Raw genomic sequence first — 144179 nt, 5'->3', positions numbered from 1 at the left:
TATTAAGAACTCTATCTCTATATATCAGTTTTGTCTGTTCTTTCATAAAAACAGAATCGTACAATATGTTCTCTTTTGTGTCTGGCTTCTTTAACTCAACATAATGTGTTTGAAATTAGTCCATTATTGTGAGTAGCAGTAACTCATTCCTTTCATGCTGAGGAATATATTCAAATGGCCAAATCACATATAAAAAGGAAGATATTCAAGTGACCAAGTCACATACAAAAGGTGTTCAAAGTCATTAGTCATCAAGGAAATACAAATTAAACCCACAGTGAGATACCTCCTAACCTTCACAGGACTAGCTAAAAACAAAGATGGACAATATCAAGAGTTGGTGAGGATATGTAGAATCTGGAACTCTTGGACACCACTGGCAGGAGTGTACACTGGTAAAATCGCTATGGAAAACTGGCTTTCTAATAAACTTAAATATACACGTCTTCTATGACCCAGTAATTCTACCCCCAGGTATTTACTCAAGAGAAATGAAAATGTAAATCCACAAAACGACCTGTACAAGAATGTTCCAGTAGCTTTGTTTATTAAAGTCTCAAGTGGAAACAGCTGAGAAGTTCATCACTAAGAGAAAGGATAAATAAACTGTGGTATGTCCACACAATGGACATGTCACTCTTAACTCTCTGGGTCTTCAGTTTATGGGAAGAATAATGTTTATACAACATACAGAATCATTAAGGAATAATGTGGAAAGTGGCTTACAAATACAGGATTTATTCTGGTTTTGTCACTACATAAGTAAGAAAAAGACAAAGAAACGGTAGGTGAAAAAAAGACACAAATGAACATGTTGTTGGCCACCAACTCCTAAACCTACTTAAATATCTCAACTCCCTTGATCCAGCTGCCATTTTTCTGACCTGCAAGCAGGAAATAGTCATGAAATGAAACCATTTTTGCCAAAACAAAAACAAGGTAACCAGAAGGGTTTGTCTTAGAGCCTTAACCTTTAAGAAACATCCAAAATTTCCTGCATATGTTAATCTGCTTAACTTAGAAATCTCAAAGCATCTGCTTCTGCATCCTATCATAATGATTTTGTTTTATTATTAAATGCCTCATCTTTTATTCTGTTTTAATCAGCAAACCACCTTGAATCTCTGGAAACAAGCAGGAAAATAATCACATGCAGACACACATGCACTTAGATACAGATATGAACCTTCCCCACCTATGTGTATATGGAGGTCTTCATGTTTTCTACATCTACATACGATAAGCATAACAAAAAGCAAGGAGTCACTTGATAGCAAACATGCCAGAACATATACATTTGCATGAGGTTCCCCAAAGTAGAGAGATTCTACCCTTATTCCAGCAATGCTGTTCTTGCTCGAAACATTTTTGGATCTTTGGAAGCTGTGTTATATAAAGAATTGTGAAAATGATAGAGCCTACTGAGCTAGGAGGAGAAAAGACTACCCTTAAATATTTGAAGAGGCATTGGGCAAAGGAAGGAATACATGTTTTATAGCCATTGTACATATGAGGAAACAGGTTCCATCATGTGTCCACAGTCACACAGCCAATCGGGGTGCTGGCTTGATGTGAGCTCAGGCAGTCTGCTCCCAATCTGCTCTATCACTGGCCTCTTAAAATAGAATGGGACAGACTAATGATGAAGAATGATATCGCACCCGCGCTGTTCTGGTGGAAGAGTACTGGGATACAGTGGGTGCTTCAGGGGGAGAGTGCTCAATCAGCCCCAAGGACAGGGGGTGTGGTGGCAGGTGCCAGGAAAGATTTCACGGAAGAGCTGCCATTCACAAGGAAGGGACTTTAATAAGCTGATTCAACTCTTTGCAGACTGGTGGGTTCTTATGTTCTCACCTTTTTCCAAGGTCGGATCAGAAAAAGCCAGGTAGGACTTGTAACATCCCACACCTCATCACTATCCTAATGTTTGTCTGGTCCTCAAAGAGCATTTGAATTCTCTCCTGCAGATAGGGATCTTGAGACAGCTTTGGAAAATGGGGCCACTGCGGGGATATAAGTGACTTGCCAATGTCTTCTCCCCTCTGCCTCCCAGACTCCAGAAATTCATCATCCAGATCTTTCTTTAGCAGACAGGTGGTGGTCCAAGGAGTGTGTGTGTGAGTGTGTGTGTGTGTGCATGGGTGTGTGTGTGTCTGTGTGTCTGGGGGGGGAGGTGGGGAGGGGGCTGCCTCTTCCCCAGCCTCAGAGCATCCAGCCTCTGCACATGTGAAGCTGAAGCTGCCTGGCCCTTTGATCAGGACCCCATGCTGTGCCTTGTTCAGTGAATTTTTAAATTCTCTTTCATTTTATTGAGCGGTTTCACTCCCCACCTCCCATCCCTGAGTCAGGTCTCAGGATTATTGGGTCCTTCTCCTCATTGATTTGTTTTCCTGACCTTTGTAGTAGATACTGAAATATATGGATGGGACAAGAAAAGAAGAAGGAAAGGGAAGGGGAGGGAGCCTGGGTAGCCTCTGGAAGGGAGGGCTCATGGTGAAAATCTTGGTTCTGGCCACTTTTTACAGAAAAGAGACAAGTCAGGTGACAGTTGCCTGGTGCCCCAGAAGAGGAAGCCCCTGATTTATGGGAGCTGACCACTGAAGACCAGCTGAGGTCACAGCTCTGGTCCCCCACAAGCACCAGAGACTGGTGCTGGACTACTGTATCTCTATGCATTTGCTTTCTGTTGAAAAAAACTCCTGTGTCAGCTAAGTCTTTTATTCTTTTGGAGAATACGTGCTCTGCTCCGCTCAAGACTCTGCACTAGGAACACATGCATGCTCTTCTTTCTCTCTGTCTCTGAGCCCCAACTTTGTATTAAACCCCATGTCCTCAGACCAGCCACACTGGTACACTGGTACAGGTTCCACCATTAACATTGAGAAGGAAGAAATGAATATATGTGGAGTACCCACTGCCCATCATTGTAAGGGGTGTTTTATTTGTATTATGGGTTACTAGGCCAGAATTTTCCTGCTGTTCCAGTTATGAAGCTAGGACCCACAGTGGAGCCACCAACTGGAAGGCAGTGCTGGATCTAAGACATGTGTATGAGTGCTGTTCCCACCTCAAAGCCAAGTGAAAAGTCTTTAAGAGTCAGCAGTAAAGATCTGGGATTCCTGCAAGATGGGGAGTCTGGCCCCTCAACCCCAGGCAGGTACTGTGTCCACCAACCAGGAGACATGCCTGAAGAGGAGGCACAGGGCAGAAGGAGACCCTGCCCCCCCAGATATGCACCCTGCAAGAAAGCCTCACCTTTTCACTCATGTCACAGAGAGTATCAACTACTAGTCAGTGTTGGCCCAAGAAATACCAACAGCCTCCAAAGGAAGCACCAGAGATGGGCACAATTATGAAAGAGAGGTTTGTCCTTCTTTTAAAAAAAAATTTTTTTTGAGAGAGAGAGAGCAAAAGGGAGAGAGAACGTGAACACAGAGGGAGGAGAGACAGACTCCCCGCTGAGCAGGGAGCCTGACAAGGGTGGGATCATGACCTGAGCTGAAGGTAGACGCTTTGACTAAGCCACCCAGGCGCCCCAAGAGAGGCTTGTCCTTTTCCATTTCCTTCTACCAGAGAGAACATTCTGGAGGAACTAGGCTCTGAAGGAGTGGATGCTCCAAGCTACCTAAAGGGAGGAAGGTACTGTTGATGGGATTTAAGTGGAGTTTGAGAGTTAGCAGGCCCTGCAAACACCCCTACCCATATCCCCTCATCTTTACCTTTGGGTTCATACAGGCCTGACTTCCAACTGCCAGAACCTGCATCTCTTTGCCTGCAAGCCTTTCTCTGGCCACTGAAGCCCTTTCTGCCCACAAATAAGTGCTGGGGAATTCAGCTCTCATCCATGGACAGGCAGGATTTGGTGTATAAATACCCCAGGTCCTTCATTTGTGTAGAATAACTCTGAGTCACTTGTTCTACACTGTATTAGTTATTGATTGCTATAGAGCAATTTATCCCCAAAACACAGCAGCTGGAGACAACAACAAATAAGTATTACCTCACAATTACCTTGCAATTGGTCAGGAATGCAGTAGAAGCCTGAAGAGGTGGTTCTGGCTCCAGGGTGCTCGTGATTTTGCAGTCAAGATGTCAGCCGGGGCTACGTCAGTTGAAGGCCTGACTGGGGCTGAATGATCTGTTTCCAAGCCGGTTCATTGATGTTGCCGGCTCTTGGCAGGCCTCAGTGCACCACCACTTAACACTTCATGATCTGCGGCTGGCTTCCCCTAGGGCTCTGATCCAAGAGAGTGAGACACCAAAGTGAGAACAGAAAAGTCTTCTACAACCCAGCCTCAAAAGTCAGATACCATGTTAATTATCAATGTCTGCATAACAAATTACCCCAAGACTTGGCCGCTTTAAGACACGTATTAACTCACTATGAATATTGATCAAGAATCTGAGCCCAGTTTAGCTGGGTGCGCCTTTGTGCCTCTAACTCAGAATCCCTCACCAGGCTCCTCCCTGTGTGGCCCTCTCCATACGGTAGCTCACAACATGGCGCCTGGTTTCTTCTAAGAGCTCTTGAAGGAGAGAGCCAGAGAACACAAGCAAGGCAAAAGCCAGAGTCTTTTTGCGACCTAATCTCAGAAATGACAGCCATCACCTTTGTCATATTGTATGGTTAGAACTGCATCACTTCATATATGGTTATAAATGGCTTACACTCTAGGGAGGGAATTGTACGAGGTCATGAATAACAGCAGGTAGGGAGAATTGGAGCCATCTTGGAGGCTAACCTACCACAGTATACCATCACTTCTGCCATATTCTACTGAATACACAGGCCACACACATCTCAATGTGGGAACGAATTACAAAAGGCACAAACACCTGGAGGTGAGGATCACTGGGGCAGACTTGAAGGCTGACTCCCACAAAAACTGTCTCCAGAGTTCCCCAGTGAGATTATACATTTGTTGATAATGCACTTTCAAATGCTTTCCTTCCTTCCCCTGGTTCATTTCCCCACTCCCCTACTGGTCTTTCCTGGCATCATCTGCCAGATAAACCACTTGCACCTGAATCCTTATTTCAGGGTCTACTTCTGGGACAGCCCAAACTAAGACAAGACTGACACATTAAATTAGATTTATAGGTTCAATTGGTTGAGCGTCTGCCATGTCTTAAGGTCATGATATGGTCCTCGGATTGAGCCCTGTGTTGGGCTCCCTGCTCAGCAGGGAGTCTGCTTCTCCCTCTTCCTCTGCCTGCTGCTCCCCCTGCTTGTGTTCTCTTTTCTCTCTCTCTCTGTACCAAATAAATAAATAAAATATTTTTTAATTAGACTTATATAAAAGTGTGTGTTAGGAACAGATGCAAAATTTATTTTTTACTGTGGGACACAGCAAAAATTTTGAAAGCCATTGTAGTAAGCACCACAGGATTTCAGGGACAATGTTTTCATTTAACCCTGATGAAATCTAGAAAGACTAGAACTTAAGAGGACTCCAAGGAGGTAGAGAGAAGACAAAGAAATATGAAAAACTGAAAGGTGCACTGGACATCCAGAAACAGTGATATGTAAAACTAGGGCTGTTTCCTGAGTTCATTCCCCACTTGTCTGTTGGAGTTTTGTTTCTATCTGCTCATCACCTCACTTTAATGGGGGCCTTGCGTCAAGATGCCCATATCCAGTCTGAGCTCCAGCCAAGCCTCATGCCAGCAAATATCCCATACTTTCATGAGGGAGAATTGCTCTGTAACCAAATTGTAGAGATGAAATGCAAAAAATTTCATAGCATTTGTGGGGGAGGAGGGAGAGTCCCAGGAGTAAGCTAAGTCACTTGAAACAACTGTACATTTTCATACATTTTTCAAAACTCACTTTGAGACTGACTTTAGATAGATAGGTACCAAATGACTCTTGACCTCTGAGTACCCAAAAAATGCCCAGGAGAAATCAAGGCCTTCTAAAGCACTCAGCTGTGGGCCTATCAAGGGCTGGCTAGAGAAGCTTAAATCCAAATTAATTACCCAGATATCTCTAGTTCAGAAGTTGGGCCACAGACAAACTCATCAGCATGCAATAGCAGCACCAGTCCCATGGTGAGAAGAAAAGGAAGCAAGATAATGAGGACAGTAGATAAAAGGGAGACCATGGAGGAGGATCTTAATTGTATCTTAATTGAGTCACACACTTTCTCCTTCATGCAGATCCCAGCCCTCAAGTCAGAAAAAGAGTGGTCTCTCTGCTTGGGTGCTTCCTGTGTCCCAGCCATGACTGGTGCCCAAGGTCAACACCCTGTGGCATTCCATTAGAAAACAAGTGTATCAGTTAACTGTTGCTGCAATAATACTATATAACAAACCACCCCAAATCTTAGTAATAATTATTCATGTCACCCACGTATCTGCAGGTCTGTGGGTCTGCAGGTCAGCTGGAAGTTGGCTGATTCAGGGTGGGACAGGCCAAGCAGCTCTGCCTCAAGCTTTGGATGTAGCTCCTCTTGGCCCTCACTGAGGCTTGGCTCATATCTGCTCCACAAGTTTTGGTTTCAGAGCCCAGAGGTCTAGAAGGTCTTCTCTGAGCACAGGGAAAAAGCAGAAAATCCAAGGCCTCTTAAGAACTGAGCTTAGAACTGGCAACCCCTCACTGCCATCCATATATCACTAGTCCAAGGATGTCACATGGCAGAACCCAAAGTAAAGGGTGAGGGCTACACTCCACCTACAGTGAATCCATGGCAAGGGTGACGACATAGGGCAGAGTGATGGATGCAGAGCCAAGAATTCCATCTACCAAAGCCTGGGTCTGCCTCCAAACTCAAACTGAAGCCATGATAATTGAAAGAGACTCTGAAATTCTAATCCATTGGTTGTATTTCTGATAATTTGGAAGTATGAAGGTGAGAATGACATGCTCACACACCTGGCCATCACAAAAACTGGAGGACAGTGATGGAGTACACCACCCACTTCATTTGCACTTTGGGAGTAGTCAGTGTAGACCATTGCACTCATGGGCCTACATTGTCAGCATTGGTTATTACTTGCTGTCCGAAAAGGTGTGGCGTTTCCTCTGACATTGGAATATGAGGGTAATTGCAGGTTATGTGGTCATTCCTGAGAAGAGAAGAAGGTCTTTCTTCAAACAGATGTGCTGCTCTACAATCATGAATGTTCCATAATCTTCTCATTCCTTTTCCATTGGCTCTGGCCTATGTGGTTGGCTGGCAAGGCTACTTCTGGGAAGGAAAAAAGTCCCCATTTCTTTCCTGAAGTTGGAGTCCAAAGAAACCCAGCTTTTTTGACTTGGATTGACAAAAACATAAAACTATCCCAGACTACTCCAACCTACTTGGAGTCAGTGGTGACAAAATGCATTCCTGGGCCTTGTGAGTCACTCCTTGGGTGGGCACAGGGTCACAGCATCCAGACCTGCAGCTTGACCCTGCACGAAGATGCCCACCCAGGAGCGGGAGGGGGCTGAATTCCACTCTGTCTTCCACTTGCCAAGCCAAGCACCCAGACTAGGGGCTGCATAATCCCAAAGGAGGTGGCCACTTTGATACTTAATCTGCCCACAAAGGGCACACTTTGGCAATCCACAGAAAGATAACTTAGCACCAAAGGAGGATTTATCTTCTTGGAAGTCAGATGTTTGGCTCTCCCAGATTGCCCAGAGGCTACCCAAAGCATGGAGCCAGGCACAATGTGGCTTTGGATTACTCTTTCCACCTCTTCATTACCCCCACCACAGCATCTGCATCCACATCCTTTGCCATGTGACTCTGCACTGCCCCACCACTGGGAGAGGCAGAAAGTACATCTTCATCCCACCCACGATGGGCTTAACCATGTGACCTGCTTTGCCCAATAGAATGTGAAGTGAGCAGTGACTTTAAAAGCACTTGCTTCATCTAGCTTGGCCTTTCAAGCCTCTGTCATCTGCCATAAGAAGGGCATGCTCCCAAGAGCCTCTGGTACCAGAGGGAGGAGTCCCACAGTGACCCACAGTCTGAAACAGAGCCACCTTCACTGCCCCACAGATCGATAAGCAAAAACAATAGATGTGTGCTGTTTGTTATGTGATAAAACCTGACCGATACACCTGTTATGCAATTCATGGAACAGGACAAACTCTCCTCTCAAATCAAGAAGCCTAGGTCATCCAGTTAAGAGAAAGCATCCAGGGCTGAACAAAAAAAAAAATGTGAAAGCCCAATAGATATCCCACCAGAGGACTGAGCAGAGATGCACCCCTCAGTGGAATGGAAGCTTGAGGACACCAGACAAGACTAAATGGGAATGATGCCTAGGCAGATTCTGGAGCGGAGCTTCCAGGACTTTCTGTGGCATGCCTGAGGCTTCCGTTGTGAGTGAGGAGGGGCTATGGGGAGTTCTGAGTGTGCCCAGGTACTGTGATGTCCATTTAGTTGGCCCCAACCCAAGTGCCACCTGCTGGAACAAAGGTCACCATGCTGGGCAGGGCTGTCTGCTGTGGTGCCCATACCATGCTTTCCTCAGGGAAAGCTGTGACACACTCCATGTTCAACCCTCTGAGGAGGGCAGACATTTTGTCTGCAGGAGCCTTTCTACTGAGTCAGCCAGTTTTTAATGAGGGCTGTACACCAGACAGTGCTGCCACCTCGCCACTCTCATTAAACCTTGATCGCAGCTCTATCCAGCTGCAGTTGATTTGGCTTTTGCCAATGCAGATGCATTTCTCACTCCTCGTCATAATAAACTGAAGAACAGACAGGTTTATTGGCGAGTGGGAAGAGATTTTGGAAAGGAGAAAGGAAGGGAATTCCTCTACTATACTGCTTTCAGCCCCAAAATGAATACCAAAGTCAAATGCTTCCTTCTCAGAGGTCAGTTGGGAAAATGAGCTCATGTGCAACATGGGTCGCGCTTAGATAGAAAGAGGTGCAAGGCGGTCACCCTCTGTGTGGCCTCCTTTCCAAGTGTGATGGTGCCGGACTCCAGGAAGACAATGATGTCTGGGTTCACTCCATTTCAATCTATTTAGAACATTACCCAGCAGAAATATCTTTGCTAAGAACTTTTTGAATAATAAAATATCCTGTTAAAAATAAGCCAACCAGGGGCGCCTGGGTGGCACAGCGGTTAAGCGTCTGCCTTCGGCTCAGGGCGTGATCCTGGTGTTGTGGGATCGAGCCCCACATGAGGCTCCTCCGCTATGAGCCTGCTTCTTCCTCTCCCACTCCCCCTGCTTGTGTTCCCTCTCTCGCTGGCTGTCTCTATCTCTGTCGAATAAATAAATAAAATCTTTTAAAAAAAAAAAGCCAACCAAGGGCACCTAGGTGGCTCAGATGGTTAAGATCCGACTCTTGATTTGTGCTCAGGTCATGATCTTGGGTCCATGTCAGGCTCTGTGCTGGGTGTGGAGCTTGCTTGGGATTCTCTCTCATCCTCTCCCTCGGTCCATCCCCACCCACCTACCCCCATCCTGTGCATGCACTCACACACTCTCTCTCTCTCAAAAAGAAAAAAAAAAGAATAAGCCGACCAACACCATGTAAAGAAAACTAAGGTTTAGCAAAATGATGCAGGTTGAAAACCCATCATGGGGGCTTTCCCATGAATCATTGCTAATCCCTCAACAACTCTTTAGGGCAAGTGTCATCATTCCTGGTTCAACACACATAGAAAGGAAGGTCAGAGAGATGACATGATTAACCCACAGTCACCCAGCAACTAAATGATAGGACCTGAATTCAAACCCAGTACTGACTGGACTCCAGAATTTATATTCTTTCCATCATGCCAGACTGACATGTTAACCTTAATATTTTATATAAAGCAGATATAAAATCTCGGTCTACAAACACTGTTGTCTAACAAATGTAACTTTCTTTAGTTTTCTATTATTCAACTTAATTTCTCTTTGGAGCTCATTCCACCAGGGGGTCTGTCAGAAACTTAAACTCAAACAATTGCTTACCCCTGCCCTTCCCACGTTTGTGCAGTAGGCCCTCGAGATGCTCCACACATGTCCCCCTGGGCGGGTGTGGGGGACAGGTCCACACAGGGCCATACACACTGCCAGTACCCAAGTTAAGCATATGCCACCACACCTCTCCTCTCTGCTGTCTCAGTGCAGAGGTAACCAGCCTCTTTGCCCTGTTAAAAAGAAACCGCAAGCCCAAAATGGCATCACTTAGGCCAAATCACCAAACCAGGGCTTAATACCTAATCTAATTGCAGTTCCAACCTCCCCCAAAAATGTGGTAACCACTCAGTCAGGAATTTTCTGATCAGCACCAATGAGGGACTCTGTCACATGGGCCATCCCTCAAAGGAAGATGAGGTAATCTGCAGGATAAGATCCCTTGCCCTTCCCCCCAAAGGGAAAGTGACCTTGCCTGAAACAATCCTATTCCTTTGCTAATAACTTTCTTACCCCACCCTCCTTTGTATAAAAACCTTCCATTTTGTACAACTCCTTGGAGCTCCCCTCTGGTTGCCAGATGGGATGCTGCTCAATTCATGGATCAATTAATAAAGCCAGTTAGATCTGTAAATACACTTGGTTGAATTTTGTTTTTTAACAGTCCTCTGGGAAGACAATTTTGAGGCTTGTTCTTCCGAGGGCCCCCAGAGAAACTGAGCCCCAGGCGCTTCCAGTAGTAACCTGATCATTAACGCCCTCTTTATTGGCTTCTCTTCCTTCCCTGACTCACTTCTCCCACCCACTCACTTCTGCTTCCTGGGATCTCCTCCCAAACAACTTACACATGAATCCTTGTCTCAGGCTCTGCTTTCAGGGAACTCAAACTAACATGCTATACATATATAGCATCCAAGTTCCTGGGAACTTCCACAGGGCCAAGGCATAGCAAGGGCAGAGCAGGATGGAACAACTAATCAGTAAGTCACTTGCCCCTTAGTGAGTCAGTTAAGCCAACCCCATCTTATCATCCCCAGTCACCAGGCTGCACAAATTGCTGCTGAATTGTCCCTTGTTCCAGTCCTCTGGCTGCCTCAGGCCCAGCATCTCTTGTCCTTATTTCTATGTCATACCATGTGGGGGTGACAAAAATCCTTCTACCAGGCTGTCATAACATGCCCCATAGCCATTCTCACCTCCCCAGGGCTCTACCCATAAAGCAGAACATAGAACCCACTCTTGGGTCTCTTCTGCCTGCTTCCCTGATGCTCCACTGAGAAACCAGAACCGCAGTCCCTCTCTCTAGGAACATCAGAGCCTGTGCTTTCAGCTCTTTTCATTCGGGCTCCCTTCTTCCCCAAGCCTGGGAGAAGCTCTCTTTCCTCAACACTCTGCTCTCCCTTGTGCTGTGTCCCCTGAGTGTTCTGTCTATGCCAGAGTCCCCTCCATCCCCTGAGTGTTCTGGGGAATTATCTCAGGATGGTATCCCAGTTCCTTGAAAGGTGGGGAGTGGGGGGAACCACTGTGGTAAAAGGAGGGAACTGAAAATATAAACTTCAGCTTACATCTTTTTCAATATCATTCTTCCACATTTATGAGACACATTACAAATAATCCTTACAACAGTGCAGTCCTGGTATGGAATCCCAGTATTTCTTCACCAAGTAATTGGAAGAAACCCCCTCATTTCCTCCAGATCTTTCCCATGTCCCCTACCATTCTGGGCTGGCTTCCTCATTTCCTGATGTTGGGGAGTCTGTACTATGAGAAGGGGCTCCCCCATCCTGTTCATACTTTGAGTTCAGGCAAAACCAACTACAATTCTGAAGAGATTGGCTTTCCTTCTAGACAACCTTTCTGTAAAATGACTGTGATAACAGCTCGTTGCCCCATGACCATCTCCTCTCCCTCTGCTCTTGTCCTTCTGTTTTTGCCCCAGAGAGCATTGTGATGGGAACATACTTTTGGCTCCTGTGGCAGCTGTCCCCATGCCCTACCTGTCCTTCCTGTCCCCAAACCTACCAGGCCTAGCGGAGTACACAGGTCATCCCTGCACACATTCTCTCTTTTCAGGCTTGTGTGCAGATCAAAAAGATAACAATTCCATCAGTTCCCAGGAGAAACTGAGGCACAGTCCCCAATGGAGCTGGTTTTCAAATTCACAGAATCACTGACTACTTGAGGCCTTTGACTGTCTTGGAAATTAGAATCTCTCTGGTCAAGAGGAAACATTGCCTCTGCCTCTTTAAGTGCCCTGACCTTTCAGCCCAGTTAGGGTTGGTGGGTGGTTTGTGGCTTCTGCTTTTAAGTACAGCTCAAACTCTCTTCCTTTCAGAACCTTTCCCTCATTCTGGTTTTGGGGATGAGAAAGATCACCACTTGTACTGAGCATTACAAGCTGACCTCTTATGGTATAATTGCCAGCCTCGATTTGGAGACCTGGGGGAAGCTGTGGCCCATGCTATAATAACAGAGGCCCCAAGGGCTACTGCACCTGGCAGTACAGCCCCCAGGGCCCCAAGGGACACTTCAGCACCCTCTGCTGAGGGAATGTCCCCACCAACCTGGCTCTCTCTCTCTCTCCTCTGGAGGCTCCTCGGGGCTGAAAAAATCTCTCAGACTAACTCAGCTTTCATGCTCATTCCCATCTATCCTCTCGATGACCAGATCCCTGGAACAGGGTTCCTTTGCTCCAGGCAATGCTCTTTCTGCCCTCCCCCCCCCCCCAGAGTAAGAGCCCTTTGAGGTAATGAATTTCAGATGGCCTGGACTGGAAGGATGAAAGCATTGGCCAATTCCAGCGATGACAGCCTTATGTTGGGCTAAAGCCCCCTTCTTGCCAACCCACCTTCTCCCCATGCCAGGAGGTCTCCCCTCCACTCACTGTACTCCTAGTCCTTTCTTTCCCCCCAAGGAAGAGCAGATGGTTGGTCAGAACCAGGATTGCTACTGAGATTGGGCAAGGTCTCAGGCTCCACTGACTCCTATTCATTTTCCCACTAGTAACCTCTCATGCTGTCATGCCCAATCCCAAGTGACCTGGAGAATAAGAGAACCAGGGCCCTAGAGGACCTGCCTCTCCACAGGCAGGCTCAAGCACTTGAGTACCACAATTTACATTCAGGGACAACAAGGAGTCCCAGAAGTCATGGGGTGAATGGTGTCTCCTCCAAAGATGCATCCACTGGAAACCTGGGACTGTGACCTTATTTGCAAAAAGGGCCTTTGCAGATGTAACTAAGTTAGAGATCTCAAGATGAGATCATCCAGGATTACCCAGGTGAGCCCGAGGTCTAGTAGCAAGTTTCCTTAGAAAAGTCAGAAGAGGAGGAGACACAGATGCAAAGAAAGACCTGTGAAGACACAGAGGAGAAGCCCATGTGGAAAGGAAGGCAGACACCGGAGGGATGTAGCCACAAGTCTAGGAAATCCTGAAGCCACTGGAAGCTGGAAGATGCCAGGAAGGGTTCTCCCCCAGAGCCTTCAGAGGGAATACGGCCTCACCCATAACTTACTGTACATTTAAGTGTAAAGAAAGTCTAGTTCAGAGGTGCCTGGGTTGCTCAGTCAGGTAAGCGTCTGCCTTCTGCTCAGGTGGTAATACCGAGTCCTGGGATCAAGCCCCACATCGCAGCATTGGGCTCCTTGCTCTGCAGGGAGCCTGCTTCTTCCTCGTCCTCTTCCACTCCCCCTGCTTGTGCTCTCTCTCTCAAATATATAAATAAAATCTGAAAGGAAAGGAAAGGAAAGGAAAGGAAAGGAAAGGAAAGGAAAGGAAAGGAGAGGAGAGGAGAGGAGAGGAGAGGAGAGGAGAGGAGAGGAGAGGGGAGGGGAGGGGAGGGGAGGGGAGGGGAGGGGAGGGGAGGGGAGGGGAGGGGAGGAGAAGAAAGGGAAGGGAAGGGAAGGGAAGGGAAGGGAAGGGAAGGGAAGGGAAGGGAAGGAAAAAAGAAAGCCAAGTCCAATTTAATAGCAAAACTTTTAAGTCTCCCCCCTTTCCCCAACTTGAACCTGACTTAGAGCCAGAAACCTATAAATCTCCTGAATGGAGTAGGAGAGAGATGTTAAGGAACAAAGTCTTATTTGACAGTGCCTACATGATGTGGCATCACAGTCTTCCAAGCTCAAGGCTTCAGTGGAGAGGAATACAGGACTGGATCCACCATGGAAAAACAGCCTTACATGGAGCTCAGTGGTGGGGAACTGTGAAAATGTAATGCTCCAGAGATGGTGTGGAAAGCTGTGAACTAACCCTCATTCAGCCTCGACTTACCCCTGCCAGGTATGCCTAGTACTAGGGTCAGTGAAGAAAAGTCAGATATGAATTTCAGAGCTGGGATAACCCATGGAGATCTGCCAGTACCCACCCCCCACCCTCTGATTTTACAGATGGGAAATAGAGACCCAGAGAAGTTAAATGTGCCCAAGTTCATGTAGTAAGTTCGTTCCTAAATTTCCTGCTCCCCCGCCCCCTATTTGTATGCTTTTGTTGTTTAGCTTCATCACGCTGCTCTGGGGTACATGACACATCCCCAGCAGGTGCAATGCCAAATGCTCCTCATGGCACAGGTGCTCAGTAAGTATGCCTTGAATGGAGATGTTGAGACTTTGCCGTGCCACAGAACACCTGTGTGCTCTGTCCCCACCCCAGCTGGGCACAGCTGAGCTGGAGTGAGTTTAAGCAGAGAATGCTCTGAGGACAAGCTCGCCCAGGGCTGGAAGACTTAGGCTCCAGTTGGGGTCGTGCCAACAAGACATAGGCAGCTTTCAGAGGCCCCACCTCCTCCCTGGGCCATTCAGCAAGGACCTCTATTCCCTGCCTTGTATTACCTTCTCAGCTGTGGGAGGCCTTCACTTTCTCTGATCTTCTACACCCTCTCAGTCCTCTTTCTACTGCTGCCCACACACTGTGTGTCTCAGCCTGGGTTCCCTTGAAACCAATCCCTGAAACAAAGACCAGGGTACAGGTAGTTTATTTGGGAGAAGAGCCCCAGAGAATAAGCGTGAGAGGAGAATGCAAGTGCAACACAGGGAAGGGAGAAAATCCAGTAAAGGGCACAGTCCTGAGCAGTAGTGGGGCTTGGTCATGCTGGGGGCCCTCTGGGATATGAAGGATATGCCTCTGAATCATCCCACTAGAGAAGTGAAAGGCGGGGCATTTACAGTGACTCCCGTCCCCACTGGTCATGCATCTGAAGGGTACAGTCCCTCCAGGCAGGGTGAGGTGCCCTGGAGGCATATTTTGTACTCTGTGCCCAGCTCCCTATGAGGTTGATGTTCAGCCTTACAGAGATTACTTCTCCACAGCCATCAAACAGTTAAAATAATAAAGGAATCCCTTCCATTTCTGAAGGACCTATTTCCAAAGCCCTTTCACACATGTCATTCTATGTCCTCCTCACAGCAACCCAAGGAAGAAGGTTTCACAATCCCAATTTTACACATGGGGAAACGGAGTCTCAGGGGGGCTGCCTGCCAGGAAGTGGCACAATGACAATAGAAAAATCAAGGTTATTCTTGCCAACCCATATGGCAACATGCAATCCCACTTCTATTGTTTCCTTCCCTGGAGAAAAAAATATGCCCTTTGCCATTTGCCTTACTCCTGGGGTGGTGACAAAGCCTCCTTAGAGGAGGTTAATTTGGATAAGAAGAGAGGCAAAACAGAATATGCCGGAAAACAGCAGCCTAACAACTCTGGGAATCACACCTGGTCAAAATCGCTGTACACCAGGGGCTTGCAGACGCTTTGCCACACTAAGCAATTCAGCTCATCTCTCCCGGCATCCCATCCCCCTCCCAAGCAGAAGGCTTGGTGGGAAGGAGGTGAGCCCAGCAGGCCAGTCCCTGGGAGCAGGGGGAAGCAGGAATCTCAGATTTATATGCTTGAGAGCAAAGGGTAACAGGAGAAGCAATGTGCTGAGCTTCACAGCAAATGAGTTGACAATGCACAGGGGACCCAGGTTGGGAACTTCAAGGTGGAATCAAAGGGGGTAGGGGGCTGGAGGAAAAGAGACTCAAGAATGTGTCCTTAAAGCATAGAATCAGAGCAAGGGGAGGGAGGCCTCTGGTGTTTCATAGTCTAAGATTGGGGTCTTACAGCCCTAACTGGGATTTCACCCTCCCCAGGTGCATAGGTCTAGGTTCCCTGGGCCATTTAAAGAGGCCCCAGCATGGGATAACAAGGGACCCTACCTCTTCCTTTGCTCATTGAAAAAGGATGTACCAGACCAGTTGTTTACAAACTGCACCTGTGGAGCCTAGTGGGGAACCAGGACCTGTCGGAGGTGAGCAAGGGAGCAGGTAAGTGCAACAGGACCCCAAGGGAGGGCCTGGGTCCCTCACCAAATTCCATTGGAGGAGCACTCCACTTTCATTTGACATCATTTGAACACCATTCTCTTTGAGGAAAAGGTCCTGAGGCTTAAAGTCCTTGAAACCAAGAAACTACACAATCTTTAAGAATCTTTCTCACTCGAATGGCTAAAATGAACAACTCAGGAAACAATAGATGTTGGCAAGGATATGGAGAAAGAGGAACCCTCTTACACTGTTGGTGGGAATGCAGGCTGGTAGAGCCACTCTGGGAAACAGTGTGGAGGTTCCTCAAAAAGTTAAAAATAGGGGCGCCTGGGTGGCTCAGATGGTTAAGCATCTGTCTTTGGCTCAGGTCATGATCCCAGGGTCCTGGGATCAAGCCCCACACTGGGCTCCTGGCTCAGCGAGGAGCCTGCTTCTCCCTCTCCCTCTGCCTCTCCCCCTGCTCATGCTTTCTCTCTTTGTATCTCTCTGTGTCAAAGGAATATATAAAATCTTTTAAAAAAAAAATTAAAAACAGAGCTACCCTATGATCCAGTAATAACACTACTAGGTATTTATCCAAAGGATACAAACATAGTGATTTGAATGGGCACAAGCACCCCAATGTTTATAGCAGCAATGTCCACAGCAGTCAAAATATGGAAAGAGCCCAGATGTCCATCAACAGATGAATGGATAAAGAAGTAATACTCCAATCAAGTATTACTCAGCCATCAAAAGAAATGAAATCTTGCCATTTGCAACAACATGGGTAGAACTAGGTGGTATTATGCTCAGTGAAATAAGTCAACCAGAGGAAAGACAAATACCATATGATTTCACTCATATGTGGAATTTAAGAAACAACACAGTTGAATATAGGGGAAGGGAAGGAAAAATAAAATAAGATGAAAACAGGGAGGGAGGCAAACGATAAGAGACTCTTAACTCTAGGAAACAAACTGAGGGTTGCTGGAGGGGAGGTGGATGGGGGGATGGGGTATCTGAGTGATTGGCATTAAGAAGGGCACTTGAACTAATGAGCATGGGATGTTATATGCAACTGATGAATCACTAAATTCTGCCCCTGAAACTAATAATACAGTATACATTAATCAAGTTGAATTTAAATAAAAGATTTTTTAAAAAGAATCTTTCTGACTCTAAAATCCAGGCTATTTTTGAAAAATAAACAAGGTGGTCTGGCTACTATGGGATCAAAGGGTTTGCTTCTCTCTTGATGGAAAGGATTTGCCTGGGAATCATTTTGTTCCCATTCCTGTTGACTTCTTGGGGCCATTTGGATTGGTCTGAATCTGACTTTGGTATTTATAGAGAATAACATGAATGACTTCAGGGACTGGGGCTCTGATTTGATGATCTCGGGCAGGTTCTGAAGGACACAAATTGCCTTCTTTCCCGGAGGGTCAGCTGTTATGCAAGAACAGTAGTCACCCACATGCAGAGCTCTGAAGCTCTTTTTCCAAAACTAGAAATCACATTAAATCCTCAAAGTGATCTGAGAGGTAGGTGTTACCAACCCCATCTTCCAGATGAGGAAAGTGAAGCTCCAAAAGCTTGAATGATTCAACTCACTCAAGGTCACCGGCCAGTAGGAGCAGAACTAGGAATAGAATCTTTTCTTCCAGCAGGACATCAATGTCAATTGCACTTTCTGAGCACAGAGATTGGTCTGGAAATCTTGGCCTCCAGTTGGGTAGAAACCTACTGTTGGTACTCCAACCACAGCCCCTTCCCTTTCTATTTCAATGCCCACCTGCCCAACTTGTAGTATCTCTTTGCCTGAGATCTGCTTTCTCTGGACACTACAACCTCCCCCCCCCCACCCCTGCCATGAGGCAGACCAGAAGTGCGGGGGAGTTTAACACTCCCACCTCCCACAAACAACCAGTCAGTGGCCAGGGGCTGGCAGAAGCTAGCATATAAATACACCACTCATCCACACTCTCCTACAGGTGTTCCCTGTGATCACCTCCCAGATAAGCCACCCCCACTGAAATCCTGGAATCAGGGTCTGCCTTGGGCTAGACAGGCTACCCTATGGTCTAAAATAGGGCTTACAAAAAATCAACTGTCTCCCTTTTCCCAAGGGTTGTTGCAGATTTCTGAGGCAGAATTCTTAAAGCCTGAGGAAAGAAAGGTGCCTGATTAGGAGCAGACACCGGCTTTATCCAAAACTCATAAAACGTGCTACATCCCATACAAAATGTACTACGCAGCCCTTTTAAAAAATGAAGATCTCAATATGTTGATACGAAACCATAGCCAAGATATATTGCATCATGAAGAAAGCAAGTGACAGAACGGTGTGTTTAGGATGCCACCATTTGTGGATTTTAAAGGGATTTATACACATAGGTATGCAAGAGTATCTCTGGGAAGATACATTTTTTAAAAAGACAAAAATGTAGGAGTCCCTGCAGAGGAAGCCTGGGGACTAGGGACTATTCCTCCTTTTCATTGTTTGAACCAGCCTCGTCTATCCCTACGTTACTTTTAAAAGGGAGGCAGGGTAAAGGAAACACACTATTAAATTAAACAAGGAGGCTCATGAGAAATAATCTATGTGCATCATATTTACCTGAGGAACTTGTAGAAACCGGCAGCTCCAACTGGTCAGGGGATTCTAGAATCTGCATTTCTAATCAGTTCCTAGGTGATTCTCATGTCCGTGGACTGTGACCTGAGAAAACCTGGCACAAAATGCTAGCGCATCACCGGGCTGCAGGGCAGGCTGCAGAGCTTCTGGGGGAACAGCTGGGTTGGAGACGGGCAGTGCGGGCGGGCATCTGTGCGCCGCCGAGGGCTGTCCCTGGGAGGGCAGCACCTCTGCTCGCCATGACACGACACTTCATAATAAAGGGCTTTACAAGCCACTGCCTTTCCCTGGCTCACTTTCAGGTCTACGGCGACCATCTCCCTGGACGGCGTACTTGGCAGCAGATTACTTTGCTTCCTCTTCTCCCTGTGTAGAGGATGCTCCCCTAACTCTCTGTAGCAATCTGCAAAAAAAGCCCAACAGAGATGGACAAAGAAGGCAATGGCAAATGACCTCCAAAACTATTTACAATTAACTGGATATGGGGCACCTGGGTGGCCCAGTCAGTTAAGCATCTGCCTTCCGCTCCTGGGATGGAGCCCCATGTCAGGCTCCCTGCTCCATGGGAAGTCTCACACTCAATCTCTCCCTCTACCCCTTCCCCCAACTCATTCTCTCTCTCTCTCTCAAATAAATAAATGAAAATCTTTAAAATATATATATAAATTAAAAAAATTATCTGGATATCCTGAAACCACTATGGCACTATATGTGAACTAACTAGAATCTATTTTAAGTAAAAACTTGAAACAAAAATAAATTAATAAATAAGTAAGCAAGTAGGGGGGCCTCAGTGGCTCAGTCGGTTAAGCATCCAGCGCTTCTTGGTTTCAGCTCAGGTCGTGATCTCAGGGTTCGGAGATCAAGCCCCATGTTGGGTTCCATGCTCAGCACCGAGTCTGCTTGAGATTCTCCATCCCTCCCTTCCCTTGCTTGCATGCTCTCTCTCCCTTTCTCTCTCTAAAATAAATAAAATAAATCTTAAAAAAGAAGGAGAGGAAGGAAGGAAGGAAGGAAGGAAGGAAGGAAGGAAGGAAGGGAGGAAGGAAGGAAGAATACAACTCACTGGATATCTGGTCATGAAGTGAGAGTCACCAGACACCCAAACTTGAGGTGATTGTGAACTTTTAATGAATCCTGGGGACTCACAAAATTCCAGTGACCACTGTGGAGTAAAGACATTCCCATGAAAGGGTGGCTGTGATGCAGTATGTGGTCCATTAGGTTGGTGTCCTGGGACAGGGTAGACTTGAGGGGCAGGGAGAGAAGAAAAGTGGTGGAACTGATTGTTTGCAAACCAATCTGGAATTTTCATTCACACTAGCCCAGATACCTGCCTGGGCCAACATCATTCTCGGGTACGTTAAGAGCTTCACACAGTGTAGCAGGCACCAATTGAGGGACATTTGGAGGCAAAGGCACCAGGAGCTCTGCCCAGCCCCAGCCTCTTGCATCTGCCACCACCACCCCCCACTCCCCTACCTCCCCCCAACCCCGGGAAGAACAGGGAAGGAGGATGGGGTAGCCACATTAAAGATGCATCCTGGGAGTCAGGGATCCAGCTTGGAGCCAGGGACCCTGACGGACCCCAGGCCCACAGCTGAAAGGAGAGCAAAAGCCAACTTTGCCTCAACGTGATAATGAGCGAGCCTTATTATAAGATTAGCTGCCAGGATGAACAACACTCTCTTAATAATGCACGCATTGCTATGACAACCACCCACTTTGGTACCTAAAGATAACTTCATTGTGTGGCCATGTTTCCTTGTTTGAAAAGAAATGCTGTTTACTGTGAGCTGCACCATTCTGCTCGTCCCTCAGGCCTCTAGCTTTGTGCAGAGTGTGTGCCTGCACGTGTGCACAAGCAGGACCACGTACAAGTGTGCACGTGAGTGTGTGGCCGGAGTAGGCAAGGAGCCCGCCCCCCCCCCCTCCCGCGGCAGCCCTGCTTGCAAGGATATCGTCCCGGGCTCAAGGTTGGTAAAATTTCTGTCGGGCCCAGGCACCCAAGCGTGTTGACATAATTATTCAGGAAGACAGGCTTGGCCAGGATTAATACTGTGATTAATTATGGTGGGAGCCTCAACAAGCAAGTGCAGGCTCAGGAGGGTCGGGGAGGGACGTGACAGCGCCTGGCTCGCCGGCTCGCAGGCAGGACGGCCGACGAGGGTGTTGAGTGGGGAGCCGCATGGGCCTGACTGTAATGAGAAATGAGCAAAGTGCTGAAAAATTGATGGCGCCTGCAGATTGCACAGGCTGGCACGCAGCAGGGGCGCCGAGCGCGCTATGCTAATGTGGGCGCCGGGCCCGGGGAAAGAGAGGAAGAAAAGCCTGCACAAAGGAGAGAAATGCAAATGACAGGCACCGAGATCAGTGCCGAGAATCCCGGATTAACTGCTGGAGCTGGTGCGCGCCTGAGTTTAACCCCTTCTGGACCGTGTCAGGCCTGCAGGGGGGTTGCTGCCCGGAACTCGCGTCTGGATCTGAGTCCAGGCCGAGGTTGGGATGCCGGAAAACGGAGTTGTGAAAAACCAAGAACCTGGAGGGAAGAGGCTGGTTCCTCCATGGTGGTGACTTCTTTGGAAAAGGTCGCGCGGCGGGGAGCGGCGGTTAAGGAAGTGATGTCTGGGGTAGGAAATGCAGGGGTGCGTCTAAGTCCTTCCTGGCTACTGCCCTACAGGCAGCCAGAAGGGCTTCTACAACGTAGGCAGAGAGAAAGGAGGCGGGGAAGAGAAAGCACCTGGGCGCTGGACCGTCCAGTAACCTGACCTGAGTGGTAGATATAGGCCTGGTTACATCCCTTATGGGATTTTGTAAGTATCAGATGGGTGCGCCTCTCTACACTCAGCGATGTTCCAATCAAACATGAAACAGAGAAGAAAAGAAAATGAGGCCCGAGCAGCGGAACAGAGACTTGGTTCAAAGCTTCACAGACTGGCCTTCTCTGAGAAAGAACAATGGTGAAGTGGTTTCATGAAGAGTGGGGCACCCAAAACACAAACCAGCATCTTGGAGCCCTGGGGACCCTGGCTGCTTTGCCCTCCCCCCCCCCCAGGTAAGAGGTCAGCGGGAACTCCACAGGGAGCCCCACCAGGTGTGTGACTGCACAGGGAGCCCCTCAGGACCTTAGACCAGGAGGACTAGGAAAGAGGGTCCAAAATTCCAGACAATAGAATTCCATGTAAAGATGGGCAGACTCGGGCAGATGCTATGTACGTTTCCAGAGAGAAAACAGAATCACAGATTCCATTTATGTAATAAAATTAAGTTATTCACCTATCTTTATATTCATTTTTTAAGTCTGCTCAAAACAAGACAACAGGCCCAAAATGAAGTCCCTTATGCTAAACCTCCTGTCACCAAAGCAAGACTTCACTTCATTACAGTCTGGGTGTCCCGGAAATGGAATCTTAACCCAGTCGATCTGGAGTCACCTGACCAGCACTAATCCTGTCATCTACATGATAGACCCCTGCTCACCCCCACCGGACAGTGACCTTGCAACAACCAACCTGCCTTTTTGCCTAGCATAACTTCCTTGTTCCTGGTCCCTTTTGACTTTTAAGTCTTCCATTTTGTACAGTTCCTCGGAGCTCCTTCCTATCTGCTGGATGGGAGGCTGCCGATTCATGAATCATTGAATAAAGGCCAATACGATCTTTAAATTTTACTCAGTTGAATTTTGTTGTTTAACAAATCCGAACGCCTGTATACCCAGCCATTAACAGTAGTTCTTACTATGGGATGGGGGGATTTGAACGCTCTCTTTCGTGTTTGATTTTTTTTTTTTTTTACAATATTCAGGTATTAAGAAAAATGCATATATATAGTCATTTTGAAAGAAAAAATGGCAAAGTTATTGGGAGCCATGTGAATCATGAGCACTGCCTTTCTGGTGGCCTAGTTCTATAAGATTAAGCACTGTCCCCCCCGACCTGTGCAGAAGAGAGGAAGTTCTAGTACAGTCTTCCCCAAGGTCTCTCCCCTTTATGCACGGCGCTACTAGAAGAATCCCTGCCTGTGAGCGCAGAGCTTTCCCATCTACCTCCACACAAAGCATTTCCACTTGGTCCCCATTATTAATCCGTGTACACATGGAGACTTAGACGGGCAGATCTGGGAGCGGTTTTAGAGATAGCCTTGTTGGGGGCAAGGCGGGCATGGAAGTGACATGTCTCGACTGTCTGCTCCATGCCCACACTGGGCAGGACACTTGCAAACAGGACTTCTGCTCAGCTCCAGCTTGTCATTCTCCTGACCAGGAAACTTTGTGAGCTGCTAGGACTCGCCTCTAGAAACTGTCCAGGGAGCGTGTGGAAAAGGCGTCCCTCCGTGGAATGTAGCCACACCATCTGTGTCGCATCTCCACAGCTCCCGGGCCCCCACTCAGAATCCAAAACAGCCACGCAGCACCCGCACCTGCATTGAGAAAGGATGAGATCTCCAGCCAAGGAAGAGTAGGTGACTGTGTAGATACGCACACACAGAGGAATGGAGGGGGGGCGGGGGGGCGCGGCTGTGTTTTTTCCCCTGGGACAAACAAAACAAGGCAGATTTCTCTGCTAGAGTTCCTTTGAACCAGAAATTACAATCTTTGCTCCACGAGACAAGAGGATTACAAAACATCTTAAATGACCTCCCTTTCTCCTTTTACTGCAAAGCTCCAATGAACTCCAAACCCAGGGGTATTCACTGTAACACCACAGATTAAGCAAATAGGACTGGAGAGTCATTTGGGATCTTTTTCCTTTACACAAGCCCCCCTGTGAGGGCAGGGCTTGGGAGAGCGGGAAAGAGGCCTTATTTGCTAAGGCGGGCACAGCTTCACTAGGGCCCAGCAATTATTCTAAAAACATCTGGAGCATGAAATTTTAAAACGCCAGAATTACAGTGGGTCGAGTTGGTGCCTCGGATATTCTTTGTGCGGTGCCACAGGAGAGGCCGGGGAGCTTCCCCAGGAGGTAAGATTTATCCTCTTTCTCCACCTGTCCTGAAGCAAAGTCTTGGGATTTGAATCTATTTTCTTACAGGACTCCCCCATCCCTCTGATTCCCAAACAGGAAGAAATCCCGAAATCACAGTGGATTGCTTATGCATCAACCCCATAGAAAGGCAACTTTTTTGCTTTCTGGCTGTTTTTGCTTTCTGTTTCACAGATGCAACCGACATTAAAAAAGAGAGACGGAAGAACTAAGCAATTCTCTCCTTTTTAAGAGTAATAGTTTACACCTAGTTAATGAGTTTAAAAAAAATCTTCTTTATACAGGAATGCCAGCTAATAGATGTGGAAGGAAAGAAGAAATTGGAAAATCTACCAGTTTGCAGCCCTGAATGAAGTAAATGCTTCAGACAAGGATTATCAGAGAGAGTTAAAGCCATTCCGAATTAGAGTAGAATAAAGTCATTTTTAGTTCTGTGGAAGGGAGAAAAATTAGCTCCCATCTGTCCTTTCTTAGGAATCCAATAGGATGTGAGCCCCCCTCCCCAAAATAAGGAAGTAGACATGTCCTCCAGGAAACAGTACAGCCCACAGACACAGTGAGGGGAAGAAGGCGTGGAGAGACACGCACACCCCAGCCCAAGAGGAACAGGACAGAAGCCTTGTAGGCACTAGGGCAAGATTTGGGAGATCTTATACTTTCCATGAGAATTGAAGCAAAGGAGGCAATGAGAGCAAACAATGGAAAAATAAAAGGAGAACTCTTTTTTTTAAGTCCAGGGAAAATATAAACAAACCCATGCGGGGAAGGTACTGTCATCCCCAGCACACTGATGGGCTCTACAGTGAACAATGTTTATATAGTCATGATAATGCAACCCCTGTTAATGACTTTCCCCATTTAAGACTGACCTAGAATCCAACAAGGAGGCTTCAGGATCGAAGAACACAATATAAACCTCCCCCACCTTGACAATGTGGACATTTAAGTACAGACGATGGAATGGAGAGGGGTAGGAGAACTGAAAGGATGTAAAGCTTATCCTATAACACAAGGAGGAAGAAACTGCCATTATTGACCTAACAAGAAATAAAGTCCAAGCAGATCTCTCCAAAAGTGACAAATGTAACCCAGAGAAAAAATAAAGAGTGATAGCATTATACTGGGCCATTGGGGAGAGATGGAGAAGCCGTGGAGGGGAACTAAGTCTTCATCTGTTACGGCAGGAGGTCAATAATTAATGTCCAAAATTGATCAGTCTATAAATTGCAACAAAATATACTTAAAAATAGAGAGGTAACTTTCAGAAGAAAGAGCTAAATGTGCTAATAAAGGCTCTCTCCGAAGAGTGGGGCCCAGGCTGGGAAGGATGAAGCAAGAAACAGTTGTTTCTCCTTATAAACCCTTTTGTACAATTTGATTTTTTAACTGAGAACACATGTCACCTCGATTAAAAGAGCTATCTTTAGAATATAGTTAGAAGAAAATCATGGAACCATTAATTTGGAGATGATTGTCATCTGTGTATATGTATTATCTTGATTTAAAAAACATCTACATAGAATTAACAGGATTGCAACTCAACAATTAACATGGGAATGATTGACACCCATAAGTACAGGGTCTTCCCATTCTCGGGTAGGTGTATCTCCTAAATTGTTCTTGTCTTCTTTCATGTCTCTCACTAAGAATGTTGTTGTCTATATATTGTTTCTGTATATTTCTTGTTGACTAAGACTTTTACATTTGTATTCCTTTTTTAAATAGGATTTTTAAAGAAAGATTTATAGGTGATTATCGCTAACATAGAAAAATCATTGATTTTGCTATTTTAAAATATGACCCTCCTACTGAAATTTTGTATTACTGTAAATAGTTTTTCAGTTGCATCTCTTGGGGGGTTTTTAACTAATAATATCCTTGATGAATAATGATTAGCTCAGCTTTAATTCTGCTTATTCCTTTGCTCTGTTTATTCTATTAAGTTGTCGAATGGCAGTGGCAATGGTAAGCATCCTTATTCCCTCCCTGACGTTAGTGGAAGTGCATCTCATGTCCCATACAAACAAGGTTTTGAGCTGGCTGCTATCACAAGGTAACAATATCCAGTGGTCAAGGAAGATGGGCTTTTAGATCAGACTGCCTGGTCCTGGGTCAGATCTAGATCCCCCATTTTCTTAGCAGCATGACCTTGACCTCAGTTCCCTTGTCTGTAAAATGAGATAACAGTGCTTACTTCACTGGGTGGTTATGCTCACTACATGAGGTTATATGTGCGAAACACCTATATGATGCATGAGTACGTCTAGTGGATGTTACTTTCAAGAATCTGACTAACATATAACACTCGTTCCATATCATCTTCTTAGATTTGGCTTTTTATTAGCTCCTTGAGGCTACTTTGGACCTGACTCTGCCATTAATTTTCATGGCTTCCATTAGTTCAGCAGAGCCTTGCTGATTCCCTAGGGTTTGGGTAGAACTTTGAGGTGCTGTGTGCATTCCACACAAGGAATCCTAAGTGTCACCCTAAATCCCTGTGGATGTTCTCTTCTGTCTTCTTTGTATTTTATTAAGAAGGGGAAAAGCAGACACCCTTGGGGTGAGGTCACAGCTCTAGCTCTCAATGTGTGGTCTTGGGCAAGATCTTAACTTCTCTTGGCTTCTAGCTCCTTGTCTCTAAGTGGAATGAGAATGTCTGCTTCCAGAGGCTGTTTTGAATATAAGAGGGGTGAGCAAAAGCACACACCTACCTTAGCATTTCTTTCCAGTTCTTCACCCAAGGTCCCTTTGTCCAAAATCAGAAGTAGTGAGTGGCCTGGGCAGTGGGAGAAAACCAAGCTCCTTGTGATTAAGCCCAGCTCCCCTTCAGGTGGATATAATTCCATCTTTCCAGGCTCAGCTTCGGTGGAAGTCAGAGTCTCCCAATCCTGATACCACAGCTAAGCCACCTCAGGAGATGCTATCACCTCTAAAAAAGCAGTCTCTTCACCATCCCTTCACCATCAACAGCTCTGAAATCCTCAGTTGAGGGACTTGGTGTGGGGGATATCCCTCTGCAGGGAGGGATACGGCTTCCTCCCCTGCAGAGATCAATTCTCCCTCAGCCAGAACCTGTTCAAAGCCCTCAGACCTTCCAGAAAGCTATGCAAAGTATTTTTATTAATATTTGGACAAGACAAAGGAATGCATTACCATGCAGCCACATCTGCAAGCAGCAAAGACATTCAAATTGTTCTGAGTCACCCCAAGCAAATGCCACAAAAACACAGACAAAAGCCCCCCTGCTGACCATCTTGGTTGCTAGAATACCAATTATCAGCATCTGTGGACTCATCCACTTGGCACATGTGTGCAGCTTTGCTCTGTCCTGCTCGCCAAACCATCCTCACCCAGGACACAAGAGAGGAGCGCAGAGATTCCGATCAGCAGCGCTGCCCCAGCCTCAGATCTGCATTTTCATGAAAGCCAACCTTGGGGGTTTTCCTGACTTGCATCTGGAGCCATCAGACCGCTGCTGGGTGGACCATGTCCTTTATTTGGTTCTGCCTCCTACCTTCCCCGTCTGTCTGAAAGGCCCCAACCACTCACTCAAGCCAGAAACCTGGTAACACCCTCAGATCCTTCTGTGCATTGATCACCAAGTCCTGTCGATTGGATTTCCTAAATCACACCCAAATGTGTTCATTTCTGTCTCCCTCCCTCCCCAGTGCTTCCTGAATTACTACCACAGCCTCCTTCTTATCTTGGTGCTCTAGTCTCTCCCTCGCCAATCCATTCGCTACAAAGCTAACATGATTGTGGGTCTCCATGCCACCACAAAAGGCTTGCCTTCTGGATGAGTTCCAAATCCATGATATTCAAGACCCTGTATGATCTGCCCTCAGCCACCTCTCCTTGCCCTCCTGTGCCCAGTGCCACACTCCACCAGGCTGGACGTGGTCCAGTTCTATGGCACTCATCACCTCCTCCCTGACTGTTCCCACTGCCACTAACCAGGCCTTCTCCTGGTTCCCTCCCATTCACCCTCAGATTCTGCTCAAGTGTCATGTCTGGGAACAGTTCTCTTGGTCCCCCCACACACTGAGTGCCAGAGCCACTGTGATAATATCTATCTTCCTCTCTGATGCCCACCTTCCTCCGGACCATTGTCCAAGAGCCAGGAGCGTGAGGTGACATATTTCCTGATAGTTTCAGCCAGATAGAGACAAACTCAGATATTTCCTGCAGGAAACATTTAAACTGCTGTAATCCCTTTGCGAATTAAAGGGTTGGGAAGGACTCTATGAGAATGTCATGGGACCCCAAAGGTGAGAGAAGAATAAGAAAACCCAGGCATCTTGGAAGGCAGTGGTTGAGGACATGAACTACCAGTGTATTCAGATCCCAGCTATGACATTCACAAGCTCTGCTACTGGGCATGTTACTTAATTTCAACTGTTTCATCTGAAAAATAGGGGTAATAAGTCCTACCTCATGGGCTGGTTGTAAAGATTAAGAGATAATGCAGGAAAAGAACTTTGCACAGTGCCTGGGACACAGCAGCAATAGTTGCTAACGTAAAGTAATGGTAGTAGGATGGTAGTGGTAGTAACGGTATTTAGTAGCAATAATTATTCCATGCACATCAAGTCCCCCTAAGACCTTCCGAGTCATCCTGTGCATTGTTCTGCCCTGGAGAGGCTGATGGAATTTAGAGCATCTGTGACTCAGAGTTTTGAGCTCATTGCATCTAATGGCTGAAACTTCAGCTCTTTGCACATAGATATTAATCTCCACTGAAATATTGGAGAGCTTTAATTAAGGCGATCAGGCTGATTAATGATTCCCTCTGGGCAAGTGCGAGGCACCCAGAAGTGGAGCAAGGGCTTCCTGAAACACAGGCAGAGCAATCCATCCACCAATTTGCAGATGATGCCAGCTCTTCCCAGACTGTTGGCTCTCAAGGCTGTAGCCCTATCCAGGGTGCCCATGGCTACTTTTGCAGTCATAAACTAAGACTGGGTCATAAAAGACTGGGTCACCGAGCCTTGGTGATTCTTTATTCTAACTCTTAATTCTTTCTCTGCAAGAACTGAATAAATAGATGGGACTAGAAATGGCTGCAGGGCTTTGGGGTAAAAAACTCCAAATTCTCACTTCATTTCACTATAAACTTGAATTAGATAAAGCCCCGGGACTTAGGGGTAACTCCCTCTGAACCTGTGGAAGGTAGACCCTCCCCAGACCTAATTTTGCCCTCGGCAGTAATCTCCTCACCTTCCAGATGGGAAAAAGAACAAAATGTATATTCATTCAGGACCAGAACCTCAGGCCAGGCCTTGTGCTGGGTATTGGGACTCCAAGACTGGGTGAAGGCTTTGGAGTCAGGATTTGAATCAAAGAGCTGTTTTAAGGATTAAATAAATTAATTCATGTGCTTAGATCAGTCTTTCTCACACTGCAATGTGCATACAAATTATCTGGGGATCTTGTTGAAATGCAGATTCTGATTGAGCAGGTCTGGGGTGGGGCCCCAGAAACCATCTGGTTTAAGAACTCTTGGATTATGCCAGTGATGCTGGTCCAAGGACCACACTTTGAAAAGTTGACAGCTTAGAATGTTGCCTCACTTAGCAAATGTTGTGTGTGGTAGCTGTAATTGTATGTGCTCAATCACTGTTTGAGGAGCAGAACTGAGCTGAAATTTATACAGTCTAATGATAGCATATCCAGTATTTTCATATCTCTCCTTTTATTTAATCCCCATAATTCGGCAAGGCAGAAATCCCTGTCCCCATTTACAGGTAAGACATCTTAGGTGTCTTTCATCTATCCTGGAAAGTTCTCCACAATTACTTCTTTGACCATTGTCTCTCCCTTTCTCTCAGACAAATTAGGACTCAAACTAGACTGTGTATAACTTCATAATCAGCACCTTTCCATACCACATTCTTTGTGATTTCTTCATGTTTTTTCCAGTTCACTAATTCTTGCTTCAGCAATACTGAATATGCTGTTGAACACACCCAGTGAGTTTTAAATTTCCATTGTTAATTGCCATTGGTTTGTAAATTTCCATTGTTATGCTTTCATTTCATTTCCAGAAGTACAAATCGGTTATTTTTCACTTCCTTCTGGCCATTTTTACTCTTACTCCTTTGTTCATGTTTTCGATTCCATTTTTTTTTTCAATTCCTTCTTTTATTTCTTTAAAAACAGTAGGAATATTTATTTTTATTTTGTATTTTATAATTCTCATCTCTGGGATTTACTGAGACTTGTGTCAGGTATGTCATTGTGATATTGCGATTCATAAGAAATGTATTTGACCTTCATCCCTTCCTGGCACGGATGGAGTTCCTACAACCCTTGGAATTTCCCAGGCGATGAGAGCAATAAAGGTGTCTTTGTTACTCTTAACAAACTTCTTCCAACCACACCAGAGTTTTACTAAGTTAAGGAAATGAGTTTTAGAAAGCCCCTAAGGATGGAGACTGGTTGCCCAGGGAACCACCAGGTGACTAAGGACCTGGAACTGTCAGACCCACCCTTTCACCTTCCCCAACCTCCGGGGAGCGGGGAGGGGCTGGAGACTGAATCCGTTACCAATGGCCAATGATGTAATCAAGTATGCCTATGTAATAAAGCCTCCATAGAAAACCCTCACAGAAAGGGTAGGAGGGCTTCTGAGTTGGGGAGTACGTGGAAGTGCCAGGAGAATGGTATGGATATGGAAGGAAGCTCCATGCCCTTTCCTCACACCTTGCCCTATGCATCTTTTCCATCTGGCTGTTGCTGAGTTCTATCCTTTTAAAATGAACCGTTGATCTAGTAAGTAAATTGTTTTCCTGAGTTCCATGAGCCACTCCAACAAATGACTGAGCCCAAGAAGGGGATCATAGGAGCCTCCAATTTATAGTTGGTTGGCCAGAAACACAAGGGACAACCAGGACTTGTGGCTGGCATCTGACGTCTGTGGTGTGGGGAGACAGTCTTAAGGACCGATTCCTTGACCTTGCAAATAACAGCATTCAGACACTGGCCCCACCCAGGAGCCTGCCCAGGTCCACAGATTCACAGAGGATTCCTTCCCCCTGTACTCAGAATCAAGACTCAGCTGGGACAGACAAGCTTCCTTGCATTATTCCTTTGCAAGGAGGGTTTTTCCTGGTTTGTTTTTACTGAGAGTGTAGACCTTTGTGGATCACAGCTTCACATGGAATGGAAAGAAGACTCCAACTCTCGCCAGGCCCAGTGTCTTGCTTCCAATCATGTCTGTGGTAGCAGGTGCCTGCAGCAACATCTGTGCTCACTCTCATACCTGCACTGCTCTCCTACTTCATCCCAAGTCTCTAAAGACCTCCTTCATTTTCTTGCAAGATCATCTCGCATATAAAATTATGTTTCTTATGTTTTATCTAGTATTGTTAGTAATTTGTAATAGAAGGGCTTTAGAATTTCTAATCTCTCATTTTGCCAGCACAGAAATCTCTTTTACTAAACTCACAGAGCTTAGTAAAGATGATAAAGTGTGACACACACCACACAGCAGGGAAACTACCAAGAGTCTTTGCCTTTTTAAAGGGAATAAGAGGTTGGATATTACCCATGTTAAGGGGTCTTGGGGATAATATTGCTCTGGGGGCTTTACCAGTAAACACTTAGAGGAAAATGGCATCATCAGGAAAGGTTCCATAAAGCACATTCCTGGGAGAATTTTCTTCTTGGAACAGTGATAAGAACTTGCATCCACTTGTCAGGGGGTAGTTTCTGTATACTCCATCTGAGATGAATAAAAACACTCCATTGAAGATCAATGTAATGATAATGGTTACAACAGCTGAAAGTTGCATAAAGGGCATTGTTTACAAAGTATTTCTATTATACTTATTTTGTGCCCCTTTTGACATCTGTCCCAAACAGACCTCCTGGTTAGGGAGCTATAGGTGGGAGTACTAGGGCACCTCCTCTGGGGTCAGAAGCCCCCACACCAAAAACAACGAAGCCTTTTTGAAGAAGGCCACCTGGAATCCAAGGACCTCTGCTTTTTTCCTTCCCTAAATTTAGCTTCATCACATATATTGAGATCTATGGGGAGACTAGGACTCTTTCAAGGATCACTGGTGTTCACCAAACTCAGAGTTCTAGTAGTCTTGGCCGTCCCATACATTTTTCCATAGATTCAACCCAGGTCCATTGGAGTTCATGTCCAGCACCCTTCCATTCCCATTAACAATGCATCCCTCAGGGACTTACCCCAGAGGTGGGTTAATGGGAGACATAATGCTACAGGAAATGCTGTGAAACTCTCTCAGTTGCCCCACAATCCTACAGCCCAACACAGGACTTCTCAAACAGCAGGCTCTCCACAGCCTCAGGACACCGCTGGTGCAGGGACAGTGGCCTTGTTGGATGAAATTCTAGCTCTCAGCAGACTGGTCCTAGGCACCTGGCCATCAGTGGCCCCCACTGTTGCTCCGTTTTGTTTTTTTTTTTAAGTTTTATTTATTTAAGTAATCTCTACACCCCATGTAGGGCTTGAACTCCCAACCCCTAGATCAAGAGTTGCATGCTCCCCCAACTGAGCCAGCCAAGGCACCCCCACTGTTGCTCTTTTTGAACAGGGCAAACATAGAAGAGCAGGTCTGGGTTGGATGGGTATTTCCAGGACTGTTGAGAATGACCTGTTGCCATGCTGTACACTCCACATAGCGTGGGATCTTTATTCTTTCAATGTTCTGATTCTTGATCCCAAAGGCAAGTGACATTCATTTATCTTTCCTTATCCAAAAATCTTTAGTTCCTCTCAATCTTGCCCAATATAAAACGTTAGGAGATTTTGGCCTTTTCCCTGACAGCCTGACATGACCCAGAACATTCTAAGGCACAGTTATAAATAATCACCTAACATTTCAATGTTGATGGTCAGTTCTTATTCATCTTCAAAACATATCACAATTCTAATTTCAACGAGGACGCAAATACTACAAAAAGGTCAGGCATATACAAAAAATAAGAAAACCAAGATCACTTAACACACATGAGGAAACTAAGGTTCAAAGCAGATCAGGAATTTATTCTAGGTCACAGGGCCAGGACACAAACAAGGTCAGGCCAACTGCACCCAAATCTGTTAATTTTGCCAGTATGCCATGTTGTTGTCTCACACTGGGTAGTTCACTTCTTCAACATCACTCCATTTTATGAGGAAAGATGACCCTGACATAAACTTCATGGGTACTATGGAAAAGCCAACATTTTACCATGATGCCATAGTTGGAATTAGCACCAAGTTTATCCAAACAATGGAGAGGTTAAAGAAGAACAGAAACAACAGAGACAGAGAGACAGAGAGGAGACTCTTTGTGAAGTGATTGCTGTCTTTTTTTTCTTCTAAGATTTATTTATTTTAGAGAGAGAGAGAGAGTGCGGGGGAGGAGCAGAGGGAGAGAATCTCAAGCAGACTCTGCACTGAATGTAAAGCCTGATGTGGGGTTCAATCCCATGAACCATGAGATCATGACCTGAGCTGAAACCAAGAGTTGGAGGCTCAACCTGACTAAGCCACCCAGGTGCCCCTGATTACTGTCTTTGATTCATTTTCCTTTATGCGTTTTTCACTTTACAGACTTCCTATTAATCTGAATGAGGGGACACAGACATGCACACCCCTTAATAATCTCGGAGAAATGTGTCCTAGGAAGGCCAGAGAAGTCTCTGTAAACAGAGACACAACATCTCCAGGGGTCTCTGTCCTGAAGGGAGTGCAGAAGAGACACAGACAGCCAGGCGAGGACTCTGTCCAGATAAACCCGTGGCCCAGATAAGCAGAGGTCAGATAAACAAGGCTGTCCCGTGATCAGCTGCCTCTCCTGAGCAGGGTGGCCAGGGGTCAAAGAACAAAATACATACCTGTCCCCAGGGCAAGTTTGGTTGCTCCAATCATTCAGACAGTGGTTTATCAAGAATCTGGCCCTTTCATTAGACTGAGCCATGGACCAGGAGCCAACAATTCAACTCTCAGCCCCACCCTGCTACTGACTCACTCACCACCCCTCACAGAGGGTAGAAATGGCTGCCCATCGGCATTCCTCAGTGCCACAACCCGATGTGTAATAAAAATCGAAGTAACAAAAACAAGTAGCATTTATGAAGACAGTATGTGCCATATTCTTCACATACATGATCTCGACCTGCCCACAACTCTGTGCAGTTATGATTTTCATCTTACACATATGGAAACTAAGGGTCAGGGCATGAGATGACCTGCCGCAGTCACGTGGCTGGTAAGCAGCAGGACTTGGACTTGAACCCAGCTGCCTCTGGCCCAAGTGCCCCTATGCCACGTGGCTCACTGCTGCCCTCACCTTCCTCATGACAGTTTCTTTTCCCAAAGAAGAGCAGTGGCTCCACTGGGATAGTGGCATTATCACTTTTTTCTTCCTCCTCTCTCCTACTGCCCTTCACCCCACCCTACTGGGCTTTTAGATGGAATCTGGGGAGTAAGACCCACATTTGGAGAGTCGAGCCCATCAGTCTCAATCACCCATTGTGGGTTTAGGAGACTATGTGATTATTTATTTTTCAGATGATGCCCCTGTTCTCTGCAGAAGCACAGACTGAAAAGGATTCATAAGAAGATTTTCAGAGTGTGTGTTTGTTATGTGTTTTGTTGTTTCCGCAGCATGCAGAATTTATGAGCATTTAAGAAATCTGCCCCCACTGCAGAGTTCCTTCAGTTCTTCCAGCTGCCAGTTCCTCATGATGCAAAGGTGTCTCTGTCAAATCAAATATTTAGGACAAACACTCCATGGAATATTCGCAAAATAATGTGATAGGAAGCCAAGCATCCCAGCCTCAGCTGCTGTGAAAACACCAGAGGCTAGAGTGCCTGACACACCAGCAGGCTGATATCCCTTCTCATTTCCTCTCCTTTTCCAAGTCTGGCTACTAAGATCTTTCTCACATGCTCTCAGGGATCTCCAAGGGCGAGTCAAGACCTATGTGTCAGTGATGCCATTTAGACAAAACTTAGCATCTCCAGGACACACACAGAGACTTCCACTATGGAGTCCCAAATTATGGAATCCCAGAATAGTAAATTCTGGTAGATTAAATGAGACAAAATGGCCCAAAATATTCTTATGTCTGTACCATCCTCATTATTGTGTTTGGTCTGAACCAAACCTGTCCCAGAGCCCAGAACGAATTCTGAGAATAAATGGTGCTTACGGTAGGTCTAAATCTTTTGGAAGCATAACCACAACCACTCTCTAAAGGTTGTGGCAGGGTGAGGAGACTTCTTTTCACCCTGGTCCTTCTACCCCTTCACCACCTCTTTCAACCCACCATTGCGGAAGAAAAACCTAAGAGTTACAGAACGCTTATCTGGAGCTGAGACCCTGCATTGTTATTTAATACCAGAAATCTCTATGGTGCAACTCAGAAGGAATTGAACCCTAAGAATAGAGCTATAATCGACCAGAAATAAAGTCAGCATTTTGTTTATGTAGGAACAGTCATCTTTTTGCATAACATTGAAGGAAATTAATTCTCACAGTGGTGAGATGTATTTAATTTTAACTTAGTTTAGAAGAAAACAAGCAACAACCCAGGTTGGGAACTCTTCCCCTGCCAACATTTCATTTCTCCAGAGAAACAGAACCAACAGAATGTGTGTGTGTGTGTGTGTGTGTGTGTGTGTGTGTGTGTGTGTGTCTAGACAGAGAGAGAGAGTTTATGGAACTGGTTCACACAACCGTGGAGGTTTGGCAAGTCCAGAATCTGCAGGGTAGGCCGGCAGGCTGGAGACCCAGGGAAGGGTTGCAATTTGAGTCTACATGTAGTTTCCTGGCAGAATTCCCTTTTCTCCTGGGAAGCGTAGTCTTTTTCCTGTTAAGGCCAACATTACTACTTACATTTCTCATCCCCCACCACGTCCTTCATGAAGAACCAGAGTACATTCCCATCTTTGGCAGAGCTAAAGGACCTGGGTAGAAGAAAAAGTGCTTTGTGATACTAAGCAAATGCCTGAGACTAGAGTGCTGGGAATGTATTAAGGGAGAGGAGGGGAACTGGGGCATTAGAAATGTCCAGAAGAACAATAGGGTATATGGGTCTCAATAGGACACAGGTCCCAACCATAAACCTGAAAGTGAGGACTCATGCCATAAGCAGTAGCTAGACAAGAAGCATGCCATCCAGTGCATACTGTGTTTCACATATATGGGATCACACTTTTCAGATGGCTCTATAACCATATAGCCAAGAACAATCTAGATCAGTTGATAGCTAACCAACCCCCCAGCCATGTGAATGAGCGCAGCTAACAACAGCAGAGGCTCCTAGCCAACCACCACACATGCAATCGCAATAAATGCTCAGTGCTATACGCCACTGCAGTTTGTGGCTGTTACACAGCATTTTTGTGGCAATAGCTAACTGATACACCAACTGTCCAAGTCAAGGAATGGGCTGATAAATTCAATTGTTGACCAGGAAAGTCAGGTATTACAACCCTGCAAAGAAGTAAAGTGGAGTCTACCTTAAACTGGAAAGTACATGCCCATTGGAAGGGAATAGCTGGTACTCAGCTCAACCAGTCATGACATCTGGAAATGTTGACTTGGTACTGCCAAATTAATGTTTCAAGAGAGTTGGAGACTCGGGTGTTCCTATGAAATGTATTATTTTATATGTTTTCAATACATTTTACTTTCTTCAGAAAGCTGGGCAGGAATAACAAAAGTGCAAATTAAAACTCAACTGAGATATCATTTCTCTTTCTATCCAAAAGATTAGCAAAAATCTAGAAGTTCGAACTACAATATACCCTGTGGGTGAAGTTTTGGCAAAACAGGCACTTTCATATATCACTGGAAATGCAAAATGGTGTATGTAACCCCGTATTACTATATGTAGTAAAACTACATATTCCTTTACCCTTTGATCCAATAATCATACACCTTGGAATTTATCCCAAACATATACTGCCAAAACTACAAAAGAGTTATTACAAGGTCACGAATTGAGGTACCAATTATAATAGCTAAGGCAGAAAACAACCAAAATGCCACAATCAGGGACGGATTTGATCAATTATGATACATCCATATGATAGAGTACTATGTAACTATAATAAGGAATGAGGAATATCTCTATCTTCTACTATGGAGTAAGTTCCAACTTTTATAGCTAAAATGATCTTTTTCTAAAACCAAGGTGCAGAAAAATGTGCATCACATCCTACTATATCAGTAAGAAAGGAGGAGATATATAGATATATGTATACAGATTGATTAAATTTTTCAATGGAAAATAAACCATACAAATATTTTAAAGGATTGCTTATAGGGGAAAGGAAGGTACAGAGTAAATGAGACAAAGAGAAGCTAGACTTATTTGAACATATTTTGGTTTTTAGATATATCTTTCATGCTATGTCATTTTTTATATAATTTTAAGACAATTAAACTTTAAAATATTAATCCCCAAATATGAAAAATTAAAATGAATTAAGTGAACCTAACTGTGTATCCATCTAGGTGGCAAAACAGCACAGAAGCTATAGTAATTTGACTGCAAACTTTTAGTGGAATACATCCTAAGTACGAAAAGAATCGTAAAAACAACAACAATGAAAAGTAACTGTTTCAATAATAATATTGCTGGTGAGAGTGTGTGGGTTTAGAATGCCAAGACTGCTGTATGGGTTATGTGGGATAAAACTGCTGAATAATTACATGATACTCCAATTCTATCATCCATGCTGTTTTGGAGAACAAAGATTCTGGGTGTGGGAAGAAGGAAATGCAGATGTTGGAAAAGTTTAAGTAAAAACGACGCAATCCTGAAACTGAAAAAGAAACATTGGTTCATTTGATGATAATAATGATGTTGATAGATAGATGATAGATAGATAGATAGATAGATAGATAGATAGATAGATAGATGATAGATAGATAGATAGATAGATAGATAGATAGATAGATAGATGATAGATAGATGATAGATAGATGATAGATAGATAGATGATAGATAATAGATAATAGATAGATAGATAGATAGATAGATAGATGATAGATAGATAGATGATAGATAATAGATAATAGATAGATAGATAGATAGATAGATGATAGATAGATGATAGATAGATAGATGATAGATAATAGATAGATAGATAGATAGATAGATGATAGATAGATAGATAGATAGATAGATGATAGATAGATAGATAGATAGATGATAGATGATAGATAATAGATAGATAGATAGATAGATAGATAGATAGATAGATGATAGATAGATAGATAGATGATAGATGATAGATAATAGATAGATAGATAGATAGATAGATAGATAGATAGATAGATGATAGATAGATAGATAGATAGATGAGAGATAGATAGATAGATAGATGATAGATAGATAGATAGATAGATGATAGATAGATAGATAGATAGATAGATAGATAGATAGATAGATAGATAGATAGAGATAGATGATAGATAACTACCCATATTTCCTAGTTATTTCCCCCTAGACACTGGAAACAGTGCCAAGGCCAATAGCAATGAGTTTCCTTAGTGCTCATATTGGGGTCTCTACACCATTTCTCACCAAGATGAACGAAATGCACTTGGAGAAATAGCCAATTCCAAATCTGGTACAGGAAATAAATGAGGAGCCTAAAACAACTAATTGTTTCAGAAAACAAGAAAATTATCAAAGACTGATGGGGTTATCCCAACTTGTGAAGGTTCCCACCAAAAATGGGGCAATCTGAGCATCCATAATAATAATCTTTAAAAACAATTAAAAAATTAATAATAAGAATCATTGTAATAAATTTAAATGCATCACCAATGCTTAAATTTATGGGTTCATAATTTTTTAAAAAGATTTTATTTATTTATTCGACAGAGATAGAGACAGCCAGCGAGAGAGGGAACACAAGCAGGGGGAGTGGGAGAGGAAGAAGCAGGCTCATAGCGGAAGAGCCTGATATGGGGCTCGATCCCATAACGCCAGGATCACGCCCTGAGCCGAAGGCAGACGCTTAACCGCTGTGCCACCCAGGCGCCCCATGGGTTCATAATTTTTAATAAGATAATTGGAAAAGTGCAAACATTGATTAGATGTTCAATAATACTAAAGAGTCTAGAAGTAGTCATGGTAATGGGGGTTATGTTTTTAAAAGAGTCTTATATTTTAGAGGTATATATCACCCTAATTATCCAAGGATTCTATACTTGTGGATCCCCCTACTCATTAAAATGTATTTGTAACCCCAAAATCAGTAATCTTGGCTTTTTTGTAGTCAATCACTGACATGGGCAGAGTGGCAAAAATCTCAGTCACCTGACATACATCTTCCCAGCTCAGGCTGGATAAGGGGATGCTCTGCCTTCCTGTTTTAGTTCTCATACTGTAAACAAATATTATTTCTGTGGTCTGTTTAATGTCACATTTTTGTGATTTTTTTTTTGTAATTTCACTGTTCAAAATGGCTAAATTAAGTGCTGAGGTGCAATCTAGTGTTCTCAAGGGCAAAAGTCTGTGATGTGCCTCATGGAGAAAACATACCTGTTAGATAGGCCTCATTGAGATAGGCCTCACTATATCTCAAGGTATAGTGTTTTGGCTGTGAGTTCAATGTCAAAGAATCAATAATATATATTAAATAAAGTGTCTTTAAACAAAAACACATGTAAAACAAGGTTATATATTTGTTAGTTGATGAAAATGTTGCCAGAGGTTTGCAGGAACCTCACCCTTCAGGTCCACTAGGCGTAATACTAATTTCGTATTCACAGAGACTATACAGAATGTAACAAATAACAAGAATCAACCTACTAAAATACTAGTAGATTATATAGGGCAAAAATGCTGTGCAGGGGCGCCTGGGTGGCGCAGTCATTAGGCATCTGCCTTCAGCTCAGGGCATGATCCCAGCGTTCTGGGATCGAGCCCCACATCAGGCTCCTCTGCTATGAGCCTGCTTCTTCCTCTCCCACTCCTCCTGCTTGTGTTCCCTCTCTCGCTGGCTGTCTCTATCTCTGTCGAATAAATAAATAAAATCTTTAAAAAAAACAAACAAACAAAACAAAACAAAAAAACCAAAGTGGCCGCACCAATTAGTACTCCCACCAACAGTGTGTGCAAGTCTGGGTTTCCCACACTCTTGCCAACACTTAATTCCACAAGTAATTTTGGAATCTGGATCCTGCGTGGGGCACTAATGAGGTTATAGGGGGTGGGGAGGAAGCAAAGCAGAATAGAAGCTACAGGAGACATGGTGTCGCAGCCCCAAAGACAAACTTCTCATCCTCTCCAGAGAGTCACAGAACAGGCTGATGGAAATGAAAACCAAGCAAAGGATTTTCAAATCTCAGCCAGTGGCTCTCTTATCTTAAACAATAATACACAAAAATTACATAATTAGCATTGGAGTGCTAATTTGTGCTAAGATATGATGGGTAGGTCTAACCCAAAACTGTATCAAGGGCAAATCCTGTTTGCTTAATTTTACAAATAAATTACATTTTTTCCTTATCCATCTAGAGATGGTTACATCCAAAAGATAAATAAGTAAGTAACCCTTAAAATGTGCATGCTATTTAACCGAGCCGTTATTTCTGCATATATCTAAGGGAAATTAATCTGAAAAATTTACAAAAATGTAAGTGCAAGAATATTCATTCACAGCATTGTTTAATATTCCCACAAAATGGAAAACTACCCAACTGTTCAAAAATAAGGAATTAGGGGTGCCTGGGTGGCACAGTCGTTAAGCGTCTGCCTTCGGCTCAGGGCGTGATCCCAGCATTCTGGGATCAAGCCCCACATCAGGCTCCTCCGCTAGGAGCCTGCTTCTTCCTCTCCCACTCCCCCTGCTTGTGTTCCCTCTCTCACTGGCTGGCTCTGTCAAATAAATAAATAAAATCTTTAAAAAATAAAAAAATAAATAAAATTTAAAAATTAAATTAAATTTCAAAAAATAAGGAATTAAATAGTTAAATATTTTAATGATAAAATGTTCGATAAATTGAACAATTAGGAACTCTTATGAGACCATCAGAAATGATTTATTTGTCGTCATGGAAAGACATTTGGAAAGTAGTATCGTTAAAAAAAAAAAAAGCCACCAGCACACACGCATTTGTTCAGTCACTCACCAAATATATGCCGTGCACCTACTGTGTGTCAGGCACTGTGCAGACAAAGTCATAACAACTGCAAGCGGAGCCCCTGCTCTCCAAGCTAAGCTGTCTCTTGCTTCACTTGCCTGCTTTGTGGACTACATAGACAGGTTTCTCCAGCCTGGATCTGAGCAAACTAATTGTTTGCTATTGTTTGCTTTAAGCTCCTTGTGATTTCACAAGCACTGATGGATTGCTTCTAATTCTTACGTCATGTAGGACGATGCCCCACTTGGTTCAAGTGTCTGCCTTGTAATATCATCGTATGTAGACCAGTGGAAAGAGAGTCTATCTTACCCACAGAACCGGCAGAGCAGAGTTCCTTCTCCCAACGCCATTCTCTGAGGGTAGGTTCTAGAACAGTGGAAATACCATGGCTTGGGGATGTCACGGTGCTGACTCGGGGTCTCTGTTTTGCTTTTCCGGAACCTGACTTCACATCTTCCTGCTTCAGTGCGCCCATCCGTATGATGAGTGCCACAGGTTCAAGGTGAAGTGAGTCACGACCGTGGACATGATGCCTGAGGCACTGTAGCCCCCTCCAGGTATTAGTTCCCCTCCCATCTTCTATTCTCTTGTCAAAGATTGGTTTCTGGGGCGCCTGGGTGGCACAGCGGTTAAGCGTCTGCCTTCGGCTCAGGGCGTGATCCCGGCGTTCTGGGATCGAGGCCCACGTCAGGCTCCTCCGCTATGAGCCTGCTTCTTCCTCTCCCACTCCCCCTGCTTGTGTTCCCTCTCTCGCTGGCTGTCTCTATCTCTGTCAAATAAATAAATAAAATCTTTAAAAAAAAAAAAGATTGGTTTCTTTACAGAAGTCATTAGTATGAAAAGCAGAAGGATACAGTACTTCAGCTGGGATGTTCATTTTCTTCTTTTCTTAAAAAAGATTTGTTTATTGGGGCATCTGGGTGGCTCCACGGGTTAGGCGTCTGCCTTCAGCTCAGGTCATGATCCCAGGATCCTGGGATCAAGTCCCACGTTGGGCTCCCTGCTCAGCGGCGAGTCTGCTTCTCCCTCTGCCTGCTGCTCCCCCTACTTGTCTCTCTCTCTCTCTGTCTCTGACAAATAAACAAATAAAATCTTTAAAAGAAAAAAAGATTTATTTACTCATTTAAGTCATCTCTACACCCAACATGGGGCTCCAACTCACAACCCCAAGACCAAAAGTCACATGCTCCACTGACTGAGCTAGCTAGGCACCCCTGTTTATTTTCTTTTTATCTCATAACTTTGAGGCAGAGTGGTCCGGCTTACCCAGAGAGTCTCTGAGAATGTTCACCAATACAACCTGATGGTTAGCAGACAATCAGATTCTAGAGGTGCAGATAAATTGAGGCTCCCCTCTTCTACAAATAGACAGACACCAACACATGTACATGGGCAAGGGTCTGCCCTATCTACTTCTAAAACTCCAAGCCCTTGTCCCTGCTTCAGATCTCTCCAGTATAGACAGTGGAATGGGTGAGAGAAGTAGAACAGAGTGTACAGAAGAGAAACGGAGGGAAACCACAGACAAGTGACTCAGGTCTGGTCAATCAGACCCTTCCGTCCACTTGGCCTCGGTGATGGCTCAGAAGGGTGCAAGCCAGGCCAGTGGTTGCAATTCTGTGGTACTCTTGGGACTATTTACAAAAATAAGTTCTTTCTGCTCAAATAGTTAATTTTTTTATTTATTTAATTTCTAGGTAGTTAACATACAGTCCAATATTGGTTTCAGCAGAATTCAGTCATTCATGACTTACATACAACACCCAGTGCTCATAACAAGTACCCTCTTTAATACCCATCACCCATCTAGCCCATTCCCCATCCACCTCTTTCCATCAATCCTCAGTTTGTTCTCTACAGTTAAGAGTCTGTTGGGGCGCCTAGGTTGCTTAGTCAGTTAAGCATCTGCCTTTGGCTCAGGTCATGATCCTAGGGTCCTGGGTTCAAGCCCCAAGTCAAGCTCCCTGCTCAGTGGGCAGGGAGATATTTACCTCTCTCTCCTTCTGCCCCTCCCCCTGCTTGTGCTCTCTCACTCCCTCTCTCTTGCTCACTCTCAAATGAATAAATAAAAATCTATAATAAAAAAAAGTCTGTTTTATGGTTTGCCCTCTCTTCTTCTCTGTTCATCTGTTTCATTTCTTAAATTCCATATATGAGTGAAATCATATAGTGTTTGTCTTTCTCTGACGGACTTATTTCACTTAGCATAATACACTCTAGCTCCATCCACAGTGTTGCAAATGTCAAGATTCCATTCTTCTTGATGGCTGAGTAATATTCCATTGTATATGTATACCACATCTTCTTTATCCATTCATCAGTTGATGGACATTTGGGCTCTTCCCATAGTTTGGCTATTTTGGACACTGCTGCTATAGACATCACGGTGCATGTACCCCTTCGAATCTGTATTTTTTTATCCTCTGTGTAAATACTTGGCAGGGCAGTTGTTGGATTGTAGGGTAGTTCTATTTTTTTTTAATATTTACTTAATTATTTGGGGGGGTCAGAAGCAGAGAAAAAGCAGCATACTCCCCACTGAGCACAGAGTCCAACAGGGGATCGTGAGATCACAACTTGAGCCAAAACCAAGAGTCAGACACCTAACCAACTGCACCACCCAGACACTCCAGGGTAATTTTATTTTTAACTTTTTGAGGAACTCCAAACTGTTCTCCAGAGTGACTTCACCAGTTTGCATTTCCACCAACAGTCTGCTGAGGTAGTCTAGTTGGGAGAATGTAAGCTTGGGTCTGTTGGGAGCCACTGTGTTGAGAAATTCTGCCTGGGGAGAAAGCCCAGCCAAGTGATGGGAAGAAAGAGGCTGAGTTCTAATCATACTGTATGAGTGTGCTGGGTCCAACCTTACCCGAAACCAAATCTATGCCTGGACTCCAGTTATATGAGGCTAAATCAATACCCACAGCCCCCCTCTATCCTTCCTCTTTCAACTGAGGTTACCTCTAAAGAAGACCCTGAAATAAGGATTCATATGCAATGAAGAGTTCATGTGAGAAGCAATCCCAGAAAACACCAGCAGGAGAAAGGGGAAGTAAGACAGGGACGAGAAGATAAATTATTGAGCAGATAACAGCTAAAGGCCAGCTTGGGCTGAGTCCCACTCAGGCACTCCAGGACACTTCTTTTTTTTAAATATTTTATTTTATTTTTAATAAAATTTTTATTTATTTGACAGAGAGAGAGATCGAGAGAGCACAAGCAAGGGAGTAGCAGAAGGAGAGGGAGAAGCAGGCTCCCCACTGAGCAGGGAGCCTGACATAGGGCTCGATCCCAGGACCCTGGGATCATGACCCGAGCCAAAGGCAAATGCTTAACCAACTCGAGCACCCCAGGAACTCCAGGACACTTTGTGGATTACACATTTCAGAGCCATTCTGTCCAAGGGGCAAGGGAGCTGGGGTATTAACCCACCTCTCCTGCCTGTCACTGGGTCAGGTTACTCCCACAAGGCACTAATAACCCTTCACTTCCAGCCTGCCAAGAGAATGGACAAAGCAGACCCCTCAGGCAGTCATGGGGTTCTGGCAGTCTGCAAACTGCTGTGCACTGCACCAAGGGGCAATGAGGGGGATACAGTACTCTTGTATCTTTTTTTTTTTTTTTCCTGCAGGGTTGCTGGGGTCAGGGGCAGGTTAAGCTAGGCTTCCTGCCATTTGCAAAGCAAAAACATCCTGACTAATATATGTGATCTTTCCACCCCCGTCAGAGGAATCCTAGAAAGTTCCTGGAATGAAGTAGCCCTGGATTCCTTCCTTGTCCTAACCCCATCCCAGCTATGACACCACCCTGGTTATAGAAGTCTTACCAATGATAACATTTACGGCCTGCACCCCCACTGTCCTGGCCAGCTTGTCCACTGAGACACCGCAGAGTGGTAGAAGCGGTCAACCCTGTACGCTTCCAGCGTCAGCAGGCTCTCCGGGAAATCGTACCATGTCCCATGGCTCTCTGCTGCATCGGATATCCTACAACCCAGGCCCAGCCCCGGGCTCGGGTGACCACCCACAGCCACCACAACAGGCCACCAGCAGGCCCAGCAGCCCCTTGGCAGCTGCCCAGAGCAGCTGTCATGAGCTTATATCTTCAACATGCTTCCCACCAAGAAAGCCGGGGAAACCCCGGCCCCCAGCCCTCTTGTGGCAAAGCCTGAAGGGTGTGGGCCAGGAACCCGAGCTGCCAGGAGCCAGAGACCGTCATAACAGGTCTCTCCCCCAACACAGAGGGACACCTGGGATGGAGGGAGGAAAGGGAAGCACGTGTGTCTTCTCCTGTCCGTTTGCTTCAGGGTGATAAATACCTTTTGTTTCTATTGTGAACGAGATCTTTCTTTTCCATTATTTTTTCTAAGTGGTTACTGTTGGAAATAGGAAAGCTATCGATTTTCATACATTTATTTTGTGACTGGCTGCCTTACTGAACTCTCATTATTTCTAATAGTTTTTCAGTTCAATTCTCCCAAAGGAGAAAAAAAAATGTAGACGATGTGACAAAACTGACAAAAACGTGTGAAATCGGCCACTGTTCTATTTGTTCTGAGACACGTAAAAAAATCAAGATAGAAGCAAAATCCCACTGGTGCTACACAAGAGTCATGTGTCCCCCCCACACACCCCCTCCCCTACCAGTTCAGTGCCCCTCTACCTCACCGTCCCCAGGGAAAGGCCACACTCGCCTGTGTGGTGAAGACAGTGTTTGAGAATCAGACTCAGAAAAGTCCTTTGTTGGGGCAAATGGTCAAACCCCACGCCTGGCTGGGCTGTCAGCCAGGGGGACGTGTCCTGGCTGCGGGGAGAGGCCCCGGACAGGGTTGGCTCTCTCAGACTGCCCCCACGCTGTGGTCCCTGACTCTGGCGCCTTGCTTGGCTTCCACTCAGCCCCCCTGCAAGCAGCCCTCAGCCCTAAGTGAGCAACTACTGTGTGCCAGGTCTAGGAATGTCCACCGACACAAGGTTCAGTCACTTCCTCAGTTCTTCCAACTAGAACATTCTGGCAATGTGCCAGTTTCATTTTCCCAGATTGACATGGGTACTCTTGGATAGACATTCTGTTATCAACTCAGGTTTGCCTGAGGGATGTAACAACACAGCCAATGCCTTGCCAAGGTGGCCTGCCGTCCCTTTTACGCGTGCTGTGCGGCCCTCCGCTGGCTTCTGTGTGATCACGCTTCTGGAGGACTGCCCTCAGGCAACCAGAGCCGCTTGCCCACAGCTGCAGAGATAGGAAATGCCTGGGAGTCAGCGTTGCCCCAAGGCGTCCCTTAGCCAGTGCCTGACAGGTGCAGAGTCTCGGGCTCCCAGGGCTGCCCTGTGGGGCCAGGAGGAAGCCAGCCCTGGGGCGGCTGCGCCTGAGCTCTGCCCTGCCCCTCGTGGGCTCCCCGCCCCCCTGACCAATCCCCCGCAGAGCATGTCTTCAGCACATCCCTTGCACACAGTCCTCACCTCAAGGTTTGTTCAGGGGAACCCGACTTAAGACACAGAGTGAGCATCTGACCCCCATGGCCTTAATTTCCTCAACTGTCAGGTTGGCCTAATTAGAAAGTCTCCTGAGAAAATGAGTGGGATTTTGAATTGTGTCCCCCATCCTCCAAAATTCCTATGTGGAATCCCCAACCCCCAATGTGACTGTATTTGAGACAGGGCCTTTAAGGAGGTAATGGGGACTAAATGAGGCTGTACGAGGGGAGCCCTGATCCAATGGGATTAGTGTCCTAGGAAAAGAGACACCAGAGAGCTCACACGCTCTCCCTCTGCCCTCCGGGCACCAAGGAAAGACTGTGTGAGGACACAGTGAGGCGGCAGCCACCCACAAGCCAGGTGAGGAGGCCTCAGAATAAATCTGACGTTGCCAGTGTCTTGATCATGGACTTCTAGCCTCCAGAGCTGTGAGAAAATAAGTATCTGCTGTTTATCCATTGTTTAAACCCCCCTAGTCTGTGGTATTTTGTTACGGGAGCCCAAGCCAAGGAAGAGATTCCTTCACCTGCTGTCTGGCCGGGATGCAGGCACAGCCCCCTCCCCCTCATTCAAGTGACCCATCACCACGAAACAAAGTCACGATGGCTCTGGGAACAGCGCTGCCTCACTCCAAGGAAAATGAAATAAAACTGAAGCCCTAGACCAGAGGCTGGCACGTTTCCCCTGTAAAGAGCCGGATAGTAAATACCCCCGTCTCACAACTACTCACTTCTGCCGTGGCTGTGCACAAGCAGCCACAGACAGTATGTAAATAGTGGGTGTGGCTGTGTGCCAATAAAACTTTATTTAGAAAAACAGACCACTGAGGGGTGATAGTTGGCTGACAGCTGCCATAGGCTCTTTGAGCTGGGAGTCTAGCAAACCTCAGCTCCAAGCCCAGATTGCACAGATGAGGACAAAGGCAGAGGACAGAAAGGACTTGCCTGAGGTCCCACAGGGAGTGAGTGGCAGGCAGACTAGAAAGAGACACCCTATTCCCCGTATCCTTTCTGTTGTTCAGAAGGGAATCTTACAGGGGTGGGCTGAATCCCAAAGGCTTCTATGAATGTTGGTAATGGAAGGTGCCCTAGGAGGAGAAGGAAAGGGCGAATGTCAGCAGAAAGCCAGAAGCAGAGGCAGCCAACAGCCTTCCCGCCTGCAGATGGGCCTCGGAGCCGGCCCAGTGAGGTGCAGGGCCCCTGGACCACCACAAGGCCTCGAGGGTGATGCCAGCCCAGGAGTTCCAGTACCCCCATTGCTCTTCAAAGGAAGATGAAAGGCCGGCCCCTCTCACTGCCAAGACCAGGGTTGAAGGGCCGAGAGAGACGCTTCCCCCTGCTGAGCATTGCAGAGCAATGAGTGAGAAGAGACCCTGGTTCACACCACCGTGACTGGAACGCTCACCTGCTCAGGTGTGACTCGATTCACCCACTCCCAGGCCTCCACTTTAGGCAGAAAGCCGTGGACCTACTTTGAGACACTAGCAGCACAAACTCCGACCCATCCCTTTACATTTCACAGAGACAGCATCCAGCTTGTAGCCTCAAGGAATAGGGCCAGGAGCCCTGGGGTAAAAGAGACTTGGCCGTTACCAGGATCTGCGGCCTTCTCTCTCTCTGTGTCTCTCTGTCTCCCCCTCTGTCTCCACTTCATTGCCACCAACCACTGGGCTCCAATGAGAACATCTCAACAGATGCAGGGAAGGGAGCAGCTGGTTCACAGCAATGATCTTCCCAGAGCCCTGAGACTCCCTGCAGAGCCCCGGCGGTTCCTTAGGGCCCACTCAGCAGCCTCTGACCTTAAAATCTCCAAATCAAAACCTCAAGTTGTAAAGAAAGAGATTTTCTGATTTCGAAAGAGAAGGAGAAGGGGGCGTTTGGGGCCTTGCAGAGGACAGATCCTATCTGGGATTCTATCTGACCATCTCAACACCAAGGAAAAGTGAACCAAACATACCACCAGCACCCTAGAAGCAGATTTTTCAGAATTTTCCTATCAACAAGATTTCAGTCTTCAATCATCTCAAATTAAATAAAACCCAAGCAGCAGGACTTACTGAAGATATGCAGGGTAAAGAAAGAAGGGGGGGAGAAAAGAGCTTTGTATCACGTGACTTTTATGCAGCAGAAACTTAATGAGAAACACACCACATTTCCAGAACCCTCTTTCTAGTCAGAGCTCCCGCTGAGATAAAAGGTCACAAGAAGAGAAGGAGGGAGAGCGGGTGGCAGAGCAGGGAGGCACTTTGACTGGAAAGATGGGCCCAAATTTCATACAAGCTGCTATCAGGCCGGAGAGTCTAGACCGATGATTTTCTTTGAATGCCAGATGTGAAGCGCTTTCATAAAGGAATCTCAGACATCACCCATTTAAAAACAAATCCACCCAAGCTGCATTCACTGATGCAAAAGAGAACTTTCTATCCCAGGCTGCAGGGAAAGCCAGCTGGCCCGCCTGGAGAGGCCCGGCCTTGGTTTCGTGTCCCATTGCTGCCCCCTTCAGGCCCTGAGCTGCAGGGCACCCAGGTCCCCGGGCTCAGCCAGGCCTCTCTGACAGCCGGTGAGTGGAGGCTCTCTGTCCCTCTGGCCCAGGGTGGCAGGAGAATGGCCCTCTGTGCCTGGGGCAGCGTTACACATAATCGTCTCACTCAGTCTTTAGCCCTGCAAGGTGGAGACACAGACCCTTTCTACAGGTGAAACATCATAGGTCCCAAGAAGCCCAGCGCTTTGCACAGTAAAATGCAACTGGTTGATGCAGTGTCGGCGTTTGCTACCAGTGCCCCTCCTAGGGCCCTGTGTGCTATGGCCACCAATGCCTGGATTCCCATCTCGGGGAAGATGAAACAGTATTTCTGGACCAGACCAGAAAGGAGGAAGCCCTGCCTGTGAGCCCACAGGGCCAAGCTGGGCGTCTTCACGTCCCTATGGCCTCAGGCTGGGAGTGACGGGAATGGTACACCTGCTGTGAGGCTGGAACGCCACCCAGGGCTCAGAGCTTTGTAGAACAAGGACTGTCCAGGCCAATCTCTGGCCGCTGGAATCTCCTGCTGGCCCTGCATTTCTCCCCCTGTTGTAGCTGCCTTAGGCAGCAATCCCCCTTAAATAGAGACTGAGTCTGTAAAAATCACTCCGAGGTGACCAGAGACATTCCACTTGGCAGCAGGTACAAATCATAATGCCAGACGCTTGGGATCAGTGACCTTTAGAAGGGGCCGGGCATGGCAAGGAGCCCTCAAGTGACTCATGTTTAATCTAGTGTGAAGGGACCTCTGCCCCCACTGCTCTGGGCAGCCCAGCCCTGCTCTGCACCCTATGGCCTTCCTGCTCCCAGCTGTCGTAGGGACCAGACCAGCGCGCTGGAGAGCTTTGAGTTCCCCACCAGTGCTGTTGACTTACGACTCTGCAGTGCACGCTTGGGCATTCCTTCACTTTCTGAACCCTCCTAAAGGGGCCCACTCACCTCTCTGACCCCACTTCTCCCCAGGGCTCCTTCTCCTACAAAGCCAAGCTGTTTGCCCCACCCATTGCAGGCGCTGTTTTCTTCCACCTCCAGGCTTTTGCAGAAACTGTGCCTCTGCCTGGAAGCCCCCTCTGCCCCTCCCTCACTTGCCTGATTCTGACTTAGTACCATGTGAGTGTCTCCCTGCTGCAAACAGTTCTTCCCACTTCCTCCCCCTTCCCATGCCAGCCACCTGCCAGTCCTCTGATGGCAACATCACCGTGCGGTCACTTGACTATCGGTTCATCTGAGTAGGCTCTGGCTGGAAAGCACTTAGCAAATATTTCGCCGACCCCCTAATCTCCTTGCATCTGGATGTGACTCCCCTGTGGGACCACACTTGCTGAATAGAAGCTGGGACATGGGATCTGACAGGACAAACTATTTGCCTCGGGGATTGTCCTGGGAAGAGAAGAGATTTCCTTGGGTCCCCACTCCCTCCACAGGGCACCCAGGCAGCAGGAAGAGGAGCCAACTTTGTCATTCTAGTCTGAGCTGGCCAGAGGTGCTGTCGCACCAAGGGAAGCAGCCAACCCAGGCAGGTGTCACTGAGCCACGGCTCCAGGTCCATCCCTAGCCTGTCACCCACTGGAGGCACCTCCCCTGCAAGGGTTGCCTGAGGTTATCTGAGGACACAGCTGGGACCTGAAGAAGGAGCTTCCCACAGTGGTTCGACTCCTTTTGTTTGCTCCTGGAACTGCTCTCTGGAGAATCTGACTGAAAGAAACGTTGTTTATAGTTCCTGTGTAAAATCTAAGGATAATTGCATCATGTATCAGTCATTTACACTTTAATAGAAACAAATGAGTACAATCTGGTCACTGGATCTCAGCATCTTGGGAGGACCAGGGGCCTTAACCACCAGCACCCTTCAGCCGAGCTGACCTGCTTCCTTCCAGTCAGTGCTGCTGCCATAGCTTGAAACGTTTACAAAACACATCCCCTGGCCCCCTCTCCTCACACCCTCACTCTTAATGAACTTAAGTTCAAACGCTAGCCACGAACCTTGTTAAAACAGGCATGCCTCCATGAAATTGCAAATGCCGAAAAGATACCAGGTCCAATGCCCATCTCGTACAGACCCTCCCTCACCTCTACGAGCAGCCTGTGACCTGGCAGGCTCCCAGATCCCCTGGGGCCTTTGAGAGAAGAGAAAGGAGGGAAGGTCCATAGGCAGTCTCAGTGGCCCAAGGTGGGAGGTAACAGCTCTGAGGTGGTGAGGAGGCTGCCAGCCCCAAGAAAAATGTCTTCTATTCTCCCATTCTGATGCCCAGTGTGATCCCAGTCAACAGGGCCGGAAAAGGACAATGACAATCTACCCCGAAAATGTCACTCTCCCTAATAGCAACCAACTGGTGCCTGGGAGTAGGGGGGACCCCTCACCTCTTCCACCTTCCCCGCAGCAGGACCCAGAGAGCAGAGCACCCCCATCCTGCTTTTCTAGTTCTCCCCCTCAAACTTCCTCCCCTCTTCCAGTCTATCCCAGAAGGGAGAAGCAGCTGGGGAGTGAAGGACAGCTGGACCCAAAGAGGAGCCTCGAGGCTGCAGGTGTGTATAAACAGAGGTGAGAACCACAGGGAAAGTACTTCTAAGCCTCCATCTGGTCATAAATGAAATATGGAAAATAAGGCACATGGTTTTCCACGGTGGTAATTTGCCTTTGATCAGGAGAGGCCACCTGGGGCAGTGGTGAGGGGGTAAGTTTTGAAGCCACAGCTTGGGTTTGAAGTCCCCCCCTGCTCCACTAACTAGCCTGGTGGGGATACAGAAGCACCGCCTTACAGGGCATGGGAGATGTTTGAATGATAAAGCACTTTGAACCTTGCCTGGCACATGATAAATGTTACCCCAGAGCAGGAAAAGGAGAAATAGCAAACGACCGCCAGCGGTCAAGCCACAAGGAGCATATAGAGAACACTTTACAGTTTGCAAAGCTCTCTTGGTTCTGTTCTCTCATGTGATGCTCACAACGGCCCTAGGAGGTGCAAGCTGTAATTATCCCCACATCACAGATGAGAAAACTGAGGTTTCAAAGTGCCAAGACGCTTGCTTGTCATCCACACAGATTTCCCAATGGATAGCAAAGCCGAACGCCGGGAAAGGAGAGTAGGTCGGCTGTGGCCATTTGGGAGTTCACCATCAGGAAACCCAGAAAGATCGTCCTTGCTGATTTGCACACAAGCACATTTGGGGTCTTGTGGGCACAGGATTGTGTATTACACACGTGGGGGAGTCCAACTGCTTGCGTTCCCCGGGGGGTAAATGCAGACAGGGCAACACGAGAGCCCACTGTGCCTACTCCCAGTCTCCCTGCTAGTTTCAGGGCACACAGACCTCGTGAGGCCAGCAGGGACATTCAGCCCCAGGGCTTGTAAATGGACTAAGGCAGATTTTGGCAAGCCCGCAAGGGGAGGTGGTCGCCCTGTGTGTGGATCCAAGTCTCCCTGCCTCCTCCGGATTTCTGTTACAGATACCAGCACCTTCACCCACCCTCTGTGCAGATGCAGCCAAAGCAAAAGCCTCCAGTGGCCTGTTTACGCCTGCCTCTGAGCTCCACCTAGCGGCAGGTTTTGGGCATGGCACCCAAGTGCACATTTCCTTCCAAAGCCACATTTAGCCATTTTAGTGTAAAGTAAAATGGATCCTCTGAAGCCCTCCGTTTGTTTCCCAGAGTCCATAGTCTCTCATGGCTTCAGAGGGGAGGGCGTTGGGGGAATGGGATAGGCTAGTGATGGGTATTAAGGAGGGCACGTATTGCGTGGTGCACTGGGTGTTATACACAAGTAGTGAATCATGGAACTTTACATCAAAAACCAGGGATGTACTGTATGGTGACTAACATAATAAAAAAAATATTATTAAAAAAAAAGCAAAATGGATCTACACTCTCAGCACACCTGTGGCCTTGGTCCTCTGTAACCCTGTCCTATAACTTGCCATGTGTTAGTCCCTTAGGTTTAACCATGCTAGGCAGATGGGAGGCACTCACTGCCTCATTGTAAACCTGGCCCATGGCCACCTGAAGCATCTTTGCAAGACCCTTCTTCTCAAAGCCTACAAGGCTCTCTGATGTCCCAAAGGCTTGGCCGGGGCTGAACCAGCAACCACTTGGCATAGTGGAAAGAATACCAAAGTAGACATCCAAGTTCTAACTCCACCATCCCCCCTGGAGCACGAGGTGGACATGAATAAGTCACCCAGGAGCTCCAAATCCACCTGTCCCCATCTGGGCAACTAGGATCAGACCTATCCCGGATGTCGCATCGCATCATGGTGAATGTGCAAACAAACAAGTGATATTTCTCTGCAAGAATCCAACAAATAAGCCAAGGGAATTTCTATATACTGTGAAGAAATGGATAGCAATCCCTTTGCCCTGCTTTTCCTCACTTGTGTAGATGCTGGTTTCTCTGCATGGCATGCTCTTTCCCCCACTCCTCCTGGCCAAATCCTCCCTCATATACCATCACCTACTCCAGAAAGCCCTCTCTCCTCCCATGCCAGGCTAAACTGGGCTCCCCCACCTCTGTGCCCCCCCCACACACACACACCTCTATGGCCCTCGTCACACTTTGGTGTTGTTCCTTGTCTTTTTCCCCAACTAAACTGTGTGCTCTTTGAGGGCAGGAACGGGGTCTTTTCAGCTCTTGTTTCCCGGCTGCCCAGCCCAGTGTCCAGTATACAGTAGGTTTTCGATCCCACTTTGTGTTGCGTGACTAAAAACAAATGGACTAAATAAACCAGTGCTACTCTAGGTCCTAAGGATGTTCTCCTCTGTATTGTTTCAGAGGCTTTCTTCTGAAACCCACCTGGATTGTTGTATATGTGTGAGGTAGAGGTAAAAATAGACTTTTTCCCCATATTCATAGGTAGTTGACCCAACGCTTTTATTTAGAAGGACCATTCTGTCGCCACTACACTGCAGGGTTACCTTTTCACAACTCAGGTGACTGTAGATGCATGTACATGTCAGTTTCTAGACTCTCTCTTCTGTTCCATTGGTCAATTCACCTTCCAGCTTTCTGAGCCAAAGACCCTGTTACAGTCTTACTCCATACAAATAAATAACAAAATTTTAGCCAATAACGGGGCACCTGGGTGGCTCAGTTGTTAAGCATCTGCCTCTGGCTCAGGGCGTGATCCCAGCATTCTGGGATCGAGCCCCACATCAGGCTCCTCCACTGGGAGCCTGCTTCTTCCTCTCCCCCTCCCTCTGCTTGTGTTCCTTCTCTCACTGGCTGTCTCTCTCTCTCTCTCAAATAAATAAATAAAATCTTTTAAAAAAAATTTAAGCCAATAACAACTTCAAGCCACGCCACAGCCCCTTGAGAGCCTAAGCAGTGAACAGAGCTGGAGGAAGTGGCCAGGCCGTCGGCTGGGGCTGCCATCAGGGAGCTGCAAGGGAGCGGGAAGCCAGAAGAGCCCTGTCAAGAAAGGGAAAGTTACACCAGCTCGGAGAGTCTGGGCACCTCGTAGGACCAAACAAGGGGTGGACTGTCCCTGTAACAAGCACAGAAGCAGAAAGGCAAGCCAGGCCACCAAGTCAGGAGGAAGCCGGACATTGCCTGAAGTCCATGACAGGAGCCAAGGGAACGTAGGTACCGCCCTGAGCTGAATTCACTTTACCTGCTGCTGTGGCATCAGGCTCTTAGCCCTGCAGGCAGCTCTCAGGGAAACTTCCCTACCAAGCAGCTCAGGCATCAAGAGGCTTCTGACAGCTGGGGCTGAGAAGACACACAGAATCCAGGAGAGAGAGATGTTGAGAAATGCCCCAGTTCCTCTTTGCCTTCAGTTAGGCAACTCAAATAAATGAAGAGGACCCCTATGGGGACATTGGGGATTTGACACATGGCCCTCCCAAAGGGCCCCAAGCGCTGGCCACAGAGGCAAGGACCTCCAGAGTTGCCAACTCTTCCAGTTTTCCAAAAGAAGCTACAAATCCAAATTTGTATGCAAGATGTCTAAGTATTGGTAGCCAATTTTTTAAAATTACAAACACTGTGAACCAAGTACAACTCATCTACAGGCCATAACTGACCATATCTGATTTAGTATTTGATCGTTATCTGATTAGTCTTTGGAATCAGTAGAGGAAGAAACAAATTATTTTACCCTTGAGTCCTGGGTGTTGTTCAGATATTACGAAGAGAGTATGGCGGGGGCGTCCCCTATACACTGAGAAAATTTATTGTGAAAATGAGAAAAAAAAAGAAACATGGCCCCCTGCTGGGTTACTTTTCCAGGCCTAATTGCATTTTAATAATCTGGAGCTAATTCTGAAGGTAATAATTGTTTGGTTCTCACATTGGGTTTGTGTTGATTATTTTGGAAAATGTGTTGAAGCTTATTTTATTTTCCAATCTTGTACTACTTTAATGAAAATTCATTACCAACAGAGCTTTCTGAACTGGGAAGGAAGAAATTGAAAACAGTCATCTGTATATAAATAAACAGGCATGCTAAATAAATTCTTTTTACATGAGGTATCTGGCCCATACTGATGAAATACGAATAAGGGGATATTTAAGGCCTAGAAAGAGAATAAAAAACTATGGAGTGCGTAAGTAAATGAAACAACATTTCAAGGATCATTTGGGACATGGTGGTGGAGGCGGGGAGAAGTGTTAGGTTTGGAATCATAAGATCCAGCTGAAATCAAGATTGGCCTCTTTCAGGTAGTTTAACCTCTGGAGGATAGGATTATATATCCCTGCACTCTGAGTCATTCCTTCGGTCAAAAAAAGAGAGAAGTGGGGGCGCCTGGGTGGCACAGTGGTTAAGCGTCTGCCTTCAGCTCAGGGCGTGATCCCGGCGTTGTGGCATCGAGCCCCACATCAGGCTCCTCCGCTATGAGCCTGCTTCTTCCTCTCCCACTCCCCCTGCTTGTGTTCCCTCTCTCGCTGGCTGCCTCTCTGTCAAATAAATAAATAAAATTAAAAAAAAAAAAGAGAGAAGTGAATACATTACAGGGAAGTGAGCTTGTGCAAGCTTTGCCAAGTGTTCTTTTCCCTCTGACGCAGGATCAGCAACGTCCCAGGTGGTGCATACTTGGTCACCCAGGGTTCTACAGTGAAAACAGGGATGCAAGCGAGTCTCAGAACAGCGCACCGCAGATGCGCATATAAGCAAGACATAAACCTTCATTATTTTAGGCTGTCGAAATACGGTGGGCCGCTTGTTACTACAGCAGCACCTAACCCATCACAACTGATGCCCGTCTGTAAGCCTGATCCTTATCTTAAAATAAAATTTACAAGCACCCTCCTTAGAGCGTGTTGGCGCATATTACCTCGCCCAGCAGTGAGTACCCTGAATTACTCATTTTTCTCGCCATACCATGTACTTTACGTCCTCTATGCCCCATTACACTTTTCACATGTAATACCATGTTGATGTTCTCATTATATTGTTTCCTGAAGATATGAACCCTGTCTTTTCATCTGTATATGTCACGTAACAACAACAAATGAAACCAACGAACAAGATGTAATTCTTGGAAGAGAGATAAAATTTGAACAAGGTGCTCAACTGGTTAAAACAGGTTTATTTTTCACGAGTCATCAAGTAAATACAAATTAAAAACCACAATGAGAAGTAATTGCATGCCTGTTAGAACGGAAAATCAAAAAGATTGGCGCCGCAAAATGTTGCCAACGAGGCTGTGCAGCAGGCAGAACTCACACCAGCTCATGAAAATGTCAAATATACAATCATTTGGGGGACGCCTGGGTGGCTCAGTCAGTTAAGCCTCTGCCTTCGGCTCAGGTTATGATCTCAGAGTCCTGGGATCAAGTCCTGCATCGGGCTCCCTGCTCAGCAGTGTGCCTGCTTCTCCCTCTGCCTCTGCCCCTCCCCCTGTTCATGCTCTCTCTCTCTCTCTCTCTCTCTGTCAAATAAATAAATAAAATCTTTAAAAGGAAATTTCAATGTACACCGACCGTGTGATCTAGGCATTCCACTTACAGATATTTATCCAAGAGAAATAAGAGCAACGCCCACTCTGTTAGTCATCTGTTGCTGTGTAATATTACCACCAGCTCAGCAGCTGGAACGGCGCATCGTTATTATCTCACAGCTTCTGTGGTCAGGAGTCTGGCTACAGCTTACCTGGGTCCTCTGCTTCAGCATGCCTCACAAGACTGCCATCAAGGGGCCCGCCAGGCGTTGGGGTCTCTTCTGAGGTTTGACTGCGGAAAGACCCCCTTCTGAGCTCATGGGGTTGTTGGCAGGATTCAGTTCCTTGCAGGCCCCCAACTGAGGGCCTCAGTTTCCTGCTGGTTATTGGCCAGAGTCTGCTCTCATTTCCTTGCCATGGGGACCTCCTCACAGAGAGCTTACTTCATCAAAGCCAGCGAGAAAGTCAATAGAGTCTGCTAGCAAAATGGAAGCTACAATCATTCGTAACACAATCACAGAAGCGACATCCCATCCCCTTTGCCATACTCCATGCGTTAGAGGCAAGTCTCAGGTCCTGCCCACATGCGTGGGGAGGAGCCTGGACAGGAGTGTGAACACCAGGAGGGGGTTGTCGGTACCCATCGCAGAGTCTCCGGCCACACTCACGCACACCCGTTCACAAGTGTTCATAAAGACTTTATTCGAAATAGTCCCCACAATGCAACAACCCATCAACAGAAGAATGGAAAAGCAAATTTAAGAGCTACTATTCAGCTATTAAAGGGAATGGGCTACAGATACATGAATGGAACCCAGAGACAAGCTAGGTCTAAAAAAGAAAAAGAAAGCCAGACACAAAAGCACACATACGCATCTACACAATGGTCAGGAACAGGCAAAACTAATCTGCGGTGGTAGAAATCAGGATAGTGGCTGCATCTGGGTGCAGGAATTGACTAGAAGGGGCCGGCAGGAACAATCCCGCAGATGGAAATGTTCAATATCTTGTTTTGGTGGTGGTACACAGGTGTACACAATTGTTAAAACTCATCAAATGCTTAAAATATATGCATTTTAATGTGTGCTAATCATATTTCAATAAAAGCTTTAGTCTCCTACCATCATAATAGATTATTGGTTTGGGGGGATTTTTTTGTTTTTGTTTTTTTTGGTTTTTTGTTTGTTTGGAGAACACTTATCCTGTCATCAGATACAACAACTCTAATTTTTAAATTTTCACTCCTATGGAAGGGGAAAATGATACATGATGGCAAATGGAAAAAATGTTAGGAGAACAGAACAGAATATTCACAAAGACACTTTGCGATATATCAATAGACCTTTTGGAATATTATTGCAAAATAATGGCCGAGGGAGAGGACTCTGCTCAAAGATGGCCCTAAAAGTCTGTGGCTTTTTCTAGCATCATTATTATTATTAAATACAGAGCACAGACAGCATTTCAAGTTGGTATGGGCTTTTGCACTCAAAGCAAAATATATCATTCGAGGCACGGTAAAAGACATCCTAAGCTCATCTCCCTGCTACAGAAAGCGACAGCATTTGGTGGGGGCTGGAAAGAGTCCAATCGCTGAACAGCCCAACCGCAGTGCAGAACCACAGCCCAGCGTGCAGGGCCCGATGCGAAGGGTAGGCCAAAATGAAAGCTATCAACAGAATAAAAGAACACACAGGCAGGAAAACAGCAGGAGGGCAGCAGAAACAGAGGCAAGCACAGGGAAATATACCAAGAAAATGAAATGTGCTGTTACTGATTTGCATGTTGGATTGGGCTGATACACACCATTTTTGGAAGAGGAAATTAAAATGGGAAAGAACAGGTTTTAATGAGCAAGAAAAGACAGGATGCAGGCACAGTCACAATAACCTGGGAGAAGAGATCGATCTCTTCCAGTCAAATTAAATTCCAACAAAAAGAGGGGGTGGGTATGTGAATAAGACTCTTTTAAACAAAGGGGGAAAGAAAGGTATTTGGGGTTGAGAGATATTGTATGTACTAAGGCAAGCTAGTTGAATCTTCAACCATAATAAACACACTTACGGGGAATAAATGCTTCTTAAGGTATGTGGTTTGGCAGCTGGAAATCAAAAATAAAAGTAGAGAACAGGGTATCTTGCCATCCACGGTCACTGACGTTGTCACTCGTTTATTCCATATACATTTAGCAAGCTCCCAGCCCTCAGTGTTCCTGACCCATCCTGACCACGGGATTATGTCATCCTCCTCCTCCCTCTTGCTCTGTGATTTTCCCTTCCCAGCACCCCACTAAAGGTTCATAAATGCTTTTGTCCCACTCCACATCCCTTTGCCTTCAGCAAGTTCCCAATTCCCTGTGTTTCAGATTCAGCCTAGACCAAAACCCCCAACATTCCCACCAACCAGAGAATCAGAAGTATGTCAGAGAATTTGTGCTAATTTTTTTAGATGTGCTAATGTAGGGTCTTTTGAAACTACTTGCGTTTTAGAGTTACCAACTGAAATATTTATGAATGGAATGATAGGATGTCTGGAATTTGCTTCAAAATAATATTGGGGAATAGTACACAGCAATTTAAGAAACCAATTATGAATCTCACAGACAATGTTGAGTGAAGAAACCAGACCCCAAAAGAATACATGCTATATGATGCCGTTTGTATAAAGATCAAATAGAAAACCAACCTTTCGAGATACAGGTTAGAATAATGGATACCTGGAAGGGAAAAGTTGTGATAAAAATCAGAATAGTGGCTGCCTCTCTCTATTCACTGGAAGGGAACAGGAGGGAACTTTCTGAAGTGACTGAAATGTTCTATGCCTTGGCTTAGTGATGATACATGGGTATATACAATTGTCAAAACTCAGCAATTATTTCAGATATGTACATTTCATTGCATAATAGTTATATTTCAACAAAAACTAGGTTTTATCTCTTGACATCGTGGTAGTTATTTTTTTAGCTTGAGGAACATTTATTCTGGTCATCAGTTTTCTTTATGACAAATGCTATGGAGACTCTCCTTGTACATAAATCTTCATGCAATCCCATAGGCATTAATTCTCCCTGCCAGTGAAGAAATGAATGAAAATAACTGTCCCATTATTTAACTGTGAGAATAACTCCAACCTAGAGCCACAGATACTTAGGAAAGCCCAGCAGGACTTCATCACTGACAAATCACCCAATTTGGGATCTTCTTTCTGAACCACCATTTTTTCATATGATGTGTGTGAAGGAGCCATACCACACAGGACCAATGAATATAAAACAAGTGTTCTCACCTGAGAGGAGTCAAAGCACTGTATGCAGTGAGCCAGAGAAAGCCTTAACCCAGCTCTCCAGGTGCAGCAGGGACCTCTCTGCCCTTCAATGTCAGGCATTGGAGGGACACCGGTGTGGCCGTGGCCAGCACACCTCCCTTACAAATCTAAAGAGTCTTCATGAAGAACTGAAGCTTCTCCCTAAGAAAGAACCGCAGCCTTGGAAACTAAGTACATTTTTAAATAACCACTCAGTAAATCAACGGAGGGATAAAGGGTCTTCCCAGTCCTAAGAATAATGACGACCATCTGGAGGGTCATCTTCGTCAAGGTGTACCTGGTTCTGAGCAGCAGGAAAATCATCACCTGAGGACTCAGAGGTTCCAGTCTCAGCTGGAATTGATTCTTTCTTCCCCTGGTGTTGTTTATAGTCTGTTTAAAAATATCTGGCAGCTTTCACTTGATTAGCTTATTTGTCAGTCTACTGAATAAACAGTCTAAAGTTTGCTTCAGAAATGGCATTCTGCAGCCATTTCACCTGCCAAGGATAATTTAATAGAATTATAAAACTTGATTAAAGTTCTGTCTTATGCTCCCCAGACTATACAGACAGGTATATATCATCTATATTTAAAAATCAGGGTGATGATTCAGGCAAAAATAGGTGAAAGTTTGATAAGGAGCAGAATATTTGAATAAACCCAAAATTCTCCCACAAAAGTACTTATTAACTACAAAAGGAAAAAATGGTAAGTTAACAGTGGAAAGATCCAATGGACATCACCTTAACAAATGACTGATGTTTGTATCATCAATAATGAAATCAGCCCACAATGTACGCCTCATGATAAGGTGCACTGAGAAGGACACGATATCACTTCTGGGATATTCTGGCCAAAATGCATAATCAGAACCTAATAATGAGAAAACTTCAGAGACACCCAAGCTGTGTCAAATGTCAAAGTCATGCAAGACAAAGAAAGGCTGGGGAAGTGTTCCAAATTTAAAAACCCTAGAGAGGCATGAAAGCCAAATGCAATGTGTGATCCTGGGTTAGAAATAAAAATATCTGTAAACAACTCTAATGAAATAATTGGTGAATTGGAATGTAGACAATAAATTAGAAAATAGTATTGGCTCAATATTAGATTTCCTGAATATGACAACTATGTTGAGGTTACATAAGAAAATGTTCTTGCTCTTGGATATACCCATGGAAGTATTTAAGGGTGAAGGGATATGATGTCTGCAACTTACACTCAAATGGTTCAAGGAAAAAAAAAAACCACTGCGGGTGTATATATGCCTGTCTGTCTATCTATCAGTCTAGAGAGAGCGAGAGAATAATCAAATATAGAAACTGTTAATTGTTGAATCTGTGTGGATCTCATTTCAAGTGGGGTAAAACTTCTCAGTTGATCCTGACAGCAACAAACTGAACTATTTTTTGATTTTTGTGTGTCCAGCTGGATGAACTGAAATGACTCAAATCATCTTTGCTTTTTTCCCCTTTATTTCTGTAGCTAATGTTGTGCTCACTCGCATGACAATACCACTTTTTCTTAGAAATGTCACTTGCTTGGAATCTGGGTGCAGGTAAAATAAAGTTGTAAACAATGCCTAATATTGCCCACATCCCCACCAACACAGAAAGAATAAACTTGGGGAGCCTGGGTGGCTTAGTTGGTTAAGCATCAGACTCGGTTTTGGCTTAGGTCATGGTCTCAGGGTCATGAGATAGAGCCCAGCGTCGGACTCCACACTGGGCATAGAGCCTGCTTAAGATGATTCTCTGTCTCCCTCTGCCCCTCCCCCACTCGTGCTCTAGTGCTCCCCCCCTCAAATAAATAAATAAATCTTAAAAAAAAAAAAGAAAAGAATAAACTCACTGCTTCTCACACTGCTCATTTTCCCTTTGCTAATGACATTTATCTACCAATATACATTTTCCTAATGTTTTAAGATAATTTTTACTCCATGTTCTGAAAGTAATCCTATAATTATGGGAATAGTTTGTTCAATTTTAAACAAACTAGGCTCTGTAGATATCATTTATCTGTATTTTAATATGTTGTGAGTTCTGTTTTATAATTTATAGCTCATGAATCTCTATATATTTACTGCTTAGCCTTCTGGTGACATTAAGCTACAGCTTGAGTTATGATGAAGGCAATAACTATTTGTACAATGATGCTTTCGTAATTTATTTATTCAAAAAGCACTTATTGAAAGCCTTCAACATGTCAGGCAACATGTCTGTTATTTGGAATGAGAGAGCTGTATGAATTAGATATGTCAGGTAATCATAGATTATTTACTTTTTATTTATACTAAAACAACAGTAACAACTACAACAAAACATCATGATGGTTACAAGTTCAAATGAGAACCAACAGTCGATGCCTCTTGATCACCATCTTTCAGCACCAAGAGCACAGGATCACTTATCATTCAGTTTGGGTTTCCACATGAAGAGAGAGCTGGAAAGCCATGTAAAAAGTCCAACAACCCCACACCCATGAACTGGAGTAAACATCAAATCCCAGCTTTGCACAATCCATGTTCAAGATAACACAAGAAATCTAGTTCCCAGCTCTTGGTTTCTAAATACCTTTCCCCACACCAGGACTACTTGGAAAAATCGTTGATTTCTGGGCTGGAGCTGGAAGGATACAGCATTGCCATGAACTTTTTTGTTGTTGTTAGTTTGTTTTTTAAGTAAACTCTACACCATACACAGGGCTCAAAAGTTGCATGCTCTACCAACTGAGCCAGCCAAATGCCCCACCATGAAGTGTTCTTGCCAGAGATGTTACCAGAACCTAATCAAACCTCTAGACAAACTTCCAGGACACAGGCAATACAGAGACTGAAGGAAAAAGTTAATACCCTGAGGAAGTGCCCATACAAATTAACCCTGAGGGACAACTCTCTTTTTGGAGGGGAGTGATTAACTACCCTTTTATTAGCACAAAACAACATCATTTCACAGTACATGTAAATAAAATCACTATACACCTTAAACTTATAGAGTGATATATGTCAATTATTCCTTAAAGCTAGAAAAAATTAAGCTTAAAAATTAAAAAAAAAAAAAAACAGAAAACAAACACTAACCCAGCAACCCAAGGGCCCAAGAATAAATTAAGGCGCAGCGCAGGTAAGGGGTGATTTTCCCAGGCCCAGATAGTGAGTCCAGGGCCCAGGTGCCCAAATTTCCTGAGCCAACTCCCAAAAGGACTGAGGAATCAAAGGTGCTGAAGGAGCTTTTCTCTGGGGTGAGGGAAATAGAGTGTGGCATGTGTCCTAGGAGTGCCCCCTGCAGACACAAGTAGGCCACAGTTTTAAGATGTTAACTGTAAAACCTAGGACAACCACAAATAAAATAACAGTAATCATACAGAGTTGAAGTAGCTATGGAATGTCAGAATAGGCTTCAAGATTAAAAAATGTTACTTGTGACAAAAAGATATTTTATAATGATAAAAAGCTCAATTCATCAGAGAAATAACAATTATACATATATATGTACCTAACAACAGAGTTCCAAAATTAAAACTGACAGAACTGAAAGAGAAAGAGACAATTCAATCATAATCATTCAATACTTCACTCTCACTGATTGATGGAAAATCAGACAGAAAATCAGCAAGGACATAGAAGAACTGAAGAACACTGAACCAACTTGACCTAAAGACATCTATCCAACAGTCCACTCAACAAAAGCATAATACACATTCTTTTAAAGCACATATGGAACATTTTCCATGATAGACCATATGCTAGGCCATAAAACAAGTCTTAATGAGTTTAAGATCATTTAAATCATGCAGAGCTTGCTCTCCAACCATAATGGAGTTCAGTTAGAAATAAAAAACAGGGGCGCCTGGGTGGCACAGCGGTTAAGCGTCTGCCTTCGGCTCAGGGTGTGATCCCGGCGTTATGGGATCGAGCCCCACATCAGGCTCCTCCGCTATGAGCCTGCTTCTTCCTCTCCCACTCCCCCTGCTTGTGTTCCCTCTCTCGCTGGCTGTCTCTATCTCTGTCGAATAAATAAATAAAATCTTTTTTAAAAAAAGAAAAGAAATAAAAAACAAAAGGGAATTTTGGAAATGCAATAATATTTTGAAATTAATGAACACATTTTCTAACCCATGGGTAAAGGAGAAATTACACATGAAATTAGGAAGTGTTTTGATCTGAATGAAAATAAAAACACAACATACTAAAATGTATGGGATATGCTACAGTGGTGCTTAGAAAGAAATAGTTTTAAATGCATATATTAGAAAAGAAGAAAAGAAAATGTCTGTATTAGAGAAGATCTCAAATCAATGATCTAATCTTTCATTTTAAAAATCCAGAAAAAGGGGCACCAGTGTGGCTTAGTTGGTTGGGTATCCAACTCTTGATTTTGGCTCGGGTTGTGATCTCTGCATAGGGCTCTGCACTCAGCAGGGAGTTTGCTTCTCCCTCACCCTCTCCCTCTGCCCCTCCCCTCTGCTCAAGCACACACACTCTCTCTCAAACAAATAAATAAATACTTTTAATTAACTAATTAAAAATCTAGAAAAAGAGCAAACAAAAACTGAAGGTAAGCATAAGGAAGGAAGTAATAAATATAAGAGCAGAAATTAATTAAATGGAAAACAAAAAACAGAGAAAATTAATGAAACCAATATTGATTCTTTGAAAAGATCAACAAAATCAACAAATCTTTACCTGCACTAAGAAACTGAGATGATACAGATCACAAAAATTAGTAATGAAAGAGGGGACATTACCACTGACCCCTCAGAAATTAAAGGGAATACTACAAACAACTTAATGTTTGCAAATTAGATAACCTGGGAGAAATTTGTCCAAATTCTTAAGAAATCACAAAATACAAAAACTGATTCAAGAAAAAATAGAACACCTAAATAGATCTATAACACGTAAAGACAATGAATTAGCCACTCAAAATCTTTCCGCACACACAAAAAAATCCCAGATGGCTTTCACTGGTGAAATTCATACTGATATTCCACAAATTCAGAAAATAAAGGATAAAAGAACACTTCCTAATTCATTCTATTGAGGCTAGGATCATTCTAAGCCAAAATCAGACAAAGACATCACAAGAAAAGAAAACTATAAACCAGTATCCCTCATGAATATAGATGTAAAAATTCTCAACAAAGTAATAGCAAGCTGAATCTAACAACATATATGAGATTATATACCATGGCCAAATGGGACTTATCCATGAATGCAGGGTCCATTTAGCATCCAAAAATCAATATTAATAACACTGTATTATGTTTTATATTATATGTTACATTTAATACCATCTTAATAAAACAAAGGGACAAAAAATAATCTTAATAGACACAGAAAAAACATTTGACAAAATCAAACACCTATTCTTTATAAAAACTCTTAACAACTAGGAAAGGAACTTCCTCAACCTGAAAAAGAGCATCTACACAAAACCTACACTGATTTCACTCAAATTAACTAAAAATGGACCATTGACTTAAATGTAAGAGCTAATGCAGTAAAACTTGTAGAAGAAAACATAGGAGTAAATTTTCAAGGTTAGGAAAAAATTAGGTCAGGAAAAGATATCATAGATACAATACCAAAATCATAATCATATAAGTAAAAAAAGACAAATTAAACCTCACCAAAATCCAAAGTTTTTGCACTTCAAAGGACACCATTAAGAAAGTGAAAGGACAGGCAACAAACAGGGAGAAAAGATTTGCAAAACATGTATCCAATAAAAGACTTGTATCCAGAGTACACAAAGAACTCTTGCAACTCAATCAGACAAATGACCCAGTCAAAAAATGGGCAAAAGACATGAACAGACATTTCACCAAAGTAGATACACAAATGACTAATGAGCACATGAAAAGATGTTTAACATCAGTCACCAGAGAAATACAAGTTAAACTCACATGAGATACCATTTCACACCTGCTAGAATGGCTAGAATGAAAAAGATAAATAACAGACGTTGTCAAGGGTGGGGCAAAACAGGATCCCCCAGACATTAATAATAGAAACGTTAGTTGGTGCAGCCGCTTTGAAAAAGAGCTTGGCAGCTTCTCAAAAATGGAAGCCTAAAACTAGCATCAGAGCTAGCAATTCCACTCCCAAGGATTTATCCAAGAGAAATGAAAACATACATCCATACAAAGATTTATACATGAATGTTCATAGAAGTTTTATTCATAATAGCCAAAAACTGGAAAGAACTAGTGAATGTCCTTCCACTAGTGAATGGACAAAATTTGATATAACCATACAATGGAATATTAACTCCGCAATAAAAAGGAATGAACCACTGACACATGCTGCATCATGGGTAAATGCTGTGCTTAGTGAAAGAAGCCACTAAGAGACCACTTACTGTAATTTACTTACAAGAAATGTTCATAAAAAGCAAATTTATAGAGACAGAAAGTAGATTAGTGGTTGCTTGGGTATCTTATTAGGAGGAGGAAAATATTGTTAAACTGATTAAAGGTCATGTTTTTACCCCTCAGTACAGTTTTGAAAAATCATTGAACTGTATCGTGGAAATGGGTGAATTATGTATATGTGAAATAGACCTCAATAAAGCAGTGTTTAAAAATCAGTATTTGTTGAATCACTGTACTGTACACCTAGAAATAATATAACACTGTATGTTAAATATACTGGACTTTAAAATAAAATTAAAACCTAAAAAAAGGTCAATTTCACTTTTTTTTTAAGCAGAAGACTATTTCAGAAGAGATATAACCACCAAATCCATGGAAAAACCTAATTGTATCCTGGATTGGGGGGGGGGAGAATAGCTTTAAAAACACATTTGGAGGATGCCTGGGTGGCTCAGTCGGTTAAGTGACTACCTTCGGTTCAGGTCATGATCCCGGAGTCCTAGGATCAAGTCCCGCATAAGGCTCCTCGCTTAGCGGGGAGCCTGCCTCTCCTTCTGCCTCCCGCTCCCCCGCTTGTGCTATCTGACAAATAAATAATCTTTAAAAACACACACACACACACACATTTGGGGGCAGGGCACCTGGCTGGCTCAGTCGCTAGAGTGTATGACTCTTGATCTCGGGGTTGTGAGTTCAAGCCCCACATTGGCTGTAGCGATTACTTAAAAATTAAAAAGAAAAAAATCATTAAACACACACACACATCTGGGGGAAATTTTTCAATGGACTATAAAGCAGATGATACTACCAAATTGTTGGTACATTTTGTTGGGTGTGAAAATGATATTGTGGTTATGTAGAATGTCCTTAAATTCTCAGGAGATACAGCTGAAGAAGTCAGGGGTGAAACATGATGTCTATGACTTACTTTCAAATGATTTAGGGAAGCGTCTACATACATATGTATGAAGATAGACAACACGAATGTGAAAAAAATGTTAATTGTTGACTATATGGAAGGTATACAGGTGTTCATTGTACCATTCTCTCAACTTTCTAGAGCTTTAACAATTTTTCTTTTTTTTTTAAAGATTTTATTTATTTGTCAGAGAGTGAGAGAGAGAACACAAAAGCAGGGGGAGGAGCAGGTGGAGGGAGAAGCAGGCTCCCCTCTGATCAAGGAGCCAGAGCAGAACTCAATCCCAGAATTCTGGGATCATGACCTGAGGTGAAGGCAAATGCTTAACTAACTGAGTCACCCAGACATTCTGAGCTTTAACAATTTTCAAAATAAAATGGGTGGGTAAAAATAGTCCAGGCACCACATTTATCTTCTTTAGGATAGACCTTCAAAAAATCCTTCAAAAAATCCTAATAAGTAAAATGACTCTATACTTTGTGTTTCCTCCATCCCTCACTTATTATTCCAGCCACACTAGATTTCCTTCAGTATTTCAAATGAATATGATTTTTTTAAAGATTTATTTATTTAAGGGGCGCCTGGGTGGCTCAGTCGTTAAGCGTCTGCCTTCAGCTCAGGGAGTGATCCCGGCGTTCTGGGATCGAGCCCCACATCAGGCTCCTCTGCTGGGAGCCTGCTTCTTCCTCTCCCACTCCCCCTGCTTGTGTTCCCTCTCTCAGTGGCTGTCTCTCTCTCTGTCAAATAAATAAATAAAATCTTTAAAAAAAAAGATTTATTTATTTAAGTAATCTCTGAACCCAACGTGGAGCTCAAACTCATGACCCCAAGATCAAGTCACATGCTCTTCCGACTGAGCCAGCCAGGCACCCCTCAAATGAATTTGAATTTCATGCGCCTTCCTATCTCAAGCCCTCCCCTTCCCTGGCCTCTCTCACAATACCCCATACCTTTCCTTCAAGTGCTTACCAAAATTACAGTAATGTGTTCAATTATTTGTCCTACAATCTGTCTCCCACAAAGGATTGTAACATTCAGGAGGGTGAGGACTTGTCCACATCATGTCTCCAGTCCTGTGCAGGGCTTGGTACATAGTAAGCACCCAATACATATTTTTAAGAGAATGAATGAATGAATTTAATAAACCTACCGATGTGTCATCCACTGTCATGAATCTCACTAGTGTTAGGGAAGCACCGCTGCATCTTAAAACAGGTCCGTCTCTAAGGAACAGTTATTGTTTTAGATCCAGTGGTTGATATTCCCTGGAGGTCTCTGCCAACCTGTTCTCACTGTCTCTGTAATGGACCTCCATTTGGGAGTAGGTAGAAAATCAAACAGACTGAGTGTGCCATTATTTAGGGGGGAAATATGTTGTAAAGAACATGGTAAATCAGTCAAGGACAAGGCAGAAAACATTACTCAAAGGCTCCTCCGAGGACATACCCGAGCTTACTGCAACATCTGGCATAGCATGGATGTGGCAGGCTGATTAAGAAAGTGGCTTGTGATTTGTTTTCTTGGTTTTGCTGCTGTCAATCGTCAAGGAGTGAACATTTTTTTCCTCCCCAGGAGAGTAGCTAGATATCTTGGATACTAAAATCTGAATTTTCCTCTCCCTTTGGGGGCAGTTAATAAGCTCTTGTTTCTTTAAAAAAAAAAAAAAGACAAAGCAAATTGGAGCCTACTGCTGTGTAAAACAATACGTTTGTTTAGAAGCAGGGATTTGCTATTAATTTTTTTTAAAGATTTTATTTATTTGAGAGAGCGAGAGAGCACAAGTAGAGGAGGGGCAGAGGCAAAGAGAGAAGCAGACTCCCCGCTGAGCAGGGAGGCGGACATGGGGCTCAATCCCAGGACCCCAGGATCATGAACCAAGCCAAAGGCAGATACTTAACCAACTGAGCCACCCAGGTACCACAGGGATTTGCTATTAAAAGTATAAGTTTATTGAGAGAATTAACTAGACTGGGGAGAGGATGCAATGCAGGCTTTGTGTTTTTCTGGATGAGGGGGGGGGTTCTAGAATGAAGACAGCTGTTCCCCTATGAACAGGAAGAGATGTGGGAGGGATAGGGACTCATGCATATTCAGAGGGTCTGAGGTGGCAGAACTCCAGATCACTTGTTCACTAGTACTTGTGTGGACTGAGCTGTAATCCTTGCGGTGTGGCAATCTCTAAGGACAGCACCTAGTAATCTGTGTTTAAGAAGTTCTCCAGACCCAAAAATCAAATAATCCAATTAAAAAATGGTCAGAAGACCTGAGCAGACATCTCTTCAAAGAAGACATCCAGATGGCCAACAGACACATGAAAAGATGCTTGACATTACTCATTATTAGGGAAATGCAAATCAAACTACAATGAGATATCACCTCACACCTGTCAGAATGGGTAAAATCAACAACACAAGAAACAGCAGGCAAGGGGCACCTGGGTGGCTCAGTCAATTGAGCATCTGCCTTCAGCTCAGGTCATGATCCCAGGGTCCTAGGATCGAGCCCTACCTCAGGGTCCCTGCTCAGCGGGGAGTCGGCTTCTCCCTCTGCCTCTCCCCCCTTGCTCGTGCTCTCTCTATTTCTCTCTCAAATAAATCTTAAAAAAAAAAAAACCCACACAGCTGGTGTTAGCAAGGATGTGAAGAAAAAGGAACCTCACGCACTGTTGGTGGGAATGCAAACTGGTGCAGCCACTGTGGAAAACAGCATGGAGTTTCCTCAGAAAGTTAAAAATAGAACTACCCTATGATCCAGTAATCACACTACTAGGTATTTACACAAAGAATACAAAAATACTAATTCAAAGGGATTCAAAGGGATACATGCACCCCAATGTTAATAGCAGCAGCATCAACAATAGCCAAACTATGGATAGAGCCCAAATGTTGCCCATTGATTGGTGAACGGATAAAGATGTGCTTATACACACATACACACAATGGAATATTCCTCAGCCATAAAAAACAATGAAATCTTGCCATTTTCAACAACACGGATGGAGCTAGAGTATAATGCTAAGTGAAATAAGTCATTCAGGGGCGCCTGGGTGGCTCAGTCGTTAAGCATCTGCCTTCAGCTCAGGGCGTGATCCCGGCGTTATGGGATCGAGCCCCACATCGGGCTCCTCTGCTATGAGCCTGCTTCTTCCTCTCCCACTCCCTCTGCTTGTGTTCCCTCTCTCGCTGGCTGTCTCTCTCTCTGTCAAATAAATAAAATCTTTAAAAAAAAAAAAAGAAGTCATTCAAAGAAAGACGAATAAATACCATATGATTTCACTCATATGTGGAGGGTTTTTTTTTTTTATGTAGCATTTAAGAAGCAAAACAAATGAGCAAAGGGGATAAAAAGAGAGAGAGGCAAACCAAGAAACAGACTCTTAACTATAGAGAACACACCGATGGTTACCAGAGGGGAGGTGGGTGGGAGGATGGGGGAAATAGGTGATGAGGATTAAGGAGTGCACTTGTGATGAGCACCAGGTGATTAAAAAATCCTCCAGATAATTCTTAAGCACATTTGAGTTTGAGAAGTGCTGATCTATATATAGTGTGATTCCATTAGGAGTTATAAAAAATTGTATGTGTGTATGTGTACATACGCGCACGCATATATTTAAAAATTATACGCACAGAGAGAATCCTAAATAATGTACGCTCTGTTCACAGTAATGACTGGATGAAGAATTCAGACAGAAATAAGTAGTTTTCTATTTTTTATCTTTATATTATTTTGTGTTAATTTTATTTTTAAAGATACTTCCAAAGTGTAGTGTCATCAGGACTCCACTTCTCTGGGACTCTCTGGGCTCAGCCCTTTCACCTTGTCTGGCTTCCCACTGACTCAGAAGGTGGTTGTGGGGGCTCTGAATACCACATCCAGACATGACAGTGCCGAAAGGCCACTTACTTTTGTCTCTTTTGTACGAGTAAAACTCCTTTTTTAATAGAATACACACTGCTTTGGCTTTCTCTCATGCTTCCTTGTCAGATTCAGGATATTCAACTCATGCTAGAATACTCATAAGTGATGTACAGAGGACATAATTTCCATGGGCCCCTCATTGGTGGTGGTATTTTTTTTAAGATTTTATTTATTTATTTGAGAGAAAGTGAGAGAGAGAACATGAGGTGGGGGAGGGGCAGAGGGAGAGGGAGAAGCAGACTCCCCACTGAGCAGGGAGCCAGGCGGACAATGACATGGGGCTCTATCCAGGACCCTGTGATCATGACCCGAGCCAAAGGCAGACACGTAACCGAGTGAGCCACCCAGGTGCCCCTGGTGGTGGTAATTTTGATCATTCATTTCTAGACTCTTACTGTGCTTTCTCTTGCAACTTTTAATCTTTCTGTGGTTAAACATCTTAAGACTATACAAATATTCTAATTCTCATTACATCTCCCCATTGAAGATTCTTTTTTTTTTTAAAGATTTTATTTATTTATTTGACAGAGATAGAGACAGCCAGCGAGAGAGGGAACACAAGCAAGGGGAGTGGGAGAGGAAGAAGCAGGCTCATAGCAGAGGAGCCTGATGTGGGGCTCGATCCCATAACGCCGGGATCACGCCCTGAGCCGAAGGCAGACGCTTAACCGCTGTGCCACCCAGGCGCCCCTCCCCATTGAAGATTCTTAACTGAAACTTGTAAAATGATTTTGCAACTTCAGCACTCCCGGTACATTTATCAGTTAGCGCCTGACATTCTACTTGCGTTAACTTTTCTTTTTTTTAAGTAAGCTCTACACCCAACAAGTGGCTTAAACTCATGACTCTAAGATCAAGAATTACATGCTCTACCAACTGAGCCAGCCAGGTGCCCCATATTAATTTACTTTTGATGGATAGTTTGGCTAGGAATTGAATTCTAGTTTGAAAATAATTTTTCTCAATTTTAAAGGAATTGCTCCACTATCTTGGATCGTCCCATATTGCCAGTGAGGAATCTGATGTCATCCTGATTCCAGTTCCTTGACGTATGACCTGTTCCCCATCACCTCCCACCCCCAGAAACCCCTAGGATCTTTTCTTTATCCTTGGCATTCTAACATTGTATAATAATGTGACTGGAATGAGGATATTTTGTTTTCCTTTTTTCCTAGAGCCCTAACTCCCACAATTTTTCATCATCCTACTCCAATTTGAACTCGTTGGTGACTAAGACAAGTGTATGACCATCTTCCCAGCCCTTCACTATTCTATGAATGTTGGATCCCGCATTTCCTGGACTCTAAATATATTTTTTTAGATTTTATTTATTTATTTGAAAGAGAAAGGGAGAGCACACGTAAGTGAGGGGAGGGACAGAAGAGGAGGGAGAGGGAGAGACAGATTCTGAGGCAGACTCTGGTGCTGAGCAGGGAACCTGACACAGGGCTCAATCCCGTGACTGTGAGATCATGACTGAGCTGAAACCAAGAGTCAGACATTTAACTGACTGAGCCACCCAGCTGCCCCTAAATATTTCTTTTGGTTCACTCCCTCATTTTGCTGAACCACAGTCCTCTAGTAATATCACTCAAGCATAATGATAGAGAAAAAAGGCAAGTTGCTGAATAAGAGAGAGACTAATAACCCACAGAGACTAACAGAGAAGTACATACCTGGTTGTACATCGCATAACTGTCTCTAGTGTCCCTGGGACTCTTCCACCTACATCAACTTTTTATTATTCATGGATTATAGAAATAATGGAAGAGGCAAATAGGAAAGAGAAGAACAAAAGGGACCCCTACTTTATTGAAAATATTCATCTTCAAAAAGTATGCAGAAATAAACTAAAAAAATGACTGTAACAATTATGTCTGTACTAGATGTTCATCAAAGTATTTAAGAGATTCAAAATGGAAATATCCTGCATGTTCAATAATAACTGGTTATGTAAAGAATATAAACCCATGCAGTGGAATATTATGCAGCTAATACACATAATAATTGTTGACTAGGACATGCACATGGTATTCTGCTGAGAAAAGGAGGCTATGATAGGATATGCATATAATTTGTGTATGCATGCGTGTGTGTGTGTGTGATTGTGCCATCAGGTACATGTTTGTGTGTATACCAAAGTATTAAAAGTGATGAAATTCAGGACATGGTGCTTTTCTAGATAAGATTTTTGCTCTAAGTATGTATTTTTTCTATAATTAGAAAAACAATGTTTTTAGTTTTAAGAGCTGCTTTATATGCAGGGCACCTGGCTGGCTCAGTCAGTAGTACAGCATGTAACTCTTGATCTGGGGGTCGCAAGTTCAAGCCCCATTGTTGGGTGCAGAGCTTACTTAAAAAACAAAAAGTTGGAAAAAAAAAGCCTGCTTTATATGATCAAGAAATTAAAAGTGGACAATTTATACAAGTGGAGACACCTCAATGTTGATAAAACAACTAGCTATCCTGTTTATGGAAAATGAGAGACCTGAGAAGTACAAGAAAATTGACCGATTCCCAGAACATAGCACCTGTAAAGAGAACCTCTCTTCTCAGGAACAGGCACAATGTGGCTTCAGATTTCTGCTGCCTCTACGGCTCAGATTCATTATTTACACTTCGACAGTCTAATGGACATTGCTCCTACAATTAATTAAGCGATCTGCTAGTAGTCACTGACAACAAACAAATTAGAACTGAACTGCTAAGATGGCCTGCAAAACAAGGGCAAGAAAAAAATCTCTGCCCCGTAAGGGATTACTTTGATAGACTAAAAATCATGTACTTGTGACTGTTTCCCTTTGAAAGTTAACGTCAAGAGCTGAAAGCGGGCATCAAAATATTTCACTTCTGTCCCCAACTACTGTGACCTTGCGAAAGGTCCTTTACCATCTCTGGAGCTTCTTTTTATACAAACCTGAGATAGGAAGCCTCGCATGCAACATACTGTGCTTAAATATTAAATATTTGATAGACCACCAAAGTATCTATTTTTATCATTATTAAAATCCAAGGTGTCCTTGTAGAGGTAGCAAAAAGGAGTAGATTGAAACTTTTGGGCCAATTAAAATTTCCTGTAACACCATAAATTCACTGTAATTAGCAAGTAGATCAGCAGAAATAAAGTTATAACATTGATTACTGATTGATTTAAGAGAAAGACATGAGCCAGTCTTATAATTGGGCTTCATGTAATGAGACTAACAAAAAGTTTTCTTTAGGGGCACCTGGACGGCTCACTCAATTAGGCATCTGACTCTTTTTTTTTTTTTTTTAAGATTTTACTTATTTATTAGACAGAGAGAGAGACAGCCAGCGAGAGGGAACACAGGCAGGGGGAGTGGGAGAGGAAGAAGCAGACTCCCAGTGGAGGAGCCCGATGTGGGGCTCGATCCCAGGACCCTGGGATCATGCCCTGAGCCGAAGGCAGACACTTAACGACTGAGCCAGCCAGGCACCCCTAGGCATCTGACTCTTGACTTTGACTCAGGTCATGATGTCAGGGTCATGAAATTGAGCCCCAAGTTGGGCTCCACACTCACTGGGGAGTCTGCTTGAGATTCTTTCTCTCCCTCTCCCTCCGCCCCTCCCCCTGCATGCACACTCAAGCTCACTCTCTCTCTAAAATAAATAAAATCCTTAAAAAAATGTTTTCTTTAAGCAACACAATCATCTGGCTTTTAAAATTAAATGATTTTTAAAGATTTATTTATTTCAGAGAGAGCCCACAAGCGTGAGTGGGGGAAGGGGCAGAAGAAAGAATCTCAAGCAGCCTCCCCAGTGAGTGTGGAGCCCAACTTGGGGCTCAATCTCATGACCCTGAGATCGTGACCTGAGCCAAAAGCAAGAGTCAGACACTCAACCAGCTGAGCCACCCAGGGACCCCTAAAATTATATGATTTTTAGTTTAAAGCAAGTTATGTAACTTCTGGACAGTCATGAAGTAAGATACTAGTACTGATCTACTTACAGAGAGATTAAAAGACCACATTTCATACTTTGAGAATCATTAACTCAAGGTATTTTTTTTAAGATTTTATTTGTCAGAGAGAGAGAGAGAGAGAGAGAGAGCAAGCACAAGCAGGGGGAGTGGCAGCCAGAGGGAGAAGCAGGCTCCCGGCTGAGCAAGGAACCCAATGTGGGACTCAATCCCAGGACCCTGGGATCATGACCTGAGCAGAAGGCAGATGCTTAACCAACTGAGCCACCCAGGTGCCCCTAACTCAAGATATTTTAGAAACAAGATATCTGACTTGTTTTCAGACAAGAAAGAGATGGCAACAGTGAAGGGTGTTGGGCAACTGGTGAGCAGCATTTGGGACTGGGTTCTGGGCATTGGGGACAAAATGAGAAAAATAGTAAGAGAGAAATGAAGGAGGATCCTATGCCACTGATGCTTGTAGATCTCATTTTTCTATAACTTTGTATTTTGTATGTATATTTTGTATAAAATTTATATATTACTAAAAGGTGTATTTTTGGCTTAATTTTTTTAATTTATGCAAATCATATTACAGTGTATTTATTTTTATAACTTAGATTTTGGGGAGTTTTCCTTTGTTTTGTTCTTTTCGATGATCACGATATTTAATATCTGGAAGAACAAAATCTCCCACCTTGCTCTTCAAAATTGTCTTCACTATTCTTTGTCCTTTGCTCTCCTATATAAACTTAAGCATCAGTTTGTCAGGTCCCATACACAATCCCCTTTGCAATTTTGGTTGAAATTGCTTTTAATTTATAAATTCATTTGGCAAAAGTTGAAATCTTGATGGTACTGATCTTCCCCACCCATGAGTAGAGTGATCCCTCAGTCATTTCAATCATCTTCTGTGCCTGTAATGGATATCCAATATTTTATGGCTGCCCAAAATATTCTGAAAATCCTTTCCCCATTTTAGGACTTCTCCACCTTATAAAGCTCATTTCCCCATGGGGCGCCTGGGTGACACAGCGGTTAAGCATCTGCCTTTGGCTCAGGGCGTGATCCCAGCATTCTGGGATCAAGCCCCACATCAGGCTCCTCCGCTATGAGCCTGCTTCTTCCTCTCCCACTCCCCCTGCTTGTGTTCCCTCTCTCGCTGGCTGTCTCTATCTCTGTCGAATAAATAAAATCTTTTTTAAAAAAGCTCATTTCCCCAGGTAGAATCCAAGAAGTATTTCCCAGAAGCCCTTGCTACACAGATGTACATATATAACCAACTTCAGTGGCAGGTGCACCCTTGCAGAAGACAGAAGATCACGGTGTCCTATGGTCTCCTACCAAAATAGTTGTGCAGGTACTTGCTTTTTCTCCAGAATATGTAGAAACCTCCTGGTGGTCCAATCCCTCTCTTCAACAGGAGTAGGGGACAGTCCAGTAGCAGACACCAGCAGCAACTGGGTTTCCACTAGAACCATTTGGTACTGTCATTGTTGGTTATTTTTCTTGGCTTCTGCCTATGGGACATTCTACCTTGGTTCCCTCTTGGAAATTCTGTAAGTTAACTAGGAATATGTGACAAATCACTTTGCACTTAAACTAGTGGAGTTGGATCTGCCGTTAGCAACTGAGCACTGGCCCACACAGCATTAGGAACCAGAAGTGGGTTGCTGTGGGGGTGAACCTTAGAAGTGGAAGTCCTTAGTGTTAGTGATTGAGAATATGGTGGTGGAAAACCAGATACCGCAAGCTGGAAGGTAGATGGGCAAGACGAGGTGGCCGCAGCAATTCTGGGCCCGACTTGGCTCCACTTGTCTTCCCCGCGTGTCACCCAGGCTCTCTGGAACTTACCTGTTCTCCTGGCAGAGGGCAGAAAGGATCATCAGCTGAACCCAAAAACTGAGAAAGAGATACCACAGAGTTAAGAAGACAGAAGCTACAGAATAGTGGCCTAGGGCAGTGGGGGAGTGACGTGGACCCAGAAATGTTGTATGACTGTCGGGAAGCATCAAGGGCCCACTTGCAGTTACTGGTCATGAACTTCAGGTGAAACAGTTGAGCATGGTATTGTGTCTTCCTGATGGCTTTCGGTAGCGAACGTGCAGGCACGGAGAAGGCAAAGAACTGCGTTTAGTCCGAGGTGGGATTTGCCAGGTGAACATGACGAGGGCGTTAAGGAAGACTGTGAAGGGATGGAATTCGTGCTGGGCGAAGGAGAAAGCACAGGCACAAAGAAGTGAAGGACAGTTAGCATCAGGATTCTGAAGAGAATGAAAAGAGCTAAGACGGCAGGATATTTAAAGTGCTGAGGTCACAGAGGAGGAGAGGTGCTTGGTAGCAACAAGGTCTAAGATCTGATCAGTGGAGAGGCTGAGGTAAAATGGAAGACCACGAAGGAAATGAAAGGGCAAGGTACCGGAGGGATCAGCTACTGAAATCACCAAGAGTTATGACAAGAATCATGTTGAAGAGAGTGACAGCAGGCCAGGAACTAAAAGCTTCCAGAAATAAAGGGGTGTGACCCAGAAGCCCAGGAGTACAGCCTGATGACCTGAGATTCAAAGGTGGTTTTTTTAGGAAAGGGGAGGGGTGCAGAATGGTCAGCAAAGAGAGGCACTGTGTGAGAGAGGGGACCACCATGTCGGAGGGCGCTGAGGCAGCAGTACCCTCAAGGGGCAGGCAGGTTCTGATTAGAGCACAAAGGTAAAGGCCATGTTGAGAGGTTCAGCACACAGGCGACTTTGCTACCTAGTGGACTGGCCATGACAGAGAGCAGAATGGTCACTCAGGAGCTGAAGCGGTCAAGGAAGAAGACAAAAGGGGGAATGCAGAGATGTGGATTAAATTTGCAGGAAACAGGGTTTATCCTGGGAAGTCAGGGCTCCTCGTGGTGACTGAGGTAAACATCCAGTGCATGCGGAGACTGCCCCAAGGCTCCGGACTAGAAGGCTGGGCAGGCTGAGGTTGGAGCATGGTAGGTTGGGGTATGAGACTGGAATCCCTCTTCATTCCTGCCAGGAGGGACATGGAGGCCTGAGGTGGGGTAACTTTATTCCAAGGTACTTAACACGTGCTGATGAAGGCACGGAACCCTAGGCTTCCATTCTGGAAAATTGCTTGGCATTGTTTCTTTGATTTGCTTCCCTAGTCCCCTCTAACACCTGTTAGGTCACCTACACTGCACCTCTTTTTGCTACTTTCACCTGTTTTGCTATGCTTTCTAGGTGATTCCCTTGCCTTTATTTTTCAGTGCTTACTCTAAGTCTCATTTCTGATATCAACTTCTAGTTTTCAACAGGTTTTTTTTTGTTGTTGTTCTCTGAATTTTCCTTTTTTTGGAGCAGCCTATCATTTCATAGATGTGAACCTCTTCTCTAACCTTAGAATACATTTTCTTCTGTCCACCATTGTCTCTTTCGAGTGGACTTTTTCCTTGTTCCGGCCTTTCATACAGAGGGATAGGGGAGGTGACCTGAGAATCTAAGTGCTTTGTAAAGACTTAGTAAATTCTCCTGTTCTTAGCCCCACCAGCATCCTCTACTTCCACAGAAACCTAAATCCTCAACTCCCAAGCCTCTGTGGGAAATCTGCCACCTAGGATGGCTGCTCGGCTGCTCTGGGGGCTGTTCCAAGTTAGAACTCCTCACCCGCCTTCCAGCTTCCAAGCTCTTCGCATCATATTTTCATTGTCCTTGTAAGTTGGTGCCTTTTAATTTTTAATCTTTTACTGTTTTAGTGGGGTTTCAGGAGGGCACAAATGCTAACATGTTCAACCACCATTTTCACCAAAAACTCTGTTGTATACTTGTTTTAGTCAACTGTGTTTTGGATTTTTTTGGTCTGTTTTCTTGTCCTTAGTTTGTGGTTAGTTTGTTTCCCACCACCAGACACCATCCCCGGCTTTCTGAACTGCTAGGCTTCAAACCAGTTTTCTAAAGGATCCACGCAAGCCTGACAATACTGCTCTGAGTACGGCCTTTTGCCACATCCCAGCCCCTGCCGCATCCTGTTCTTACTGTTGCTCAGCTCCCGATCATCCGTAGCAGCCAATGTGTGCTCGCTTTAGCCCAAGAGCTCCTTGGAGGGGAATTAACTTTCTAATATGAAAATATTTCTTCATTACTTCAGCCAACAAGGAAATAGCAAAAGGTAGCCAATGTCAACGCCAGCAAGCCAGCCTCTGGCAGTGGAGACCTCTAGAATGCCCCATAGCCACCTCATATCTCTTTGCCCCTTTCCTTCATTCCCTACCAGTCATGTTTTAATTGCTTTTCTCTCTTCTTCTAAACCAATGCCACCCACACTGCTTGCAGAGGTCTCTGCCTTGAAGATCCACTGTGCAGGAAGGCAGTCCCTCCCAAACCCTGTATCAACACACACCTCCAACAGCCCACAGCCCCTCTGTGCCCAGAGCTTCTCTCTCACTGTATGTCTAGCCGTCACCACAGATATCCAAAATTAGAGGTTCTGGGAGTTAGGCCAGAAAATTACTCTTTTCAGACCAGGTTATTCAGACATATGGGAAAGTGTAAGAATCACTAATTTAAAGGTTTTTCTGTGAATTGCAATGGAGAAACATCTACGTAGCAAAAGCAACTTAAAAGAATAAAATGTATGGCCCCCTTCATCAATGTTTCAGGAGTTACTTAATATTAATGCCGATAATGCAGGACTCAGATTCTTTTTCCAGAAATTGCTTCGCATAGTCCTTTGCATAGCTGTAAAAGATCCCCATCGAGGTCAAAACTAAGAGCAACCCAAAATTCCACTTCACTGACCTACCACAGAAGTTTAGCCACTGACCTACCACACAGCTCACTCTAATCCCAAAAAAATAATTTTGGAGACTTATTCAGATTTCCCCCAAGTTGGCTTAACACAGACGTTATTTCATTCATAATTCACCAAATTCGTATTTACGATTCATGCTATCTGGAGAACATAAAATGTAGAAGCCAATGCTTGCAAACAGAAACCAGAATGCCCACTGAGAAAAATGTACACAACACATGGAACAAAGATGAATACTTTGGTGTGTATTTACTTAGGAAACCAAAGTTAAAAAGAAACATCTAGATACCAAGAGCAAAACTAAAGGAAAACACACACACACACACACACACACACACACACACACACACACACGTGTTTAAATGACTGCTATCAATCACATAAATGATTGTGATCACTGCATACATTAGTTTTTCACTGGTTATTTCACACGATCTTTTGCATAGACACAGGAGATCCTCGATGACCCATGCCAAGGGCAACAGGACTTCGACTGCGTTGATGGACCACCTTAGCCTACTGACCAAGCCGCATTAATTTCTGAGTCTGCTGCTAGAAGCAGATTCCAGCGCTCCCTCCACACACAGCCAGTTCCTGTGGGCCTCTTTGGCTTCCCCCAAGCCGCCTGGCCCTAACCACAATGGCCCAGCACAGGGGAGGCCTCTCTCCCAGACACTCTAATGCAACCAAGTGTCCTGCCAGCACTTCTAACACCCGCACCCCCACACACACCTACAGTGCAGATACAGCCATGACTGTTCAAGCCTGAAAGAGACCAGTGCAAAGGTCAGGTAGTTTCACTTTCTCGCTGGAAGAAAGTACATAAACACGGTCTTTCAATATTATATAGATTATAATGGAGTTTATGCTGAAACAATGGTAATGAGTGTAAAGTTAAAAAAAATATATACAAATGAAAGTCAAGTGAGGCTGAAGACCTGCTGGGCCTGAGAGCTAGAAAAGTGCTGAGATAAAGCTCAGGAGGCATGAGGCGAAGGAGCCAGAATAACTGGGAACGGCTTCACAGTGGGAGAAAGGCCCTGGAAGACACGCACTATTTGCACAGGTGAAGAAGGCGTTCCAGGGGCAGGCAGTAGCATGAACAAAGGCCCAGAGGCAGGAATGAGGACAGCATGTGGAAAGGTCAGTGAAGGCACGGCCATGGTGGGAGCAGAGCATGGGCCCTGGACAGGAACGGCAGCAAAGGCTGAGGAAGGGCACGGGGGACTCATCAGGGATGGCCCGAGAACCTTGGCGGCCTTCTTCTCCACAGGGTGCAATTTCTGGTGCTGGACAAAACTGCCATACCATTTGAATGCTTTCCCACACACCTTGCACTCATAGGGCTTCTCACCGGTGTGGACTCTCTGATGCTGGATGGAAGCTATCTTCTGAGTGAAGGCCTTGCCACACTCCTTACACTGGTAGGGCTTCTCCCCCGTATGAATTCTCTGATGGACAATAAAAAGTGACCTACATCCAAAAGCTTTCCAACATTCCTTGCATTTATAGAGCTTCTCTCCAGTGTGCAATCTCTGATGCTGAAGATAGGCTGCGCTTCTACGGAAGGCCTTCCCACACTCCTTACATTCGTACGGTTTCTCTCCAGTATGGATCCTCTGATGCTGAGTCAAGGCTGTGTTGGAGCTCAAACCCTTGCCGCACTCCTTACATTCATAGGGCCCTTCTCCAATGTGGTTCTTCTCGTGTACGATACAGTCATAGCTGGACTTAAAAGCTTTGCCACATTCCTTACATTTGAAGGGCTTTTCCCCAGTATGACTCATCTGGTGCCGAATCAGCTTTGAGTTATATCTGAAGATTTTCCCACATTCTTTACATTCGTAGAACTTCATTCCGCCCCGAAGTATCAGATTCGGATTCAGACTGAAAGTCTGCCATGTCGCCTTGCTTTTAAAGTCAAAGTGCTGGGAAACGTTTCTGAGAAGCCCTCCTCCAGGCGTTCTGGGCACCTCTGGCTCCTCAGAGGCTTCCTGCTTTATGGCTGGCTCCTCCTTCTTGATCCGGGACCCCCCACCTGCCCAAAGAAACCACAAGTGTTCCGAGTTATTGAGCTGGGAGAGGAAAAAGGATCCAGGGCTCCTGTTTTCTCTTGTAGAATGTGATTTCGAAAAATACACTCATGATGTGGCTACAGGCATCCACACAGGAGGATAAGAGAGAAAAACAAAAATGATAATCTACTAACTGGAGGGAGGATGACATTGGAAACAGAGCAGGAAGTGCCTCCTATGAGGAAGGCTGGGAAGTAGACTAAGGCAGGTGAAAGGAGCATGATGAGACCTTCCAGAATGGAAAGGAAAGAAGGCAGAAGGGGGAAAAAGACAAAACAGAATGGGAGAGATAAGAGGATCAGCAAGAAATGGAAAACTTCTGAGAGAGAAAGAGAGAGAGAGAAAGAGACCCCACAAAGGAAGGAAATCTGTGCCCCTGGAGAGAAGAGACGGGCAGCTCTCGCACTAGCAGGGGTCTAGCAGGATGCAAACCAAACTCAAAAGCACTGCATCTCAACATCCCCACCTGTAAGCAAGGAAACCATCCTAAATTCTAAACAATGACCCCATGATCCTATTTTTAAATATTTCACATAGGGATGCCTGGGTGGCACAGTCGGTTAAGTGTCCGACTCCTTATTTCCACTCAGGTCTGATCTCTGGGTTGCGGGATCAAACCCCACATCAGGTTTCGCACTCAGCATGGAGTCTGCTTGAGGATTCTCTCTCCCTCTCCCTTTCATTCTCTCTCTCTAAAATAAATAAATAATTCTTCCACATAATCTACTGGGACAAAAGATTCTTCCAGAAAGTCAGCTGGAACACAAACTGAACTGGCATATTTCTGCTAAAAGAACTACAATTTACAAAATCACAGCACATATGGAAACTTTCTTCCAAAAGGAAGAAAACCCAAGGAATCAAGACCTCCCAGGATTGGCAAGCAGGCCCAGGGAAATCTTAGGATATGCATGTTGTGTGTGTGTGTGAGTGTGTGGGGGGGGGTGTGTGTGTGCATGTGTTTTCATGTGTGCTCATGTGTGTTGGTGTGTGTGTGTGCACACGTGTATGTGTGTGTGTGTGTGTCCGTCTGTGTGCTGGGTGCAGTGGTGGGGGAACAGTCCCTGCCTCTCCCTTTGTATATAAGACAAATATAATGTAGAGCTAAAGACTCTGGCATATAAAACTTTTAGGTGACTTCAACACTAAAAAGGCAAATTAAAGGCATTTATTTCATTGCTGAAGGCCTAAAAACAAAATTCATGGCTGGGGCACAAATAATCAGTCTGACCCACAGAATCATACTTTCCTCAGAGTATGGCCAAACCCCACTTCTTTGCATAAAACTGGCTTAAAATTAAGTATTTCCACTGGTAAGTGAGAAAAGAAGTGGTTTAAGAACTACTGGGTCGCAACTTTTCTGTGGGAGGTGAGTGGCCACACACTCCTGGGGACTGGTCTTCCCAGGCTCAGGGCTGGAAAAGGGCAGAGGTCATAGAGTGCACTGAGTATTGCCTTATAAACAACAGGGAGCCACGGCTTCTCTGCTGCAGAAGAAACATTTCTAATAAACTGGGAAGGCAAAACCAGAAACCACTAGCTTTTCTTACTCACCTGGACAGACGCCTCTCAAAACCTCTGCTTCCCAGGGATCTGGGCCCCATGGCGCTTCCCCTCTCTCCAGCTGGGACACCAGATCAGGTTTGGGGAATGGAAATGCTACTCCAGCAAGAAAAAGGAAAAACAAGTTGAGGGAAGACTTCCAGAGCTTTCCTGAGATTCACTCGGCCCACCTCACAACAGGCTGACAGGGGGAGGGAGGGAAGGAGGGATGGGATGAAATGCCAAGACCAGGTGAGCTATCAATGGGTTCTGAGGAAGAGCTCCAAACTATGCTCCAAGGCAAGGCCAAGGAGACAGACATTCTCCTCAGGAAGAAACTGCAATCTCACCCTGACCTAAAGAAAGAAATGCCCTCAGGAAGAACACAGGTACTGATATCCTGCGAGGGACCAACATCTCCAGAACACTGGCAGCATGGAGGAACAAAGGGTTCACGGAGGGCACCAGGAAGCATCCTCTCCCTCAGGGCCCAGAACCACACCCTTCCCTAGGACGTAGGGAAGTTTGATTTCAAAACCTGAGGGAACCAGGGATTTCCTCACTCAGCACATCCAGAGGCTGGTGACTGTAGAACTCACCTCTGCAGTCATCAAACCTAAGGACTTCTAGAAGCCCCAAAACATCTGAGGAAGATGTCAAACTATCACAAAGGACCACGGAGAGAGTCCTTACCTAGGGAAGCCACATTCGCATAATTCTCCAGCATCACCTCCCTGTACAGGGCCCTCTGTGTGAAGTCCAGGTTGGCCCACTGGTTCTGGGTGAAGTACACAGCCACGTCCTCAAAAGTCACTGGCTCCTGAAACAACAGGCTCAGACTCAAGCTCTAAGTGAGGGCAGGAGAGAGGTCTGAGCTGCAGGGAAGAGGGGGACCTGCCAGGGTCTGCAACCCTGAGCCTCCTGGAAGGTCTGCTCTAGAGAGAAGAGCACCCAGCACCCCAAAGGGGCAAGCCCTCAGCCAATGTTCCCGCTTCCAAATGGAGAACCCCAACACTCTCCCATCTGCATGGCTCTGAGGCCCCAAACTGTCATCCCCATCTCACAGCCTGGCAGTTGGGGCTCTCTGCCTGGTCACTGCATCAAACCCCATGCTCCTGACTCTGCCCCTCTGGCACTTCCTACCCTTTTGTACACCACAATCCTGTCACCCTGTTTTCTATTCACCAGCCGCTACAGGCAGCTGCCACTCACTCTGTCTCCACCCATCCAGAGTACACACGCACACCCTGTTTGTTCCCTGCACCCAGCATCTCCCTAGTCTTCCCCAACATTTCCACTAATGTAGAGGAGCCACTCCTTAAAGATATTCCCAGCATTCTGCAAATTTCTTTTTATAGCTTCTTACCTTATCAGAAAGCTCTCCTGAAGGAAACCTGCAGCTTGCCTGTTCTGGCCTTTTCTCTGAATCACCTATCTTCAAAGTAAACCTGGGAACTATCCATCCCCCAGTCTTGAACTCCCATCCCACCTGCCAAAATGGGCCCCTCTCTGCCTTCCCCTGGAGACATTCATGTTCCCAAGCACGAAGGGAATTCATACTTGTTAATTAAGACCCTAGGCACCAAGTTCTTAGGTGGGTACCTTTAGGACATGTATTTCGTTTAATTTTTTTTTATGATTTGTTTGTTTATTTGAGAGAGAGTGCGTGCACACGCACACACACGCGCACACATAAGCAAGAGGGGCAGAGGGGGAGAGAGAGAATCTCAGGCTGACTCCCTGCTAAGCACAGGACCCTGAGATCATGACCTGAGCTGAAATCAGGAGTCGAATGCTTAATTGACTGAGCCACCCAGGCGCCCCTGTATTTCCTATCATCTTAAAACATATATAGGAAGTAGGAATTATTACTCCCATTTTCACATGATGAAACTAAGGTTCAGAAAGATTAATTACTTTGCCCAAGACCACACAGACAGGAACTGGCTGAGCTGGGATTTCAGCCCAGATCCATCAAACGGCAAACCTGGGCTCTTCCCACACACCAAGCTGCCTCCCATACCGCGCTCACAAGCTTCCCCTAAAACATGGCTTGCCCTTGATCCTCATCATGACCTGGTGCTGTCCCACCTTTGAAGAACAGTTTCTCAAACTCCTAACTCCCAACAGCACCCGTCAATCCATCTTTACCATGCTCCCTCCAAGCCACAGGGACTCCCTCCCCGAGTGTGGACTGGGGGGTCAGTCAGCTCTTCCAAAACCTCACACACCACCCTGGGAGCCAGAGCATCTGAATCTTCCATGAGGCCCAAGAGCAATCCCTAACAGTGTCCACTGGTTACTTTCTCTGCTTCTATAGTTGGGAGGTAGAGACCAAAGAAACTAGATTCTCCATTGGAGGAAGTTTCACGACTTCTGTGCCTTCTCACCTTGGTGCTCCTGCCCTAGAGTCCACATCCTCGGTCAGTACCCTGTGCAGTCAGCCTTGTTCTTCCAGTCCCCAAAAATAAAAACACCTGCCAAGAGGGACTCAGCTAAGTCCCTAACTCTGTTTGCCACTGTCTCTCCGGGTAGCAGCCTTGCACTGGGGGCAGCACCGGGGCCAGGGAGAAGGGAAGGCCACTGTAATTGCTCTTGGCAGAAGCCTGAAAGAAATGTATCCCAAGGATAAATGCTGGCACTCACACTGCTCATGGCTCCTCAGATCCTTATGAGGGTGCCCTTTTATTTTTTTAGAGAAAGAGTAAAGAGCATGAGTGAGGGTTAGGAGGGAAGTCCAGAGGGGGAGAGAGAATCCTAAGCAGGCTCCATGTTCAGTGTGGAGCCCAACGCAGGGCTCGATCTCATGACCCTCAGATCACAACCTGAGCCAAAACCTAGAGTCAGACACTTAACCGACTGAGCCACCCAGGCGCCCCATGAGGGTGTCCTTTTAAAACAACAATTAGGGAACCCAGTTCAAAAGGAGACACTGAAAGAAAAAGAACAAATGTGGACACTCCTCAAAGCAAGAGCTGGCCTTTAAACTGGGCAATGACGAGGTCAAAAGGGCCCCCAAAATAATCTGAGCCAAAAAGAAATCCCAACACTAGACAGAACCACAAGGCGGTAAGGCCTCTGAGGACACCAACCACAGGATCACAGGTGAACCAAAGTTCACCTCCACTTAGAGCAAGTCAGACCTCACTTCCTCACGTCTCCAGGGCTGCTTTCACAATTTCCACCTCCTCCTCCTCCCAGCCTGCCGCCACCAATCTCTTCCTCCCCCACTGTCCCTCCCACCTGCCACCAAATATCCCCAGAGTTCCGGAGTCTGGAAAAAGGAAAACTCACTGCTTTAAGGTAGTTGGGTTGCGGAATACCTTTCTTTCTCCCATGGATGGTCCCCATGTACCTCACCTTATTTTTCTCCACAGCCTTTCTCATCGTCCAACGAATAAGATTGTTCATTATCGATCTCCCTCCAGCAGAACGTAGGTCCACGAGGCAAGGACTCTGTTTTGTTCATAACCGGTTCGCTAATACATAGTCCAGTGCCTGGCAGATACTAGATGCTTAATATAAATTTGCTGAATGAATTTCAAAAATGATTTCACAATAAATAAATTTTTTTAAACTTATGAAGAGGGTCAGAAAACACCAGCAAATACCACCCTGAGTAAAATACCACCCTGAGTAAAATGCCAGAGCATATCCACTCAAGTTGATGGCTGGTACTTTTTACCATAAGCGGAGATTCCCCTTTCTGCAAAAGACTAAAAAAGGAACATAAATGCAGGAAATGAGCCTAAACATCTTTGCTTGCAGATGAAATAACTATCTGCCTAAAAATATCCAAGAGCCAAGGGAATAGAAAATATTTAGAAGTGACAAAATAACTCATTAAGTTGGCTATATATAGGGTAAGTAAACCGGGCTCACTAGCTTTCCTAAATACCATAACAATTAGAAGATAAGATGGGGGGTGCCTGACTGGCTCAGTCAGTATAGCACGTGACTCTTGATGTCAGGGTTGTAAGTTCTGGCCCCCTGGTGAGTATAGAGATTACATAAAAATAAAATCTTAAAAAAAAAAAAAAGAAGAAGAAGAAGATGGGAGGAAAGAGATGTTATTCATATACAAACAGCTAAGACTAGACCTAACAAAAATGTGCAAGACCAAGATGAAGACAATGGGAAGTAAATAAAGGAGAAACAGTGTTTCTGAGTGGGACGAATCAAATTTGTAAACAATTATGTCCAATTGTGTCTAGGAATTCAAAAAAACCCCACACTCCCCCCGAAAAAGTCAACATCTGTGCAGAGAAAAGAGATCCTTTAAAGTCATCTGAGGGGCGCCTGGCTGGCTCAGTCCATAGAGCATGGGACTCTTGATTCAGAATTATGAGTTCAAACCCCACAATGGACGTGGAGCCTACTTTTAAAAATAATAATAGGGATGCCTGGGTGGCTCAGCAGGTTAAGTGTCTACCTTTGGCTCAGGTCATGATCCCAGGGTCCTGGGATCGAGTCCCACACTGGGCTCCTTGCTTACCAGGGAGCCTGCTTCTCCCTCTGCCTGCCACTCCCCCTGCTTGTGCGCACATGTGTGTGCACTCTCTCTAATAAAATCTTTAAATAATAATAATAATAATAATAATAATAACAACAGTGTCACCCAGAAAAGTAAGTGTGGAAGACTACCCAAAATGTTTTGAAGAAAAGTTTTGAAAGAAGAGCAGAAATTAAACCTTACATTGAAAAGCCAATACTTCAGGGGGTGCCTGGGTGGCTCATCTACCTTCGGCTTAGGTAATGATCTCAGGTTCCTGGGATCCAGCCCCACATCAGGCTCCCTGCTCAGCAGCGAGTCTACTTCTCCCTCTCCCTCTGTGATCTCTCTCGCTCCCATTCTCTCTCAAATAAATAAATAAAAATCTTTTAAAAAATAAAAAGAAGAAGAAGAAGAAAGTAAAATAAAATTAATGGGGAAATTTTAAGATACTTTAAGATTTTGGTCTTGGGTGTTTGTATGAAATTTTGAGGCCTTGATTTAAATCTTTCATTGTATTGTGATTTCCTTTTAGGTGTATAGCACTAAATAAAACTTGTCAAACACATCTTCCTTTTAAAAACTGAAAGAAAAAGAAAAATAGGGGGGCGCCTGGGTGGCTCAGTTGGTTAAGCATCTGCCTTCGGCTCAGATCATGGTCCCAGGGTACTGGGATTGAGCCTCAAGTTGGGCTCTCTGCTTCTCCCTCTACCACTCCCCACTGCTTGTGCTCTCTCTTTCTGTCAAAGAAATAAATAAAATCAAGAAAGAGAAAGAAAAGAAAGAAAGAGAGAGATATGAGAAAATGAGAAGGGATGCCTGGGTGGCTCAATCAGTTAAGCATCTGTTTTTGGCTCAGGTCATGATCCCTGATGGAATCAAGTCCTACATTAGGCTCCCTGCTCACCTGGGGGTCTGCTTCTCCCTCTGCTTGCCACTTACCCTGCTTGTGTGTGCGTGCTCTCTCTCTCTCTCTCTGACAAATAAAATCTTGGGAAAAAAAAATGAGAAAACAAGCCACCAACAGGGTGAAAATAGTTGAAAAGACCTATTTGATGAAGGACTTAACCAAAATATACAAAGAACTCTTAAATCTCAAAGATAACGAACAACCCCATTAAAACGTGCCAAAGACCAGAAGAGACACCTCACAAAGAAGATATACAGATGGCACATAGGTATATGAAAAGACACTCTACATCATATGTCAACAGGAAAACGTACATTACAACACCGAGATACCACCAGAATGGCCAAAACCTAGAACACTGAAAACACCAAATGCTGATGAGGATGTGGAGCAACAGGAAATCTCTATTGCGAACTGGAATGCAAAATGGCACTCTGGCACTCCGGCCACTCTGGAAGAGTTTGGTAGTTTCTTACAAAACTAAACATACTCTTACCATATGATCCAGCAATTATGCTCCTTGGGATCTTCCCAAATGAGTTGAAAACTTATATCCTTATAAAAACCTACACACAGATGTTTATAACAGCTTTATTCATAACTGCCAAAACTTGGAAGCAACCAAGATATCCTTCAATAGAGTTGAGTGGATAAACTGTTGTACGTTCAGACTATGGAATGTTATTCAGCGCTAAAATGAATTATGCTATCAAGCTATAAGATGCATATAACCAAGTGAAAGAAACCAACGTGAAAAAGTTACATACTGTACGATTCCAACTACGTAACAACACTATGAAGGCAGCTAAAAAAAAAAAAAAATCGATGGTTGCGAGGGAGACAGGGATGAATAGGTACAGCACACAGGATTTTTAGGACCATGAAAATACCATGTATGATACTATAATACTCTGTATGATTCTATAATGATGGATACATGTCATTATACATTTGTAACCCACAGAATGTTCAACACCAAGAATGAACCCTAACGTAAACTACAGACTTTGGGTGATCATGATATGTCAACGTAAGTTCATCAACAGTTAACAAAAGTACCACTCTGGTGGGGGAATGTTGATTATGGGGAAGGCTAAGAATAGCCAAAGCAATCTTGGGAAAGAAAAACAAAGCTGGAGGTATCACAATTCCATATTTCAAGATATACTACTAAGTTGTAGTAATCAAAACAGTATGGTACTGGCACAAAATAGACACACGGATCAATGGAATAGAAATAGAGAGTCCAGAAATAAATCCACACTTATATGGTCAATTAATCTGTGGCAAGGGATATACAACGGGGAAAAGACAGTCTCTTCAATAAATGGTGCTGAGAAAACTGGACAGCTATATGCAAAAGATTAAAACTGGACCACTTTCTTAAAGCATACACAGAAACTCAAAATAGGGTAAAGACCTAAAAGTGAGACCTGAAACCATAAAAATCCTTGGAGAGAACACAGTAATTTCTCTGACATCAGCCACAGCAATATTTTTCTAGATGTGTCCTCTAAAGCAAGGAAAACAAAAGCAAAACTAAACTATTGGAACTACACCAAAGTAAAAAGCTTTTGCACAGCAGGGGAAACCATCAACAAAAGGACAACCTACTGAATGGGAGAATATATTTACAAATAATATATCCAATAAGGAGTTAATATCCAACATATATAAAGAACTTACACAACTCAACACCAAAAAAAAAAAAAAAACCCAAAAAACAAAACAAACAAACAAACAAAAACAATCTGATTAAAAAGCGGGCAGAGGACTTGAATAGACATCTCTCCAAAGACCTACAGATGACCAACAGACACATAAGAAAAGATGCTCAACATCACTCATCATCCGGGAAATGCAAATCAAAACAACGAGGTATCACCTCACACTTGTCAGAATGGCTAAAATCAAAAAGACAGTAACACGTGTGGGTGAGGATGTGGAGAAAAAGGAACACATGCACACTGTTGGTGGGAATATAAACTGCTGCAGCCACTGCAGAAAACATGGAAGTTCCTCGAAAAATTAAAAACAGAATACCACGTGATCCAATAATTCCACTACTGGGTATTCACCCAAAGAAAACAGAAACACAAATTCAAAAAGATATATGTGTCCCTATGTTTAATGCAGCATTATTTAAATAGCCACGATATGGATTCAACCTAACCGTCCATCAACAGACAAATGGATATGGAAGATGTGAGATACACTCACAAACACATATGCACACACAGAAATATTCTGCAGCCATAAAAAAGGATGAGATTGTGTCATTTGGTTTTTGTTTGGTTGGGTTTTTTTTTTAAGATTTTATTTATTTGAGAGAGAGAGAGTGCACGAGCACAAGTGAGGGGGAGAGGGAGAAGCAGACTCCTTGCTGAGCAGAGAGCCCAAGGCAGGGCTCGATCCCAGGACCCTGAGATCATGACCTGAGCCAAAGGCAGATGCTTAACCAACTGAGCCACCCAGGTGCCCAGAGATTGTCATTTGTAACAACATGGATGGACCTAAAGGGTACTAATGCTAATGAAATAAGTCAGACTGAGAAAGACAAACACCATATAATTTCATTCATATGTGGAATCTAAAAAAGAATAAACAAAAAGCAGAATCGGATCGGTAAATACAGAGAACTGATGGTTACAGGGAGTGGGGGAGAACGAGTAAAATGGGTGAAGGGGAGAGGGACAAACAGGTTTCCAGTTATGGAATGAATAAATCATAGAAATAAAAGGTACAGCATAAGGAATATAGTGAATGACATCATAACAGTGTTACAGGGTGAAAGATGGTAATCATGCTTATGGTGGGAGTAGCATAATGTATAAACTTATCAAATCACTATGTTACACTTCAACTAATGTAACACTATGTGTCAACTACACTCAAATTTAAAAAAATTTTAGGGGTGCCTGGCTGGCTAGTCTGTAGAGCATGTGACTCCTGATCTCCGGTTCAGGAGTTTAAGCCCCATGTTTACTTAATAAACAAAAATTAAAAAAATAAACGATAAGGGGGAAGGCTATACATGGCTGGAGGCAGGGTATGTATGGAAACACTGTGCTTTCTATTCCATTTTATTATGAACCCAAACGTCTCTGAAAATGAAGCCTTTAAAAAAAAAAAGGACAACATTTATCTCTTATCTGGACTACAATATGCTTCTGACTCACACCCTTCTAAATCAATTCACCACTGGGGCTGGAAAAATCTTTTTTCTTTTTTTTTCTTTTTTTTTTTTTAATCTCTACACCCAACTTGGGGTCACAGGGCTTGACCTCACAACGCTGAGATCAAGAGTCACATGTTCTACCGACTGAGCCAGCCAAAGTCTGCTGGAAAATCTTTTTAATACATATAACCAACCACGTCACCTACCCTGCTTAATAATCCTTCAGGGCCTTCCCACTGAACTCGGAATAGAAATCAAAGTCTTTACAGTGTCCTACAAGACATGTGCCTACTTCTCCCACCTCACAGTGAACTACTTTCTCTGACCTCTCCCTGTTTCTACAGCACAAATCTTTCTCCCCAACTGTAGGGCCTCTGCATTTGCCATCCTTCTCTCTGGAAAGTTCCTCTTTAGCTCTCTCTTCAGTGCTTCCCAAAACTGTTTCTAGCTCATTCTTGGGATCTCAACCCCATGCTACTACCTCCATGAGGGCGTCCCTGACCACCACCTTGAGAGGGAGTTTCTTCAAGGCTTCTCAGATTTGAAAAGGTATGGGCATAAGAATCACCTGAAGAGGGGCACCTGGGCGGCTCAGTCGGTTAGACGTCTGCCTTTTGGCTCAGGTCATCATCCGGGGCTCCTGCGATCGAGCTGACCACAGGCTCCCTGCTCAGTGGGGGATCTGCTTCTCCCTCTGCCCCTCCCCTTGCTCGTGCTCTCTCGCCCTCTCTCTCTCTCAAATAAATAAAATCTTAAAAATAAAATCACCTGAAGAGCTTGTTAAAACAGATTCCTGGCCCCACTCACCCTCCTCTCCAGTCTGATTCTGGGTCTAGGGTAGCGCCCAAGAATTTGCAATGCTAATGACCTCCCAGGTGATATGGATGCTGCCCACCTGCAGACCACGCTTTTGAGAAGCACTGTACTTTAGCATGTAATTAACCTACTAGTTTGTTTACAGACTACTTTGCTAAAGGTACCTTCCAAGAGAAAAGGAAACTTGTCTGCATTACCCAGTACTATGTACCTAGCACTTACAAAGTGCATAGGGAAAGGACAATGCCCGTCTCCATGGGATACCTCTACAACTGGTGGAACAGTTTCTTCAATACAGAATTTCTTTGATCTCAGTAGGCTACTTTTATTCGAAGAACATGATCTGGATTTCCACATCCGGAGAGAATTTCTTACCATGGGTGCCTCTTTTCCCACTTAAACCTACACATCCACACTCATCATTCTCATACACACAGCTCTTTATCTTCCTCCACCACTATTTATAGCCATAGCTGTGGAGATAAACTTAAGGGAGAAATCAGAGCGTAGCCAAGTCAGGCCTTCTTGGTCCTTTCCTGATTACCTGATAGCTAACTTACTTTTAAAAGACTGAAAGGAAGCTCAGCTCACCTGAGACCAAGATGTTTGAAGCATGGCTGATGTCCCCTGGCTTCGTGCACTGTCTTCTTGATTTGGAAAAGCAAGAACCTTAGGAGCTAAGAGAAGAAGAGCTATGAGCACAATGCACCCTGTCCTACAACACCCACAGCCACCTATAGCCTTCCCAGTCTCCTCATTTCCAGCACTGGTAGGAGACTCTCTCAGACCCCCCTCCCCCTGTGAATGATGGCCCCAACAACCTCATGAACTGCTCTGCCTGGTCCTCAAGACAATCTTCCATCTGCCTGCTCAGTCCAAGACTGTTCCTGAGCCCATTCACACGAGGCGGACTGAGGGATCCAAGACGAATCCTATCCCTACAGTGTTGGGTCTGAACAAACCTAAAAGCGCGCTTACAGGAACCATGACGTTGACCCAAAAACTGGGCCAATGGAAAGGAAGGACAGAGATGGCAAGATGCGGGATTAACAGTAAAATACTCTGTGTTCCAGTGGGTGATGCTGACCGGAGACCCGACCCGGATCTCCACCCAGAGAATCAGAGACCCCAAACAGAAACGTCGGTAGTGGGCGCGGGAAGCTGTTGGGCCAAGTTCTTTAGGACAGAAAAGAGGATCACGCCTCGGCGGGCAGGGAGCTGGACCAGGGCTCTAGAAGGCCCGCGCAGCCACCTCGGGCGGCTTCTGTGAGGCCCAGGCGACCGAGCTCCGAGTCAGGGAGGGGGGTGAGCCGACACTGGGCCCGCGTTCAGGGGAGGCGGGGCGCTGACGAGCCGCCAGGGAAAGCGAGGAAGCCGACGCCGGGCGGACCTTGCACGTAGAACTCGCTGGAACCCACGCTCTCCCACTCCGAACACCGAAAAGCTGGTAGAGGCCGGCCGATGCGGAAGCGAGCGAGAGCGCCCAACGCCCCTCTAGGCCGCACGGAGGCAGCTCATCTCTGTGGTCCCCGCGGCCCGGCCCACGTGACTCGGCCCGCCGAGCGGAAGAGGCGGGGTTGTGGTCTGGCCGCTGCCGGCGTGTGGTGCCTCCCCCGCCCTCAGCTGCAGCAGTTGCAACTTCCCAGGGTCTGGCGCTCTGCGGCTCTAGACCCAGGTGGGGCTTCAGTTAACGGAATGCGCGTCAGCGGTAGGTCGCCTTTATTCCGAGGGTGACCGAGCTGTGCTGGTGTGGGCAGAATAGCTCCTGGTGTTTCACCTCTTGGAGGCCCAAGCCATCCAGGACACTCCTTGGGTCCCAGGCTGGGCCGCCCATAGGAAAACTGTTTCCATCCGCCCGTGTAAAATCGTCTCCTTTCCTTTTTTTTTTTTTTTTTTTTTTTAATTTATTTGACAGAAAGAGAGACAGCCAGCGAGAAAGGGAACACAGGCAGGGGGAGTGAAAGAGGAAGAAGCAAGCTCCCAGTGGAGGAGCCCGATATGGGGCTCGATCCTAGGACTCGGATCAGCCCTGAGCCGAAGGCAGACGCTTAATGACTGAGCCACCCAGGCACCCCAAGCTGTCTCCTTTCCTAGGACCTGCACGTGCTGGAGTGCCTATTGGGACAGACTCATTTAGCTACCAAAATAATGGTAATTAAAGTTGCCAGGCATCCTGTATATACAGGACGTGTCCTACGTTAGATGATTTTGTTCTGTATTGACTTAAATGCCCTCTGCTTAGTTTTTCCCAATAAATTTACCAACAAATCTGTAGTTTAGAGCTATTTTTCCACCCGGTAACTGGCACTTAAATAATTTCAATGTCAATACTGGCTGAAAAAAAAAAAATCATACCTTCCATAAAGATCTGGATAATGCCTTAACAGTCTCTCCTGCAGGTTTGGCTGTGTGAAGTTAAAACAGAATTAACATTAAAATTACCTGTTTTTCATATTCAAGTAATTGCCGTTAATTTGCATAACTTCGGGTCAGTACACATGGTCTTCAAATCAGCCAATAAAGCGACAGCTTCACTTAGGTGGTCTCAATTTGCTTCTGAAAGTTAGCAAATCAATGGCAGCCCAAGCTTCTGAATATGAGCCAATCAGTGGCAAACACCCCTGAAATCAGCCAATCAGTGACAAACACTCGAAACTCAGCCAATCAGTGCCCTCAATCTAGCGACCAAGCCTTTGAAAAATCACTGGGTCGCCGAGTTCCAGTGATTGGTTGCTAACGAGGTTGCCAAAGCGAACAGACTTTTTTTCTATTGAACAGATAGAAATGTTCAGATACACGCCTCCTCCTCACCAAGCACTTCAGTACTCTGGTATCTGGATGTAGGGCTCTATCACAGGAGTTTCTACCCCTTTTGTTACCAACCCATTTGGCTGCCTGTTACCTGAAAGATCATCACTCAAGGGACGAGTTTTGTTTGGTAAGGAATCAGAGCTTTATTCAAGAGGCCGGCAAAAGGGGAAGAAGTTGGACTCTGTCCAAAAGCCTCCTCTGAGGTTTCTGCCTGGCCCAGGGAGCTTTCAAGGGGTTTAGGGTAGTTAATCGGCCAAGAGCACGCAGTGGCCGGTAACATTTCTTGATCACATGCGGATTTGAAGCCAGCTAGAAACATTTTCTGTGCTCAGGTTGTACGTGGGGGTCTGATTCATGTCATGATGTGCCCGAGTACTCTCTTCTTTCTGGAAAGCAGGGCAAGGTCTACAGATACACTAAGGGAGATTAGTAAAATCATTTGTGTAACCTAAAAAAGAATATTTTGCTTAAAAAAAATTGCTGGACTGATCAGAAAGCCAAGGTGGCTTCAAACAGACTTGCTGGTCTCGGAAGCCTGGGAAGGTTCTGGTTCTTCAATTCTCAAAGCCAATGCTCTGCAAATCTCAAAGAAAGTAAATTAGTTCTGTTACAGGGCCTTAGGTCAGCAAGTAAAGAGTGTTAAATTGAAGCGAGTTAATCCTTAAGACCAGCTGGAGTGCTGTTAGACTTCCGCAGGAATTAGACTGTTACTAACAAACTATAGCTTAAAGTCCTTTCATGGAGACTACAATAGGTATCTCCTGCTGCATAATCACCCCCAAAACTTTGTAGCTGAAAACAATATACATTTATTATTTCTTAAGGTTTCTGTAGACCAGGAATTCAGGAGTGGTTTGGCTGGAAGATACCAGCTTGGGACCTCTCATGAAGTTCCATTCAGGTGTCACCTGGGGCTGCACTCATCTGAAAGCTTGACTGAGCCTACAGCATCTTCCTCCAAGATAACTCACTTACATGACAACTTGGTACTGGTTATTGGTGTGAAATTTCAGTCCCTTTCCACACAGGTTTCTGCACACAGTTGAGTGTCCTCACAACATGGCTACAGGATTCCACCTAAGGTAAGCAATCCAAAAGGCCAAGGCCAAGGGTGCCCAGCTGGCTCAGTTGGTGGAGCATGTGACTGCTGATCTCAAGGTCATGAGTTTGAGCCCCACGTTGGGTGTACAGTTTACTTAAAAAATTATATCTTTTTTAAAAATAGGGGCACCTGGGTGGCTCAGTCAGTTAAGTATCTGCCTTCAGCTCAGGTCATGATCTCAGGGTCCTGGGATCAAGCCCCGCATCGGGCTCCCTGCTCAGAGGGAAGTCTCCTTCTCCTCTGCCTGCTGCTCCCCCTGCTTGTGCTCTCCCTCCCTAGCTTGCTCTCTCTCAAAGAAATAAAATCTTTAAAAATAAATAAAAATTAAAAAAGACCAAGGCCAACTACAGCATTATGACCTAGCTTTGGAAGTCATGTACCATCATCACCTCAATGCACTACCAACACAGGCCAGTCATAATACAGTATTAGATGAGATACAAAAGGGCATGAATGCAAGGATTAGAATCACTGCAGACCATACAGAAGCTGCCTAACACTGAAATTTTACCTAGCACAGAAACTGCATATTTTATAAAATCTCCAGTATTTTTATTGTAAAGCTTCTGTACAATTGTTTTAAATAAATGAATTAGATTTCCAGGAACAATAGCCTGATGAGGACTTATTTCTCTAATCAAAATTTCTCTAATCCAGAAGTAGACCCATGAATCTAGAAATATGGGCACACATATATGGGTGCACATACACACACACACATATACCACAAAGTATTCACACCTGGGTGGCTCAGTTGGTTAAGCATCTGTCTTTGGCTCAGGTCATGATCCCTGGGTCCTGGGATGGAGCCTCACATCGGGCTCCCTGCTCAGCAGAGAGCCTGCTTCTCCCTCTCCCTCTGCTGCTTCCCCTGCTTGTGCTCTCTCAAATAAATAAAATATTTTTTTTTAAGTATTAGCCAATTACCACAATCAGGTCTAACTTAAAGGGGGACAATATTGGACATGGAATTCCTCTATCTGGTATTATAATGCAGGGAGAATAAATGAGAAAGTTTTGGTAGACCCAAATGAAAATCCCCAGGTTGTGAAAATGAGAATTGGAATCATGGGCAGTCAGAAGAGAAAACTGGGAGCGTGCAGCAAGACTCCCATTCTTTCCCAGAGCAGCCTCACCAGAGGGGCAGAGTACAGGCAGTGCTGAGCTACAGGCAGCTAGACAGCAAAGGGAACCAGGAGATGGGAAACTTGAACCGCTTTTACAGCTGTCAGGGAGCCTGCTCATGTATCAGCAAAATCAAAAGTCTGGAGCTGGATTGTCCCTCACCTGGCCAATGCCACAAGGACTGGCTCTCCCTAAAAACACACTATCCCCAGCCACTAGCCAGTGCAATAAGGCAAGAAAAAAAGATCCAGAATTGGAAAGAAGTAAAATGGTTATTTATAAACATGATTCTCAATGTTAGAAAATCCTACAGAATCTAAAAAACATTATAATAAGTGAGTTGTGCGAGATTGCAAGATACAAGGTCAAAATACAAAAATCAATTGCATTTCCATATACCATCAATGAACATTTAGAAATTTACTAATAGCATCAAAAAATGATGCATTTAGACAAATCTGAGAAAAGGTGTGAAAGACCTATACAGTAAGAATTACAAAACACTGCTGAAATAAAGATCCAAATGAGAGACGTACCATGTTTTTGAGTTAAAGATTATACAGTTAAGAAAGATGTGAATCTCCCCAAAACTGATCTAAAGAGTCCACACGATCACAATCAAAATCCCAGGATATGTTTTGTAGAAATTTACAAACTGGTTCTAATATTCATATGAAATGTAAAGGACCTAGAATGGCCAAAACAACTTTGGCAGAACACAAAATTGGAAAAAAAGTAACACTGTGTTACTTCAACACTTAGAAAAACTACAGTAATTAAGGCAACGGCATCAAGACAGACAACAGACCAATGGAACAAATAGAATCCAGAAGAAGACCCAAACCTATATGGACAAAATTTGCAACAATGGTGCAAAGGTAATTCAGTGGAGGAGTTATTTTCAAAAATAGGATACCCACCTAAAAAGGCAGGGAGAGGAGAAAGGAAGGAACTTAGATCCATACATACCTCACACCCCACAAAATGTAACACAAAATAGATAGAACATAAAATCTAAAATTGTAAAACTTCCAGGAAGAAAAATAGAGGAAAAAAATCTTTGTAAACTTGGGTAAGGCAAAGATTTCTTAAATATGATACTAAAAGCATAATACACAAATGAACAAACTGATATATTGGACCTCATTAATATTAGTCTTCTGCTCTTCAAACGATTAAGAGAATCAGGGGCACCCGAGTGGCTCAGTTGGTTAAGCATCTGCCTTTGGCTCAGGTCATGATCTCAGGGTCCTAGAACTGAGTCCCACATCAGGATCCCTGTTCAGCAGGGAATCTGCTTATCCCTCTCCCTCTGTCCCTCTCCCCTGCCCTTGCTCTTGCTCTCTCTCTCTCAAACAAATAAAATCTTAAAAAAAAAAAAAAAAAGATTAAGAGAATGAAAAGACAAGCCACATGCTGGGAGAAAATGTTTAGAAATCACATATCTGAACAAGGACTCATATCCACAATATATAAAGAACAACCCCACCCAAAAAAGCCATCCCAAAGATCAATAAAAAGAAAACAACCCAATGAGAACATAGGCAAAAGATATGGACACTTAACCTAAGCCATATGGAAGGCAAATAAGCACATGAAAATATGTTCAACATCATTAGTCATTAGGGAAATGCAAAGTAAAATCAGAATGAGATAGCAGTACACTTATTATGAGAGCTAAAATTTAAAAGACAGGCAATATTGAGCATAGCCAAAGATGTCTTGGAAGTATAACTCTCATACAATGCTGGTGGGAATATAAAATGGTACAACAACAGTTTTGAAGATTCTTTAAAAATGTAAATATATACTGGGGCACTTGGGTGGCTCACTCAGTTAAGCATCTGACTTTGGCCCAGGTAATGATCTCAGGGTCCTGGGATCGAGCCCCACATTGAAGCGTCAGACTCCCTGCTCCACAGGGAGTCTGCTTCTCCCTCTCCCTCACCCCCACCCCAGCTCCTGTGCTGGCACGCACTCTTTCTCCCTCTTTTAATAAAATCTTTTTTAAAACTGTAAATATATACCTACCTTATGACCCAGGCATTCCACTTCTCTTATTTACCCAAGAGAAATAAAAGCATACATCATTACAAAGATTTAAACACAAATGTTCATAGCAGCTTTATTTGTAATAACCGAAACTGGAAACAGCCTAAATGGCCATCAAGAGATGAATGGACAAATTTTGGTTATTTCCATAATGGAATACTACTCAGCCAAAAAAAAACCAAAAAAACAAAAAACCACTGATCGTGAATATGCAAGATAGGTAAATTTCAAAATAATTTATGCTGAAAGACACCAGACCAAAAAGAAAAGTACATATGATGGGATATTTATATAAAATCCCAGAAAAGGAAAACTCATCCAAAGTGACAGCAGATCAGCAGTTGCTATGCAAAGCTGTAAGACAGGGATTACCAAGGGGCATAAGCAATGTTTGGGGGGTGTGGCTCTGTTTATGATCTTGACTGTGGTGACTGTTTCACTGGTGTATACATAAGTCGACACTCAGCAATGGTATTATAATAAATAACACTTTTATTAGGTTCTAGTCCTTGTTCTAAGCATTCCTACGTGTATTGATGCAGTTAATCCTCAACACAAATCTATGAGGTAGACCGTCATCCAGATTTTACAGATAAGGAAATTAGTAGGGTCTGTAACTTAACCAAGATAACACGGCTGGGCTCATACCGAAGTCTGCCTGGCTCTGTATTATTATCCACTACTCTGCTTCCTGCAATGGGCAAAGTAAAGCAGCTTGCAAAAGAGGGATGCTAAAACAGAACACATTGCTATCTGCCCTTGTCTCCACTGTAACAGAAAATAACGAACACTTCTTCCATAAGATAGAACTAAATGAAGTTGCAAGGAAATGCTTCCTGCTGTGAGGTCACTTGGAAGAGCAATGAGATGGATGAATTTATGATAAATAGGGCCTTGCATTTGACTCAAAGGGCATATACACCCCAACTTTTGCAAAGGCACAGACTACAACTGAGCAATGATAAGTAAGAGTAAGTAGTGTGGGTGGGCACTGCACCTGAGGTAGGTCTCTGAAAACTTGCAGCCTACTAGGAATGTTGTCCAAAATACAGATGGCTCCACATGGACAAGAGCCCTCTGTTTCTGAGTTTAGGAAACTCCTAATATAGATTGTGATAGTGTGTCCACGTATCTTTTTCTTTCCTGGTTGACCCCTTGTGTAGTATTGCACACCTGAGAATGGATGCATAGGAGATAAAGGTTCAAAATCTAAAAGTGTATACTAAACTCACACTTGAGGGTACTGAATTCTGGGTGGAACTTATTTTCCCTTAGGATTTTGAAGGAATACACCATTGTCCTCTATCTTTTAAGACTGCTGTTATGAAATCCAAAGCATTCTTATTCCTGATCTTTTGTTTTCTCTAGATCATTTTTATGCTCTCCTCTTAAAGCCTGGAGTTTTGAGAATTCAGTAGTGTTCTCTGATGCAGGTCCTCCCACACATCCCTCATCCATCTTGCAGGGCACTCAGGGACACCACAAACTCCAGAGTACCAGCTAGTTACATTTCCTTGTACATTTGCGTTTGGGGGTTTGTTCTTCTTTTCTAACTGTAAAGAGTGCACTGGCAAAGAACACGAGTGGGGAGAAACAAGGATGCACGGCATGCCCAGCTGCAGACAAACCTACTCCTGCACAGGTATCTTCTGTGTGTGTAGTTTCCGATGCAGAGTGAATCGCCCACACCAGCTGAAGGTTTTCCCACACACCTCACACTCATAGGGTTTCTCACCGGTGTGAACTCGCTCATGCTGGACCAGGGTGATTTTCTGACTGAAGGCCTTCCCACACTCCTTACATTCAAAAGGTTTCTCCCCAGTGTGAATGCGCTGATGCTGAGTCAAGGCCGTGGGGGAGCTTAACCGTTTCCCACACTCCTTACATTCGTAGTGTTTCTCCCCAGTGTGCACTCGCTGATGGACAATAAAGCTTGAGCTACAACTGAAAGTTTTCCAACATTCATTACATTCATAGAGTTTCTCCCCAGTGTGGAACCTCTGGTGCTGGAGGAAAACAGAACTGCTAATGAAGGCCTTGCCGCACTCCTTACATTCATAGGGCTTCTCTCCAGTGTGGATTCTCTGATGCTGAATCAAGGCCGTGTCGGAACTTAAACCTTTCCCACATTCTTTACATTTAAATGGTTTCTTTCCAGTGTGAATTACCTGATGTCGAATAAGTAATGAGTTGTATCTGAAGGCTTTTCCACATTCTTTGCATTTGAAAGACCTTTCACCAGTGTGACATCCCTGAAAATCCGCCATTCGACTAAAATATCTGCCACATTTTCTACATTCATAGGATATCTGATCACTAGGAACTGTCTGATCCGTACTGAGTTGTGTGCTGACACTAGTATTTTCCCCAGATTTCTCACATTGCTGCCCACTCCCGACAGCGCAGTCCTCGCGATGGCTGGCTGGCCCATCTGTGAAATCTCTCCTCTTTGACTTGGTGTTAGCTATCCAGTGCCCATGCTGCTGCTCGAGGCTGCTCCCGAAGTCCAGGCACTGGGGAACATTCCCCAGCCCTCCTAATGTCAGTCTGTGGGACTCTGTTTCTTGAGAAATGTGTTCCTTTTGAGCTGATTCTTCCTTCTCAGCTCTGGTCTCACCCCCTGATATCACAGAAAAAAAACAAAAAAACACACAAGTGTCAGCCTCTGATAGTGCTGAAGGGGAAAAAGGATCAAGCAGTTCTAATCTGCCCTATGTGGCTATTTTCCTATAGGGACACAAAATGGCTGCCAAAGACCACCACACAGCAGAGCCCCACAAGTGAAATGAAGACACTATGGGTGGGAGGCAAGCAAGGCCGGGAGGCATTCGCATAAAGAGTGTAAAGACTGAAAAGCAGCGAAGACTTTTACCTGCTAGGGCGGGAAGACCAACTGCTTTCTCCCAAGTGAATGGGTAGGATAAGAAGGTATGGAAAAGTGATGACTAGAGACCCCAAGGTCAGAGGAAGGCCACCCACCAGACTGAAGAAGGGGCAGGTCAAGCAGCTCAAACTACAAAGGGTCCCACAACTGATTCCTTAAAAGCTGCTTATTTTTTACAATATTATCCATGTCATAATCTTTGAAAAGGGAAGGGTCTCTGTCATCAAGCTGACGCTAGTAAAGCAGCAGCCTCCTACGCTGTGTCTAAGGGGACAATGGGGGGCTAACGCCACCGCAGCTAAGGAAAGGGGAAGACATGGAGGCTTCTAAAATAGAAGAGCACTCACTGCACGTGTGAAGAACCCTTCCAAGAACGGACATAAGCCTCAGGGAGGACCTGGTAATGACTCTAGTGCTTTTCCTAAAGTGCCGCACAAGCTGCGTATATAGTTTAATATGACAGGAGGAATGTGAAATAGAGAAAACCTAAGGCCATTTTCCCTCTCCTATTAAGGCCTTTTGCAGGCTAATATCATCTTCAGCACTGGGCCAGGGCAACCTCATGTGTGTACAAGCAAACTGTTTAAAAATGCTTTTTACCCAGCTAGCTGGATCATATCCAGAAAGGCAGAACTTTAGCATAAGGCTGGGGTGTGGGGGTGGGGGGGGAGTTACGCATTATTTATAGACATTCTCTGCAAAGAGTCTGAAAAGCACATGAAATTTTACAGGTAGAGCAGGGGTGAAACAGAGTAACAAAGGCAAAAAAAATACACTATGTTGTTATTTTTAATTCTCATATCAATACCTTTCAAAATGAGGAAGCCATTCACCATTCTTTTATAATAAGTTTTGTTTCCAAAGTTCAGCTGTTAAAATCAGTTTTTTTAAGCATCTGTAGGGCAAAGATGACAGGCTTCAGGTGGCTGTTGAGGCAAGGGAATCATGGGGTGTATTGTGCTGGCGTCTGCCTCTGTGTGAAAATGTCCATTACAAAAATGAATTTTTTTTATTTTTAAATAATTTTTTAAATTATAAAAATTTTATTTTATTTTTATTTTTATTTAAGTCGGTGTTTGGGAACTCATAATTCAGTTTCCCAGAGAGGGGAGCCTGGCTGGCTCAGTCGGTAGAGCATGCAACTCTTGCTCTCAGGATTGTGAGTTCAAGCCCTACACTGGGCATAGAGTTTACTTTAAAAAAATTCCCATAGAAATAACATACTCTGTGAATATGCGGATGGCCAGATAGGCCCCAGAAGCCTATTTTCCTTCTAAGGTGGTTGACATCCTCATCTCTGCAAAAACAAACTGGTGGGAAAATAAACTTTCCACAAGACGGGGCTCAAAAGAGCTGCTGGCTCAGTCAGATGGTGTCCCTTAGCAGGTGGTGAGGTGGAGAGGCAAAGATGAACATGCAGAGAAATCTTACAGCCATCCCTTTCCTGGAAGAGACTGGTCCTTCCTCATTTGAGGAAGTCTCACCATAAAGCAGAATCACGTGTAATGATTCCAGAGGAAAGAAAACAGTCTTATAAGAGAAGAAACACTTCACACACATTGAAACGTGAAAATAGGAAAGCAGGCTAAGCAAAAAAGGCAGCTGGTAGGTTCTCGTGCTCACCTGGACAGACGCCTCTGAGGGCTTCCCTGCCCGCAGGTTCCCAGAGTTCCAGGCCCCATGGCAGTTCCCCTCGCTCTAGCTGGGAGACCAGAACAGGTCTGGTGAATAGAAAAGCTGCCCAGGAGAAAGAAACAGGAACAAAAAGTAAAGGGAATCGGGAAGCAAGGTCCCCTCTTCGCTGTCTGTACCTTTCTTGAGCCAGGGAGGAAAATGAAGAAAAGTCAGCCTGTGCTATCTTAGAGGACAGAAAATTCCCACAAACTGGGGCAGAGTCCTGGAATAACCCCCCACTCACATGAGGGAGTCCCAGATCTTCTTCAGAGAACTTGTATGACAGAGGCAAAGGGCTCTGCTGACCTCCCAAGAGCTCTTCCTTTCCCTCCAAGCATGGGGCAGAGTCCCTCCCAGGACAATGGATTGCAAAACCTGGGAACCCGAAACTCTCCCCACCCAGTAGCCTCTGGGGAGCTCAGCCTTTGGAACAACTGCCCATGAGGGTGATCAGAGAGGCCACAATGTCTAAGAAAGAAAAAAGCCAAGATGCAAAAAGGGCAGAGGCAGACAACAGCAGGGAGAAGAGTGTCCTTACCCAGGGAAGCCACATTTGCATAATTCTCCAGCATCACCTCTCGGTACAGGGCCCTCTGTGAAGGGTCCAAGATAACCCATTCATTCTGGGTGAAGTACACGGCCACGTCCTCAAAGGTCACTGGCTCCTGAAACAACAGGTTCCTGCTCAAGCCCTGTGTGGAGGCAGAGGAGCTAAGTATTGGGGTAGAGACCTGCGTGTGGTGGTATTGCCAAGGACAGTTCTCCAGTGCCCCTACTCCCCACGGGGGCCAGCCCTCAGCTAGCATCACTCTCATCAACAGGAGAATCCAAGACCCACTGCACCCCTTTGTGGTCATCCCCACAGAGAGTCCCTCCTTCCCCTGTTGACTCTGCTGGGCCCTGCTCTACATGCCTGTTGGTCCCTCTGGCTCCTTTCCCTGGGTTTTGTGTACGTCCACAGGGAACATCTGTATAAACACAGCCCACCTCACTTTTGTACTGATCTCTACTCCCTCCCTGATACCACTAAAGTGACAGTAACATAATGGCCCAAGAGAAGAGTCAGAGCAGACTAGGGGTGTTAACAGAACTTTAGAAGACAGAAAGGATGAATGTAACTGCATTAGAAGAGCAGAGAAAGAGGACTGTTAACTGCTGGCAGAGGGGGAAGCAAACAAAAAGGATCATCATACAAAACCAAGGATGAGCTCAGGATTTTTAAAGTGTGCTCTGCTTTTTAAACTTGGTAAAATATTCTATCTATTTAAAGCACCAGGGAGGAGAGAGGACCCACAAGTACTTAGAGCAGTAAATGAAAAATACCTACACAAAGACGTATCATTGAGAAGTCTCAGAAAAATGAGAACATTAAAAAAAAAAATCCTAAAGGCTTTCAGAGCAGAAAAAACAACACACACACACACACAAAGACTGGGAAGTCAAGATGGCAAGAGACCACATTGCGAAAGTAAATGGGGAATTGTTTTTAAAAATGCTGAGTGAAGTGGCGCCTGGGTGGCTCAGTTGGTTAAGCCTCAGACTCTTGATTTCAGCTCAGATCATGATTTCAGGGTCATGCTATCGGCCCTGCATCAGACTCCACGCTCAGCGCGGAGTCTGCTTGGGATACTGTCTCCCTCAAATAAATTAATTAAAAAAATAAAAAATAAAAACGCTAAGTGAAAACTTCTGGTTCTCATTCAGATGGAGTGAAAGGAATCAGGTTTATCCTGCCTGGACCAAAACAAGACAAATTATACAAAACAGTTACCAGATACTGGGTGACAACAATAAAGGGAAATAATCCCCAAGGGATGGGAAATAAAGAGGTGAGCATATGACTAGCTAAACCTACTACCTTGAAAGAGCTTCCAAGCTGCAACACAGGGAGGGGGAAATGAGGCAGAGCCCGGCAGATTCCCTGGTAGATTCTGAGGAGACCAAGACAGCAGAGTTTACAGGACAGAATACCATAGAGAAGAGAGCTGCACAGAGAAACAAACCCAATCATCTGCAGAGGGTTCCTTAGAGTATTCAACAGATGACCAGGGCACAGGTGTGTGGAACCACCCAAAGCCAGAGATAGGATCATCTGAAAGGACTGAAGGGTACAATGCCTGGCATTCACACAGGGCCAGAAATAGTGCCTATTTCCACTAGCCACACTGGAAAATTTCAGAATTCAAAGGCCATTGGACAGAGCTCTCAGGAAACTCCTGCCACAGTAGTGGAGAATAATTATTCCTAGTCTGAGCACCACTCCAGATTCTACTAGCAAATCATAAATATCAGGACCAGAAAGGATCAAATTGTTTCCAAGTAACTGAACCTTATTCCAGAAAAGATTCAAGAATTTTGGGGGAGGGGCTGGCTCAGTCAGAAGAGTGTGCAACTCTTGATCTTGAGGTTATAAGTTCGAGCCCCACACTGGGTATAGAAATTACTTAAAAATAAAATCTTAGGGGCACCTGGGTGGCTCAGTCATTAAGCGTCTGCCTTCGGCTCAGGGCGTGATCCCAGAATCCTGGGATCGAGCCCTGCATCGGGCTCCCTGCTCCACTGGGAGCCTGCTTCTTCCTCTCCCACTCCCCCTGCTTGTGTTCCCTCTCTCACTAGCCGTCTCTGTGCCAAATAAATAAATAATAAAATAAAATCTTAAAACATTTTTTTAAAGAATACTTTGGGGACTATAAAAAATCTAGAATCAGGGGCGCCTGGGTAGTGCAGTCGTTAAGCGTCTGCCTTCGGCTCAGGGCGTGATCCTGGCGTTCTGGGATCAAGTCCCACATCGGGCTCCTCGACTGGGAGCCTACTTCTTCCTCTCCCTCTCCCCTGCTGTGTTCCCTCTCTCGCTGGCTGTCTCTCTGTCACATAAATAAATAAAATCTTCAAAAAAAAAATCTAGAATCAAACAAGGTAAAATTTATAGTATTTGGCATTGAATCATAGATTACTAGGCATTCAAAGAGGCCTACACGTGACCTATAATAAGACAAATCAAAACCAACTCAGAACTGACAGATGTTAGCATCAGCAGAGATAGACATTAAGCAGTTATTATAAATGTATTCCAAATGCTCAAAAGTTAAACAGAGACAAGGAAGATTTTATATATTTTAAAGATTTATTTATTTATTTGAGAGGGAGAGAAAGTGCACACGTGTGTGAGCTGGGGGGGAGGAGCAAAGGGAGAGAATCTCTAGCCGACTCCCCCTTTAGCATGGAGCCCTACACTTGGCTGGATCTTAATGCAGCTGGATCCCACAATCCTGAGATCACAACCTGAGCAGAAATCAAGAGTCTGACGCTTAACCACCCGAGCCACCCTGGCACCCCAAAGATACACTTTTTTAAAGACCCAAATCAAACTACTAGATATGAAAACTGCTATGTCTGAGATGAAAAATACAATTCATGGGATTGACAGCAAATTCGACACTGCAGAAAAATAAAAAACAACTTGTGAACTTGAAGGCACAGCAATAAAAACTAACCAAAAGGAAACAGAGGAAAATACTGAATGCAAAAAGAACAGAGCCATCAGGGAGCTGTGAGAGAACCTCGAAAAGCCTAATGGACAGGTAATTGAAGGTAGACTGTGATAAACTAAAAATGCAAACTACAAACCCCAGAACAATCTCCAAAACAGTAACACAAAGAATTATAGTTTATATATAGGCAAAAAAGAGGGAAACATGGAATAAAACATACCATTAGTCCTAAAGAAGGTGGAAAATCAGGAGAAAAGAGAACAAAGAACAGACAGGACAATTAGAAAACAATTAGGAAGATGACAGTCTTAAACCGAACCATATCAATAATTATGCCAAATATACATAATCTAAACATCCCAACAGGTAAACATTATCAGATTAGATTTTCTAAAAAGCAAGGGCCTACTATATGCTGCCTTTAGAAATGCTTTTTACATGTAAAGACAAGAATAAGTTAAAAGCAAAAAGATGTAAAAAATATACTAGTCAAAAAAAGCTGCAGTGACTATATTAATTCAAGGCAATGTAGTTTTCAGAACAAAGAATATTTTTTATATACGTTTTTAAAGATGATTTACTTCAGAGAGAGAATAGGGGGGGAGGAGGAGAGAGAATCCTCAAGTAGACTTTCCTCTGAGCTCAACACAGGGCTCGATCCCAGGACCCCAAGATCATGACCTGAGCCAAAGTCAGAGTTTTAACCCACTAAGCCACCCAGGCACCCCCAGAGCAAAGAATATTAAGAGATAAAGAAAGTCATTTATAACCATAAAGGGATTAGGTCATCATGAAGATATAACAATTCTACGTGTTTATGCAGTTAGTAACAGAGCTTTAAAATACATGAAGCAAAAACTGATAAAACTGCAAGAGAAACAGACAAATCCATAATTATGGCTGGATATTTCAGTAACCCTTCTCAACAAGGATATAGCACACATGAATAATACCATTTCCCAACTTGACTTAATGGACATTAACAGAACACTCCACCCAAAAACAGCAGAATACACATTCTTCTCAGGTGTTCAAGGAACATTTCGTAAAGTAGACCACATTCTGGACCATAAAAGAAGAAGCCATACAAAGAAAGTTCACTAACCACAACAGAATTAAATTAGAAGTAAGAGAGAGAGACATGTAAAATTTCCAAATATTTATAAACCAAATAACACACTTCTAAATAACACACAGATCAAAGAATAAAACAGAAAAGAATGCAGGAAGTGTTTTGAACTGAAGGAAAATGAAAACACAATGTACCAAAATGAGGGATGCTGCTAAAGCAGTACTCAGGAAGACATTTATAGTATTAAATGTCTGTGTTACAAAATCTAAAAAGGAAAAAAGGTCTTGAATCAGTGACCTCAGACTCACCTTTAGAATCTAGAAAAAGAACAGGAAATTTAACACAAACTAAGTAGAAACAAACAAAATAAAGACCCAAGTGGAAATCAGTGACATAAAACAGACAAAAAACAATAGAGGAAATCAGCAAAAGCAAAAACTGAAGATAATGCAACTTATAAATCTCTGGTCAGATCAGAAAAAAAAGAATAAAATTAGCAATATTAGTTCTAAAAAAGGTAACATCACATCACTGAAGACAATAAAAGGATAATAAGGGAACATTATGAACAACTTTATGCCATTAATGTCTACAACTTAGATAAAACAGACAAATTTCTTGAAAGAGACAAATTACCAACACTCATTCAAGGAAAAACAGAATAGCCCTATACCTACCAAAGGAACTGAAACTGTATTCTAAAACTTATCAGAAAGAAAACTCCACACCTAAGTGGTTTCACTGGTGAGTTCTACCAAACATTTAAGGACAAAATGTAATCAGTTCTACACAAATTCTTCCAAAATATTGAGGAGGACAGAATACTTCCCAACTCATTCAATGGGGCAAACACATGACAAGAAAAGAAAACTGCAGATTGATACTCCTTACAAACAGAGATGCAAAAATTCTAAACGAATTTTTAACAAAAAAGAATCCAAAATATAGTAAAAGAATAAGATATCATGACTAAGTGGTTTTTATCCAAGGAGTGCAAGGCTGGTTGAACATTTGAAAGATTAATGTTAATTCACATTAAGAAACTAAAACAGAAAAATCATTTAATCCTCTAAACCAACATAGAAAAAGCATTAAATGCAGGTTCTAGCCAGTGCCATTAGGCAAGAAAAGGAAATAAAAGGTATCCAGGCAGGAAATAAAGAAGTAAAATTTCATTTGTAGATGGCACGTCTACGTAACAAATCCAATGGAATCCACCAAAAAAACAAAAAACTAGAATTACTTTATCTAAGGAAAGACTTTTCCAATCTTATGGACAGAGGTGAATAGGGTCTTAGCTATATGCGATGATGCAGATTTCTACTCTTCAGCCTCGACTGCAAATACACCCCAATCAATACCCCACACTTGGCTTCCCATCTGATTATGTCTTAGTTTGGTAATTCTCATCTCTCCATCCCTCTCAACTCCTCCTCCCCTGCACAAAAACACCTGATAGTGACAGCCGCACAATGAAAGCCCCAAGCCTGTGAAACAAGAACCTCGGGAACACGTTCCATGTGCACCTGTGAAACTCCCCGCTGCCTGCTGACTGTTAACGCTTTTCTTGTACAACTCCCTACTGGATATTACCACTTCGCTTGCAGAGCAAAGCATCATCTAAGGAGCAAGCCCCGACCGGTCTAAACCAGTCTCCCCCAAGACCCACCCGAGTGGTAAACTTTCACGACTTTTTCCCTCATTATAATACTAAATCATGCGCAGGGGTGGAGATTTAACAAGTTCATTACTCAAGCGATGCATGAAGAAACATGACCTTTAAGTGCGTAGATGCTAATAAATCCCCGCCTCTACCTGCTTAGATAGCACCCTCTTCCCACCCAGGAATCTTTTAAAAATTCTCCTTGACCTCTCTTCGGAGAGTCAGCCTGGGGATTCTTTCCTTTGTGCTGCTCCCCTGCGCTCGAGCTTGAGCCCCAATAAAGCCTTTCTTGTGACTTTAAATTTTGGGTCCAGTCTCGTTTCTACCGATGCTGAGTCCAAGGACCCGAGTCCCGTAGCACCTGGACAACTCAGGCTCTGGATGCAGACTGACATCTGCTCTCTCTTGACAGCTAAGGGTGGGAGGGCCGGTAAGAGGGGCAACGGAGGCAGAGAGGATGCTCGCTCACCTGGCGCCACGCGATCTGGAGCATTGCTGGGGTCCCCACTTCACACAGCGCCGTCGGGGTTCGAGGTGAGACTGAAGAGAAAATAAAGAGGCTCGAGTAGGGCTGCTACTGTCGGGCACCTCGCAAATGCCGTCTGTCCGCCCGACGCCCTCTCTGTCCTGGTAAGCCCCTCACCCCAGAGGCACAGGGATTGGGGAACCGGGTACTGGAGAACGCTGTGGGGATGTGACCCCGTTAGCCGGACCCGGAGCCCAGGCGACCGCTAAAGCCGCGTTCCGCAGACGCAGGGAACGCGTGGAAGGACGGCGAACCTACGATCCCGGGAAAGCTTAGGACTAGCTCCGCCGGAAGCACGTAGGGCCGTTTCCCCTCCTCTCTAGGAACCTGAAAACGTGCCCGTCTCCGTGGTTCCCTAGCCCATCTGCTACCGCCACTCTCCTTATTCCCCGAGACTGAGAACGGGAGTTGCGGGCTCTAGGCTCAGGTCCTGCAGCGCCCTCTCTCGGTAGCTCCTCCGGCGGAAGTCGTCTGGCCCGCTCAGGCCATAGAAAGGTTGCAAACCCGAGAATCGCACCGGGTTCCCTGGCGTTTGCCACTCCTGGCTGCTCTTCCAGGTCCTGAAGGGACTGCCAAAGCTGCCTAGGTCCTGTGGCTGCGCTGCAGGGGGGGTGGGGAAGTGTGGGGGCGCATCACTTCAACAGCCAACTGCATATTGGTGGAGAGCATGGACTACATAGGTCCAGAAACCCGGCTGTACCACTTCTTAGCTGTGTGAGCAGCAGCAAGTTTCTTTGCCTGTTTCCTTGCCTGTTAAATGGGTATAATAGTGATACCACCCTCAAAGGGCTGTTAAGGTTTAATAATTAAATAAGTTAATGGATTAGCAAAGTATTTACAGTGGTGCCTAGCACACAGTGAGTGCTAGCAGGTTGTTTTGTGTTCTAATTGTGTTTTTTGCTTGTGAAGATACAAGCGCTGCTGGGACTTCCAAGATGTGGCACAGTTTAGGGAAAGAGCTATTAACATTCAGCCTTAGACCTTTTCCCACCCTATACCTGGATATGTGTTCCAGGCCCAGCCTGGAAACAGATTTTAGCTAAGGGCCCAGCAGCCTTCCCTGTGAATACTGGGTCCTTCCTATTAAGTTAAATGTTTCACATAGCTTCTCCTCTGCTAGCCTTCAGAACCACTCCATCGTCAAAGACTTGTCAGGACACCACACTACACAGCTAGAACTGCCAATGGGATAGCCACCATCATTTGCTTTTATTACATATTTGCAAGCCAAGCAAATGTCTCCACCCTATCCCAAGAAGCTCTTCTTGGAGGTTGCCAATGTGGGAAGGCCTTGTTTTACCTTGAGGGCTCTAATACTCCTGAGAATAGCTTCAGAGACATGACTTCTATTAGCCAAGCACTACTGTGCGATGTAAGAACTGTCCCCTGAAAGAGGACTTTGGCTGTCTCCATTCTAACACCAAACTTTTAGTTGGGTTCTTCTTTCCACCTAGTCTCTTGGCTCAGGCAGATGATCCATAGGGCCAAGTACCCCATGATGAGAACCAAAACTACCCCCTCAATCAACAAGAACTACCCTGAGGCAGCGAGACCCTACCGGTGATTGATTCCAAGACAATGATCATTTTTAACCTTCACTGCCTACCTGCATGTACCCACCCACTTTGTCCCACATTTTCCTTACATAAACCTGAAAGTATTTTTGGCATTTTGAAGACAGTCTTTGAGACATTAGTCCACTCATTGAAATAAATTCCTTTCTTGTTTCACCACTGCTCATTTCTCTGCCTTAGGGTTTCATCAGTGGGGAATGGCTGAACCTAGTCTTTTGGAATTCCAGGAGCCCTTGAGCCCCGGCTACACTCCCTCTTCTACAAGATTAGGAAGAATGAATTGAACATTCTAGAAGCTGAGCAGGGAGAGGAGACTAGAGATTCAGTATGTATCCTTTGATAATCCCAGTTTTCTAGAACTGCGTGGCTCACTCCTGTTCTCTCGGCTTTGCATGGTGTCCCTGAAAAACATCTATGGTCTACCAGTTCAGGAAAATACACTTCCAGATTTCTGTCTGGGTAGGGGAAGGAGAGTCTCTAGGCTACATGGAATCAGGAAAAGGATTTGAGATCAGGCCGAGACAGGGAAACTAAAAGGATCCCATGAAAAACTGCTTTTCCCTCCTTTTCCTGCTTCTGTTCTTGCTAAGCCTACATCTCTGCCCTACACAGGTGTTATAGAACAGATAATGTATGTCCCCTTGTAAAGCTCAAGGATTTAATGATTTCATTGGAGTCTTCCGATACAACAGATAATATCTAAGGACAGAGCAAGGTCTTCATGAAAGTTTTCCAAGATCAATGACTCATCTAGACCCCTGGCTCCAGGGCATAGGTAACTTATGGAGGACACCTACACATTAAGACTTTGTTTCTGGACTTTACTTGAGAAGACAGGTGCACCAGACAATTGTCCTCAATAAAAACTCCAGGTCCCAAGGAAAGATGAGACACAATTTCCTTCCCTTTCCTTTCCAAGTCTCCCAGACGCTCTGTCTGTATCCAAACTCTGCTCTTAGTTCTATCAGCTTGCGTTTGATTTCCATCCTGTGCAAAACCAAGGACCCTCCTGGCTGGGCCTGTGGGACCCCTATTGAGTCCTTGGATCCAGCCAGCCTGCATCAAGGCTGCTTCTTTTAAGAACTTTTAAACAAGAGCATCTTCCTCTTATTATGAGGGCAATGTGTTTAAAAACAAAAAACCTTCAGGCCATTTATTATGAGTCAATTAAACTATTATGCTATTAATCTCCATGGGAAAAATTTTATAATTTTATACATTTCCAAGCTCTAAAATTACAAATTATGCCAGAACACAAATTTTATTAAGATAAACACAATTGGGGCACCTGGGCGGTTCAGTCAGTTGGGCTATTGATTTCAGCTCAGGTCATGATCTCAGGGTTGTGGAATCAAGCCCCACATCAGGCTCTGCCCTCAGTGTGGAGTCTGCTTGTCCCTCTGCCTCTCCCTGCTTGTGCTTGCTCTCTCTCTCTGTCTCTCTCTCTCTGTCTAAAATAAATAAATAAAATCTTTAAAAAAGATAAACAATTATTTCAACATTTGACATAGCACAAGAAAGTCATTTCTTTCATTAATTACTCTACAACATGGCTGTTGACCATCTTCTTCAGCATTGTCTAGGGAAGTGTTAATATACAACACACTTAAGACTTTACAAAGCACCCATATAATATTTAATGTCCATTTATCTGAACATTTATGTCAAAAAAAGTAAAGAAAAAATAAACCTGAAACTAATGGAAACAATGCCAAATTATCACTGCTATAAACTAGCAAATGACAAATGCCCTGAGAAAACTTCATGCAACATTTACATATAGTTAGACAAGATTTAATTAGCAACGTTTTACAAAAATCTTATTGGAAATGAGGTAACCACAGAAAGCAGAAGTAGGGTGCCTGGGTGGCTTAGCCGGTTAAGTGTCTGACTCTTGATTTCAGCTCAGGTCATGATCTCAGGGTCCCAAGACCAAGCCCTGCATTAGGATACTGGTGTGGGTCCTTCTAATTCAGAGCAACTCATCTCTTGTGAGCCATGGTTTTATACTCAAGGTAAGCTAATCAGAAGAATTTTCACACACACACAGAGAGAGAGAGAGAGAGAGAGAGAGAGAGAGAGAGAAATGTATGCACTGCTGTGTAAAGGAATGTTTATAAATTCTGGGCCCTTTTGGCCCCTGCAATATAGCCAGAATCTGTCAGGTGGCAATAATGATTGCAATGCCCAGATGTTGCCCAACAATATCTTTATCTCCAGTTATTCCAGTAACTCTGAAAGACCTTTTCCCTGTACCAGGTTAACAATGCTCACTATAGAGCCAAAAGGTATACAAAAATTATATTTCTTTTATTGCACAAATTTTTAAAAAGTGTGCTTTTAAAAAAAAGTTGCCTTTCTATTTTCCACTGCTTGACTTTATGATAGCCTAGGTTTTTTTCAAACCCTCGTTGGTATTGTTGTTGGGTGAATTGGGGAGACCTCAGGCCCTAGGGCCTTGACCCAGCCAGACCCAAAGGAATTGCTGAAAGTTCTTGGTCTTGTCATGAGAATGAATTCAAGCACAGCAGACAAGTGACAGAAGTGGGAAAGTTTATTGAAGTGAAAAGTACACTCTTGAGATATGAGAGCAGGTGAGAGAGAGAGAGAGCGAGAGAGCGAGAGAGAGAGAGAGAGATGCATGCCCAGGGGGGTTGGGTTTCTACCTTTTATTGACGGTTGTTAATAAAAGAATATTCATTACCTGGTGTGGGAAGCAGGATTTCCTACTTTTTCTTCCTAATTTGGTCAGGAGTTTCCTGTTATGACATCCACCCCCTTGGACTTGTCTTATTTGATCCAGCTTATTGTGGAGTGCTGCCAGAACAGAACTCTGACCTTCCTGATAGCTGGTCATGATTTCCTTAGTGCTGGTCACCAGGTATCCTATTAGAACCTACCTGTCTACTCTTAACAGTAGGAGGACATAAGTTTCCAGCCCTGCTGCTGAGCATGGACTGCTGAGGGTGGACACCTGTCATGCTGAGTCCGCAATTTCCCCACAATGAAACCATGCTTTTCTGGGCACGATGTCTTCCTCATTCTTCCTTCTTTTGCTGGAGCACACCCTCCAATAATGAAGGTGTTTAGTCATATCTTCAGGGCCAGTTAGTTATAGGAATGTTCTGCTCCCTTTTATATCTGCCTGGCCTGGCTTTTACAGACTCAAACTTTCTTCTAAGGTAATTTTCCCTCCCACTCACTTAGCTTATCTTCTTTCATTTTGCTACCATTTGCCCAACGTTCTTGTTCTGACTACAAGCGTAAATCCTATTTCCAAAACTAACTCCATTAGTCCTTGAGTATCTGAGAAAAACTGTTTTCTGTTAAGAATTGGAGAAGTATTTACATTTTTTTCTTATCTGTACAGTTTACAAAGGTTTTTCTTGCCATCAAAGATGTTATCTTTCTATATAGTATATAAGGCATTATTCTAGATGGCTTTTATTCTGTTTTATCTTGTCATTGATAAAAAAAAAAAAACCACTACCCCACTGCAGAATAGGTCTATGAAATCTACTATTATGATCAAGTTCTTTATAAATAAACTATCTGCCCACCAAGGATTATTACAAACAATTTAAGGCATACAGTCTTAGCCTTCCCAGTGTTCCTGTCCCCATATGATGGGCTATGAGTAGGACAAATTCCTGTCCATCAAATAGGACAACAGAAATCCCATATTTTTCTCTCCTGCTCTAAACTGCTACAGTACAATGGTTTTTCAGAGGTTCCTCTCTCTTGTAGACTAGCTGTGAAAAAAGCTGGTGCATCTCCAGGTTGTCTGGACCCCTACTTGCTGCACCAAAGATCCTCTCTACTGAAAAGTTTTCTTTCTAATTACTACTGGAAAGCACAGTTAATAAATATAATTTCGAGAAATCAAAATCATTGTCTTTTTTTCCTACAGGTTAATTGAATTCCCCTATTAAGGTCATTAACAGGCTACACAGACAACCCATAAAGAGAATTCACAGTAGATGCAGGAAAGTTTTCTCACCAAAATAGTCTTAAGTCCTTCCTGGGGTAGAGTCCTTCCTGAGAAAGTACAACTTCAAAGCAACAGTAGGGCTGAATTAGAAGGGGAAATGCCATATAAAAACTCAGTGTAGTTTGAGAAATTGGAATAGGCTGAGAAGAATAGGAAAGGCCACAATATACTCTTCTGGATTTTTAAAAATCTTGCTTAATGGACTTCTTTCAAATGAAGAAAGCTAGTTTCCACCCCAGTTATGACCATGAATTCCTCACAAAGTTTATTTTTACGTCACTGGTTAGAAACATTACATTTTCAGGATGCCTGGGTGGCTCAGTCAGTTAAGCGTCTGACTCTTGATTTTGGCTCAGGTCATGATCTCAGGGTTGTGGGATTGAGCCCCACATGGGGCTCCACATTGAGTGTGAATCTGCTTGGGATTCTTGCTCTTCTCCCTCTCTTAAATAAATAAATAAAATCTTAAAAAAAAATAAACATTACATTTTCTCACAGAAACAATGAATGATAATGTTATGTATGTTTCCCCAAGCTAGTTCATGGAAGCCTAAATTCCTCTAATTGCAATTAAAATACATCTCTGTACTGAAAATAGTAGAAAAATAAATTATCCCTTTACATGAACAAAAGGCATGTGGCTGGAGGAGGGTGGTAACACAAATATGTGGCAGAATGTGCAGAACCCTCGCAGGCATGGATCCCTGGGGAATGTCCTTTCCAGTTCGGGGCTGGTGCTCCACTGAGCCTCCACCAAATGTACTACAATACTTTAAGAGTGACCGTCTTCATCCTCATAGCAGCCATTTGAGAAAGAAAACCATTTCGTGTGATAAATTATTAAAATAAAGGAAGAGACAAAGTAGGAAAGGAAGCTCACAGGTTTTCCTACTTACGTGCACTGACATCTCTCAGGACCTTTCTTTTTTTTTTTTTTTTTTTGAGATTTTATTTATTTATTTGTCAGAGAGAGAGCACAAGCAGGGGAAGCGGCAGGCAGAGGGGGGAGCAGGCTCCCCACTGAGCAGGGAGCCCAATGCAGGACTCGATCCCAGGACCCTGGGATCATGACCTGAGCTAAAGGCAAATGCTTGACCGACTAAGCCACCCAGACATCCCTCTCAGGACCTTTCTGCCAATCTGTGCCCAGGGATCTGGGCCCGAGCGTGGGACCTCCCCTTGCTCCAGCAGAGCTATCAGAACAGGAAACTACTGGGAATCAGAGTTGATTCTGGAACTCCTTCCAGCCCATCCTCTGTTTTTAGCAGGTGGAAAGGGAAGTGGAACACCCAGGAGGACACGGTTGGTAGGTCTTAGGATCCCAACTGTCTTACTCAGGAAGAAACTTAAGAAACTTACCTTATGAGGCCCTATCTGAGTATGTGCTAAATTAGGGTAGCAGTAGAGGACCAAGATCTCAAGAAAACAAGGATGAGGTAGGGACAAAGGGCTTAAGGAGGGCATCAGAAAACTTTTCATTTCCCATTTTGCCCAGAGCAGAGCTTCTACTAGGGAATTGGGGAACATCTGTTTTAATACTAAAGAAAACCTAGGACTCCTCCCAACCAGGAACCTCTGAGGCTGATGACTGGGGAACTCAGCTCACAGACTTATGAAAACTGAGCTGAGGAGAGACACCTGTGCCTATAAGAGGACAGGAAATAGGAAACTCCAAAGTACAAAGGTTGAGTCCTAGAGGAAAGAGAGGCCTTTCTTAGAGAATCTACGGTCCCATAAATCTCCAACATTGTATCTCAGGGCAGGGTCTTCTGAACAGGCATCAGGCTGGCCTGTTGCTTCTGGGTGAAGTACACAACCATGTCCTTGAAGGTCACTGGCTCCTGAAACAGAAGTTTCTTACTCAAGCCTTGAGCTAGGCGCAGAGGGGGAGGCATGAGCTGTCAAAAATTAGATGGCCAGGGGCACCTGGGTGGCTCAGTCATTAAGTGTCTGTCTTTGGCTCAGGTCATGATCCCAAGGTCCTAGAATCGAGCCCCGCATTGGGCTCCCTGCTCAGCGGGAAGCCTGCTTCTCCCTCTCCCACTCCCCCTGCTTGTGTTCCCTCTCTCGCTGTGTCTCTCTCTGTCAAATAAATAAAATCTTAAAAAAAAAATTAGATGGCCAGATGAAGATCATGATAGAAAAATAAATACTATGCCCTGAAAATCAATTAGAAATTAGGCATGATCTATAGTTTACACACACACACACACACTCCTTCACTGACGAACATAAAAGAGCTGAATAAATGACAAGAGAACATGTTCATGAATGAGAAGCATTCATTTTACAAGACTGTCACTTCTCAAATTAATCTATAAGTCAAGGCAATCCCAATGGAAATCATTTTTATTCTAAAGTCCTAAAGAATCTGGATTCTGAAATTTATATGAAAGAATAGATAAGACTAGCTAAGAATATTTTGAGAAAATAAAAAGAAAGGGAATTTGCTCGGCCCAGATAGCAATGCATCCTATAACAAGAGAGCAACCATTTCTTGGATAGGCTCCTGCAATAGTCTAACTAGACTCTTAAACCCCAACAGCCTTTCTATGCAGTAGCCTGAGTGATCTCATAAAATCTGCATGAAACACTCAAAAACCTTTCAATGGCCAGTCACTGCTCTTATGAAGAAATCCAAAGTCTTTCCCATGAGCTAAGGTCCTACAGATTGGACCCCTGCCTCTCTACAACTTCAGCCAATGCAATACACTCATTGGATTCTGTGTGGTCTGGCTACCCGGCTTCCCTTTCTCTTCTCCAAACAAATCTAATTCTCTCCTACCTCCTGGTTTTTGTGTTTGTTCTCTCACCAGCCTGGTTCTTCTGTTTCTATAGATCTCTGAGCAGACATCACCTGTTCAGTGAGACCTCTCTTTACAACTCTAGGTGGAGGAGGCCGTACCCAAGAAGTGGCCCACCTCTCTCCCCCTGTCCTTCTCCCTGTCTGCTCCTCTCTTTCTCTCATGTCATCTCTAACTACCCTGATAGCTCATTGCACTTATGAAATACTTGCCTTCTTTCTGTTGCTTAAAAACCCAAATATTTTAAGAGAGTTCACGCCTTAAGACCTTAGTGTTCCCTCTGCCTGGTTTGCTCCCTTGCATTATTCTGCTCAAATATCATTGCCCTTAATTCAATGCACTATTGTCACTTTCCATCCCCTTCCCCACCTTTCCATTTTAACAAGCATCACTCCCTGATAGTGTATTATACATCCACTGGTGTGTTGTCTGCTGTGTCCCTCTTTGGAATCTAGAGCTCCGTGAAAGCAGTTTTGGTGATCAGTGGCACAAAGTAGGAACTCCATAAATATTTGTTAAATGAATGAATCTATCAAAGTAAGAGCTCAAGACATTATGTAACTATTAGTAGTGTTCCCCTGATACTTCCAAAGCCTATTTCATGGCATGGCACACAGGGTGCCCAGTATATACCTGTTGAATGAACAGAGAAGTCCTAATCTTATGCTATTCGACATACACAACTTACAGAGTGAACATAATCCCCTAAAAGGCTTTTCCTGCCTCTTGGTAGACTTCATTTGTTGAAAATGATATGGATTTATAGTTCCCAGAAATTTTTACTGGCCAATGCTTCCACTTCACACATTTAAATGGATCTTCTGAATATCGTCCTCTCTATAATTAAAGATATTTTCCTGGATAGTCTCATCTCACCTCAAAACACTTTCCTCAAACAAATACACCCTCATGTGCATAGACACACATATACGCCTTCCATAGCTGCACAGCAAGGGGGAGCCATGCTAGGCCTGAGTCCTGTACTAACTTCTCTGAGATCTAATCTAAGAAAGGCTATCAGCATCACCTAAGACCACACTTTCTGGAGCATAGCTGCTGAGTCCCAGCTTCCCACATGGCTCCCTGATTTTGGAAAAGGAAGAGCCTCACACCTAAGATAGCAGAAAACCTCCAAGTGAGACTGCCCCTCTCTTGCAGCCCATAAGGGCATTACTGCCCCATTTCTTCCCACTATCCCTGGACTCCTGGACTTAGAACAATGACTATCCTACCACACCAGGGCAGCCTGGTCCCTACCCTCACCCACAGTTACATTTAGTCCTCCAGTTTATTTTTCCACCCACTTGCTGGCAAGGCACAAGCCTTTTCAAAATAAACCACTACACTCCATTGTCCAGAACTGAGTCTCAGCTGGAACAGAATCCTGTCTTCAGTGACTGCTTGGGTTGAAGGAGAAAACAGTTTTTACTGAATGTGCTCAGTGACCCTGACCATTGACAAAGATTCTGTCCTTGGCCAAACTCTAGCCAGGCTCTCCTGAGCCCTTTCTCTACTAAGCTTTAACCTTGGCCTGTAATGACCAACAAAACATTTAACAGTCTCTAACAGCTCAAAGCCACATCAAAGCCCCTCCTAGAGTGTTTGTTTGAGAAAATTCAGGGCTGCCAAAAGAATTTACTATTTGTTCCAGCCAAGACCTGAAGACCGGGCCTCTGTCTCCCAGTTTCTGGAGGAGGGTAGGAGCCAAACTTCCCTAAGCCCAGTCAGCAAACCCACATGGGTTTCACATGACTTCCCCTGACTGCATGGAGCTGCTGCTCACCCCGCTCTCTCCTCCTCCATTCTCCCTTTAAAAGGTCCAGTAACTTCTGTACCAAAGCTGTGTCCAGTTCACTCTGGACTCTTTTTCCTCCTGCAGTAAGTATTACTAATTAAAGCCTGTCCGGCTTCGTTCATCTTTGACACCATGACTAAGAGAGGCCGCCTCCCGACAGAAAGAGGTCGTAAGATGCCTGGACTGAAAAGGGCTACCGGACAAGATGCAGGTGGCGGGTTGGCCAAGGAAGGCTCAGAGCAGGAAAAAGATGCTCAAGTGCACCGCTGGGTGGCAGTGGGCGCAGACCCGCTCGGACCTCCGGGAAGCAGACGACGCCTGCCAACACCTCCAGCCTCAATAGGAAGGCGGGCCAGAGGCAGGTGCGCACGAGCACCACGGAACCCGCTCCGCGGGCCGGGGCGCGAGCGCAGGTAATGCGCCTCCTCCGCCAGGAACTTCCAAGTCAAGGCTGGCCAGACCTTGGCGGGGCCTCGCGGCCTCGCTTCAGACTAGCCACTCACTGGGACCCCGAGTGCCCGCAACCAGTTCCCCTCCCCGCGGAGCGCCCGGGGTCCACCAATCAGCGATGAGCCAGAAGCCCTGCGGGAACCCGCCTTCCCTTCTAGGAAGCCGGGAGGTCTCCCTCTCGGTGGTGCGCTGGTCCAGGACGCTCTGGAGCCCAGCCAAAGCCGCGCCCTCTTGCAGCAGGTGTCAGTGTTGCGGCTGTCTAGCGGCGATATCGAGTCTGGTTGCAACCCTGACTGCGCAGACCGCAGCAGCTGGCTACAGATGCGGCCGCAGCAGGGCCAGGAACGGCGCAAATGTTTGGGAGTCCCACGTGCAACTGGGATGGAAAAACCAAAGTTCTTGGCCTGCAGGGCGCGTCATACAGGGAAACAGCTGTTTGCATCTCTTAAGCCCGCACTATTCCTGGAACCCAGTCCCGGGGCTGGACTGGTAAAAAGGAACTAAAATGTGGAGTCTGTGCTCTAACCTCTGAGGTCTTAATAGAACCAGACTTGACATACTGAGTGCTAACCTGAAGACAAGGCCAGAAACTAGAATTGGCCCGATTTCACACTATAAACACTGAGGACAGCAAAGCACATTACACTTTAGACTGGACTGTAGGAGCAAGTCTGCCCACTGCATACCTGATCTCTATTACAGTAAAGGATACAGGGAGTGTACAGAATGAGATCTCTCTGACGGTGCTACTTAGAAATCTCAGCTTTGGGGGATGAGGGCTAGGGTAGGAGCAGTTGAGGGAGTTGGAGGGAGTACCTGCTGGAGGCCTATTCCTTTGGGAGGTATGGCGGTGGTAGCTACGTTAAAGGAGAAATCATGCAGCCACATTGTTTTTATGACCAGCCAACTTCCATGTTGGAGTGGTTGTGGAAAGATAAGTAAAATCAAAAACTATAACAAGAAATGAACCAGATGAGATAGATTACATATATATATGTATGTATGTGTGTTTATATATATATATATATATATATATATATATATATATATATATATATATATATATATAATGTGTGTGAAAGAGAAAATAATAACAAAGAAACCACAATTGTCACTTTGCTGTATTTCAACTGCTTTTCTTAACAGTGATTCAGGGTGAGGGATTTTTGCATTTGCAGTTTGAAAGCTCTGATCACAGCTGAGAAGGTAAATTTGGTTTCTGCCTTTTCTTCTCCTGAACTCTAGTATTGCACAAACCTTATCAAGGAAGAAAATACAGAAAAATCTCCAACATCCCACAAACCATTTAAATATCTCCCTATGCTGAGGGTGATGGAAATTTTATCTTGGTTAAACAACTATTCATTTGTCAAAATTCACCAAACTGTCTACTTTAAAAGGGTAAAGGCTATAAAGTATATCCCAATAGGCCTAACCAGAGCCAAAAACAAAATGTTTCTTTATGCCCTTCCTTGCAGACATAATTGTATGGTGTTATCAGAACAGCATACATATCTTTTCCTTAGGGCTTATTCCTGCTTAGCTATTTAAAGTACCTTTCCAGGACGCCTGGGTGGCTTAGTCATTAGGCATCTGCCTTTGGCTTGGGTCATGATCCCAGAGTCCTGGGATCGAGTCCCACATTGGGCTCCTTGCTCAGCAGGGAGCCTGCTTCTCCCTCTGTCTGCCACTCCCTCTGCTTGTGCTCTCTCTGGCAAACAAATAAATAAAATCTTTTAAAAACTTAAAAAAAAAATAAAGTATGTTTCTATGTTGCTACACTGTCCTGAAGCAGTGGTTGTGAGAAGGATCAGGGCCCATACCACTAGATGGAAAGTATGGCCAAACCAGTGACATCATAACATCTGGTAAGATTAGTGCCCATAAACAGGGGCACCTGGGCGGCTCAGTCAGTTGAGCGTCCGACTCTTGAACTCAGCTCAGGTCATGATCTCAGGGCTGTGAGATCAAGCCTCAAGTGGGGCTCTGTGCTCAGTGCAGAGTCGGCTTGTGATTCTTTCCCTCTCCTTCTGCCCCTCCTCCTGCTTTCGTGCCACATGCATGCATACACTAAATAAGTAAAAAAATAAAATCTTAAAAAAAAAAAGATTAGTGTTCATACACACTTCTTGGTGTTATCAAAGTAGTTCATTATAAAATTAACTTAAAAGCATCTGGACTCAAAAATTCAGATTTAATCACAGAGGACGTGGAGGAGGTGTCACAACACATCCCCATGAGTTATGAACTCTCCTGTGAGGCAGGAGCTACAGCAAGTCAGGGTCAGGTTTCTCTCCTTCCCTCAGAGGTTCGTCAGTGTGATGCCAACAAGTTCACTCCATGTATGACTGAGAAATGGCTACACCCAGGCACCAGCCCTCTACTGCATGGGCCCAAATCATTTTTCGTACCTACGTGTTTGAGTGGGCATTGAAATTCAACAAGGATGTGGACAGGAATATAAAAGGAACCCAAACAGAAAAGCCACATTCCCTTCCAATCAAGTTTAGAGACGTGATTTTACATTCTTGCTATCAATGCTGACTTATCACTTCATATTCTTTTTCCTGGTTATTTCCTTGGTCTACTGCTTAGTTACACATGATACTCATCATGGTCATTATCAAGGTACTAAGAAGTCCCAGGCTCTGATTCCACACAGTGAGCCTTGCTACTGCCCCACCAAAAGGCCCTCCTAATTCCTGAAAGCCATCACTGGATATTTTCTCTGCTTACCTCCTCCCATGGGCTTTGCATCTCCCCTATTTCTTGAATCACAACAGGCCATGTCATTGGAATGCCATCTCCCTAAGCCCCAGAATGTTCTGTAAACTCTACCAAATCTAGTAGAGAAGGCAGGTGCAGATTGATGGTACAGGCCCAAACTGGACACCATAAAGGACAACTCCTACCATTTTCTACCCAGGGGACTGAAAAGAGGAATCAAACATGATTCTTACGTGTAAAAACACAAATGGAGTTGGGAAAACAACAATGAGTACACAGACCCAGAAGAGAAACAACACAGGCATGGTCAGGAGCCCGGGGAAACTGACAACTTTAGGTGGGTGGGTGGTCGAGCACATAAGGGAGCTCATGGGGAGTGGGACAAAGGATTCAGGCTCCCAGGGGAAGTGAGATCCTGAAAGAAATGCACTATTTGAAGAGGGGAAGAACTGGCCATTTCAGATGAGGGGAGCAGCACAAAGAGAGGCAGGGAGGGAGGAAAGAGCGCGGGGTGTGGGGAAGATGGGGCCGCCCCTGGCACAGTGGGGGCAGAGCGCACATGCTGGGCAGGCAGAGCAGGGAGGCCAGAAGCGGAGCAGCGGGGCCCAACGGTGGCTGGCCCTGTCACTTGGGCTGCTTTCTTGCGAGCATGCAACTTCTGGTGCTGAATGAAACTTGCGCTCCACTTGAAGGCTTTCCCACACATCTTACACTCATAAGGCCTCTCCCCAGTGTGGAGCCGCTGATGCTGGACCAGGGTGACCTTCTGATTGAATGCCTTCCCGCACTCCTGGCAGCCATAGGGCTTCTCCCCAGTGTGGATTCGCTGGTGTACTGTAAAGCGGGAGCTACAGCTGAACGTTTTCCAGCACTCTTTGCATTTGTAGAGCTTCTCCCCAGTGTGGAGCCTCTGGTGCTGGAGAAACACGGAGCTCCGGCGGAAGGCCTTCCCACACTCCTTACACTCATAGGGCTTCTCCCCGGTGTGGATGCGCTGGTGCTGAATGAGGACTGAATTTGAACTGAAACTTTTCCCGCACACCTGACACTCGTAGGGCTTCTCCCCGGTGTGGATGCGCTCATGGACGATGCGGTCATAGCTACACCTGAAAGCCTTCCCACAGTCCTTACACTGAAAGGGTTTCTCCCCAGTGTGGATTCGCTGATGCCGGATGAGTTTTGAGTTGTAGCTGAAGGTTTTCCCACAGTCCTGACATCCGAAGGGCTTCTCTCCACCGTGGAGCTTCTGGTGCTGAAGGAGGTGGGAATTTTGACCGAAGGCTTGTCCACACTCCTGACACGAGTAAGGCTTCTCCCCAGTGTGGGTTTTCTGGTGCCGGGAGAGTTTTGAGTTATATCTGAAGGCTTTCCCACACTCTCTGCACTTGTAGGGCTTGTCATCAGCGTGAATCCTCTGATGCTGCAGAAGGTCTGAATGTTGGCTGAAATATCGGCCACACTCACCACATTTATAAAACGCCTGTCCTCCCGGGAGACCCTGCTTTGTCAGCAAGTGGGTGCTGACACGGGTGCCCCCTTCTAGCTTCCTGCCGGCCTCCTCTCTTCTGATGATTGGGGATCTGCAGTCCTGCATCAGCAAGTCTGTGAAACCTCCTTGGTTTGTTTTCTCCCCCACGTCACATGGCTGGGGCCTCCCTAAGTTGTCCTTAAGGTGAGGGTGCCCGGCAGCTTCTGTGAGCAGGCCCTCCGCCATCAGTCTGTGGGCTGCTAATTCTTTAGAAATGTTCGGTCTTGGGCTTTGCGCCTCACTCTCGGTCTTGTTTTTACCACCTAGCATGATAAAAAGAAAACAGAGGAGGCACTGAAGCTAGAAAGGTAGAGTTTACTTTAAAAAAAAAAAAAAAAAGAAAGAAAAGAAAAAGAAAAGAAAGTGATGCATTTTGATGCATTTATGACAGATTTTATACTATTTTGGTCTATTTAAGTCTAGTGTAGTCCAGACTAATTTTTTTTTTAACTGAGTCTTCTCTATTAGAAGAACTAGGTTTTTTACAACCACGTAATTTTTCAAATTTTATTTATGTATTTATTTTTCTCAAGTAATCTCTACACCCAATGTGGGGCTTGAGCTCATGACCCTGAAATCAAGAGTCGCATGCTCTACCCACCAAGCCTGCCAGGCACGCCAAACTAATTTTCAAATGCTGAGCACAACTCATTGATGAGCTGTTACCCAGAGTTTAAAAGATACGGTTTGATATTCTCAAGGGCAGTAGTCCTCAAAGTGTGGCCCCTGGACCACCATCACCTGGGAATCTGTTGGGAATGCAAATTCCCGGGCCCTGCCCCAGTCCTGTTGAATTAGAACCTCTGGAGGTGGTATCCAGCAAGTCCATGTTCTAACAAGCCCCTCGTGAGATTCTGATGCTCACTGGAATTGGAAACCACTGATCTAGAAGCTAAAAAGGCAGGTGGAGGCTGTTCTTGTACTTGTTTCAAGCTGCAATGCCATAAGGCAGCCCCTCGACACCTGTGGCTCCTTAAATTTTTTTTATTTTTATTTTTTTGGCTGTTTAAAGATTTTATTTATTTATTTGAAAGAGAGAGAGAGTGTGAGCAAGAGCATGAATGGAGAAAGGTGCAGAGGGAGAAGTGGATTCCCTGCTGAGCAGGGAGCCCAATATGGGGCTCAATCCCAGGACCCTGAGATCATGACCCGAGCCAAAGGCAGACACTTAACCAACTGAGATATGGCTACTAAATTTAATTAAAGTGGAACATAATTTAAAATTCAGTTCCTGGGCGCCTGGGTGGCTTAGTCATTAAGTGTCTGCCTTTGGCTCAGGTCATGATGCGGGGTCCTGGGATTGAGTCCCACATCGGGTTCCCTGCTTGGCGGGGAAGCCTGCTTCTTCCTCTCCCTCTGCCTGCTGCTCCCCCTGCTGTCTTCTCTCTGCATGTCAAATAAACAAATAAAATCTTTAAAAAATAATAATAAAATTCAGTTCCTTGTTTGCAATAGCCACAGTTCAAGTGCTGATGAGGACAATGGCTATCATATTGGGCAGCACAGATATGGAACATTCCAGTCACTAGACAGTGTCCTATTGGACAGCACTGGCTTAACACCATGGGCAGACTAAACAGACAATGCACAGATGTGACAAAGGGAAACACTGACCACTGCAGGTGGTCGGGGAAAGATTTCTCAACAAGATGATGGGAGTGGGACGCCTGGGTGGCTCAGTAGGTTAAGTGTCTGCCTTCGGCTCAGGTCATGACCTCAGGGTCCTGGGATCGAGCCCTGTGTTGGGCTCCCTACTCAGTGGGGTGTCTGCTTCTCCCTCTGCCCCTCTCTCTCTTGCTCTCTCTCAAATAAATAAATAAAATATTTTTTTAAAAGATTTTATTTATTTATTCGACAGAGATAGAGACAGCCAGCGAGAGAGGGAACACAAGCAGGGGGAGTGGGAGAGGAAGAAGCAGGCTCATAGCGGAGAAGCCCGATGTGGGGCTCGATCCCATAACGCTGGGATCACGCCCTGAGCCGAAGGCAGACGCTTAACCGCTGTGCCACCCAGGCGCCCCATTAAATAAAATCTTTAAAAAAAAAATGATGGGAAGTGCTGAGTCAACCCAAAGGCACTGAGAAGACAGAAGTGGGGCTGAATTAGGAAGGAGCGTTTGGTTTACAAGACTCTGAACAACATAAGGGATGGAGAGAGCATGAGCACAGGGCCACCTGAATGAGAAGGGTAAACCCCCAATCTCTGAATGGTTCTCATTCACCTCAATTCTGTACCTTTCAGAAAAGGAAACCATTCGTTCCCAACAAATAAACAGGCTTTCTTTCAAGAGCTAATTTATAGTGTTAAGGAATTCATAAAAATTCCCTTCCCATGTACAGTTTCATACACACACATACATAAATTGTTCTCATAACAGGTTCTGGGGCACTGCGTGGCTTAGTCGGTTGAGCGTCAACTCTTGGTTTTGGCTCCAGTCATGATCTTAGGGTTGTGGGATCGAGCCCCACATCAGGCTCCGTGCTCAGTGCAGAGTCTGCTTAAGACTCTCTCCCCCTCTCCCTCTGCCCCTCCCCCTTTCTCTCTCTCTCTCTGGAATAATAAATAAATCTTTAGAAAAAAGAAGTTCTTACTACAGTGTGTTTATGTTTCTAAATTGACCCAAAAAAGCCTATTTTCACTATGGGTTTTTGAAATCCTCTAGCTTTACAAAGAAAAATAACAGAAAACGAAATTTTCAGATGGGTCTCTTCCAGTACGGGGCTGAAACTCTAGCGAGGGGCACTTTTCTGAAAGAGAGTGACCATCTTCATCCTCGCAAGAACTTGTATGACAGAAGCAAAACTTTTTTCATGTTGAATCATTAAAAGACAGGAGGATGCCAAGCCAGAGGAAAGTGGTAGGTTCTCCTGCTTACCTGTGTGGACCCCTCCCAGGGCCTCTCCCTCAATGGCTATCCAGGGATCCAGGCCCCAGCGTGCTTCCCCTCGCTCCAGCTGGAGTATCAGATCTGGTTTGGGGAATGGAAATGCTGCTGAGGAGAAAGAAAAGGAACAGGAAGCTGAGGAGAGTCCCTGCTGACCCCCTCAGTCCACCCTCTGCTTTGCCAGGTGAACAAGTCAACATCCCAGGACACTAAGTGAGCTCAGTGTGGAGAGAATCTGGGGGTCTCAGGAGGGCTCAAATTGTTTTGTTCAAGAGGAAGCTTACTGGGGCTCTATCAGAGAAGACAGAAAGCTCCTACTGTCATTAGAGGAATGTACAGGGGGTCCTAGGAGACTCTCACACAGGGGAGATGGGGCCCAGGACTCCAGGGAACTGGAAGAGTAGAGGATCAAAGGTGGGGCCACCAGAAACCCTCTCAGCTCTCAGCCCAGAGCAAAAACCCCTCTGAGGAGAGTCCAGGAAACAGGGAAGAGGCAAGTCCTGCTGAAAACCAAAGTGAGCCTAGATCTTTCTCCATTAGCTCTTCCATAATGGGGGATTAGGGAGCTCAGCTCATGGCACATCAGTCCTGGGGATATGAGAGACCCCAGATCCACCAAGGAGGAAGCAAAGGGCCCTTCAGACAGAGCTGGTTCAGGGACAAGGAATGACTTACCCAAGGAAGTTATGTTTGCATAATTCTCCAGCATCACCTCCCGGTACAGGGCTCTCTGTGTGGGATCCAGGCTGGCCCACTGGTTCTGGGTGAAGTACACGGCCACATCCTCAAAGGTCACTGGCTCCTGAAAAAAGAAGTTCCTGCTCAAGTCCTGTGTGAGGAAGAGGAGGGGCCTGAACTCCAGGGATGTCCTGCCTCTACTGGAGTCCATGGCTCTGAGCCCCATGGGAGGCTTGTACTGGCAAGGAGAGCCACAACCGTACCCCAGTCGGGGACAGCTGTCAGCACATTTTCAATGTGCACACCTTTGGGGCACCTCTGCCTGATGGCCACATCAACCCCCTATCTGGTTCCATGAGCTGGGTCGATCTTTCTGGTATGTTTTCTAAGATGACCATAGCAGGTATCTTTTTTTTTTTTTTAAAGATTTTATTTATTTATTCGACAGAGATAGAGACAGCCCGCGAGAGAGGGAACACAAGCAGGGGGAGTGGGAGAGGAAGAAGCAGGCTCATAGCGGAGGAGCCTGATGTGGGGCTCGATCCCATAACGCCGGGATCACGCCCTGAGCTGAAGGCAGACGCTTAACCGCTGTGCCACCCAGGCGCCCCAGGTATCTGTCTTTTACCCTGACTCCATCCACTCGGTTTCTCTCTGGTCTTCCCCCTCCATGTGTTTTCGACAGAGGAACAATTCCATGGGCACAGAGTTCCTTTCACTCTGGCTGGTTCTCCCTCTTTCTGCCATCTTGCCTTATCAGAGAGTTGGCTGTTCTTTGAAGGCAATGTGCAGTGTCGCCCCCTCTCCTAACACCCGACTCCAGGGACAGGATGGCAGTCTCCATCCTTGAGCAGGCACCTGCCCCCAGATCACCTAAGCTCCGTCCGACGTGCCGACGCTGCCCTCTGCACCAGGTGTGTCTCCCTGCCTCCCAATGGGGCCATTTCCACCTTCTCAGGGGAGAAGGAAACCATCCCTTGTCCTGTTTAAACTACTTTTACATCAATTCGTTCAATCATCAGAACACACGCGTGAGGTAAGAATTCTCTATTATGATGGGAATCGATGAAATCAAGCACTTTGAAATAGACAAATGGGAGTCCTCTTTATCTGAGTATCTATCGCAAGGTTGTGTAAGGAAGCAAACATTTCGATATGAACTGACCGCTTATACAAGTGAGTGGCACTGTACCGTCTCTCCTTGACTTACAGTGATCTCTACCCCAGTCTGTCATGTCAACAACCTCTCTGTGCCTAGTGTCTGCCAGGGTGAAGAAACACAACTACAGACGTACTACAGGATGGCAGCCATCATGGTAAAGATTGGTTCAGACAAGAATCATCCATGGATGCTACATTGAGGAGGAAATTTTGACAAGGAGCAGGATACTTGCATGATCGTAAGTGTCTCCCCATAGATTTCTGATGAGTTGCAAGGGACAGATAGTAACTATACACTGAAGAAATCAGGTATCACTTTGACCAGGAAGTTTAAATGTGGCTCGTGAGACTGAGGAACTGAATTTCTCATTTTTAACTTAATTCTGAACAGGCACATATAGCTAGTGGCTGCCTTACCAGACACTGCCCCCTGGATGTTAACCAACCTTCTGTCTTTACTTCCTTCACAGCCAACAGCTGGGAACATGGACCTGACCTTCCTTCCTCATATCATGGCTTTTACCCCTCCACACCTCTGAGACAGCCCTGTAATTATCAGTGCATTCCTTGTTTTCTACAACATTCAGCTTCTCAACATTCTGTTCCATCTCTGATCACTCTGCTTCTATCCTCTGCTAGCATTCACTCCTTCTCCATGACGAAGCGGGGCTTTTGATTCCCCTATACGGGAAGTGGGTTCAGAGGCAGCACAGCACAGGGGCGAACAGCACGGGCTTCAGAACAGTGCTTCTCCACGGGGAAATGGCCAGCAGGAGACACAGGGCACTCACTGTCTGGAACTCTTTTTTCTTTTTTAAGATTTATTTATTTACTTGAGAAAAAGAGCTCACGTACAGGTGGGGGCGGGGGCAGAGGGAAAGGGAGAAGCTGACTCCTCACTGAGTGCAGAGCCCAATGTGCGATCCCAGGACCCCAAAATCATGACCTGAGCATCCAAAGGCAGACACTTAACTGACTGAGCCACCCAGGCGTTCCTGGACACGTTTTTAGTTGTCACAACCATGGGGTGTGGGGGTGCTACTGGCATCTAGGGGGTAGAGGCCAGGAATGCTGTTAATCATCGTACGATACATAGGACAGCCCCCCCCCCAACAATTATCTGGTTCAAAATGTCAATAGTGCTGAGATTGACAAACTCAGCTCTAGGGCCAGACCCCTTAGGTTCAAATTCCATCTCTGATAACCATCAGCTGTGTGACCTTGGATGAGATATTCGGGGCCTCAGTTTCCCCACTTGGAAAACTGGGATAATAGGAGTATGTATCTTATAAGGTTCTTGTAAGGGTGGAATGAGTTAATACATGTAAAGAACTAAAATATCGCCTGGCACATGTTGTTATATACATCTCAGCACTTACAAGTACAGATGAGATTAGGGGAACATTTCTCACAGAGATTGTAGATAAGACTGACTGTTGTCTAGGGATGCCTGAGTGGCTCAATCGGTTAAGCGGCCGACTCTAGATTTTGGCTCAGGTCATGATCCCAGGATGTGGGGATCGAGCCCCACGTCAGGCTTTGCGATCAGTGGGAAGTCTGCTTGAGTATTCTCTCTCTCCCTCTCCCTCTGTGCCCCCCCCGCCCCCACTCATACGCTCTCTCTCCCTCACTCTCTCACTCAAATAAATCTTAAAAAAAAAAAAAAAAAGAAGACTGACAGTTGTCTAAACATATATATATGTGTGTATTTTTTCCCTCCCTTTCTTTTTTAATAATAGAATCCTAATTTTACTTGCCACTGTTCCCAGCTCTGGCAACTAAGTGAGGCCAATGAAACACAAGTACAAAAACCGTTGGGGACTCTCTGGAAAGGTTCGTGAAAGAGTGCAAACTGATGAGAGGTTCGCCTTTTTTGTCATCCCTCTTCCATCTGGAATGCACGCACGAGAGCTAGAGATCAAGCAGCCACCTTGGACCATGAAGGGGCCTTGAGCGTGAGAGCCAGTGCTAGGATGGTGAAGCAGAAAAAGAGAAAGAGCCTGGTGTGTGGTAACACTGCACTGCCACAATGTCCCTGGACTGCCTCTCCCCGACTTCTCTTGTATGGGAGAGGAGCCTCTATCTCGTTTAAACCACTGTCACTTGGGGTTTCCTTACTGGAAGCCCATCCTGAGTGACTAGTATACCCCATGTAAAGCACCAGGAGAGAACAGACTGCCCCCACAGATGTTTAAACACTTCCTGACTTGGAACTAATATTGGCTTAAGTGCTGAAACAGAAGTAGACAGTCCGATGTCTACATACATATTATTCTTAAGTCTTAGATAGGGTTTCCTATTTATATGACACATCCATTACATGAGACACCAGCTTTCTCATTCCCTGATCTAGGATGCTGGAGAAAAATTCAATGCAAGCATCCTCTAGTGCAAGGAAAATTCTGGAAGGACAACTGCTTCCAGTGCTGCATGAATTTGTGCCAACAAAGGATACAGGCTTTCATCGAAGTTAAGCTGTAATCTTTGTAGTGGGCTGGAGGCACTGGCATCAGCAACAAACTCAGCATTTCAAGAATCCACCTTCCTCAACAATCCACACCCTCCAAAGGCTCCCCAGTGGTGGCTTCACTGTACCCCAACTTTGCGATCTGCAGGGCAAACTCCTCCAGTGAGAGTGACTGTTTAAATGCAGGAGGTGGGGGCACCTGGGTGGCACAGCGGTTGGGCGTCTGCCTTCGGCTCAGGGCGTGATCCCGGCGTTACGGGATCGAGCCCCACATCAGGCTCCTCCACTATGAGCCTGCTTCTTCCTCTCCCACTCCCCCTGCTTGTGTTCCCTCTCTCGCTGGCTATCTCTATCTCTGTCGAATAAATAAATAAAATCTTAAAATAAATAAATAAATAAATAAATAAATAAATAAATAAATAAATAAATAAATAAATAAATGCAGGAGGTGGCCTTCCTCTGTATGGTGTGATGCAGACTAGCACTCCCCAAATTTTAACTTGCCCATTTGTTCCCCAGATGTTGTGCAAATGTAGATTATGATTCTGGAGATCTAGGGTGGGGCCTGAGACTCTGCCTTTCCAGCAAGCCCCTTGGTGATGCCAAAGCTCACCTGTGAACCGTACTTTCATGGTCCACAGTCCTCAGGGACGTAGATTCTCACTTTTTAGGAGAGTTTCTTAACTGGTGCCTCCCTCTTTCCCAACCAACCTGATCCTCCCAAGTTTCCCTACTCAGCCTCATCACCTCCCCTAACATACTCCTCTGCCGTGTACTCAACTGAGGGATGCAAAGCTAAGCATGGGACTGGCCAGGTCTGGCTACTATTCCTGTAGTGATCGTTCATACCTGTTCTGAATGTGGAAAGCTGGAAGAAAGCTCAGCTCACCTGGGACCACACTGTCTGGAGCATGGCTGACGACCCCTGCTTCATGCACTGCCCTCTCTGTTTGGAAAAGCAGGAACCTGTGGAGCTAAGAGAGAGAATCACAATGAGGCTGACCCTGCCTGGTTCCCCTCCTCTTTCCCCTCAGTCTCCGTGCCTGTCTCATTGGAAACAATATTCTTAGGACACTTCTGGATGTTCTCAGTGCATCTTCTCCAGTGGTTCATGCAGTGCAGCATCTGCTTCCTTTGTAAATTCTACAAATCTGCCTCGTGAGGCTGAAAATTCCTCGAAAGAATGTGTGTGAAGCAGAGTCAAGAACTGCAGTGGATTCGTGGTTTTCAAGAAAATCCCTGGCCCGCTATGAATGAATGACTAAGTAATTCGTACTGAAGGGTTCTAGCAAAGGTGGCAAAGACCAAAACAAGCATTTAGAGAAAAGGTAGGATAACGGGACCCGAGACAAAATGCAAGTGGTGATCTGGCCCCAGGGGAAAGGGGAAGACGCTCAACGTCCCAGGGGGCGATGCTGACCGGAGACCCGACGGGAATCTGCACACTCCACCCCGGCAAGCGAGCGACGCCACGCGTCCCCGGCCCCCACCCTGAGTACCGCGAGCCGGGGGACGTCAGGCCACCTCTTCGGGGCAGGAGGGTTGATGGCGCGTCTGCGGGCCCCGACAGCCGAGCTCCGGGACTGGGCGGGCCGGGCTACCACACGGAGGCGGACCGCCGAACGCCCCGCCGCTCCCGCGGGTCGCAGCCGAGGCGGAAGCGCGAGCGGAGGCGCGCCCACCCGCGCCGCTCTAGGAAGCCCGGAGGCTGGCCTTCTCCATGGTCCCGAGCCAGACCCGCCACCTGCGCCCCGGCGTCCGCTCTCCTCCCACCCTGTCCCCACCGCGCCGCGCCCCAGCGAGTGAGCACCTCCGCGGGGACACCGAGTCCGCGCCACACTCCGCGCGGGTCTGCGTGCGGGCTGTAGCGCTTGCCAGCAGTAACTTAACCTCCTCATGAATTCCCGGCCCCGGTCTCTGTCCAACGGCTCCTGGACTGTGCCCTGAGATCGCCAAGGCCCAGGACTGACTGTCCCCGTTCTGATCCCGGCTCCACCACCTATTCACTGTGTGGCCTGTGCCAGTTACTGAAACTCTGTGCTTCAGTTTCTCCATTGGGAACGGTAGTAGTTTCGAACTCATCAACTCAGTGCAGTAATTGAGTGAGTCAACTCGTGCAAAGCACTTGTAACAACTTCTGGTTCTGCATCATGAATAAATCAGAGTAAGATCTAGCTCTCTTGTTGCGGACATTATTGTTATTCCTGTGTGTTGTTGCCACTTTCCTATAACACACTCCCATATCTCTTTCTCCAGGCATGGCAGCAGTGTTTCCTATTGGCCAGGCATTTTGCAGAATCCTTTGAGCTAGAGTCCTATCAATCTGCCTACTATTTCTTTCTACTTGGCTAATCCACAAGCTCCTAAAACTCGAAATGTTCCAGACTGATCTTGTCATCCTTCCCTCACCCTCCTGTTTCACCTTCCAGGGTTGCCCTGTCCCTTTCCCCCAGCAAACTGCACTGTAACCCAACTAAGTGAGTTCATTCCTTGGTGAGTTACAGGTAGAGACTACAGCAGGGGGAGTTGTCCAACAAAGGAAAGTTTATTTGCAGCAAATAAGGAGATCATGGGGAATAACTTCCAAAGCTGCGACTTCCACAGTGGGGGTGAGTGGGTTCTTTTTATTTCAGGTTAGGATGAATATTCAGAAAGGGGAGTTTTGTCATCACATGTAAAGGTGGGCATAAGGTTGCACAGGTGCACCTAGAAAACATGCATATACATGCATTCTGCGTCACGCTAATGAAGCTTGTGCTCCTCTGGGGTGAGATTTTAACATTATAATGAGGCAGAACATTCCGGTCCTCTGCGCAGGTGTGAGCCAGTGGTTCAAGCTCAAACTGTTTTAGGCCAGCTGGAGCTCTTCCTGTTGTTTGCCTCTAAAAGATAAGGTTAACATTCCTGTGAAGAAAGGCGGTCAGTGGGGGTCTCGTTCGGGACATTTTACCTCATTAATTCTATGGAGCATGGTTTCAGCACCACTCTTCAGCCAGCCAAGCAAATCATTCCTGTGGGAGTCCTAAATGACCCTTTCCTCTGCATCTTCTCTTACCTGGATTGCTGTACCAGGCTCCTAACTGTTCTGGTCTCCAGTCTGGCCCCCTCTGCTCCCTTCTTCCCACAGGACAGCCAGGGTGATCTAAGATATGCATCTGGTCATGACATCTGGTTCTGCTTTTAAAAACCCTTCAAAACCATTGCAACGTGATACTCTATGCAGAAAACCCAAAAGACTCCACCAAAAAATTGCTAGAACTAATAAATGAATTCAGCAAAGTCACAGGATATAAAAGCAATGTACAGAAATCTGTTGCATTTCCATACACCAATCATGAAGCAAAAGAAAAAAATCAAGGAATAGATCCCATTTACAATTGCACCAAAAATAATAAGATACCTAGGAATAAACTTTACCAAAGAGGTAAAAGATCTGTATTCTGAAAACTGTAGAACACTTATGAAGGAAATTGAAGAGGACACAAAGAAATGGAAAAACATTCCATGCTTATGGATTGGAAAAACAAACATTATTAAAATGGCTATACTACCCAAAGCAATCTACACATTTAATGCAATCCCTATTAAAATACAACCAGCATGGGTGCCTGGGTGGCTCAGTTGGTTAAATGTCTCACTTCAGCTCAGGTCATGATCCTGGGGTCCTGGGATCCAGCCCCGAGTCAGGCTCCCTGCTCAATGGGGAGACTGCTTCTCTCTCTCCCTCTGCTCATGCTCTCTCTCACACTCTCTCTCTCAAATAAATAAAATCTTAAAGAGAAAAATACCACCAGCATTTTTCACAGAACTAGAACAATCCTAAAATGTGTATGGAACAACAAAAGAGCCAGAATAGCCAAAGCAATCCTGAAAAAGAGAAGTAAAGCAGGAAGCATCATGATTCCAGACTTCAAGCTATATCACAAAGCTGTAGTCATCAAGACAGTATGGTATGGCACAAAAACAGACACATAGATCAGTAGAACAGAATAGAAAACCCAGAAGTGAACCCCCAACTATATGGTCAACTAATGTTTGACAAAGCAGGAGAGAATATCCAATGGAAAAAAAGTCTCTTCAACAAATAGTGTTGGGAAAACTGGACAGCAACATGCAGAAAGAAGAATGCAACTGGACCACTTTCTTACACCATACACAAAAATAAATTCAAAATGGATGAAAGACCTAAATGTGAGGCAGGAATCCATCAAAGTCCTACAGGAAAACACAGGCAGTAACCTCTTTGACCTCAGTTGCAGCAACTTCTTACTAGACACATTGCTGGAAGCAAGGGAAACCAAAGCAAAAATGAACTATTGGAACTTCATTAAGATAAAAAGCTTCTGCACAGTAAAGGAAATAATCAACAAAACTAAAAGGCAGCCTACGGAATGGGAGAAGATATTTGCAAATGACATATCTGATAAAGGACTAGAATCCAAAATCTATAAAGAACTTATCAAATGCAACAACCAAAAAACAAATAATCCAGCTAAGAAACGGGCAGAAGACGTGAATAGACATTTTTCCAAAGACATCCAGATGGCTAACAGACACATGAAAAGATGCTCAACATCACTCATCATCAGGGAAATACAAATCAAAACCACAATGAGATATCACCTCACACCTGTCAGAATGACTAAAATTAACAACTCAGGAAACAACGGATGTTGGCAGGCATGTGGAGAAAGAGGAACCCTCTTACACTGTTGGTGGGAATGCAAACTGATTCAGCCACTCTGAAAACAGTATGGAGTCTCCTCAAAAAGTTAAAAATAAAGCTACCCTATGACTCAACAATTGCACTACAATGTATTTACCCGAAGAATACAAAAATACAGATTCGAAGGGGCACATGCACCCCAATGTTTATAGCAGACTTATCAACAATACCCAAACTACAGAAAGAGCCCAAATGTTGGACTGATGAGCAGATAAATAAGACATGGCAAAGATGTACAAATGGAATATTACTTATCCATCAAAAAGAACGAAATCTTGCCATTTGCAATGACATGGACAGAGCTAGAGTATATTATGCTAAGTGAAATAAGTCAGAGAAAGACAAACACTATATGATTTCACACATATGTGGAATTTACGAAACAAAACAAATGAACAAATGGGAAGGGGGAAAAAAGGAGAGGGAAGCAAGCCATAAGAGATTCTTGATGATGGAGAACAAACCAAGGGTTGATGGAGGGAGGTGGGTAGAGGATGGGCTAGATGGGTGATGGGGATTAAGGAGGGCACTTGTTGTGATGACCACTGGGTGTTGTAAGTAAGTGATGAATCACTGAATTCTACTCCTGAAACCAATATTGCACTGTATGTTAACTGCCTAGAATTTAAAAAAAAAAAATTTTTTTTAAAGTAGAATAGCTGTCACTTGAAGAAGTCTTTTTTTTTTTTTTTTTAGGTTTTATTTAGTTATTTGACAGAGAAAGAGAGAGCACCAGCAGGGGGAGCTACAGAGGGAGAGAGAAAAGCAGGCTCCCTGCTGGGCAGGGAGCCCAATGCAGGGCTTGATCCCAGGGTCCTGGGATCTGATTGCAGGGACCTGAGCTGAAGGCAGTGCTTTTTTTTTTTTTTAATAATTTTTTATTATGTTATGTTAGTCACCATACAATACATCCCTAGTTTTTGATGTAAAGTTCCATGATTCATTACTTGCATATAACACCCAGTGCACCATGCGATACATGCCCTCCTTAATACCCATCACCGGCCTATCCCAATCCCCCACCCCCCTCCCCTCCGAAGCCCTCAGTTTGTTTCCCAGAGTCCATAGTCTCTCATGGTTCATTCCCCCTTCTGTTTACCGCCCCCCCTTCATTCTTCTCTTCCTTCTCCTATCGATCTTCCTATTTCTTATGTTCCATCAATGAGTGGAACCATATGATAATTGTCTTTCTCTGCTTGACTTATTTCACTTACATAATCTCCTCTAGTCCCGTCCATGTTGCAGCAAATGTTGAGAAATCGTTCTTTCTGATGGCTGAGTAATATTCCATTGTATATATGGACCACATTGAAGGCAGTTGCTTAACTGACTGAGCCACCTAGGCACCCCGAAGAAATCTTTTCTGATGTCCTGGTGATGGTCTTCCAGGCTCCCCACGCTTACCCAGGTAACGGTGCTTACTACACTGCTGATATCGGCTTTCTCAGTGTGATTCTTCCAAGTAGACTGTGAGCTCCAAAAATATTTACTAAATGAATGAACTTGTTTCACCTCTTAGTCAGCTTCTTCTGAGAATAGGAATATTGTGAAAAGGAAATGAGACTTGTGTAAAGTGGCTGGAAAAAAAAAAGTCAACAAATTCTGGTTCCTGAACCTGCTTTTACCAACAGTACTTAGTCCATAATAAGATCAAATAAGGGCACTCGAGGATGTTCTATAAAGTTCTAAGGGAAAAATCATTGTGAATCTGAAACCCTAAAGAGCTAAACTATTACACAGACACAAGACGTAATATTGTGATACAATAAAGAAATTTTTATTTGGTCTTCTTCCCCAGTTTCTGGCATAGAATTCCTAAAACCTCTGTAAGTTCTTGAGTGGTAGGGATGATAGGAGCATCTTTTGTTATAACAGTTCATCTTTCTCCCTGGTTCCCAACACAGGAAGCTTCTAAAACCCTTTGAATCCATGGGGATAATAAGAGTGTCGTTTTGTATGCTAATAGAGACCGGACGCTGGGGGTGCTAGAGAGCTTTGGGATAGGGGCTGGTCAACAGAGGAACCAACCATGTGACTAGAATTTCACCCCTATCCCTTGGAGTGGAGAGGGGCTGGAGATCGAGTTACTCACCAGTAGTCAATGATTTAATGAGTTATGCGTACATAATGAACCTCCATTAAAAACACTAATGGGTTGGGAGGTTCAGAGAGCTTCCAGGCTGGTGAACACATCAAGGTGCTGGGAAGGTGATGAGCTGGAGAGGGCATGTGCACTCCTTGCTCCTTCCCTCACACCCTACCCTATGCACTTTTTCCATTTGGCTGCTCCTGAGTTGTATCCCCATAATAAGCTGCTAATAGTAAGTAAAGTGTTTTCCTGAGTTCTGCAACCCATTCCTAAGTTGTCAAATCTGAGGAGGGAGTCATGGGAACTCCCGTGTATAGCTGGGTAGTCAGAAGTGCAGGAGGCACTTGCAATCAGCATCTGAAGTGGGGCAGACCCCTTAAGCTGTGGGGTCCGACCCTAACTCTGGGTAGTGCCAGAACTAAATTGATTTTGGGACACCTGGGTGGCTCAGTCAGTTGAGCATCCAACTCTTGGTCTCAGCTCAGGTCTTGATCTCAGGATTGTGAGTTCAAGGCCTGCACTGGGCTCCATGCCTAGCATTTTCGTTTACTTAAAACGAAAAAAAAGGGGCGCCTGGGTGGCACAGCGGTTAAGCGTCTGCTTTCGGCTCAGGGCATGATCCCGGCGTTGTGGGATCGAGCCCCACATCAGGCTCCTCCGCTGTGAGCCTGCTTCTTCCTCTCCCACTCCCCCTGCTTGTGTTCCCTCTCTCGCTGGCTGTCTCTATCTCTGTCAAATAAATAAATAAAAAATCTTAAAAAAAAAAAATAAAAAAAAAATAAAACAAAACAAAACAAAAAAGGAACTGAACTAATTTGTAGGACACTCAGTTGGTGTCCAGAGAGTTAGAAAACTGGCTGATGCGGGGGAAAAAAACTCTGTACATTTGTTATCAGAAATGCTGTAGTAAGAAACAGTTCATATGTATAAGGGAAAATAAGAGTATTTTCAGACAAGCAAGTATTCAGAAAGTTCGTCACTCATGAATGCTAACTGAAAGAAATACTGGAAGATGCAGTCTATGAAAATAAAAAAAAATAAATTCATGAATCTAAGAGGAAGAGGTAGGACAGAAGCAGCAGTGGGTAGGGGCACCTGGGTGGCTCAGTCATTAAGCATCTGCCTTCGGCTCAGGGCCTGATCCCAGCATCCTGGGATCAAGTCCCGCATCGGGCTCCCTGCTTCACTGGGAGCCTGCTTCTTCCTCTTCCACTCCCCCTGCTTGTGTTCCCTCTCTCGCTGGCTGTCTTTCTCTGTCAAATAAATAAATAAATAAATAAATAAATAAAATCTTTTAAAAAAAAAAAGCAGTAGTGGGTAACCAATTAGTAAAGGATATTACACTAAATACGTGTTGTCTCTTTATTTTATGTATGTATATATATATGTATGTATGTAGGCTCCACGCCCATCATGGAGCCCAATGTGGGGCTTGAACTCACAACTGTGAGATCAAGAGCTGAGCTGAGATCAAGAATCGGCTGCTTAACCAACTGAGGTACCAAGGTGCCCCATGTTGCTTCTTTAAATACTGTTCAGTGAAGGTGGGTAACAGATACAGATATTGGTTTAATTCTGTGGATGAACAGAATAACAGAAATAGGTGGTATGTGACTTCCAAGGCAATTCAAGAAACAAGGGAGTTTGCTTGAGATTCTTTCCCTCTGCCCCTCACCCAACTCGCATACATGCTCTCCCTCTCTCTAAAATGAATGGATAAATCTTTAAAAAAAGATAGAATTTATCTGAAAGTGAAACTGAAAATGTGTTAGGTTACTAAAGGAAAAAAAATCTAAGATAAGTCTAAGGAAGGGCTTGCCTTAATGGCTAAACAGAATGTAAAGTAAAGCTAGGATAATCAGTGCTATATTGGACCAGGAAAGTGCAAATTAAAGTAACATACTACTTTTCATATACTGGTTGCAGAAATGTAAGATATCAGGAGTTCAAGACTGTCAGGCAGGAATGTCTTCATTCAATGCGGATAGAAGTAAATTGATAGAACGAGTCTGGATTGGTAGAACCTACCAAAGGAGTGGTTAAAACCACATGCGCTCTTCAACCCAGCAAGTGCACTGACTGGTAATGTGCCTTAAAGAAACAATGACTCATACGGAAGGAGGAATGTGCAAGGATATTCGGAGAAGTACTGTTTATGACAGAAGAAAACTGGCACCACCCTAAAGTCTATCAATAGAGATCAAATAAACCTCCACAATGAACTTTAATAGGTCACACGAACATTCACACTAGGGATTATTATGCAGAAGATAATTAGGTAGATTAATAGGAGCTGACTAGATAAGATCTCCAGACGTATTAAAAGAAAAAAGTTGCAGAATAATGCGCAGTGTAAGATTTGTGTTTAAAACAAGCAAACTCTGTAATGTCTATTTTAAATGCATGGAAAATGTCTACAAGGACATACACAGTGGTTTCCTTTACAAGATGCCATTATTGTAGTAGAGATAATCAAGGGTCCCTTTAATCTCAGTTCCAATATTTTATTACAATGTAGATGCATTCATGATTTATTCTGGATAAAGAAATTCAGCTAGCTGGCAGACCTAGAGGTAACCTTAATAACTCAGGTATTAAAAGATACCAACAGATGATGGGGTAAAGAAACATGTGAAGTAGAAAACATGGAATTCAAGACAAATTCTTGTGGGGTGTCACAGTTGGATATTACCTGGAAATTGGAGGCTGCTGAAGGAGCAGAGGCTCTTGAAAAGCAAACTATCCAACAGCCTAATTTTTCCTAGAGGACCAGTTTACCTCAACACAATTCAACTAAAAATACAGAGTACCTAATGCATGAAAGGAACTGTTAGGTGTTGGGGTTATGGACCTTGTTGTCACTCCAACCCATTTGATCCTTGCCACGATGTTGTTGTATAAGGTAGGTTATCAGGGTCCCTGTTCTATAGAAGAGGCTTATGTGAAGTACAAGAATGAGCTAGGGCTGCATGACAGGATTGAAGCTTGGACTCTGAAATCAATATTCGCTCCTAATGCCATCCTCCCCACACTGGACAAGTGTGCAATCCTCCATAATCAGAGTGGACTATTACACGCCTGTGCATTTCAATAACTTCCTGATCTCCTCTTCCATCCCCCAATCCAATCCAGACTATGCTGCCAGATGGGTTTTCCTGAGGACAACCTAGCTCAGAAATTTTTATTCTCTGGCCCCACCTATTGTATTTCCTACTCCTTTTCAGGTGACTTATACTTCAGTTCCTTTCCTGCCATTCCCCTAGACTGGAATTTCCAATTTCTGCTGTTCAATATTGCGGTACTGACTAGGTGCAGAGTAAATGCATCTTCCTGTGAAGCTTTCTCATCCTCTGAGCACAGACAGCACATGGATTGGAGGTTAAGGGCCTTCCAGATCAATGGCAATCTGACAAGCACTCTCCCCTCTCCTCCATGAGCAATTTCAAACCTGCATCCTCTGCAAATCTACATTCCCCCACCCCCCCTTCTCACCATGTTACCTTGTTTTCTAACTGGAGAAATTCAGAGATCAGAGACCTCTGATATAAGAAAGCTGGTAGGAAGCTTGGGAATGTGGTAGACTGGCTAGAGACCCCAGAACAAGGTGGCAGGTTAGTGTTAGATTCATGAGTGCAACAAGCCATTGAGTGATTTTCTGACAGCAGAACTACAAACTTAGCTTCTGAACACACTTCTTTTTCCTTCTCATGCAAAGGTTATCAATCCCTCCTCTTCGCTAGGTTCCATTCTGTCCTTTCCTCAAAAACTGAATTCCTTTCCTCCAATTAGCTGCTCTTCCAGAAGCATCCAAACATACCCATCACTCTTACTTTACAAAACCAAAACCTCCAAACTCCATTAACATTACCCTCCCCTCACTGCCCTCTTCCCCTCACCTTGACAATAA

The 144179-nt window shown here is 44.7% G+C and overlaps 3 protein-coding genes across 8 annotated transcripts; all 3 read right to left on the bottom strand.

Moving 5' to 3' along the window:
• Window positions 1-75083: 75083 nt before the first annotated feature.
• Window positions 75084-94505, bottom strand: ZNF621 (zinc finger protein 621). Of its 3 annotated transcripts, none has more exons than XM_045798171.2 (5): window positions 94388-94505; window positions 93589-93674; window positions 84295-84421; window positions 83614-83718; window positions 75084-82022 (listed from the first exon to the last, which is right to left on the bottom strand). In XM_045798171.2, exons 2-5 carry the CDS (start codon window positions 93610-93612, stop codon window positions 80962-80964), a joined length of 1317 nt encoding a protein of 438 aa, XP_045654127.2. In that variant the 5' UTR covers window positions 93613-93674; window positions 94388-94505; the 3' UTR covers window positions 75084-80961. The 3 variants fall into 3 exon arrangements, with proteins under 3 accessions (XP_045654127.2, XP_045654126.2, XP_087726239.1); XM_045798170.2 differs by having other exon boundaries at window positions 93819-94453; XM_087870113.1 differs by lacking the exons at window positions 93589-93674; window positions 94388-94505 and adding an exon at window positions 86962-93580.
• Window positions 94506-100018: 5513 nt separating this feature from the next.
• On the bottom strand, window positions 100019-111688 carry ZNF620 (zinc finger protein 620). 3 transcript variants are annotated; one of them, XM_045798172.2, is made up of 5 exons: window positions 111515-111688; window positions 111341-111411; window positions 105184-105337; window positions 104595-104708; window positions 100019-102707 (listed from the first exon to the last, which is right to left on the bottom strand). In XM_045798172.2, exons 2-5 carry the CDS (start codon window positions 111362-111364, stop codon window positions 101716-101718), a joined length of 1284 nt encoding a protein of 427 aa, XP_045654128.2. In that variant the 5' UTR covers window positions 111365-111411; window positions 111515-111688; the 3' UTR covers window positions 100019-101715. The 3 variants fall into 3 exon arrangements, with proteins under 3 accessions (XP_045654128.2, XP_087726240.1, XP_045654129.2); XM_045798173.2 differs by having other exon boundaries at window positions 100020-102707; window positions 105184-105310; XM_087870114.1 differs by lacking the exons at window positions 105184-105337; window positions 111341-111411; window positions 111515-111688 and adding an exon at window positions 103780-103866 and having other exon boundaries at window positions 104595-104662.
• A 12498-nt stretch (window positions 111689-124186) lies between these two features.
• ZNF619 (zinc finger protein 619) lies at window positions 124187-135097 on the bottom strand. 2 transcript variants are annotated; one of them, XM_045798174.2, is made up of 5 exons: window positions 134957-135097; window positions 134347-134431; window positions 129827-129953; window positions 129143-129259; window positions 124187-126529 (listed from the first exon to the last, which is right to left on the bottom strand). In XM_045798174.2, the coding sequence occupies exons 2-5, from the start codon at window positions 134389-134391 to the stop codon at window positions 125106-125108; spliced, it is 1713 nt and encodes a 570-aa protein (XP_045654130.2). In that variant the 5' UTR covers window positions 134392-134431; window positions 134957-135097; the 3' UTR covers window positions 124187-125105. The 2 variants fall into 2 exon arrangements, with proteins under 2 accessions (XP_045654130.2, XP_045654133.2); XM_045798177.2 differs by having other exon boundaries at window positions 129143-129256.
• Window positions 135098-144179: the final 9082 nt, after the last annotated feature.

The sequence above is a fragment of the Ursus americanus genome, chromosome 20 (genome assembly GCF_024610735.1).
Source record: "Ursus americanus isolate L20-20 chromosome 20, mUrsAme1.1.p, whole genome shotgun sequence".
Classification (NCBI taxonomy): Eukaryota; Metazoa; Chordata; class Mammalia; order Carnivora; family Ursidae; genus Ursus; species Ursus americanus.
The sequence above is the reverse complement of the archived record's forward strand: the minus strand, read 5'-3'. Positions and strand labels throughout refer to the sequence as shown.

Excerpts from the sequence above, each read along its gene's own strand:
- ZNF621 (XM_087870113.1), bottom strand. The coding sequence starts at position 87,012 with ATGAACAATCTTATTCGTTGGACGATGAGAAAGGCTGTGGAGAAAAAT. Across the intron at positions 84,422-86,961 it reads AGGCTGTGGAGAAAAATAAG|GAGCCAGTGACTTTTGAGGA; the intron begins GTGAGGTACATG and ends CTGTTGTTTCAG. Across the intron at positions 83,719-84,294 it reads TGCGAATGTGGCTTCCCTAG|CATTTCCATTCCCCAAACCT; the intron begins GTAAGGACTCTC and ends TTGCTGGAGTAG.
- ZNF620 (XM_045798172.2), bottom strand. The coding sequence starts at position 111,364 with ATGCTCCAGATCGCGTGGCGCCAG. Across the intron at positions 105,338-111,340 it reads TCCAGATCGCGTGGCGCCAG|GGCTTGAGCAGGAACCTGTT; the intron begins GTGAGCGAGCAT and ends GCCTCCACACAG. Across the intron at positions 102,708-104,594 it reads CCTCAGAGGCGTCTGTCCAG|GGGGTGAGACCAGAGCTGAG; the intron begins GTGAGCACGAGA and ends CTGTGATATCAG.
- ZNF619 (XM_045798174.2), bottom strand. The coding sequence starts at position 134,391 with ATGAAGCAGGGGTCGTCAGCCATGCTCCAGACAGTGTGGTCCCAG. Across the intron at positions 129,954-134,346 it reads TCCAGACAGTGTGGTCCCAG|GAGCCAGTGACCTTTGAGGA; the intron begins GTGAGCTGAGCT and ends TTCTTTTTTCAG. Across the intron at positions 129,260-129,826 it reads TGCAAACATAACTTCCTTGG|CAGCATTTCCATTCCCCAAA; the intron begins GTAAGTCATTCC and ends CTTTCTCCTCAG.